At 35.1% G+C, this 144,179-nt stretch overlaps 1 protein-coding gene and 1 long non-coding RNA gene across 4 annotated transcripts; one reads left to right on the top strand and one right to left on the bottom strand.

The window, feature by feature from the left end:
- The first annotated feature begins 13,990 nt into the window (after positions 1-13,990).
- LOC141393379 (uncharacterized) lies at positions 13,991-15,868 on the top strand. Its single transcript, XR_012410078.1, has 2 exons — positions 13,991-15,209; positions 15,264-15,868. It is a non-coding gene; the product is annotated as an uncharacterized lncRNA (long non-coding RNA).
- Positions 15,869-38,294: 22,426 nt separating this feature from the next.
- bark (C-type lectin domain-containing protein bark beetle) lies at positions 38,295-116,192 on the bottom strand. 3 transcript variants are annotated; one of them, XM_073971263.1, is made up of 13 exons: positions 115,962-116,192; positions 88,779-89,641; positions 72,137-72,303; positions 58,740-64,999; positions 58,467-58,678; positions 54,341-54,696; positions 54,151-54,276; positions 49,297-49,320; positions 49,102-49,199; positions 40,359-40,602; positions 40,163-40,289; positions 39,874-40,095; positions 38,295-39,786 (listed from the first exon to the last, which is right to left on the bottom strand). In XM_073971263.1, exons 2-13 carry the CDS (start codon positions 89,394-89,396, stop codon positions 38,596-38,598), a joined length of 9,645 nt encoding a protein of 3,214 aa, XP_073827364.1. In that variant the 5' UTR covers positions 89,397-89,641; positions 115,962-116,192; the 3' UTR covers positions 38,295-38,595. The 3 variants fall into 3 exon arrangements, with proteins under 3 accessions (XP_073827364.1, XP_073827365.1, XP_073827366.1); XM_073971264.1 differs by lacking the exon at positions 115,962-116,192 and adding an exon at positions 97,255-97,270; XM_073971265.1 differs by lacking the exon at positions 49,297-49,320.
- Between the last annotated feature and the right edge of the window lie 27,987 nt (positions 116,193-144,179).

The raw sequence follows: 144,179 nt of genomic DNA, 5'->3' as shown, positions 1-144,179 counted from the left end.
GTGCATAAGTAGCACAGCATTGGCGGCAGTTGAGTTTATGCGTCATATGGAGTTGAGTTTATGCGCCATATTATGCGCAAGTAGACAGATATCGTCCGCATAGTCAAGATCTTGGAGGAATCCATGTAGTCCCCCAGCTAATTACCCTTTGATTTTGGAGTGCTTGGTTAATGACAACATTTAGGAATATGTTGAATAGCGTTGGGAATAATATGCAGCCTTGCCTTAATATTACTTTGATGAAGACCTTGCCTTACTTCTACTTAGAACTCCCTCATGTAATATGCTGCAAATCAAATATTGAATCGAGTTCAGCAAAAAGTGAATTTTATCACTACCATCGGTAAGAATCGACGAAGTTACACAAGGACTGTATAGTTTTTGAATGATTAAAACTTACATGGTTGAACAGCATTTATATGCTGTATCGGTAAAAAGACAATGATACCGATATACATAAATCCGGGTCCGTATGGCTACTAGGTTTAGAACAAGATGGCGGGACTTGCAAAACATGGTTCCCCTCGTGTTGCCGAAAGTGTCTTTCAAGTGCGTCAAAGCGTTGAATAATCTGGTCCAGTTTACCAACCAGACCGTATGAATCTTAGTTTTATTATGTGAAGAAATTTCGTAAATTGTGGTTAATGCTCACATTTTCTGCAATTATGGCTCATCTGAAAAATGTTTGTTTACTTTTGATTTCATTACAACGTATCTCCCAGTTGCGGTGGATCTTCCACAATATCTTTCAATACAAACAAAGTTGAAGAGTTGGGTGGTTTATTTCGCAACCGCTAAAAAGTTCAGTAACAACTTTGAATTATTTGCAAAAGTTTTGCTAAGAATGTTAATAAGTTCAGCAACTAGTCTCAAGGTATTATGGAGAAAGCTTTTTTATGGAAGCACCATTCCCATGTTTCTTTCGTTTTACCAATAATTTTTCCTTATATTTGCTAAGGACATGCATCTTATAACTACGCCTGGTCCAGACATTCTTTAATGATAGAAGTAGTATTCACCATATCTGCTGACGGTTTGGGTAAATTATTGTAAGATGGAGCGATTCGTTATCAAAGTTTTCATTTGTCACCAACATTGTGATTTGTAATATAATTTTTATCTGAATCTACTTATAATTATACATGATCTATGTAATTCTCGGATGAGTGATCAAAGAGTGGACTGATTCATAGTCGGCACAAGAGAATATTGCAAAATGTTAGAAGTAATCCAAAGGCAAAACTGATGAATATTTGGAATACCAACAATACATTTTATAAATAAATTTTTGCTGCTGGAATTATGTTTACTAGATATGTATATTTGGTTGTAAGGACCACTTTCTTCCAAGATTCCTTCATCGTTACAAGACGATACAATCCTATTGAGATTCTCAGGAAGAGTTTACCAAAGGTTGTCAATGTTCCTTCTATACCTTTTTTTAAAATCCCCTGTTAAATTTGGATGCTTTTCCATAAAATGTTTCAACCTATTACATTGTTGCATGTTAAAATGCTTCTTCCTAACCTCAATTTATTCATTTTTTGTTTATTCATCGCACTTAGTTAAAGTACACAGATTTTGCTGACAGATTTTAGTTATATTCCAAAAAAAACCATTCATTTATTTTTTTGTATAACAAGGATGCGGTGGCAAAATACCCCTTAGTAATGTTGGCGACATTTCCTGAGTATTTCAGCCATGTAAAACTTCTCTATAAAGTGGTGTCGTAAGACACGCCGTTCGGACTCGGTGATAAACAGTAGGTCCCATATCATTGAGCTAATATGAATCGGGGTGCACTCATTGACATGAGAGAAGTCTCCCCTGTCCCGTCTGGGATGTTTGTGGAACACTTATAATAAAATCTATGTAACACTACTTAAAGAAATATTGTAAGTAACTAATAAGTACAGAATTATGGTTTAATTTGATGACAATTATAATATTTTATTAAAATAGGCGAATCTCCCCTGAAGAAGTCGCGAATAAAGTGACGAAACGTCGGGAAATAATGTCCTGTGTTTTATTTGCCAACATTATGAAAGGTCAACAAGCCAAACAAGAAACCTCAAAAATACTTAAATTCTTGATCAAAGAAAATACAGAGAAATAATTTTCATTTAAAAATTAGTGATAGCACCCATGTATGGCCATCCATCTTTCCAGCCTATTGCTCATGTATGACCGTCGGTTCTTCTTTTGGTTATCATTTCTTGGTCGTTTTTTCATTCGGTCATGTCATTTTGGCCGCTTCATCTTAAAGCTTTGCATAATGTCCTACTTTTCTGGCTTTTATGTGTAAGCTTTAGAACATATTTCTTGTCCTTTTTCTTCATTTGATTGGGTTTCCTTGCTACATCTGTCTTTTTGGGTTTTCCCATTTCGGACCCCTTATTCATCACTACATTTTTCTGCTGATTAAACTTTTTTTCCCCGAATCAAACTTGGATTCTTTTATGGGGAAGAGAAATTCTTTTTGCTAGTTCTGTAAGCGGCAATTCATAAGTGTAACGATGTTGGTTATTTTATTGGCTAAGCAATCAGGCTCATTAGCACGGAACGGCTTCTGCTTATTGTTCTTTTAGCTACATTTTTCCAGACGCCAAACTTTGGCCTATATCTATGCTGCCAACTCATCTTTTTGAATTTTAGCCAAACGGCTGGCCTTCTTCAGTAAGTCTTCTCTCGCCTTCGAGTGCTGCTTTTTGACTGGCCGCTTGCAGTTTCTGCTTGGTTGTCTTAATTTTCTTAGCCGAGAATTCTTCTCTTGAAAAATGTCCATCTATCTTCTTCATCGTTTTTATATGAACTTTTGGAGACTTCTCATTGGCTAGATCTCACATTCCATTTTCTCCATATCCGCTACTGCGGCTTAGGGTTTCGTTCACTTGCCTTTTTAGCTACTCTGCTTGTTCCTTGTTATTCACTGATCGTATGTCCTTATTTTCACTAATAAGGCCAAAAAATAAATCTTTCTTTTGACTCCACATTAGTTGGTACTTCCTTTGTCTCCCCATTGTGGCCTGTAATTTAGTTAGAATTGCAGATAATTTTGAGTTATCAAGCGTTTGAGTCCCATTGGCGTGATCTCACATTCTATTTTTTTCCATATCCGCTACTGTGGCTTCGGGTTTCGTTCCCTAGCCTTTTTAACTCCTCTGCTTGTTCCTTGTTATTCACTAATCTTATGTCCTTATTTTCACTAACAAGGCCCAAAAATACATCTTTCTTTTGACTCCAAATTTGTTTGTACTTCCTTCGTCTCCCCATTGTGGCTGTAATTTAGTTAGAATTGCAGATAATATTGTGTTATCAAGCGTTTCTTCAGACATGACGTTTTTCACAGCACTTTCTAGGTCACCGTGTTCACTTTTTTTCTTGCACTGCTTGAGGCTGATGAAAGTTCCCCAATTCCGGTTTCGGACATATTCGTCTGCTTTATCAGTGTACCGTTGTTATTAATTTCATCAACAAATCGTTTCTCGTAGGACGGCACGACTTCTCAATAGACTCTACATTTGTTTGTACTTCCTTACTCATCCGATTGTGGCCTGCAATTTAGTTAGAATTGAAAATAATTTTGAGTTATTAATCGTTTCTTCAGACATAAATTTTTTCACAGCACTGTGTAGGTCACTTTGTTCACCCTTTAGTTGATGGAAGTTCCTTAACTACGGTTTCGAACGTTATTCGTCTGCTTCATCACATGTTCAGGCATCGTAGGACGGTACACCGTCTTCAAGATTGTTCTTTAAGCTGCATTATTTCAGCCGTCAAACTTATGGTATAACTGTGTGCTACATCATTGGAAACTAAACACAAAGCTTCTCTTCATTTTCTTATATCTTTGACGGGCTTGTTTACGTTCTCTTTCCTCACATGATATTTCTATGTCAGAAGATTACCTTTTTCCTGTATTCTTCGGCTGACTTTCGACTTACTCATAAGACTCTTCGTGGATCTCTTCAGACTGGGTCTCATAAACATTCAATCACCCGGTCGATGAGACTGTGACTGACGCGGCATTATTGGCTATCCTTTACCTTAAGGGGCAATCTACAGATTTGGGTGGTAGTTTATAGAACTCCACCACTGTTTCCACTTGCTGACCGAATATCCTTCCTATTGACACAAATTCTTCAGTTTTCTAGGTTTCATGATTAGTCTCGAAGTACCAATATAAACGGTGATTTTGGTACTATAAAGGCCAAAAGTCATTCTTAGTTCTTAAGAGTATTTTTACTATTGACGAGAGACCTGTTGTCCTTATAGAACCTAGAACCACCTTTAAGTTTTGCATTACATTTTGAGGTACATTTACCTATTAAAATTTCTTGTCACTCACACCTTCCTCGTCCCGATATCATTATCACAGGTGAAATCTTGGGGTTTAGGTTTCCATATATGTACTTGGTTTCATGTCTCTAATTTTATAATCGATTATGGTTCAGTCTTTTTTCGCTTATTGTCAATTACTTCCTTGTTAGTCTGTCCGTCAATACTTCTTTTTTGATTGTTTGTAGTCGCTACAACTGTCTGCTATCACTTTTTGAGAGTGGGTACAACTCCTCATCATCACCTTGCCCTGTTAACTCCCACGCGGGCACACACACACATCCGTAGTCTAGAATTTGTGTATAACTGCATCTTACGGACAAATGACGACCGGCCAAAAACTAAGCGGCTATTTTGAGCATTTGAAATTATTTGTGTGGCTCCTTGGTGGTTTGGGGTTAAAGTCAAAAGACGAATATTTGTTTGTTGTCTATTCATCCATTCATTTTACTTTTATTTTTGTTACATTTTACATTTACTTACGTTTCTTCTGCTATTACTTCTGCCGATGCTGCTGAACTACGCTCTGTGGCAGCGTATGCTTCTGCTGCCGCAGTTGGTTATTAACGTCGGCGCTTCGCCAGCGATGTCTGCCCAATGGGTATGAATGTTTGTTTGTATGTCGTTGTGCAGTTATAGTAAAATTGATGCTGTGCCGATGTTTGCGTCACTCACCCGACTGCACTACTATTTCTTTTTTTTTACTATTTTTGGTTTAGCTTTTACTACCCTGTTTCGGGACAATCACACACATACGCACGCACTTAGCTAGTGTCGTAGGCTCACCATAAAACCCAAGAAGAAGAAGAGGAGGTATTGCAACATCACGACAAAGCTTTACTTTAATGTTGTTTTCTTGCTGTTGTTGTAGAAAATCAAAAAACGAGAATCTTTCTTTTGTCATTCACGTGTCGTTAAAAATTTAAGCAATTTGTTTCTTCTTCGCCTGGATGGATGAGTGTCTGGCTGGTTGGCTCACTCACTGACTGCCTCTGCCTGGCTGGTGCATCATCATACTTTTTCCACAATAACACTTGCATATACCAAAAAATTGCACACACTCACTCATTCATATACGCACACATATGCGGAAGCCATCTACAACTAGACGAGACCGAAAGTAACACCACCCCCTTTTTACCAACACGGCGCATCAAAATTGCATTAAAACTTGGTCCAAGAAAATCAATTTTTACAACACTTTCACGCCATGAATTGAATCGAAAAAAGGAGCGAGCGAGGAGGCAATGAAATCCAACCGTTTAATTAAACTGCCGGGATCCGTCGTCATCCGCCAAACCGTTCCTTTCGATTTTTTTGCTTTTTTAATGTTTTATCTGAAAATGCAACTCTGCTGCTCGACTGACTGACGGACTCGATATTAAAAATTGAAGCTCTACGTCAAGATGCTCCAAAGTGTAGTGATGATGACTGCCGACTGACTGGCTAGCAATGAGTGTTGTTTGCTTGCTGCTGCTGGCTGTTCGTCATGCACACACATTTTTGTTCGTTGATTCGTTCTTAACGAACAACGAATGCACAGGGAGATAGAGAGAACGCAAAGCTAAAGAAAAATAAACGAAAAACAAAATAAAACACCGTTCTCTGACATACACACAGTCTACTCTCGTTTTGGGGGTTGGTGGGAGCAAATAGGGGGGCACTTGAAAAAAAAATTGTACTCCACTTGCATCTCCCATAAACAAATTTGGCCTTTTTAAGGGTTGCCATGGTTTTAGAATATTAGGGTAAGTGTATGAAGAGTCGGAACTTTAAGGACAGGAATTCAACTTCAGCAGTATTAATAAGTGAGCTGACACTCCGTCAACATTTAAAAAAGCAAAATATTTACATTAACATAAGCAGGAACATTAAATAATAATAATAATAATTGCTCTGTTCCAGAACCTGCATGAATCTACACATTTTTACTACGATAACAATTTTTCCTTTATGTTATCGAAAAAAATAGTAAAAAGTTGTACATTCTTGGAGTTCTGGAACAGACCAAATAATAAAAAGTTTAGCCTTGCCGAAAACTGCTAAAAAACGTTAAACAAATCGCAATGATGACAGGAATTGAAGTTCAGCAATATCACAAAGTGAGCGGACGTCTAAAGAGGCAACATATTTTTACTAACATAAGCAGGAACCTTCCATACATATCAGAACAAAACAAATTAAAACGTTTAGCATGGCCGAGATCTGAAAGAAAACGTAAAACATCTCCCAATGAGGACAGGAACTCAACGTCGACGTTTGAAAAAACAAAATATATACACTAACATAAGCAGGAACGAAACATGCATATCAGAACAAAACTCTTTAAAACGTTTTGCTTTTGCAAGGGAGTATGCCTACAAGCCTGCTGAGTTCTGGAACAGTGTTCTATGGACAGACTGAAAGTACTCTTCGATTACAAGTTTTCGAAAAAGAAATATTTGTAAGAACTCCAAGGTACATACATATGTACGCCAAACAAACACCTACAGTGCGCCAAAAGTTTTCTAATGGCAGAGGATATGTTATGTTCCTGGGGGGCTTTGCTCGCAATGGCTTAGGTACTGAAGGACACGTATTGCCCTCCCGAGAAAAATTAATAGGGCCGAAGTTATTCTGCAGCAAGACAATGTTCCCTGTCACAGGAGCAATATGACCATGAGTTATTTTTAAAATAATAAAATCAATGTGTTGAGTTGGCTCTCAAAAAGCCTTGATTTTAACGTTATAGAGAGTTTGGACTTAAATAAAACAGAAGAGAGATATCCATAAATAAACCACGAGCTGAAACCATTTAGGAAGCACTTTCGGCATGGTATAATGTATTTATTGTTCTACCATGCATTTCCTAGAAGCACTGGCGGATTCAGTAGCAAGACAGCTATAAAACGTTATTGCAGATTATGGAGACTTTGCTTTTTAAAAATGAATAGTATTGTTGTTGATCAGTTTTTAAGGTTATATTTTAAAATTCATCCTTTGTAAATTGATGCCTCGCCTTATTTGAATAACATTATAATTGCAAAGCAAATATTTGTAGTTACTTTTTTTATGCACATAAAAAAGATGTATGGTAACCCCAAAGGAGCTATCTCTGTACTGTGAGAGTATAATTTTCGTACAAGAGAAAATGCGCGAGTACATTTATTTCAGTGTGGTCAACGTAGAGGTGGCAAAATATGTATTATCAGTGGCGTTAAATTGGCGTGTATATCAAATGCTTCTCTCCGTTTTTGTTCCTTTTGTGGAATTCAAAATATTTTAATTTTAAATCTAGGTATATTGTAGTGAAGCGATTATCCTATGCAACTGTCAACCATCAGTTGTAGATGGTATACCCTGCTTTTAAAGACCGATCATGAGCGGTATAACTTTAATCATTGCACGACAGGTAATTTGGACACTTATTAAATAAATAAATCACAGTAAAATAAAAGCTAAATCACAGATGTCTTTATGTTATTGCTTTAATTTTACTTTGAATTATTTATTTAATTATTCATTTTTTTTTAGTTTTTTAGTATTAATAATAATAGATAAATAATTATGAAAAATAAATAATGTAAGTAAAATTAAAGTGCAATAGTTGAAACAATGTTAATCAATTAAATTTCTATTTCTAAATTGTTACCAGAATTTCAATAATAAAAAAGCTTTTGAAAAAAGCCAGCGAAACGTCGAGCCGAAAATGAAATTAAACTCGTTTTATTGTTATAAAATTATTCTGACCAAAAAAGCCCAACCAAATAAAACAGTTACAACAACGTAATTAAAGTACTGGTATGAACATGGCATAAATTTGAGTTTGATGTGACAATTTTCAGAAGTATAAACAGTACTGTTTTACGACAAATGCATTGAAATGTTTTTCGTTTAGATTTGTCATAAAAAAGAAAAATGTTACGGAGGACGTGTCGATTTTGAGCAGCGATGATGAACAGGGAACATCCAAAGAAAATCGGTAAAATAAATATTGTAAGCACAATGCACAAATACTTGATATATTTGTATACTTCTTACAGAAATGAAGTGGAAAATACAAAGCGAACCAGAAAATTTCGTTCCGAGTGGAAACAACAGTTTCCTTGGATTTTGGAAAAAGCTGGCCAATGTTACTGTTCAGTCTGCGAAAGGACATTAGTTAATCATTTGTCACATTTAAAGAATCAAGCAACTAGAAGCTCACATGTCCAACGCTTAGAACAGAAGAAAAATCAAGTTCAACTTGACCAGTTTTTTACTGAGGAGTATAGATCTCTGGACAAACAAGTAATTCAGGCAGAATTGACATTAGTCATGTTTTGCATTTGCCATAACCTATCGTTCATTTTAATGGATTTTTTGCCTTTTTTGCTGCGGGAATGTTGTCCCGATTATCGCATAGCAAAATTGATTAAATGTGGTCGCACTAAAGCTACTCAATTGGCTGACACATTAGGAGGAAATGCCTGTGAAAACATAACATCAACAATGCAGTTCTCAAAGTAAATGCCTGGTATTGGTCGTGAGGTACTTCGACAAAATGTCAAAATCAATCAAGGATAGATTTTTATCTGTACTGGAATTTGTTCGAGCTGACGCCAATTCCATATACGAAACAATCAAAGCATTTTTGACAAGAATAATGTTCCCATAGAAAACCTAATTGGTTTGACAACGGACGGAGCTAGCACGATGGCAGGAAAATTAAATGGCTTAAAAACGAAACTTAAACGCGACACAATTTTTTTCTATATAAAATGTACATGCCATACATTGCATTGGTGTTCAAGCTATGCAGGCAAAAAACTGCCACTGGACGTGGAAAATCCATTTTTTCGCGCATAGTTCTAAAAGAATCAATGAATTCAAAGAATTTCAAGAGTATTGTAACTCTGAACGGAGATAAGCCATTTGAAATTTCAAATTAATTGGCAAATAACCAAATAAAGGTGTATATGATGTTTTTGTCATACATATTAAAAATTATTAACAACCTAAATAAGGAATTTCAATCCGTTTCAGCAACTAGATATTAATTTTAAGCTTATTGCATTCAATTATATTGAAAACTGTTATATAAAATGCATAGAATATTTAAACAATTTTGTCACAAATAATTCTGAAAACTTTTTGCTTCCACTTGAAGTATTTATTGGTAGTGAAGCGAAAAGTATTTAAAATACAAAAATTTCTTGGAATCGCAACAAATAGAAATTGAAGTATGATGTAGAGAGTTTTATATAGAATTTCTCGATCAATTAAAGGATATATATGATTTTAGTAGAAATGATTTAAACTCGTTGTCCATTATAAGACCAAATAACATAATGAATAAATGAATTTCCATATCTAAATGACTATAATAAAGACAAAATAATTACACAATGGAGGCATATAACTCTATTAGAAAATGATCTCAATAAAGCAGATTATATTCTATCATTCTGGCAAAACATCAGTGTTTTAAAAACGGACTTAATGGATATAGCTTTATGGAACTGAATGATTTTATATTTTATTTAATGTGCCTTCCTCATAGCTCAGTAGCTGCAGAAAGAAAATTTATTAGGCTAAGCGTGATCAAAACCAAAGTGAGAAACAGGTTGGAATTCAGTTTTTCAAATACAATACTCCATAATTCGAAATCTTCGATAATTTGTAACAAACTGCCGGTCCTTCGAAGTTATTTTCTTCGCATTTTAACCCTGCTAATTCGAAATCCTTGATAATTTTTAGAAAATGGCCGGTCCCTTGGATTGCGAATTATCGAAGCTCTACTGTAACATAATGCTTGCTAAAGAATTAACTTTAGGTAATGACCAACATAATGTTTGGTCAGCAAAAGATATTTAAAATGATTGAAATCTCGTAGTTAGTAATGAATCCAAATACTTATAATAAATCCGAAAGTTCTTTATTTGCCACCACACTATTGATTCAAATGGAAACCTTTTGTGGAATAACCGCACACCACAGTCTGTAAGGTTTTGTCGCCCCCATAGAACTGGAATATACAAAAGAAACAAAAGAAAATATTCAACAGAGAATGTTGAAATCGATGTTGGTACATTTATTGAAATTAAATACCATCTGTATGTCACTGTAATCGATAATATGGTTTTGAACGTGTTGACAAACACACGATTCAGTCAATCTTGTCCAGTCTGTAAAGCAACTGCAAAGGAAGTCTTAACTATTACTGATTTCAATAATTCGGAATTCTAACTTCAGGACAGTACCCTTGAGTATGTTTTGCATGCAGGGTTGCACTTAAAAAATGGCAAATTCGTACAGAGGAGCATCGAAAACTAGTTGATGAACAAAAAAACGCATCCAAAAGTTATGTTTTTTAAAAAAATTGGTCTACTTCACGACGGGCATTTCCAGATCATACTACATTTGCGGAAATAACTGGTATTGCTGTTGAGTTGATATATGATTTAAAAAATAATCCTTATTGCTGCCAATTTCCTTTGAATGTTACGAAAAATATCATTGGCTTCCAATGACTGCTACAGTACATAAAGTGTTAATTCATTCACAAGAGATAATTGAAAATGCAGTTCTTTCGGTTGGCTGTTTTGGAGAAGATGCGGCTGAGTCGCGCAACGAATTATCAAGTCAGACAGATTACATCATGTGCCCAAAAATAGCAGAATAAATAATATTTCAGACGTTTTCCACAGAGCCTTGGATATGTCCTATCCTATGAGTTTGTTTTTAGCTTTTTGGTCCGACTTTTGACCACTAAGCCTGGTTTTGAGCTTTATTTTGGTAGTGCCAACGTATACTTTTTTACATGAGTTGGACTTATCTCCATTGCACCCTATTTCATACACAACATTGGATTTGTCATCATTTGCCAGTTTTGCCTTCGTTCGACTTATTGTTGGTGTTATTGCTTTTAAATGCCAACTGATATTGGTCATTATTACACAAATTGGAAAAACCTTGAATGTACGTAGATCTCCTATACATTTTTGGTTCCCTATCTGTGTGGTTTAGTTTCGGCGCATTTACTAGTTTTATTAATTCACAGATCGTTCTGTTCGGGAAGTCATTCATTCTTAAGATTTTTCGAATTTTCTTTTCATTTTTGGCTAATACTGAATACTCTTTGTATGACATTTCTTGCCGTGTTAATTTTCATTTGTCTCGGATGTTTGGAATAAATATTAATGATTCTTCCCGAAGCAGTTGGCTTTGGTACCAATCTAGCAATATTACGTTCCCTTTTCGTCGAATTATGCTGTCAAGATATGGTAGTGTTTTGTTAGATTCACACTCCATTGTGAATTTCAATTGTTTGTTAAATGCATTTAGTGCTGACAGTGTGTTGTATATTTAATTTTTCTTGACAATACAAAATATGTCATCCACATATTTTGTAAGTATTCTCGGCTATATGTTTAGCTTTTTCATCGTTTCGTCTAGTAGTTCTTCCATTACGATATCTGCAATAATGGGAGATAATGGCGACCCCATTGGCATCCCTTTTTGTTGTTCAAATATCTTATCCTTGTATATTTTTGTAATTTTTGATGAAAAATGTTAGAATCATAGAGGTGTTAGGAATGTAGTAAGAGTAGTTTCTCAATCAAAAACCAGAGATTGGCATATAAGAATACACCTATATTGCCTTCCAAAATTTTTGGCACTTTTAAAAGATGGCCCTACTACAGGAAAACTATAAGTTTTAGAGAAAAAAATTATTTTTCTTAAAAATGCTTAAAAAGTCTCAAAAATATAATTTTCATAAACAATTTAAAGTTTTCTCGCAAAAAATTCCGGAGTTAAGTTGATTAACACACCAAATAGAAGCAGAGATATTTGTCGTTAAAGTAAAAACATCAAAATATTAAAATTGTAATAGCAATAACTCAGATATTTTTACCAATTGCACATTTTGTATTAATTTAAAGATCAGATGGTTTAGTTTCATTATCAAGCTCCCACCTTGAAATATTGTCAACAGAAATATCTGAAACATTTTAAAGCTCAGAATATCTTCATTGTTGCAACGCATCCAACCAAAGCTGAGATACTCGTCCATACAATTTAAATAAAACAATGGGAAAGTGGGATGCGCGTCAACCTATTCTGCATCATAATAAAGGTGATATTTTTCTCTTCCATTGGAATACGACTACTAAAAGCGGAGATATTCGCAGAAGAATAAAACGTTGCATTTATGTCCACATAAGTTTTTTGCCCATTCCGACTTTATACCCTAGACAGACGGCAGAGTTAATTTGCATTAAAAATTCCTTAATTTGAATTAACTTTTTACCCTGACAGACGATAGTTTCTGCATTTATGAAACAGCTGTTTGTGTTGTTTGTTTGTACCCAGCAGACCATTTCATAAAGTTTTACAAAAGTTCGCCAAAATATGCGAAACAAATATACTTTCTACCATTGACCTTTTCACCACGATAATGAAAAAATAAATTAAATTTATTCGCGATATTTTTGAGTCCTTTTAATATTAAAAAATGTCGAAACATTTGAAGAAGATATTATTTTTGATAGAATTGGTATGGTAGAATTGGTATGGTATAATGAAATGCTTGTGAAAATAAAAATTTTAAAAATAGATTTAATAGAAGGCGCTTAAAACGATTAGCTGCCATTCTACTCGAGAAAGACCAGTACTTATTTGAAAGAAACGCGAAAATTTCTGATTTGTTTTCCTTTTTTATTTTCTTAAACATGGAAATTTGACAAAAGACAATTGATTTTCAATGCAAATTGTGTCTCAGAGCATAAATACGCTCTCCCTCCTACACGAATATGGGCTCTCTTTTACAGCATTGCCATATTGAAATACCTAAATTCAGTTTAAATTTCCTTTGAATTTGTGCATTAAGAATGTGGATAATGCACGAATTAATTTGAATTAAGACAGTTAATGCAAATTAACGCTGCCGTCTGTCTAGGGTATTAGAATATTATCCGACCATCACTAAACTCAATAGGCTTCTTCCTCTCTGGGAGTCATTATAATTAAAATCGCAAAAATTAAAAGTTGGGTTTTATTTGCGACTATTGTAATATCTTCGTTGTTTGGCCACCTTCGACAACCTACTTTACATCGCTCGAAAGGTAATATTTTCGGCTTTCATTGTCAGGTTTTGCTTCTTGTATATCATTTATAGAAGATAAGATATCCGCTTTGGAAAAAAACGTTGACTTTTTCTCCAAATAAGTTTTTTGCCCATTTCGACCCCTAAATATTATCCGACCATTACCAAAATCAATACGCTTCTTCCAGATATCAGCTCGTCGAGACATTCATTTTGGTATACATATGTATATAAGTATGGGTCTACCACCATTATTTCGATGCGTTACAAAATTTTTGACCAAAACCAAGTTATAATACCCTCCCCACATAGTGGTGTACTTGAATTCCACTACTCATCTGGAACCTGGAAGACTCAACTATTTTAAGTATTTAATCTTTAAATATTTTGGCCTTTTTGGCCATAAAGTCCAGGTATAGTGATAGTTATCGATGTACCCACGATTTCTTATCAATTTTAGTTTTTTTCTAAAGTATTCAATTAAATTAAAAATCGTTATTTTAAGAAATAAACACAATTATGGCATCACTAATTTGTTTGTTGTCTGCTTGAGGGGCGGGAGAGAGCCATCAAACATCGACTGGTGAATGTTGTAGGCGGTTGGGAAACAAATAAAGGTGGTACGATGGAAAATGAACAAGCTCTGAAGAAAAAAAAAACACAAACAGACATGAAGAATAAATCATGTTAAAATTTGCACTGAAATGAAAATATATTCGAAAGAAATGAAAAATAGCGAGCAACGAAGAATGTTCTATAATCTACAATTACTATAAATTGGTATGTACTGCACACATAAAAATTAAATAACGTAAAAATATAATATAATCAGCCGCAAAATATGAATACATGAATGGAAAAAATGGAGAGCGTATTTTTTTCATTTACGCTACAAAATATTGCATTGCAGTTCTGCAGGCAGCATTTGATTGTGCATCGCGCTCTCAATTTTTCACTCTCTGACAACCAGTTGGCAAAAAATGACATAAACAGGGTTGTCAAGCTTTGGAGATCCAATAAGCTTTTGGGCTTTAGTAGACCAAGGTACATGATCCAATTAGATCCAAAAAGAATGATAATAAAGTGAAAATTTTCGAAAAATTGGAATTTTAAAATTTATTTTGAAATTGCTGACATAAGGTCTGTACGATAACCCAAAAGTTTGTGCAAATTTGCACAAACTTTTACAAAATGCTGTTCGATAACAAACTTGCAAAGTAAAAGAGAGAGAATTTGGAGACAATTGTGAGAGAATATTGGGGAGTTTTGGCGACTTTTGTTTACAAGTTTTTGCAAGGAAAATTTTTCTTGTAAGAATTTGCAAGTTTGATCAGCTGATAAAAAATAGGAAAATCTCATATTTCGGCCACATAATGAGAAATGATAAATACCAACTCATCCAAACAATTCTCAAAGGGAAAATTGAAGGAAGACCCAGTAGAGGAAGAAGAGAACTCTCCTGGCTTAAAAATATTCAAGATTGGACTGGCTACGATGACGAAAGGAACTTGTTTAGGGCGGCCAAAAATAGAGAACTGCCGACAATATAAATAACAAAAATATATATAAGAAAATATTTATTTGTTCTGAAATGTAATATAATTATTGTAAAACGATTTAATGTATGATCGCTTATATCCGAACAACGGATGGGCAAATAAAAGAAGAAGAAGAAGATCAGCTGATTTAAATTCGAATGTTTTGTGGCGGACTTCTTGGCAAAACATAAACAAACGTTTGGCTATTAAAGTAAATAGATATCAAAAAGGGAAAAAATATTAAATAAATTATGGAAAACGGTAATGTAAGTAAAATAACGTATTTTGTACTTGCTGGTGACTATTTTTTTATTTTAAAGGTATCAAATCTCAGCAAAAAGCAGTGCATCCATGGAGTAGGAGAAACACAATGTAGACGGCCAGGTATTCCCAACGATATCAATAAATATGTATGCCAAACATCGCACTGCGTTCCAGTATGTTTTATATTTGCGCATTGGAAAGGGAATTATAGTTGTAGCAACACTAAGGGCATCGTCACATAAGAGGCAGAAATGCTTTCAGCCAGCTTATGTACCGAGGCCTTAACACGATAGCCGGATGGAACTCAGTTCCGGATCATTGGCGCAAGTCAAGTCAACGGGTTTGCCTGCATAAGTCAATCGACCACTATCCAATAAGAACGTGGAAGGAGAGCCACTATATTTGAAGGCACAAGCTACAACACCATTGGAATTTCCTGTCTTGGATTTCCGTGTTGCCCTATCTCACAAACTATTGTCATAATCCAATCCGCATTCTCGCACTCAGAACAAGATGTAGGAAAGGCCAGAGAAGGAGAGAAGATTATTTTCACATCTGTTGACACAAAATCAAATAATATAGCAGTTAAGTGTGTACAATATTTTATGGATCGAAGAAGAATTTTAAATGGAAAATAAAAAAAATGGTAGACACCTTCAAATTGTTAAATTGGAACTCCTTTCCTTTACCGACCCAACGCGGAAAATTATGAAAAAATTACCACAGATGCGGAAATGTATACTTCACTATTGTGGTAATTTTTTAATAATTTTCTGCGGTGGTTTGCCAACATTTTATACTAGGGCCGTTGTGGAACTTTGAAGGCCTATATCTCGGGAAGTATACATTTCCGCAACAAAAGGAATACATGGTTGGAAACGGGATAAAAAGCACTATCTGTGGTAATTTTTTCATAATTTTCTGCAGTGGTTTGCCAACATTTTATGCAAGGGTCTTTGTGGAACTTTGGAGGCCTATATCTCGGGAAGTATACATTTCCGCAACAAAGGAATACATGGTTGGAAACGGGATAAAAGGCACTATCTGTTGTAATTTTTTCATAATTTTCTGCGGTGGTTTGCCAACATTTTATACAAGGGACTTTGTGGAACTTTGGAGGCCCATATCTCGGGAAGTATACATTTCCGCAACAAAAGCAATACATGGTTGGAATCGGGATAAAAAGCACTATCTGTGGTAATTTTTTCATAATTTTCTGAGGTGAGTGGGTAAAGGAAAGATAAGCCGTTAAATTTAATCTTTTCCGCCAACTTCTTGTTTATCAAATCAGCTGACTTCTTGCAAGTTTTTGCAAATTGCTGTTCGATAACAATCTGCAAATTTTTTGCTTCGAGAGAGTAAAATTGGTGGAGAGACGTTACTGAGAACTTGCTGAGTGCTTGCAAGTACTTTTTACTTGCGAAGTTATCGTACACACCTATAATCGTGCTGGATACAAATAGACGAATTCATTGGAAATATTGTCGTAGACTACGAAATAGTTTCGTCGACTATCCAATAGAAATTGTGGCAACTCTGACAGCAATTATTCTTCTTTATATCTTTCCTACCTCCTACTCAGAAATATAGTAGTCTTTCTCTCGTTCCTCAAAGAGAGGAACAATTTGCATGCGTTTATTGAGTATTCACAAAAATGTTTTACTATAAAAAATACTACTACGACCCCGACGTTTGCGACGATGAAAAGTTGATTGTTGCAACAACAGCAGAGACAAGTGTTAGCGTCGCTGTTGTCAGAGGCAGAGACGCCGACAATAGTTGCAGCAAATGTTCAATGCATACATAATTCAGTTGGTCCCAGACAGCAGCACGTCTTATGTCCCAGGTAACATTTTTTTTCGAATACGGAACGAAACTCTGCACAAGTTTCCGATTCTGATGCCGAATTCGTTCCGAAATTGGAACAAAATTGTGCGATGGTGCCACGAATTCGGAAGAATTCTGAACGAATTCGTAAAAAAAACTCGAATGAGGGAATTTACGATTTTCTGCACAATTTCGGATAAAACTCTAAAATAACATTCGAAAATGGGCAGAAAATACTGAATTTCGAATACTTTTCCAGAATATTGAAAAGAATTCTGATGTTTCATCGAAATTCGGAAAATGATCGAATGTTCGATCCGATATTCAAAAAAAATTTCGGACGTCTGTAGTGCGATTCTCTAAGCCATTTTTTGAGTTACCGACAAATACCGGTAAAATTAAAACGCAAAATTATGAATGAAAAGCTTAAATAAAAGTTGACAACACTATTGCTATCGGTAGAACTTTACGACTACTTTTTATTCATCGCTAACTTACCGAAAAACATCGTTAATTACCGAAATTATAATCATTTTAATTTTACCGACATTTGTGGGCGAATAGCACTTCTGATCCGATATTCGGGAAAAGATCGGAATATATTCGAAAGTCCTAAATTATTTCCTGCGACTTTTTGCTATAATTTTTTGCCTTTTTTAAGAAAAAATGCCAATTCGGCAAGTTTGGTTCAAATAAACTCACGATTTTGGGAACAATTTTGATATAATAGATTAGATATCGCTTGCAATTGGTCACAGCATCAAAAATGATTTCCTGTAGTGACTTTTGTCTACTTATGCCTAAAATAACATTCACTTTGAATTTTTTTTGAAAAAATACTATGAACTGAAAACAATTTTTCACAAAAATTATTTCGTTTTTCAAAATAGTCAGGCTAAAGGTAAGGTCACATTAGGCAAATATTTGCTCCAGCGACCGGCATTGTGCGCTTACTGAGATCAAGTGAGTATTAATAATACATTGAATTTATGCTCACTTGCTCTCAGTAAGCGCACACTGCCGGTCGCTGGAGCAAATATTTGCCTAATGTAACTCTACCTTTAATCCCATAGTCGTTGCTTTAATATTTTATTAAAGCAACTTTAATTTATTAGTGGGAAAAATTGGGGTAAGGCAGGGAAGACTATAGTTTCAGATCTCGCCACAGATCTTCATCAGTTTAGATAGTGCCAAAGAAATTCTCGATCAGAGTGTTTCTTTGCACACGTATCTATTTGAGCGAGCAATTGACACTTGGATATAATAAGTTCGTGTTGAAAAACAAGAAACAAGGGAACTGATGAAGATCGGTGGCGAGATCTGAAACTATAGTCTTCCCTGCCTTACCACTTGGTGCCAAATTTTTCCCACTAATAAATTAAAGTTGCTTTAATAAAATATTTAAGCCACGACTATGGGACTAAGCCTGACTATTTAAAAAAAAACAAAATAGAAGACGTCATCCCAAATAAAAAACGCCAACCCTCCTAAAAATTATTTCCTGTTACACGAATGAATGACCTTTTGCCTATTAATGACTAACTTAACTTTTATTTCACGATAAAATTGAGAAACCAACGGTTATGTCATATCGGTTGTGTCGTGTGCCTCTATATCTTGTTTTTAGTTAAATATCTGCTTATAGTAAATTCAAAAAATTTTCAAAAGTTCTGAAAAATAAAAACTTTTAGGGTCTGTTTATGTATGTCGATAAGAAAATGAATGCGTAAGAAAAACTACCAAATTTGAGTGTGTTTTTCAAATTTGTTTTTTTGTTTTGAAGCAAAAACAAAGGAAATAATTGGTTTGTCTTTTTACGTACTGAACATGGCAGAACTACCAGGTAGTGGTATCACACCAGCTGATCGAATATGAAAAGTCAAATCCGTTTATAAAAAAATTATTTTTGTTGTAATTTCCCCAACAACATAAAGAAAGTTTTGACATAACATATTCAAAATTTTACGATGCCACTACCCGGGTAATTGTGCCATGGTACTGAACTTTACTGAACATTTTTTCTTCAGTAAAGTTTTGACAATTGTATAATTGAAATGTTGCTAAACATTACTGAAGAAACAATGTTCAGTAAAGTTCAGTACGTAAAAGGACAAACCTAATATTTCAAAAACTAAAGTTTGGGTGTGTTTCATGCGCACACATTTTCGTTTCGAAATACATAAACAGGGGGTAAAAGCTTGTTGTAAGGAACCTTTTTTGATCGAATCACTTTATAATTAAGATTTAATGTAATCAGGCACGGCCAGTAGATTACTGGCTTCACAAAGCAAGCTAATTTTACTTACTGTCGCATAAGAAATTCAACGGACTACTTATTCTTGCAGTTAATGACATTAAAATGTTTGTATAGAACAAACTGGCAAAGAAGTACGTTCTTCAGATCTACTTTGTCGAGGTACAGAATGTCGCTGAGATGAACCTCGATCAGTAACTAATGACATTGACTGATCACCTAATTTTTATATTTGTGGTGGGAGGTTTTGCAAGACTTCAACAACAGCATTGCAATTATGAACAATTTTTCTGCATAAAGTTATGCTTTTGCTGCCTAAGTCCAATTGGTTCTTCGGAGGGATTCGGAAGCATACTAATCCGAAGTTTAACACTACTCCTCGACTTGCTAATCGTTGGCAAACTTTGTGAAATGTTAGTTGCTTTCCTTTTTTTATTTAAATTTCCAATTCCCCAACTTAATACCGACGTTCTGCCGATGAAATATTCCACACTGAGTTATCATATCACGCGGGACCTTGCAGTAAATAACTTTGACTCTTTTGTAAAGGGCTGAATGGCTGAGCCTTATGTTGCTCTGATCCATTTTGTTTGAATGGATGAAGTACCTTCAATTAACCTCGAACAGCAACCAATGGCAAGTTAGTCCTTCTTCTTCAGCATTGTCAATGATTGCAACTCTGTGAGCATCCGAGACTAATCGTAGCAAAGCTTTATCATCGTGCTTCGGCGTGCAAGACTTCTGCGAAAAAAATGGTTTTCCCACATCTGCATTCGCAGATGGACCGGTTGTGAGAGTGTCGACTTCTTCGCAGCAGTTTGATCTTCCTCAAATACCTCATCCTCTACATTGCTATGGTCGAGTTTCGGTCATCCCGATAGCAGGCTTATGACCTTTAAAGAAGTCCTGATCTTATCGATTTGCAGACCTGTGTTGGTAGGTTCCATCTCCATCGTCTTGGTATGTGATTTGGCAAGTGAGGCAGCTGAAGGCAGGGGAACCGTTTCAAAGCCTTTTGAAGTAAACTTCCCCCCAGTTTATGTATTTCGAAACGAAAAGTGTGCGCATGAAAGACACCCAAACTTTAGTTTTTGAAATAGTATTTCATTTGCTTTTGCTTCAAAACAAAAAACAAAATTGAAATACACACTCAAATTTGGTAGTTTTTCTTCCGCATTCGTTTTCTTATCGACATACATAAACAGGCCCTTCGACTTTTTTTTGGGTTCGTCGCAGCTTTTACAGAAAATGTGACCTAGGCTCATTGTTCGAGAACCATCATTTTAAAGCTAGGAAATATTTAACCTCGACATCTCCAAATTTGAGGTGTAGCTGGCATTCTACACCTTCTCATCCATCCTGAAACCACAACAGTCATCACCTTCATAGGGGTGGGTTTCCACAGGGATAACATTTGCACTTTACGCGGAAATTTCGTTGATAGAAAGATTAGGATTGTTTTTTTTTTAAACTTCATCATAAAACTAAGGTGCGATATTATCACCTAAAATAACCGTTCGATGTTGTTTTTCGAATCGTAAGCTACAGCATTGCTAAACGGTATTGTCCATTGCTACTTTTACTTTGACCCTTTTGGAGCTGGGAGGTAACGGCGGGCCATCAGTCTATTCAGATTTTGACTAAATATGCTTTGCCTAAAGCCACTAATTGAAACTTTTATACGAAATTTTCACAACATTCGGGAGAGAGCGGATGTGAATAAGTTCCTTCATCTCCGCTCTTTGCCAAAAAAGTTTGTTCCCGTACTTTTTTAATGGTAAAACTAACAAAAGAGCAAACTGACAAAATTTTCTTTGCCGTAGAAATTTATTTAAAATGTACGTGACCGAAAAATTGCAAAACTTGCAAACAATCAGCCCATAATGTCAAAATCAACGCATCAGCCAATCAGATATCAGGAAACAAGCTGCTACTTTCTACTGGATTTGGGTAATCTTGCTCCCAGTTCACTGTACTAGTTCCAAAGCGTATGAGTAACATCATAAAATCTAAAAGTTTGTTCATACACATAATGTGGGCATTGGAATTGCGTACTGAACTAGATAGTTCCACATAGTTCATTTGACACAACTCTACTTTATTCTAATCCACATTTGTGTGGTAGAAAATAGCAGAAGAGAACGTCTTCAGCGCAATGAAACACAACTATTGTTTACTCCATTCGAGAGCCAGACTGAGTGACTGAATCTGCACCAAATTATCTGAATCGGATTTCACATGCTCCCTGTACACTCCCCGTTTTAGTATAAAAATATTGGTTACTGTGTTGTGAATTTGTTGGCATATCATATGGCAACCCTCCTGCAAAGGTATAGTATTTAATTTATTGTTGTTTTTCGAGTATTCATTCGCGTACACATTCACGTACCAGCGCACAATTTTTGCCGATGGCTCTGATATCAGTTTTTTTCCGAGATTTCCTAACCTTTTTTCCGATTATTTTACGAGTGCTCTACACATTCTTTGAGGGGAAATTCTTATTCGACTTTTTTCTATTAATTTCCGAGTACTGAGTATTTGAGTCATGTAAAACTTCTCTACAAGTGGTGTTTTAAGACACGCCGTTCCGGCTCGGCAATAATCAGTAGGTCCCATATAATTGAGCTAATATAAATCGGGATGCACTCATTGATTTGAGAGAAGTCTCCCTTGACCCGTATGGGATGTTTGTGGAACAATTATATTATAGACAAGATATATAAATATTTGAATAAAAAATGGCAGAGGAACTCGATGGACTCTCATTCTAACACCCTAAAATTAGAGAGAAACAAACGGTTGTCATTTTGGTTATGCGTCTATACCATGACAGAACTACCAGGTAGTGGTATCACACCAGCTGATCGAATATGAAAAGTCAAATCCCTTTATAAAAAAATTATTTTTGTTGTAATTTCCCCAACAACATAAAGAAAGTTTTGACATAACATATTCAAAATTTTACGATGCCACCACCTGGGTAATTGTGCCATGGTCTATACCTTATTTTCCGTTAAATATATGCCTACAATTGGTGTGTCTTTTTACTTTCTAAATGTTGCTAAAACAATTTTTTCAGCAACTTTTCCTTTATAAAACTGTCAAAATTTGAAACATTTGTAATAATTATTACAAATTATCGAGTACGCAGACAAGCATGGTAGAACAAGAAAAGGTAGCAGCAATACCCAGCTGACTGAACTGGGGTGTAATGTTAGTGTCAAATTCCTTACGACATTTTATATATTTATTTTTATGTTCGATGTATATTAGGGATATACATATATTTTTTGAAGAACAAATTTATTCAACATAAAAAAAACTATTTCCCATAAAGACTCCTTCATATCATTGACATGTAACCTTCTCCAGGTCCGAACGACAAGCCCCACACTAAAACACCGCTTATAGAGGCGGTACAATATTTGTTAATATGTGTGGTATTTTGTTAAACTTGAAAAGAACAAAGCCCTAATAAACATGTGCTTTCTTGTTTTCAAAAGCAAACGATTGAAACAGCTTCTCTTTTTTCAATGAATTACCAGCAACCCCAAACATTTTTGCAAGAATTCTACTTTCTGCGAGAAATTATGCATTTAGTGGAATGATATGGAAACATTCAAAGTGAAAATCTAACGAGTTTTCATACATGTTTTTCAAAATATTTAATCAAATGTGAAAAATTATTAGTTATTAAATTCCAATAATTTATAGACATTTCCTTATTTTGTTGACACTAACGTTTACAAACAAAAACAAAATTCTGTCTGGTTGTTGTTGAGTGGTATTTGTTGTAGTATTTACTTTACCTAGTTTGTTCTACAATGGCAGACAGGCATATTGACTCCAAAAAATGTCAAAAGTTCTGAAAAATTAAAACTTTAAAATTTTTTTGTGCACATGCATATGCTCAAACTCAAAAAAAACCACACGTTCGTTGCAGTACTTGCTCGGATGTCATCGTGATAGCCATCCATATGGCAGATAGGACCCGACAGGCTGATTTTCTTTACGTTAATTCTGTAAATGTTTATGATTTTTGATTGCTTGAGTTGGAGTATTCCCCCATTGACTCAGCTTCATTTATTACCCTATTCAAAACGAACTGACAGTGTTGAAAAATCTTACTGATCGCTACCATGATTTCATTCCGGCGAAGGGAATTATCAATTGGCCTCTCAGTTTTTGAAATGATGCCTTTTTATCGAAAACCCGAACTCTTTAAGTGTCTAGTATTCTCATATGAATGAGAATCACACTCACTTTTCGGCTTTTCCGAAGAAACACCAAAATCAAAATATTGTGCGTATCAACTAAGAATTCACAGTTGCCTGTAAGGTTGTTGTTGGAATTTTGTTTTTTTTTTTTTTTTGTTTTTAACAAAGTTCCCTTGCGCGTGCCTCCGCTGTTTTTTGTTTGTTTTGTTTATTGTTGAAGATTCAATCTCTTTTGATTGCTTGAGTTGGAGTATTTTTGTTTATCGTTTGCCTTATGAATGTTGATGCTTGACGTATTGTTTGGCTATAGGCTTATCACAAATAAAAATCGATGTTATGATTTTTTATAATTTGTTTTATTTCCAATATTTCGATGGGAATCTCCCATCATCATCAGGGAATTAAAGAAAGTTGTCGTTGTCTAATCGTCAGCGAGCTTACATCAATCTTGTCATGTTTTTCGAACTTTTATCCAATTATTAAAAATAAAATTCACTTTTATATTTGCGAAATATTGGAATACCAAATAAAAACCATACTGAACTCAAGCTCGAAGATAATTTTATTTTTAGTACATTTTTATTTTATAACAAAAATTTGGATATTTATACCGTATGCTTTTAATACTCCTTCACTCCTTTTGAATTGCATCAATACAGGCAGTGAAAATCATGACTCAACATTGCACGGCTTTCAATTTTAACTCACAATAACTTCTTAACACAACATTTCCACCACATTTACTTTTAATCGCCTAAACACATTCCCAAAAAAAAATATTTTTGGTCGATTTTGTTTTAAAATTTTTGGCAACACTTCCTTTCTTTGCTGCCATTGTCAACGTCGCAGTCACTGCAGCTATAACAGCAGCAGCAAATGTCATGCCTGCCTCTGTTAGTCGTCCGTCCGTCTGTTCGTTCTCACTTGCATGTGGGGGTTGTATGCAGATTATGATTTTTTGCACTTACTTTTTGTTGTGTTATTTGTCGTCACTGAGGTTGTTGTTGTTGCTGCTGCTTTTATTATCCATAAACCTGCAAGGAGGACGAGTGATGGCTGCTATCGCAGTTTCTTCTTCTTCGTTGTTGTGTTTTTTCTTTTACTGTAATGAAGACACCACGAACGATGTGTTGTAGACTTTTTGTAAATTTGTGTAATTTTTTGCGAATCAATCAATTTAGGATTTTCTTTTTTTCTTGTTTTTGTCGAACTGTTTGTCTATCTGACTACTACATTACCCGCCGCTGCGCTGCCGAGGTGGTAGTATGTAGTATAATTTTGTATGTAAAAGAGATAGTGTCTTAGCGTGTACAACAACGAGTTGTATTGAACGATAACGTTTGACGGCGACGACGACAATTCTTTCAATGCGTTTTCGAACGTTCGAACCACGGCATTTACTTTTATTAACCAATACACATTTTTCAATATTTCATTTTTTGATGCTTCTATTTTTTTTTTCAATTTTATAGTACAACAACAAAAGAAGAAAAATTTTAAATACACTGCTCTACACACCGGAGTACACTTCTTTTTTGTTTCTTCTTTCACGAACACTCACTATTTCTAGTATCGCGCTGGACTGACTGTTTGTGTAGAATGTCGTCTCGTTTCCCTCGACAAATGCAACCATTTCAGTTGACATCCAACCGCACACTACTGGAGAATTTCGTTGAGTACTGGTAACGTTGTCGCCATCAATAGAGCCCCAGAATTGTATGGGGACAAACTCTCAATGCGCGTACTCATATCGTTGCTCTTGGTCTGGTTTTGCAATTATCGTCATTCGATTGCAATATTTTTCCGCTTGCATTTCGGTGGAATAGTGTTGCCATAGTTTTCGAGCGATTAACAGGAAACTCGTTTAATGGAAACCGTTATTTTTGAATTGAGGGCAAAACATTTATTTTGCGGTAACAACAAAAAATGTTGCTAAAATATTTAAAATACCTACTAAACCCGCGATAATTCGAATTGTCATAAATCTAAAACCTCATAAATAAACCCGAAAATTTATACTAATGAGACATCCTTGCATTACCAATTACACTATTACTTACTTACTTAGCTGGCCTTTTACAGAACATTTGTTCCATAAGCCGAACTAAGAAAAAATCTCCAATCCTCTCTGTTTGCTGCTGTGTTTCCCAATCTGGGATATCTAGCTTACTGATATCTCGTTTTACTTGTTCGCTCCAACGAAGCTTTGGCCTTCCAGATCTGCGAGAACCTCCATGCGGCCCGTATTTATACGCCTTTTTAGCGGGTTCATCATCACTCATTCTTATAACATGGCCTAGCTATCGCAATCGTTGTATCTCGATTTGTTCAACTACATTGATGTCATTGTATAGTTGGTACAGCTCGTTGTTCATACGACGCCGATATTCGCCGTCAACACAGATTGGCCCGTAGATCTTTCGAAGAATTTTTCTCTCGAACACACCAAGCACTGCCTTATCTGCTTGAGCAAGTACCCATGCTTCGGAACCATACATTAGCACGGGTAGTATCAGTGTTTTGTAAAGTGTTACTTTTGTTTGACGAGAGGTGGCTTTATTCCTAAACTGCTTACTCAGCCCAAAGTAGCATCTGTTAGCCAACACTATTCTTCTTCGTATTTCACAACTGATGTTATTTGTTGTGTTTATGGCGGTGCCGAGGTAGACGAAATCCTTTACTACCTCAAAATTTTAGGTACCAACATTCACAAATGTTGCGGGGTTTGTGGAAATATTACGCGCCGATACCATCAACTTGGTTTTTTCGCCGTTTACTGCCAGACCAACTTTAGCAGATTCTCTTTCGACTTTTGTAAAGGTGTCAGTTACTTCCTTTACCGATCGACCCATGATGTCAATGTCGTCGGCATAAGCCAGTAACATATGGCGGTTCGTGTATATCGTTCCATTTCTTTTGACCTTCGCGTCTCGTATGACCTTTTCCAGCAGGATGTTGAATAGATCACACGACAGGCCGTCTCCTTGTCTGAAACCTCTTTTGGTAATAAACTCTTCGGAGAGGTTCTTTCCTATTTTAACTGAGGATCTCGTCTCAGTTAATGTCATTCTACAAAGCCGAATGAGCTTTGCAGGAATACCAAAATCAGACATGGCTTGGAACACTCTTGAACGTATAGGGCTGTCGAATGCTGCTTTATAATCGACGAAAAGATGGAAGGTGTCGATCTGCATTTCTTGGGTCTTTTCCAGGATTTGTCTCAAGGTAAATATCTGGTCAATGGTGGATGTGCCAGGTCTAAAGCCGCACTGATAGGGTCCAATAATTTCATTGACCATAGGCTTTAGTATCTCACACAATATGCCAGATACTATCTTATATGCAATAGGGAGCAGACTTATGCCCCTGTAATTGGAGCACACAGTCTTATCACCCTTCTTGTGGACTGGACATAGGATGCTCACGTTCCAATCGTCGGGTACGCGTTCTTCTTTAGCCAGTTTATTGCTGTCCTTACCTCATCTTGGCTGGGCGGTATACATTCAATACCATCTTCTGGGATTGGATCTGTGGTTTCTTCGCTGTCTTCACTGCTATCGGATACCAACAGTTTGGAAAAATGTTCTTTCCATATCCTGAGCACACTATCTGTATCAGTTACCAGATTACCTTGTTGGTCTCTACAGGAGGATATGCCTGTACCAAAGCCATCAGTTTGATGCCTCACTCTTTGGTAGAATTTTCGGACTTCGTTCTGTCTCCTGTACATCTCTATTTGTTCACACTCCCTCTTTTCCATCTCTCTCTTTTTCCTGCGGAAAAGACGTTTCTCCTCTCTCCTTTTCTCTCGTGCGCTACGCGTTGCTACTGATTGTAAAGTAGCCATATATGCCTCATTTTTTCTTCGGTAGCAGCACGGCACTCCTGGTCATACCATGGATTCTTTGGTGGAGGTCTCTGGTATCCAAGTACTGATTTTGCGGCAGTTTGCATGGAGTGGGCAATATTTTGCCATTGTGCTGATATGTTATCGGGACGAGAAGCGCTTTCATTAAGCAATTGGGTCAGTTGAGTGGAATATGCTGTGGCTATCTGTTGTGTTTGCAGCTTAGCGATGTCCAACTTTCGTGTTGTGTCTGTCCGTGCTTTATTTGCAACGTTTAGACGGGTACGTACCTTTGCTGCAACGAGGTAATGGTCCGAATCTATGTTTGCTCCTCGGAACGATCGTACATCCAACACGCTCGATGAATGTCTTCCATCTATCACAACGTGATCAATTTGATTTATTGTTCTTTGGTCTGGAGACAGCCAAGTGCCCTTATGAATATCGAGATGCTTAAATCTGGTACTGCTAACTACCATGGTTTTTGCCGCTGCGAAGTCTATCAGCCTCATTCCATTGTCTGATGTTTCACTATGTAGACTGAATTTCCCGACTGTTTGTCCAAATATATTCTCCTTTCCAATTTTGGCATTAAAATCGCCTAGAACAATTTTAATGTCATCGGCAGGACAACGGTCATATGTTTCTTCTAAGCCCTCGTAGCATATATCTTTGGTCTGTTCGTCCTTGTCTTCGGTTGGAGCATGAGCGCATATAAAGCTGATGTTGAAGAATTTAGCTTTTAATCGTATTGTAGCAAGTCTTTCATTCACTGGGGTGAAGCTGGAGACCAGATGTTTTAACCTCTGACCAACTACAAAACCGCAACCAAACTCATGCTTTGTGTCATGGCAGCTATAATACAGTGCGTCACCTTTAGGTGTTGTTGTGACATCTTTCCCAGTCCATCGTATTTCCTGTATGGCAGTAATGTCGGCCTTGTACTTTTCAAGTACATCTGCCAGCGCGTAAACTGCACCTCTATAAAGAGTGCGAACATTCCAGGTGCAGATTCGCAGATCATGGTCCTTAAAACGATTGCGGGGGTTGTCAACTTTAGAGGGGTTTGTTTTTCTTTTCTTTTGTTTTTTTCAAGGGGGGGGGGGGGGGGGGTGGTTACTAGCCCCACGCCCAAACCCAAGTTTTTAACGTTCTTATGGGTGAACGCGCGGCACATGTTAGCTTACTACCTCTAACGGGTGTTAACGGCAGTTCCCCAGGTGACACCACGGGGAGGTCAGTGTCCACTTGGGATGAAAGAGGGACCAAGATAAATCCTGGGCTTTGCCATGTTAAAACCTGTCAGGACCGTTGCTTGGTATCTTCCATCCCCTACATCACCCCCAATTACACTATGCAACACTGAAAATGCAAACAACTTCTAGTATGCATTTTTCGAAAGTACATATTTAGACTACAAATACCCTAGTAGGGTTTTGTTCTGTCAGATCCAGTTCGGATTTTGTGGCCTCATCTAAACCGTGCTAAATCTATACTTTTTTGCATTTATCAGGCCTTTATCTCAGAAATGAATAGGAACTTGGCTGTCTTTAGCAACATTGTAGCCCTAAACTCGTAAAACTTATCTTTTGAAAAAAAAACACATAAGAAAAACTCCATCTAGGGCATCAAAATCTATAAGATATAGAAAATTTTACATAATTGCTGTAATTTTTTTTTTTTTTATTTAAATTTATTCATTTCAAAGCCAAGCCAAATGGCCATATATGGCTAGTATACTACAATCAATTACATTCCAGTGAATATATTTCCAAAAGCAAATATTCAGAAAAAATTAACGGTTTTGGAGATACGGTGCGAAATGTATAAAAATTGTGGAATTTTGCATATATTTTGAAATTTGAGGAATTAATGTAGTTTTTCGAGTTCATTATTTCTCCAAATATTTTATTCTTGTCCGTATCTACAAATTTGCTTCAGAGGTCAGAAGAAGGTTCGCATTGGTTTCATAGATATAGCCCCATTTTCTTTAAAAACTTATGTAATATTTAACCATGTTTAGATGGGGCCAAAATACCGAGCTGCATCTGACACAACAAAACCCAACTAGGGTTTCTTGTCGTTTGGGTCTGTACTTTCATAAAATCCTCAGATCGAATTGTTTGCACAAGATCACCTTAAAAATGTTGAACAGTGTTGTTGGATTCTGTATCGCGGTCAGTAAGTGGCTTAAGCTTATGAAAAATTAGTAATAGGGATAGTTAAGTTTTGTATGGAAGAAAAGTTGTGTGGCCCCAAAGAAGACCAAATTTCAACCATTTTCATGGAAGAATGTGGATGAAACCTTTAAAGTACTGTGTAGTCTATATCAAAACGTGGACCGATGTGGCCCATTTTCAATAACAAAAAGGAACAGTAAACATTTCTGTACAAAATTATAAAGCTATATCTTAAATATTGCGAGCTGTATCTTGATTTCAACAGACAGACGGACTGCGAATATTATGCTGATCAAGAACATAGATACTTTATAGGCTTTCCGATGAATATTTCGATGTGTTACAAACGGACCATCCTCACTACAAAAATGGGGTCAGTAGCAACTCATTTTGTCGTTACCGACCAAAATCGATGAAACTAAAATGCTTATAATTTCAGTAATTTTGGCAGATTTTTTCTTCATTTGAAAGAGAAAAATATTACGAAGTTTTGAGGTCGTCTACGAAACCTTGTTTTTATTAAAGCATTTTACGGTGCCAACTCTATTTCGAAAACTAATAAACCAATTGTCATATATTTTTGTGGCCGATTTCGAGAAAAACACAGTTTATATACTGCTTACAAAATAAAATAAATTGTTCCCATCCAACGCTCATACTAGGGCAATATTGCTCCGATCGACTTAAAAATTGGACCACATATTCTATGCTATTTATACTTTCTACTTTTTTCTGAAATTTATAAGTAGGGATCACCCCTTAAACTAAAATATAACGCTCACATTTTGAATTTTGGTGTGGAGTGGCAAATTGAATTGCAATATTTGATCTGCCAGCATGTATGCAGATGGATATTTTCTGGAACTGAAAAATTAGCACACGATGAAATTTCGTGCATGAAAATATTCTTCAAAAATGTTGCTAGGAAAATTTTATGTAGGGTCGGTCCACAAGGACAAGAGATCGATATTGTCATGCTTTCATTGTCCTTTATCACTTTTACCCGATCCTTTCTCATGAAAACTCTATGATTATGTATTTCATTGAATTTCGTATATGCTATTGACTGTGTAGAAAACTCGGATACACATGAACTATATCTGTTCCTGGCGGACCGATCCGGTTATTTGAATGTCTACATCTTAAGCCCTCATTGAGTATATAATGAATCCTAGAAGAAAGATTCGCCGTTTGTCAGACTTCTGAGTTATAGCGGGATGAATCTGTTGTTAACCAAATACGAATTTATGATGCCTAATTCAGAAGCGTAACCATCCGAATTTCATATATAGTTAATAGATTATGCGAAATTTACCGAAATACATTAACATACGGTTTTTTTTTGAGAAAGTAACGGGTAAAACTTATAAAGTACAATGAAAACGTGACAATATCGATTTCTTGGCTATGGGAAACCTACATATAATTTTCGGTGGAACATTTTTGTAGAAATTTTCATTTTGTTTTACTTTTTGAGTTCAAGAACAAAAACGACATGGAATGAACTGAGCTGAAACATGATGAAACAATATCTCCAAACAGAGATATAAAGCTATTTTCTCAATGATTGATGGGGTCAATCAATAAAATCATTATGTCATGACTCAGAAATTTCAAGGCTTTCATTCCCAAAAGGAATTCTCCTCCTCCAGATCTTAACTTCCGTTTTGTGCCACAGGGTATTCAGTAAGATTTCCCATAGAGACCACAATGTCTTTAATAGAAGACAAGGATGACTTCTCGTAAAAAGCAAGATGAGAATACCAATAGACCTTTGTGAGAAGGCCAGTGAGACTTCTGACGAAAGAGGTTAAAGGTCCAATCTTAATTCGATTGTAACCAATCAATTGGATCAACAAATTAGGGATGAATAGACTACACTTCAGAGGATAGTAAATATCCTGTGAATTGTCCTTTAACTTAGTGTAATATATAATTTGCTTAGTATAATATATAATTTGCATATACATTTTCATATACCTTTCTTTTAAAAAAATAATGATTTTTAAAAAAATGTTCTTGTTCCTAATTTAATGCCATATTTCTATAACGTGGAAAAAATTTTGTCCGGAGTCGGAGTCGAGTTTTTTTTCGACTCAGACTCCGAAGCCCTGATGTAAACAGTGTTGCCCATGTACACATATTGATTTTCAGAGTCCATGGGACATGAGCCTGTTACGATTTGAGATATAATTTCGGAGATTTTGTATATCACGAATGAAAGTAAAAGGAGTCATGCGTTTTTTAAGTAATTTATTGCCATTTCTATACAAGAAGTGCGATTCTCCAACTCACGTTTTTGCGTTACCAAAAAATCGATAAACTTAAATTGCTTCTAATTTCGGTAATCAACGATATTTTTCAGTGGGTTATCGACCAAAAAAAGTGGTCGTTAAGTTCTGCCTATAGCAATAGTGCTGTCAAATTTTATTTAAACTTTTCGTTCAAATGTTTCAAACATATCTAGGTGCAGTTCCAAGGGACTTTCTCACTAATCGGAGTCAAACGAAATAATTCCTGTAGAGGAAATGAACACCTAGCATCGATTTTTAAGGAAATTTTGCTACCCAACACTAGGTTTAAAATACTGTTGCTTATCATAGTCAGATGTCGAAGGTTGAAGGGTAGGAACATCATTCGACAGATTCAAATAATTAATTCCATATTGACTGTATAACTGAGTCAACAATGGCTAGCCAGAAAGACGAGATGTGGACCGAAAACTTCGAAAAACATAATTTTTCTTATTTATATACCAATTCCTATAGCTAAGAACGAAAACGTCAATGAAATAAATAAGAATCTAATGATGAAGATAGTAAAAAATATTGATGTCCGGATTATCGAGGTACGTAAAATGTGAGATGTCCGGATTACCGAGTCGACAATGTAAAAAATTCTAGTGTCCGGATTACCGCGTTGTCCGGATGAACGAGTGTCCGGATTATTGAGACTATACGTACATGTATTTCAAATTGAAATACATGTATTTTGTTTTTGTTTTTTTAAACCACATGCAACACGCAAAGTTATAGGTTTTGCCCTTACGTCAAATGAAATCTCATCTAAAATCCATTGGATTTCATTTGACGTTTAAGCAAATGTAAACGTAAATGTAAACCTAGCATTACTCGTTAAACTTGATTATTGAAATTAAATGAAATATTTTGTGGAAAATGTATAAAAAATTTAATTTATTGTTGCTTTATTGATTGAAAACAAAATAATTATCAAATAATTGTGTTTTTGCTTTAATTCATTAAGAAATTACGTTATTAGTTTTGCAATCGGGATTTGTTGTTGTGTTGTTCCTTTACGTCTTTTTCGGTTGATGATGTTTTTGATGTCGGTCGGCAGTTATTTGTCTTTGATCATTCGGCACTTAACCGGACTTAATAAACCCATTGTTGAAACCCAGTGTCAATTCCATGGCGCAAACGTGAAATAAATCGTCATAAAGTAGGTTAAACCGGCAAAAAGCTATAATGCAAACGCCGTTTTAGTTTTTGAAGCAATTTTTCAATGGAGGAAACGGCGTCATTGCTTGTGATGTAAATACGGATTGACCCTTTTATTGGGAAACAAGTGTTATACCCCGTTTACATTTAACCGGATTAACCCAGCGGGTTTGGGGTTCAAATGTAAATTCCATAGCGCAAACGTCAAATAAATCCTCATGAAGTGGGTTAACCCGGCAAAAAACTCCAATGTAACCGTAGGTTACACTTGGACAGATTACAAAAAAGTTGTGACTTCTACGCTTTATAATGATTATAGGAGTTTTTATGGAATACATTTCAACAAAGTGTGATACAACTTATCCAATTTCCAAGGAAGTTAATTAATTTAATTAACTTGAAAGTAGCATGTACATTAGGGTTATGACTTTTTTACAACCTCATCTCTCTAAGATTAGATAATATCTTAATTAAAAGGTGATTTGCACAAAAGGATTTTAAAATTTTTATTTATCAGCTTCTTGTAAAATGTTTAGAAACGTCAAACAAATTGTGGTATACCACTTAGAACTGACCGTCACCATATGGCACCATATGGCCAAAGAAACAGGCAACCATTTGCTTCGACGTTTTTTTCTACGAACAATTTTCGTTGGATTTGGCTCGTCTTCGAAGACCTACAGGGTCAATTTCTGTTTTGTTTCGGGCTCATACTCAGCAAAAATTAGGGTCCGTCATTATGTCTAACCTATTACAAAGTAATGAAAACAAGCTAATTTCTGCATTACCGGTAAGTTAAAAAAATAATGGGTTATTTCTTAAAAAATTTACAAGGCAAAACTACTTACTGTACTCTTAACTGCGTAATGAGTACGGTGGCACATCGCGTGTGTGTCTGAGTAAAAATCCGAGGGTTATGTGTTTAACGTTCACCGTCGGCACACGATTTTTTGTTAACAAAATAAAGAACAGTTGCTGGTGCACATATAAGCGTTTAAACGATCCTTAATGTTCGTACTCGTGGCACTGGGTGTAGTGTATTCGGCTACAAATCAGAAGTTGGCATGATCAAATTGAGCAAAATAAAAATATGAAGTGTGTTGAAATTGAAAACGAATTTCACCTCAACTGTTCTAAAAATAGAACATATCGCTCATTTACTCAAAGAGTGACACATCTCAAAAAATCTAGTTTCGAGAAAAACGCGTTTTAATTTGGCGATTGAAATTTTACTTCCCAATTTAAAAGGATTATTACAAAAAAAAAAAAAAAAAAACTAAGATAACTACTTGGACCATATTTTACAAATAGCTAGCCAGATATCAGTGCTAATTTGCTGTGCAAGATCAACCATGATTTGAAGTGTTCTAGTGCTTCATAAACTCAAAAAACTTTTGTGTTGAATTATGCGATACTCCCAGTAAATGAGCTCTAACTCGTACAGTTTTAGAGATATCAGCATGAAAATTTGACACAAGATAAAGTAGGAGTTGTACTCTTTGAGCGATATATTTTTTGCTTGTTTTTCAACTTCTAGTGGCCTATTCTAGGGCCAGTAGTTACAGAATAACTAGAAATTCACTGTGACATGTCCTTGCTAAAATAATGGGTTAATAGGGTGCTATGTAAAATATGTAAAAATGTGGTATAAAAACCCATTAATTGGTAATGAGTTTTGTTTTGTTGGGTACGCATAGTTGCATGATTAGTCATGTCAAAGTTTCTAATGGAAATGCCCAATGGCATCTAGTAGCACGTAGTGTTGTATATTCCAGAAACTGATCTAGTAGCCCTCATATGAAAGTGTGCTTCAACAACATTTACCTCAATTCAGCAATATTTTGGGAGACTTTGGATTTACCGAACAGATTTATAGCGTTCCTGTGAACTTAAAGTTAAAAGTGTTGATTGAAATTTATAGAGGAGCTTCTTGGCATTAACTTTCAATTTAAAAATTATATTTTTAATGCCTTCAAATTGGTTTATTTTGAGTTTTCAAATCCGTCAGATAGTAAAAGAACACATATAATAATGGCCCTTAGTATGGACATTCCAGCATTACAATGCACCAATTTATATAAATGGGACCGTAAACAAGTCCAACTTTGCCGACAGAGATACACTCTTAGACTATGTGAATTGAAAATTGAATTGGAGGTACTTGAAGGAATGGACCGACATAGTCCATTTTGGTAGTGGATTTTATTTTGGGAGTCATTCCTTTCGATAGATATCGCGTCCATCAGTTTTTTCAACTGGTCACCGTATAACTTAGAGGTTTTAGACCACAATGTCAGGAGGCATGGAAACATAATAATATAAAAAGTTTCCGATGCATCAGTTCCTAAATTGCACTTAAACTAAAATGTTGGACTTTTGAGGATGAAAACCCCCTAAGGAGAACACCGACATGGACTTATTTTTGAAGTCAAAAACCAAAAGTTTGGACCAAACCGGTTGCTATCTTCAAAATATATAGAGCGTACCATTTTAGTGACATTTTTTTAATTTTTGGGGGAGGTTTCTGGAAGGTGTGGACCGATAGTGCCCATCTGCGAAGTTAAACTAAATTTGAACAAAATATTGCTACGGACAAATGTTGGAATGAATCGGCTTATCCGTTCGAGATTTATCGTTGCTCCAACCCATTACACATGGTGCTATGGGGTTTATTACATCTTTCGGAATATTTTCTCAGCAAGTATGGATTTGCGGCTGAAAAAATTACGTACACAAGTTGTTACAACAAAAGTCAAAGCGATTCGTAACAGGTCATAAACTGAACATTTTTCGAAATTTTGTGTGATAGGTACCTGAAGGAGTTAAGCGATGGAGCCCAAGCTGGGACCTGATATATGTCTGGTAGAAATTTCACGATTTGCAAAGTTGGGACCTTTGCATTTGCAAATGTTGGGACCTTGATGACCTTTAAAAATGCACGTATGTGGCCCTTGAAAAAAATTTCTTTAAAAAAAACGTCTGTGGCCTTATGACCTTTAAAAAATATTGTTTCAAAATTCACATCTGAAGCCCTTGAAAAAAAATCTTTACAATATCCACATTTCCTGCTCTGATAACCCTTGAAAAATATTCTTGAACTTTTGTGGGATAGGTACCAGAAGGAGTGGTTCATCTTTGGACAAAATATTACGAATACCCAATTTCCAAAAAAAAAAAAAAAAAAATATATATATATATATATATATATATATATATATATATATATATATATATATATATAGATATATATATATATATATATATATATATCTGAGGCCCTTGAAGAAATGTTCTTTAAAAAATCAAGTCTGTGGCCTTGATGATCCTTAAAAATATTGTTTCAAACTTCTGGGCCAGACAGCCAGATATACAGACATTTCTAAATCGACTCCTTTAAAACCATTATATCGATGAGGCATAATATTGCTTTATCAAAGTTTATATACCCTCTTAAGCATACAGGCCGAGAGTTGGGGTTGGTTAGTTCGAAAAGTTTACGACGCTGACAAATGAGAGAGAGTGAACATTTGTTAACAATTTCACTTAAAACTTTAAATTGTTGTACGATTCCCACTGTGCTCTTGAAGCAACTTTAAATGGAAGGTGCTTACACCTGGGAAGTTTTTGTGGATTCTGATGAGAAAATAAAAAACAAAAAAAAAAAAATTCGCCGGAACGCTTTTTAAATAAATTGCAATTAAAGTTGACATTTTTAGGGGATTTTAGTTTCCGTGATTTTGCTTGGAAACCGCAAGTCCTATCGAAATATGGCTAAAGAAAATATTGTAGCTATGAAAATTCTCTACAAGATTGACCTTTACGATAATTTCGTAGGTTTTACCGTTATTGAGACGTAGAAGTTCACATTGGGCCAATGCATTGACTGTATAATTTTTCGGGGTTTTTTAGGTTGTCATGATTTTGCTTAGAAACCGCAAGTTCTATCGAAATAGGACTAAAGAGAATATTGTTGCTACGCAAATTCTGTACAATATTGGCCTTTACGATAATTTCGTAGGTTTTACCGTTATTGAGATGTAGAAGTTCAAATTGGGACAAGCATTGACTGGATCGCTACCTTATGAAACAAATTCATACATGGTGGGGCCTTAACAATGTCATGATTGCAAAAACGGTAAAACCTACGAAAACATAATAAAGGACAATCTTGTAGAGAATTTTCACAGCTACAAAATTTTCTTTAGCCCCATTTCGATAAAACTTGAGGTTTCCAAGCAAAAGCGCGAAAATCAAAAACAAACATAAAAATGTGAACTTTGACCGCGACTTATTTAAAAATCCCTCCAGCGATTTTAGTCTTGTTTTTGGATTTTTCTCACCTATGAACATTGTTGTTTCAAAATCCGCAAAAACTTCCCAGATGTAAGCGGTTTTCACTTAAAGTTAGTTAGGGCGCACCATGTATGACATTGTTTTGTAAGGTAGCGATAGAGTCAATGCATTGTCCCAATTTGAACTTCTATATATGAATAACGGTAAAAACCTACGAAATTATCATAAGGGTCAATCTTGTAGAGAATTTTCATAGCTACAACATTTTCTTTAGTCCCATTTTGATAGGACTTGCGGTGTCCAAGCAAAATCATGAAAACCTAAAAAAACCCCTAAATTTTCAACTTGAAGCGCTCCGGCGATTTTTTGTGTTTTTTGACTTTTCTCATCCATGAACATTGTAGTTTCAGAATCCTCAAAAACTTCCCAGGTGGAAGCACCTTCCATTTAAAGTTGCTTCAAGAGCATTATGTTCCATTATTTTTTTCTGTGTTTAAGAAGTATAGAATCGTTAAAACCTTGGTACATAAGCGGCTGCATTTCTTGGTTGTAGACGTTTGCATATAACCCTGTTTAAAAAATCAACTGGGTTGCGGCAAACGGCAAAGGGTAACCTAGATCGAATTTGGCTCAACCGTTCATAATTATTTTACCAGAAACGACTTAAGCAAGTGAATTAATATACATATGTATATCGTGTTTTCAAATTGTATATTCCCTAAAACCCGAAAAAACATAAAACACAAACAAATATAATATATTTTTGTATTTTTTTTTATTTTCCTTAAATATTTATATATTTACATTAAATGTATATAGTAGGTATGTGTATGAAGGCATTTATACAAAAAATATTTTTAATTATAAAAAAATAATACTAAACGAATGTTATTATTTAAAATATATAATGCATTGTTGTTTCTTTAATGTTATTTGTTTGTATACAATTTTTATAATATTTTAATTAATTAATTTATAATAAAAATACATATATCTTAATAAATAATGGAGGGAATGTTTGCAAAGTTTATAATTGTTTTTTGCTATAATTATTTTTTTAATTAAAAAATCTCACAAAATTAAAACAAAAAATTAACAATTTTAATGTCAAAAATAAAAAACGCATAACAAAAAATTATTTGTAATTTTATTTATAAAAAAAAATGTGATGCTAAAAACAAAAAGAATAATTAATTAAAAATAATATTTGCAATAAAAATTAAACCAAAATGTAAGAGATCACAATGAATTTCTAATGTCAATATCTTGCGTCATTCATTATTTGCTGGTCCATTAGAGCTATTTTCTCTCTTTACATTGAGGTTTCCAATGGCTGACTGTGGCAACGGCCATTAGCATCCATTGGTGGTGGACTATTGTCCATATCTAAATCAGTCTCTAGCAAAGCTTCTGAACGTGAACGATGATATGCTGGCACACCCCCCTCTTGGTGTTGAGAATGCGGCAGCGTTGAACTGCTGCTTGCAGAATCACCATTCTCATAGACCGTTTTGGGTCTTCTACTGGCCAATTGAGAGGCCATTGACAGTGTGGGTGTATCATATTTTGGTGTACCAACACCACCACCACCTCCTATGGAGGAGGCTGGCCTTGAAAATCGATTTGCACCCACCGCCACCATATACGAGTCTGGCCTTCGAATATCTGCTGGTGCCGTGGGACTTACTTGGCTACTATTATTGCTACGTAATTCGGCTAAAGAACTGAAATTCATATTGTCGATTTTTTGTTCGTATGTCAAACTGCTTGGTGTCGAAACATTACTCGAAGCAGTGTGATTCGTTGTTGGTGGTGAGGGAGTTTTGGCTAGACGTTGCCTGTTGTTGTTGTGGTTGTTGTTGTGATGTACGGCCGCCACAGTGGGCGGTAAAAATGTTGAGGGTGGTTTATCCGACATTTGACTTGATCTCTGATCTTCGGGTATGTTACGTTTTAGCTCTGAGAGAAAAGCTAAATTTTCATTGGGGTCATAACGCAGAGGTAGTGTACTGGCATTACCATAATAATCTGACCCTGTCTCTTCGGCATCTGTTTGATGTATAATGGGAGTATCTTCGGCAATACTGGTACTAATTGAATTATTCCGTGTACCGGAATAGGTAGAATTGTCCCGAAAACCTTCATTGCGATAGGAAAGTTCGAAATCATTTTGTGGTGCCTTGGAGGCAGCTGCCAAGGCGGCAGCTGTGGCCCTACCTCGGGCTCTTGATGCTGAGCCTATGGTGGCCACACGTGGTGGACCCATTGAACCACCAGCTATGCTACCGGGTGTCCGCACACTGGTCACATATTCATTTTGCGACTTTTGTGGGCTATTGTATTCCGATTTCTCCCCACCATTGGCGCGATGATTTTCGTACGGCTCAAAACTGGCCTCGGAACTGAGCACACTTTTGTCTATCGACTCAAAGGAGCCATTTCCCATCATTTTGTAGTCTTGGGCCATACTTTTGGTTAGGGTACCCGTCGAGGTGGACATGGTCTAAATAATAAAAAAAGAAAACAAAAAGCAAAATAATAAAAATTAAAATAAAAAGCCAAATAAAACCGAAATAAAATTAAATCATACAAAATTCCTCCTTCTCAATGAACCCTGGGGATCGATGCTATTCAAGCTGCGCAAACTTTGGCGTATACTATTGCGTCGCTGCAATCTCTGGGCATGGCGATGTTTCGACTTGGCATACCAGCAGATGCCAACCAAAATCAACAAAATCAGGGCCAATATGAAGGCTGAAATAATGCTGATGGCAAATATGTCGGCACGCCAGGACAAGGGATCAATTACCACCTGCAAGAAAAAAAGAAAAAAATAAAAATACTTCATTATAACCTCACATTTATTAAGGTGAGCTCACCTTGGGATCCACTTCACATATGAAACCCAACTCTTTGTTGCACTCTTCCACCGTAATTTCCATGTAGGCAAAACTGGTACAGCGATCAATGTAATTGAAATCCTGGACCCAAACCTTTTCGGGATACCTGAGAATAAATTTGAAAATCACGATTAGTACTTGAGATTGATTGGTTATATTATGTCCGTTAACTTACTTTAGATGTTGCATTTGACTCTGCAAATACATCCACAAAGTGGTACTGTCCGTCCGTATAAAAGGCATTGAGGAATTCTCTGATCTGCAAAACTCTTTGGCCTCATGGAATGTCATCGGCACACCGACATACATGAAACATGTATCGGATACTTGTGACCAGCCAGGTGGACATTTACCATCCAATACCGATTGATTGTTCATCAAGAAGGGCACAGCCAAGACTTCCAATAATAGGGGATCATCTGAAATTAAGAAAGAAAAAAATTGCATCAGGTTAGAACAAGCCCTACAATGGATCCCCCATTGGGATTTCCGATTTCCCAGAAGACACCTAAAATAAGGCTGGGTTAAGCTAAGGTCAGACATTATTAAACTACTGCGCCTAGAAGTATACTAATTTCATCGAATACTACTTCATACATATATGAAATATAGATGGCGGTATAAAATATTTTTTGATCAACTTCAAGGGCAATAAACGTGGATTTTTTAAAAATATTTTTTGAGCAACTTCAAGGGCAATAAACGTGGATTTTTTAAAAATAATTTTTGAGCAACATCAAGGGCAATAAACGTGGATTTTTTTAAAATAATTTTTGAGCAACTTCAAGGGCAATAAACGTGGATTTTTTAAAATAATTTTTGAGCAACTTCAAGGCCAATAAACGTGGATTTTTTAAAAATAATTTTTGAGCAACTTCTAGGGCAATAAACGTGGATTTTTTAAAAATAATTTTTGAGCAACATCAAGGGAAATAAACGTGGATTTTTTAAAAATATTTTTGAGTAACTTCAAGGGAAATAAACGTGGATTTTTTAAAAATATTTTTGAGCAATTTCAAAAGCAATAAACGTGGATTTTTTAAAAATATTTTTTCAACAACTTCACGGCCAGTAAACGTGAATTTTTTAAAAATATTTTTTCAACAACTTCAAGGCCAGTAAACGTGGATTTTTTAAAAATATTTTTTCAACAACTTCAAGGCCAATAAACGTGGATTTTTTAAAAATATTTTTTCAACAACTTCAAGGCCAATAAACGTGGATTTTTTAAAAATATTTTTTCAACAACTTCAAGGCCAATAAACGTGGATTTTTTAAAAATATTTTTTCAACAACTTCAAGGCCAATAAACGTGGATTTTTTAAAAATATTTTTTCAACAACTTCAAGGCCAATAAACGTGGATTTTTTAAAAATATTTTTTCAACAACTTCAAGGCCAATAAACGTGGATTTTTTAAAAATATTTTTTCAACAACTTCAAGGCCAATAAACGTGGATTTTTTAAAAATATTTTTTCAACAACTTCAAGGCCAATAAACGTGGATTTTTTAAAAATATTTTTTCAACAACTTCAAGGCCAATAAACGTGGATTTTTTAAAAATATTTTTTCAACAACTTCAAGGCCAATAAACGTGGATTTTTTAAAAATATTTTTTCAACAACTTCAAGGCCAATAAACGTGGATTTTTTAAAAATATTTTTTCAACAACTTCAAGGCCAATAAACGTGGATTTTTTAAAAATATTTTTTCAACAACTTCAAGGCCAATAAACGTGGATTTTTTAAAAAATATTTTTTCAACAACTTCAAGGCCAATAAACGTGGATTTTTTAAAAATATTTTTTCAACAACTTCAAGGCCAGTAAACGTGGATTTTTTAAAAATATTTTTTCAACAACTTCAAGGCCAATAAACGTGGATTTTTTAAAAATATTTTTTCAACAACTTCAAGGCCAATAAACGTGGATTTTTTAAAAATATTTTTTCAACAACTTCAAGGCCAATAAACGTGGATTTTTTAAAAATATTTTTTCAACAACTTCAAGGCCAATAAACGTGGATTTTTTAAAAATATTTTTTCAACAACTTCAAGGCCAATAAACGTGGATTTTTTAAAAATATTTTTTCAACAACTTCAAGGCCAATAAACGTGGATTTTTTAAAAATATTTTTTCAACAACTTCAAGGCCAATAAACGTGGATTTTTTAAAAAATATTTTTTCAACAACTTCAAGGCCAATAAACGTGGATTTTTTAAAAATATTTTTTCAACAACTTCAAGGCCAGTAAACGTGGATTTTTTAAAAATATTTTTTCAACAACTTCAAGGCCAATAAACGTGGATTTTTTAAAAATATTTTTTCAACAACTTCAAGGCCAATAAACGTGGATTTTTTAAAAATATTTTTTCAACAACTTCAAGGCCAATAAACGTGGATTTTTTAAAAATATTTTTTCAACAACTTCAAGGCCAATAAACGTGGATTTTTTAAAAATATTTTTTCAACAACTTCAAGGCCAATAAACGTGGATTTTTTAAAAATATTTTTTCAACAACTTCAAGGCCAATAAACGTGGATTTTTTAAAAATATTTTTTCAACAACTTCAAGGCCAATAAACGTGGATTTTTTAAAAATATTTTTTCAACAACTTCAAGGCCAATAAACGTGGATTTTTTAAAAATATTTTTTCAACAACTTCAAGGCCAATAAACGTGGATTTTTTAAAAATATTTTTTCAACAACTTCAAGGCCAATAAACGTGGATTTTTTAAAAATATTTTTTCAACAACTTCAAGGCCAATAAACGTGGATTTTTTAAAAATATTTTTTCAACAACTTCAAGGCCAATAAACGTGGATTTTTTAAAAATATTTTTTCAACAACTTCAAGGCCAATAAACGTGGATTTTTTAAAAATATTTTTTCAACAACTTCAAGGCCAATAAACGTGGATTTTTTAAAAATATTTTTTCAACAACTTCAAGGCCAATAAACGTGGATTTTTTAAAAATATTTTTTCAACAACTTCAAGGCCAATAAACGTGGATTTTTTAAAAATATTTTTTCAACAACTTCAAGGCCAATAAACGTGGATTTTTTAAAAAATATTTTTTCAACAACTTCAAGGCCAATAAACGTGGATTTTTTAAAAATATTTTTTCAACAACTTCAAGGCCAATAAACGTGGATTTTTTAAAAATATATTTTCAACAACTTCAAGGCCAATAAACGTGGATTTTTTAAAAATATTTTTTCAACAACTTCAAGGCCAATAAACGTGGATTTTTTAAAAATATTTTTTCAACAACTTCAAGGCCAATAAACGTGGATTTTTTAAAAATATTTTTTCAACAACTTCAAGGCCAATAAACGTGGATTTTTTAAAAATATTTTTTCAACAACTTCAAGGCCAATAAACGTGGATTTTTTAAAAATATTTTTTCAACAACTTCAAGGCCAATAAACGTGGATTTTTTAAAAATATTTTTTCAACAACTTCAAGGCCAATAAACGTGGATTTTTTAAAAATATTTTTTCAACAACTTCAAGGCCAATAAACGTGGATTTTTTAAAAATATTTTTTCAACAACTTCAAGGCCAATAAACGTGGATTTTTTAAAAATATTTTTTCAACAACTTCAAGGCCAGTAAACGTGGATTTTTTAAAAATATTTTTTCAACAACTTCAAGGCCAGTAAACGTGGATTTTTTAAAAATATTTTTTCAACAACTTCAAGGCCAGTAAACGTGGATTTTTTAAAAATATTTTTTCAACAACTTCAAGGGCAATAAACGTGGATTTTTTAAAAATATTTTTTCAACAACTTCAAGGGCAATAAACGTGGATTTTTTTAAAAATATTTTTTCAACAACTTCAAGGGCAATAAACGTGGATTTTTTAAAAATATTTTTTCAACAACTTCAAGGCCAGTAAACGTGGATTTTTTAAAAATATTTTTTCAACAACTTCAAGGCCAGTAAACGTGGATTTTTTAAAAATATTTTTTTCAACAACTTCAAGGCCAGTAAACGTGGATTTTTTAAAAATATTTTTTTCAACAACTTCAAGGCCAGTAAACGTGGATTTTTTAAAAATATTTTTTCAACAACTTCAAGGCCAGTAAACGTGGATTTTTTAAAAATATTTTTTCAACAACTTCAAGGCCAGTAAACGTGGATTTTTTAAAAATATTTTTTCAACAACTTCAAGGCCAGTAAACGTGGATTTTTTAAAAATATTTTTTCAACAACTTCAAGGCCAGTAAACGTGGATTTTTTAAAAATATTTTTTCAACAACTGCAAGGCCAGTAAACGTGGATTTTTTAAAAATATTTTTTCAACAACTTCAAGGCCAGTAAACGTGGATTTTTTAAAAAGATTTTTTGAGCAACTTCAAGGGCAATAAACGTGGATTTTTTAAAAAGATTTTTTGAGCAACTTCAAGGGCAATAAACGTGGATTTTTTAAAAAGATTTTTTGAGCAACTTCAAGGGCAATAAACGTGGATTTTTTAAAAAGATTTTTTGAGCAACTTCAAGGGCAATAAACGTGGATTTTTTAAAAAGATTTTTTGAGCAACTTCAAGGGCAATAAACGTGGATTTTTTAAAAAGATTTTTTGAGCAACTTCAAGGGCAATAAACGTGGATTTTTTAAAACGATTTTTTGAGCAACTTCAAGGGCAATAAACGTGGATTTTTTAAAACGATTTTTTGAGCAACTTCAAGGGCAATAAACGTGGATTTTTTAAAACGATTTTTTGAGCAACTTCAAGGGCAATAAACGTGGATTTTTAAAAAGATTTTTTGAGCAACTTCAAGGGCAATAAACGTGGATTTTTTAAAAAGATTTTTTGAGCAACTTCAAGGGCAATAAACGTGGATTTTTTAAAACGATTTTTTGAGCAACTTCAAGGGCAATAAACGTGGATTTTTTAAAACGATTTTTTGAGCAACTTCAAGGGCAATAAACGTGGATTTTTAAAAAGATTTTTTGAGCAACTTCAAGGGCAATAAACGTGGATTTTTTAAAAAGATTTTTTGAGCAACTTCAAGGGCAATAAACGTGGATTTTTTAAAACGATTTTTTGAGCAACTTCAAGGGCAATAAACGTGGATTTTTTAAAACGATTTTTTGAGCAACTTCAAGGGCAATAAACGTGGATTTTTAAAAAGATTTTTTGAGCAACTTCAAGGGCAATAAACGTGGATTTTTTAAAAAGATTTTTTGAGCAACTTCAAGGGCAATAAACGTGGATTTTTTAAAAAGATTTTTTGAGCAACTTCAAGGGCAATAAACGTGGATTTTTTAAAAAGATTTTTTGAGCAACTTCAAGGGCAATAAACGTGGATTTTTTAAAAAGATTTTTTGAGCAACTTCAAGGGCAATAAACGTGGATTTTTTAAAACGATTTTTTGAGCAACTTCAAGGGCAATAAACGTGGATTTTTTAAAACGATTTTTTGAGCAACTTCAAGGGCAATAAACGTGGATTTTTAAAAAGATTTTTTGAGCAACTTCAAGGGCAATAAACGTGGATTTTTTAAAAAGATTTTTTGAGCAACTTCAAGGGCAATAAACGTGGATTTTTTAAAAAGATTTTTTGAGCAACTTCAAGGGCAATAAACGTGGATTTTTTAAAAAGATTTTTTGAGCAACTTCAAGGGCAATAAACGTGGATTTTTTAAAAAGATTTTTTGAGCAACTTCAAGGGCAATAAACGTGGATTTTTTAAAACGATTTTTTGAGCAACTTCAAGGGCAATAAACGTGGATTTTTTAAAACGATTTTTTGAGCAACTTCAAGGGCTATAAACGTGGATTTTTAAAAAGATTTTTTGAGCAACTTCAAGGGCAATAAACGTGGATTTTTTAAAAAGATTTTTTGAGCAACTTCAAGGGCAATAAACGTGGATTTTTTAAAACGATTTTTTGAGCAACTTCAAGGGCAATAAACGTGGATTTTTAAAAAGATTTTTTGAGCAACTTCAAGGGCAATAAACGTGGATTTTTTAAAAAGATTTTTTGAGCAACTTCAAGGGCAATAAACGTGGATTTTTTAAAACGATTTTTTGAGCAACTTCAAGGGCAATAAACGTGGATTTTTTAAAACGATTTTTTGAGCAACTTCAAGGGCAATAAACGTGGATTTTTAAAAAGATTTTTTGAGCAACTTCAAGGGCAATAAACGTGGATTTTTTAAAAAGATTTTTTGAGCAACTTCAAGGGCAATAAACGTGGATTTTTTAAAAAGATTTTTTGAGCAACTTCAAGGGCAATAAACGTGGATTTTTTAAAAAGATTTTTTGAGCAACTTCAAGGGCAGTAAACGTGGATTTTTTAAAAAGATTTTTTGAGCAACTTCAAGGGCAATAAACGTGGATTTTTTAAAAAGATTTTTTGAGCAACTTCAAGGGCAATAAACGTGGATTTTTTAAAAAGATTTTTTGAGCAACTTCAAGGGCAATAAACGTGGATTTTTAAAAAGATTTTTTGAGCAACTTCAAGGGCAATAAACGTGGATTTTTTAAAAAGATTTTTTGAGCAACTTCAAGGGCAATAAACGTGGATTTTTAAAAAGATTTTTTGAGCAACTTCAAGGGCAATAAACGTGGATTTTTTAAAAAGATTTTTTGAGCAACTTCAAGGGCAATAAACGTGGATTTTTTAAACAGATTTTTTGAGCAACTTCAAGGGCAATAAACGTGGATTTTTTAAAAAGATTTTTTGAGCAACTTCAAGGGCAATAAACGTGGATTTTTTAAAAAGATTTTTTGAGCAACTTCAAGGGCAATAAACGTGGATTTTTTAAAAAGATTTTTTGAGCAACTTCAAGGGCAATAAACGTGGATTTTTTAAAAAGATTTTTTGAGCAACTTTAAGGGCAATAAACGTGGATTTTTTAAAAAGATTTTTTGAGCAACTTCAAGGGCAATAAACGTGGATTTTTTAAAAAGATTTTTTGAGCAACTTCAAGGGCAATAAACGTGGATTTTTTAAAAAGATTTTTTGAGCAACTTCAAGGGCAATAAACGTGGATTTTTTAAAAAGATTTTTTGAGCAACTTCAAGGGCAATAAACGTGGATTTTTTAAAAAGATTTTTTGAGCAACTTCAAGGGCAATAAACGTGGATTTTTTAAAAAGATTTTTTGAGCAACTTCAAGGGCAATAAACGTGGATTTTTTAAAAAGATTTTTTGAGCAACTTCAAGGGCAATAAACGTGGATTTTTTAAAATGATTTTTTGAGCAACTTCAAGGGCAATAAACGTGGATTTTTTAAAAAGATTTTTTGAGCAACTTCAAGGGCAATAAACGTGGATTTTTTAAAATGATTTTTTGAGCAACTTCAAGGGCAATAAACGTGGATTTTTTAAAAAGATTTTTTGAGCAACTTCAAGGGCAATAAACGTGGATTTTTTAAAAAGATTTTTTGAGCAACTTCAAGGGCAATAAACGTGGATTTTTTAAAAAGATTTTTTGAGCAACTTCAAGGGCAATAAACGTGGATTTTTTAAAATGATTTTTTGAGCAACTTCAAGGGCAATAAACGTGGATTTTTTAAAAAGATTTTTTGAGCAACTTCAAGGGCAATAAACGTGGATTTTTTAAAATGATTTTTTGAGCAACTTCAAGGGCAATAAACGTGGATTTTTTAAAAAGATTTTTTGAGCAACTTCAAGGGCAATAAACGTGGATTTTTTAAAAAGATTTTTTGAGCAACTTCAAGGGCAATAAACGTGGATTTTTTAAAAAGATTTTTTGAGCAACTTCAAGGGCAATAAACGTGGATTTTTTAAAAAGATTTTTTGAGCAACTTCAAGGGCAATAAACGTGGATTTTTTAAAAAGATTTTTTGAGCAACTTCAAGGGCAATAAACGTGGATTTTTTAAAACGATTTTTTGAGCAACTTCAAGGGCAATAAACGTGGATTTTTTAAAACGATTTTTTGAGCAACTTCAAGGGCAATAAACGTGGATTTTTAAAAAGATTTTTTGAGCAACTTCAAGGGCAATAAACGTGGATTTTTAAAAAGATTTTTTGAGCAACTTCAAGGGCAATAAACGTGGATTTTTTAAAAAGATTTTTTGAGCAACTTCAAGGGCAATAAACGTGGATTTTTTAAAAAGATTTTTTGAGCAACTTCAAGGGCAATAAACGTGGATTTTTTAAAAAGATTTTTTGAGCAACTTCAAGGGCAATAAACGTGGATTTTTTAAAAAGATTTTTTGAGCAACTTCAAGGGCAATAAACGTGGATTTTTTAAAACGATTTTTTGAGCAACTTCAAGGGCAATAAACGTGGATTTTTTAAAACGATTTTTTGAGCAACTTCAAGGGCAATAAACGTGGATTTTTAAAAAGATTTTTTGAGCAACTTCAAGGGCAATAAACGTGGATTTTTTAAAAAGATTTTTTGAGCAACTTCAAGGGCAATAAACGTGGATTTTTTAAAACGATTTTTTGAGCAACTTCAAGGGCAATAAACGTGGATTTTTTAAAAAGATTTTTTGAGCAACTTCAAGGGCAATAAACGTGGATTTTTTAAAACGATTTTTTGAGCAACTTCAAGGGCAATAAACGTGGATTTTTTAAAACGATTTTTTGAGCAACTTCAAGGTCAATAAACTTTTGAAACTTCTGGAGGAGTTTTTAAAATTGAGGCAGAAGTCTATCTTACATTACTGAAGAAGACGACATCTTCTGGGCAAAATGCAGTGCTACAATTAGCAAAGATCCCAACCACATCATATAAATATGATGGTGTTATAGCCAAACAAAGGAGAGGATTCACAGTGACCTATGTGTCAAAGATAGACCGTATTCTCAATTATTCCCAATTGTTGTTTAGTATGTCTTGGCACTTGGAAGGTTTCAGGTTCTGTTTTGGCGTTTCTAGACGATTACAGGCGTTCAGTATATTCCCACCAATATCTTAATCTTGCTTTCAACTTACCCGTTTTATCCTTAATCCTTGACGACACCGACAACGTATTATTGTAACTCCAATAGTTGTGGCGGGCATCGATTTTCGATTTCCACAATTCAATGGTGCTGTAAAATTTTAAATTTTCCCAAATGAATTTAAATATGTATATTAAAGTTTGATATAAAGTCATTGCGAATTATACAGTTATATATCTCAGTTTACCTGTTTCGGTAGTCAATACTCAAGCTACAGATTTAAGTCATGCAGGAGGGTTGAGTGTTGATTGAGTTAGGTGTGTAAGTAGATTAAATAAAAAAATAAATATATCAAAAAAATAGTTCAATAAATAAGAAATTAGATTCAAACAATTAAAAAAAACATGCCAAAAGTTAGATCAAAATGCAAGAATGAGTTATGAGAAAATATGGAAAATGAAAAGATGAAAAGAAATTAAAATGGAAAATGAAATAATGAAATGTGTGTTAATGTTAAATGCAATATAGAGACCCCTGACTACTACATCAAAAATTATTCTAAGAGTCTAAACAATAAAAGTAGAGAGAGAAGTACCCCGCGCGAATCATATCATCAATGGATAATAAATGTAATCGCATACCTGAGCGGTTTTATTAATAACTAATGCTGAAAAGAACATTTGGATAAACGAATTCTTAGCATACTCTAGCAAAAATTTGCATTACTAGATAACGGGTTTGGCTATTAACGCATTATTTTAAGGACAATTGGGATAATATAATCTGAAACCCCCCAAGTTATTACTTGAACTGCTGAGGCGAATTTATGCTTAACTTCACCACATTCCGCATTTTGTCTGCTTTTTATGTCGATGATAGCGGAATTTTTAAGCATACTTTTGAAGCCAATGATGATGGATTTTTTTAAGAATGATGCCGAAAGCTATGATCATGGAAATTTTAAGAATATTTTTGAAGCCTATGACCGTGGGATTTTTAAGATTATTTTGAAGCCAATGATCATGGAATTTTTAAAAATATGTTTGAGGTCAATGTTCGGGGAATTTTTAGGAAAGTTGTTGTTTTTCAAGCTAATGATCGTGGAATTTTTGAGAACATTTATGAAGTCAATGATCGTGGAATTTTTTTAAAAATATTTTTGAAGCTAATGATCGTGGAATTTGTATGAATATTTTGTAAGCCAATGATCGTAGAATGTTTAAGAATACTTTGTAAGCAAATGATCGTGGAATTTTTTGAATATGTTTGACCCACAATCATTGATTTTTAAGAACATTTATGATGCCAATGATCGTGGATTTTTTAAGAACATTTATTAAGCCAATAATCGTGGAATATTTGAGAATATATTTTAGGCTCTTATCGTGCAATTTGTAAGCTTATTTTTTAAGCCAATGATCGTGGAATTTTTAAGAATATTTTTGAAGCCAATGATATGATCGTGGAAATTTTTAAGATTATTCATGAAACCAATGATCGCGGGATTTTTAAGAACATTTATGAAGGCTATGAACGTGGTATTTTTAAAAAAGCTAGTGAGTTAACATGTGCCGCGCGTTCACCCATAAGAACGTTAAAAAACTTGGGTTTGGGCTTCGGGTTAGTAACCGTCCCCTAGAAAAAACAGCCTACTATGAAAAAACGAAAGAAAAGAAAAACAAATCCCTCTAAAGTTGACGAACCCCACAACCGTTTTAAGGACTATGATCTGGTTGCGGATTTGTAGTTAGTCGGAGACTAAAACATCTGGTATCCAGCTTCACCCCAGTGAATGAAAGTCTTGCTGCAATTCGAATTAAAGCTAAATTCTTCAACATCAGCTTTATTTGCGCTCATGCTCCCACTGAAGAAAAGGACGAACAGACAAAGATATATTTTACGAGCGCTTAGAAGAAACATATGACCGTTGCCCTGCCCATGACATTAAAATCATTTTAGGCCATTTTAATGCCAAAATTGGAAAGGAGAATATCATTGGGCCAACAGTCGGGAAATTCAGTCTCCACAGTGAAACATCTGACAATGGTATGAGGCTGATAGACTTTGCAGCTGCAAAAAATATGGTAGTTAGCAGTACCAGATTTATTCATCTCGATATTCATAAGGGCACCTGGCGGTCTCCAGATCAAAGAACATGTAATCAAATTGATCATGTTGTGATAGATGGAAGACATTCATCGAGCGTGTTGGATGTACAAACATTGATTAGGACCACTACCTTGTTGCCGCAAAGGTACGTACCCGTCTAAACGTTGCAAATAAAGCACGAACATACACAACGCGGAAGTTGGACATCGATAGGCTGCAAACACAACAGTAGCCACAGCATATTCCACTCAACTAGCCCAATTGCTTAATGCGAGCACTCCTTGTCCCGATAACATATCAGCGCAATGGCAAAGCATTGCCCACTCCATGCAAACAGCCGCAAAATCCATACTTGGATTCCAGAGACCTCCACAAGGGAATTCATGGTATGACCAGGAGTGGCGTGCTGCTACCGAAAAGAAAAATGCGGCATATAGAGCTACTTTACAATCAGTAGCAACGCGTAGCGTACGAGAGAGATATCGGAAGAAAAGCAGAGAAGAGAAACGTCTTTTCCGCAAGAAAAAGAGAGAGAAATGGAAAAGCGAGAGTGTGAAAAAATCGAGATGTACAGGAGCCAGAATGAAGTCCGAAAATTCTACCAAAGAGTGAAACATCAAACAGATGGCTTTGGTACAGGCACATCCTCCTATAGAGACCAGCAAGGTAATCTGGTAACAGATACAGATAGCAGGCAGGAAGAACGCGTAGCTGGCAGGAAGAACGCGTACCCGACGATTGGAACCTGAGCATCCTCTGTCCCGTCCACAAGAAATGAGATAAGACTGTATGCTCCAACTATAGGGGCATAAGTCCACCATTGACCAGTTATTTACCCTGTGGCAAATCCTGGAGAAGACCCAAGAGATGCAGATCGACACATATCACCTTTTTCTCGATTATAAGGCAGCATTCGACAGTCCCCTCCGATCAAAGGTATTCCATGCAATGTCTGAATTTGGTATCCCCGCAAAGCTCATCCGGCTTTGTAACTTTTTTTTTTAACTGATACTAGGTCCTCAGTTAAAATTGGGAAGAACCTCTCAGAACAATTCAGTAATAAAAGAGGTTTGCATGGGTGATCAGTAAAGGAAGTAACTGATACCTTTAAGGCCAGATCAGATTATAAAGGAATGTCAGAGCCTCTTTGCAAATCCGCCTACGTTATCCTTTAGGAGGCTCTGGCATTCCTTTATAATTTAACGTTTGGGAAGCCAGCAAAGCAAGCGACGATTGATTCTGTTCTGGCCTTTAGGAAGGTCGAAGCAGAATCTGCGGAAGTGGGTCTGGCGGTAAACGGCGAAAAGACCAAATTGATGGTGTCGACGCGCAAAGCGTCCATAGAGCTCGGACCAACTGTGGAAGTTGGTACCTATAATTTTGAGGTAGTTAAAGACTTCGTCTACCTCGGCACTGCCATAAACACAACAAACAACATCAGTTGTGAAATAAGAAGAAGAATCGTATTGGCCAACAGATGCTATTATGGTTTAAGTAAGCAATTTAAAAACAAATCCACATCTCGTCAAACATAAATAGCATTATACAAAACGCTGATACTACCCGTGGTAATGTATGTCTCCGAAGCATGCGTACTTGCGCAAGCAGATAAGGCAGTGCTTGGCGTGTTTGAGAGGATAATTCTTCGAAAGATCTACGGGCCGATTTGCATTAACGGTGAATATCAACGTCGTATGAACCTCGAGCTACATCAGCTATACAAAGACATGAATATACATAGTTAAACGTATCGAGATGCAACGATTGCCTTGGCTAGGCCATATCATAAGAATGAGCGATGATGAACCCGCTTGTATGCTCCAACGAGGCTTAGGCCTGCCGATTCTGCGTGCACCGCCATGTGGCATGTATTCGCACGCAGAATCGGCAGGCCTAAGCCTCGTTGGAGCATACAAGTGGATGAAGAAATGAAAAGGCGCGGTATTCCAGAAAGCGAAAAACAGAGATAATTGGAGATCTGTTCTTAGTTCGGTCTATGGAACTAATGTTCTGTAATGGGCCAGCTAAGTAAGTAAATAAGTTTTGAAGTCAAAGATAGTGGAATGTTAAAAAATTTTGTTGAAGAATACGATCGTGGACATTTTTAGAACACCTTTATCTCCATGCTTGAATTGAATATTTTTAGGGATTTGTCGAATATGTTTTAAGCCTGATCGGGGAATTTTTAAAAATATTTGTGAAATTAATGCTCGTGAAATTGTTACAAAAATTTTTGAAGCCAATGATCGTGAAATATGAAAACATGAAAGCTACGATCGTGGACATTTTAAGATTATTTTTGAAATCAATAATCGTGGAATTTAAATATTTTTAATTTGGACCCTTTTTTAGAGTACTTTTGAAGACAATGTTTGTTTGAGTTATAGGAATTTTATAAGCCAATCTTCGTGGAATTTTAAAAATATTTTTCAAAGCTATAATCGCTATAATAATTTGTAAAAATACTTTTGAAGACATCCTATTGGACATACTAGTGAAATTTTCAAGGTAGCGATCGTGGTCTTTTAGACTATTTCAGAAGGGTACGATCGTAGAATGATTATTATTTGATTTTTGAACGGCATTATCCTGGAATTTTTGTTTAAAATACACATGAATTTAAAAACAATTTCGGTCTTGTATTTTTTTAGGAATATTTTAAAGGGCTATGATCTTGTACTATTTCAAAATATTTTGAAGAGGTATGATCATGAACTTTTTGATCATGTTTGTGATGGTTTTTATCCAGGACTCTTTGGGAATCTTGATGAGTGTTCTAATCTTGTAAGGTTCCCTACTAATGTATCACATAGCTGCATATTATCTGTCCGAGACTATATTTCATACTGTAGTTTTTTATTTTCATTTTTGCTAGACATCCTAACGTAACGCAGGATAACTGTAAATGTTACACGCATTCAATGCAAATGATAATAAACAGTGACGTGATGCTTGATTTCAATGACATCCTATGGCAAATTAAGAAACTTACATAGAGCTATTCACAGTTATAATTTCATAATCATTGTCGGGGTTTTCGAAGATATTATCAACATATTGTTGACCAGCTGTACCGGCGACAATTGTTGCACGGCCCATCCAATTGGTGGCAATGTTCCTGCAAAACAAAAATTCCCTCCATTAAAACATAACCATTCAAAATGTGAATCAATTTTAATTACCTATAAAATCCATTATGTGATGTACTTTGATAGATCGGTAGACGAACCTTTTCAAAGCCCGACACCTCAACAATGCGTCCTCCCACATTACTGTGGACATAATTGTAGCTGAAATTCGACACAACTTGTCTTAAGCGTATAACATCCTCAAAACCGGCTTGATTTTGGGCGAAATAATTGCGATATAGCTCCACTTCTTGATATGGTGATGATTGACGTCCCTCAACGAATAGGGCTGGACGATTACGATTCTTTAGGAAGAGGTTGTGATGTATAAAACCACGCAGTGATGTGGCCGAACCACGGGAATCTGCACGCAACTTAAGGCCACCTTGGTTTTCAAGTAATAAATTATTCTGGAAATGGGAAAATATTATTTGTGGGTATGTTAGAAAAAATTAGAGTATGTTTTTACATATTATATTTTACAGTTTATATTTTATACTTTATATCTTGTATTTTACATTTTGTATTTAATATTTAATATTTAATATTTAATATTTAATATTTAATATTTAATATTTAATATTTAATATTTAATATTTAATATTTAATATTTAATATTTAATATTTAATATTTAATATTTAATATTTAATATTTAATATTTAATATTTAATATTTAATATTTAATATTTAATATTTAATATTTAATATTTAATATTTAATATTTAATATTTAATATTTAATATTTAATATTTAATATTTAATATTTAATATTTAATATTTAATATTTAATATTTAATATTTAATATTTAATATTTAATATTTAATATTTAATATTTAATATTTAATATTTAATATTTAATATTTAATATTTAATATTTAATATTTAATATTTAATATTTAATATTTAATATTTAATATTTAATATTTAATATTTAATATTTAATATTTAATATTTAATATTTAATATTTAATATTTAATATTTAATATTTAATATTTAATATTTAATATTTAATATTTAATATTTAATATTTAATATTTAATATTTAATATTTAATATTTAATATTTAATATTTAATATTTAATATTTAATATTTAATATTTAATATTTAATATTTAATATTTAATATTTAATATTTAATATTTAATATTTAATATTTAATATTTAATATTTAATATTTAATATTTAATATTTAATATTTAATATTTAATATTTAATATTTAATATTTAATATTTAATATTTAATATTTAATATTTAATATTTAATATTTAATATTTAATATTTAATATTTAATATTTAATATTTAATATTTAATATTTAATATTTAATATTTAATATTTAATATTTAATATTTAATATTTAATATTTAATATTTAATATTTAATATTTAATATTTAATATTTAATATTTAATATTTAATATTTAATATTTAATATTTAATATTTAATATTTAATATTTAATATTTAATATTTAATATTTAATATTTAATATTTAATATTTAATATTTAATATTTAATATTTAATATTTAATATTTAATATTTAATATTTAATATTTAATATTTAATATTTAATATTTAATATTTAATATTTAATATTTAATATTTAATATTTAATATTTAATATTTAATATTTAATATTTAATATTTAATATTTAATATTTAATATTTAATATTTAATATTTAATATTTAATATTTAATATTTAATATTTAATATTTAATATTTAATATTTAATATTTAATATTTAATATTTAATATTTAATATTTAATATTTAATATTTAATATTTAATATTTAATATTTAATATTTAATATTTAATATTTAATATTTAATATTTAATATTTAATATTTAATATTTAATATTTAATATTTAATATTTAATATTTAATATTTAATATTTAATATTTAATATTTAATATTTAATATTTAATATTTAATATTTAATATTTAATATTTAATATTTAATATTTAATATTTAATATTTAATATTTAATATTTAATATTTAATATTTAATATTTAATATTTAATATTTAATATTTAATATTTAATATTTAATATTTAATATTTAATATTTAATATTTAATATTTAATATTTAATATTTAATATTTAATATTTAATATTTAATATTTAATATTTAATATTTAATATTTAATATTTAATATTTAATATTTAATATTTAATATTTAATATTTAATATTTAATATTTAATATTTAATATTTAATATTTAATATTTAATATTTAATATTTAATATTTAATATTTAATATTTAATATTTAATATTTAATATTTAATATTTAATATTTAATATTTAATATTTAATATTTAATATTTAATATTTAATATTTAATATTTAATATTTAATATTTAATATTTAATATTTAATATTTAATATTTAATATTTAATATTTAATATTTAATATTTAATATTTAATATTTAATATTTAATATTTAATATTTAATATTTAATATTTAATATTTAATATTTAATATTTAATATTTAATATTTAATATTTAATATTTAATATTTAATATTTAATATTTAATATTTAATATTTAATATTTAATATTTAATATTTAATATTTAATATTTAATATTTAATATTTAATATTTAATATTTAATATTTAATATTTAATATTTAATATTTAATATTTAATATTTAATATTTAATATTTAATATTTAATATTTAATATTTAATATTTAATATTTAATATTTAATATTTAATATTTAATATTTAATATTTAATATTTAATATTTAATATTTAATATTTAATATTTAATATTTAATATTTAATATTTAATATTTAATATTTAATATTTAATATTTAATATTTAATATTTAATATTTAATATTTAATATTTAATATTTAATATTTAATATTTAATATTTAATATTTAATATTTAATATTTAATATTTAATATTTAATATTTAATATTTAATATTTAATATTTAATATTTAATATTTAATATTTAATATTTAATATTTAATATTTAATATTTAATATTTAATATTTAATATTTAATATTTAATATTTAATATTTAATATTTAATATTTAATATTTAATATTTAATATTTAATATTTAATATTTAATATTTAATATTTAATATTTAATATTTAATATTTAATATTTAATATTTAATATTTAATATTTAATATTTAATATTTAATATTTAATATTTAATATTTAATATTTAATATTTAATATTTAATATTTAATATTTAATATTTAATATTTAATATTTAATATTTAATATTTAATATTTAATATTTAATATTTAATATTTAATATTTAATATTTAATATTTAATATTTAATATTTAATATTTAATATTTAATATTTAATATTTAATATTTAATATTTAATATTTAATATTTAATATTTAATATTTAATATTTAATATTTAATATTTAATATTTAATATTTAATATTTAATATTTAATATTTAATATTTAATATTTAATATTTAATATTTAATATTTAATATTTAATATTTAATATTTAATATTTAATATTTAATATTTAATATTTAATATTTAATATTTAATATTTAATATTTAATATTTAATATTTAATATTTAATATTTAATATTTAATATTTAATATTTAATATTTAATATTTAATATTTAATATTTAATATTTAATATTTAATATTTAATATTTAATATTTAATATTTAATATTTAATATTTAATATTTAATATTTAATATTTAATATTTAATATTTAATATTTAATATTTAATATTTAATATTTAATATTTAATATTTAATATTTAATATTTAATATTTAATATTTAATATTTAATATTTAATATTTAATATTTAATATTTAATATTTAATATTTAATATTTAATATTTAATATTTAATATTTAATATTTAATATTTAATATTTAATATTTAATATTTAATATTTAATATTTAATATTTAATATTTAATATTTAATATTTAATATTTAATATTTAATATTTAATATTTAATATTTTTATTTTATATCTTATATCTTATAGTTTATATTTAATATTTTATATGTTATATAATTTATATTATATTTTTTGTTTTATATTGAATATTTTTTATATTCTTTATTTATATTTTGTATTTTATATTTTTTATTTAATATTTAATATTGTATATTTGAAATATATTTCAAAATCGAGTAAGTTCTTACCATAAAGAAAAATGAATTCATATTCTGTACATCGACATTCAGGGCTGCATCGCAGGTCGAAAAATTGCCGTATAACTGCAGACAATTCCGTTCAATGCGATTTGAGGTCAATGTAAAGGTTGGAGTAACTTCGCCGACAGATGTATAGACAACTGCACCTTTAATGGCACCGCTTATGTGAGAATTGGTTATGTTGTGCAGGGCATCACGATCTGGGGGAATTAAAATCAGCATGTTAAGAAACGATCATATTGAATTATAAGGAGAACTTACTTATGCCAATTGTCGATATGGGTACCGTAACCACCTCGGCAATAAACCCGTGATACTCTGGAGCACCACTAGCCATTAAATGAACACTTAAGGTGGGACCTTCAGTCTTAAAGAATGATTTTTGATTGGTGGTATCCGATTCAATTTGACCCATAAACAGAGCGGTGACATTATAGACATCACCATCATAGAGGCGTATTGAATCCATGCGCCCGTACAGCTTTGAGTGATTGAATAGGTTCGATTGCAGCAAACGGAATCCCAGAGGCTTGGCGCGATAGGCTGAAGTAAACATTTTAACACAATTTACTGGATTGTTGTCATATTTGTAGTAGAGGAGAACACGTTCCTCCACCGTTATGGTTTTCTGGGGATCACAGATGTCAATCATGGAGAATAGTTTATAGGGTATGTCTAACTTTTTGAGGGGAGTGAAACTAGATTCATCACTTTCTCGACCCTCACCCGTAAGGGAGAGTATGTTGATACCCGTGCCAAGGGCTTGGGAAACATTGAGGAGATTTAGGTTCAAAGGACCAGAGGGTACCACAAAGTTAAGACCATGATTGGCGGAATTTTTAATGGTTACCGCTGAAATGGAGGGGGTTTTGTAAATCGCCTGTATGCCGGCAGATTTTTGATTGTGTAAAATTCCGGCATTTTCTATACGCACAAATTCCAAACGACTTTGTTGATGTTTCTGCAGGCCATGGGTGTGTATGTCATGGTAACGCTGTTCATATTGATTTTGTTCAAACTCCGAGTTGCTAAAGCGGATACCACCCCAGTAGACCTCATCTTCGGGTACTCCCTTACAGCTGACAAAAACAAAAACATCATCCCAGTGACATTCATGGCGATGACCATAAACCTGGCCATTGAGCCGTTCCTCACACTCGGACATGCGTATCTCGTCCCCCCGACATTCAAGAGGTTGTACCCAGGTCCAAATACGTGTTAAAGAGTTCGTGTGGAATTCAATACGTCTATCGTGGCTGTAGTAGACATTAAGGGGATCATAGCCTAACTCACGGCACACCACCTGGGCATTGCGTTCCGTAAAGCGGCTATCACATATCGGCACCCATTGCAGGGTGGTGTGATTAAAATACTCCAAGAATCCTTGATTGATTTCAAACATTTTATCCATATCTGAGCTGCAGTTTTGGGAATTGGTACAAAGACGTATCGAGTCATAGGCCTGCATTTGTTCCATTTCCATTTCAAGCGAACGCTTGCTGGTCAGGGAATATGATTCGTGGGTGGCATTTTTGAAGGGTTTCATAACAATCTGGGATTCTTCGTAGCCAATTGCATTAAGGGTACCCAAGACCAACATGCCGACATTTGCTTCAAATTCCATGTGAACCCCATGTTGTATGGTCAGGGTGGCCTCTGGCATGACCGTTATGTCATTGCGTATAATATAGGGTTGTTCACGTTTGCGCAGAACCAAATCGGAATATATGCGCCCGCCTTGCCAGTTGTTGAGATCAATGAGATCACGATTTTCCTTGACCAGGGAGATACTGGCATCCATGGTATCCTCAATGAGGAAGGGTTGATAGATTACATCGGCATGATCATTCCAATTGTCAAAATCGAAAATCTTGGCCTCAATTTGGGAAATATCTGTGGAACCCCACCAATTTTCCGTGGCATAGACATAGTTATCGACTCGTGCCGAGCGCAGGCCAGCCACTAAATTGTAGCGCAAACTATTCTCGGCTATGAGGTTTCTGTAGATTCTCACATTTTGTATGCCATCCAGGCGTATAACGGCGGTGTTTAGATTATTTATCGAGGCCTGTTTGCGGGCATGCTGCAAGGCTGGCAGGTGTCGCAGGACCTCATAATTGTTGTTGTTTTTAATGGTATTATACTCCACCAAGGCATGCACCTCTCCAAATTTCTCACTCAAACTGTCAGCCTTGAATTCCATGATGAACTTGGCCTGATTCTGTTCTATCCGATTGTAGCTAAATTTCATGCGCTTCTCCATACCCATAACAGAGATAAGACTCCTTGGTGCCTGATTGTTGAGGAAGGCATTTGAGGTTATGTTAAAATCGGCATAGTGTCCAGAGACATCAATGTAGAAGTTGCGATTCCTTTGCCAGGTTGTGTTGCCGAAGTGTATGCTGTGGGTAAAGTTCTCGTTATATTGCCACACATAGGGTAGGGATACCTGGAAGCCGCCATTTTTATTGTCCTCCACGGTGGTGTCCTGGATAACATAGTGAAACAGGTTATTGGAGGACCGTAAATCCTTGGACAACTGCCTTATGCCATAGCCGTTTTGTAGAATCTTCGAGTTATTGACATGCACGGTGATTTCGGAGAGATTGCTGCTGATGACATCCCAAAAGGGGGAGTTAATTAGGATGGCTTCCAGATCATTGTTGCTTAGCTCACTGTTTACAATCTTTATGGACTCATTGGCCTTGCGCATGTATAGCTCCCCCTCACTGCCGTAGTAACGGTTGTAGTACAAGGCTGAAATGCCTCTTAGGTTCTTTTGTATCTTCGTGGAGCGTATGTGCAGCGAAGGTACAGGACCACCCACAATGCGATTGCGTATGTTTTGTACCGGGGCCTGGACCGTAGTTAGCATCAGGACCGCTCCTCCCAAAGCATTCTCACCGCTTTCATAGTAAATTATGATGCCATAACCGCTGCTGGTGGTGGGAAAAACATTCAGGTCACGCTTTACATCCCACAACTGGGCCCGAGGATTTTCCGATTGTGAGTTAAGGATCTTCAAGCTCTCCGTGGATAGGTTATTTATGGGATTCAGTAACTGGATACCCAAAACATAGCCCGCCGGACATCTAACGTGCAGCTTCTTCTCCACATTGCCACCTGGCCCCACCATCATCTCCTCGGTTCGTATGTATTTACTTTCCCACGTGCCCAGCTCAATGTTACCCTCATCTCTTGGCAAAACATAGGGTTCATAATTCGATTCAAAGGGATTAAAGTCCATGGCCATTTTAAACCAACCGCCCAACTCAAATTGGTCCTTTGCCGCAATCACCGGATCATGGGAAATGCCACTACCCATGTTATTCTTGATAATAGAACCTTGGATGCGGAAATCCAATTGCTTCAAACTGATGCCGCTGCCACGATTCCCCACAAATTCAGAGTTCCTGATGTTATTAATGGACTTGCCGCCATACAAATCGGAATATATAACACCCAAGCCATCATCGAGGTTATCTACAATCCTCACATTATCCAAATTATGTCTTGCAAAATCCATTTGCAGGGCAGGTTTAAAGGAATTTGTGGTGTAATCAAAAAGCCCCGCCTTCTCAATGGTGACATATTGCAAATCGGCTCTTTCCGCCAGCATACTAAAACGTACCCCAGCCCAGGCTCCCTCATAGCACCTTATACCCACATCATTTTCATGGCTACAGGAATTTTCAAAATCTCCCTGCCACAGATATTCCGCCTTACATTTGGTTATGTCACGATCATGTTCATTGCACTGGACATTGGAGACAATAACATCTTCAGTTAGGCCCACGGAGGGCATTTGTGAACGCAGCAGTCGCCAATCTTTGGGATTCAGGGTATAGCCCAGGTGGTGGCAAACCAAGGCAGCATTTAACTCCGTCCAGCCATAATCGCATACGGTACCCCAGCGGCCATTGACATATAACTGCAAGCGACCCTCATAGGGACCGGCACCACCCAGCAACCTAACCGGGACCTTGGGTACCTCAGCATCCACATTGCTTATTGATTCCGTTTCCATGTCAATCATGTCAATTAAATCGTGGTTCAGGGTGGAGCTATCCACATCCATTATAGGCTGCCTCTTCAACGTCAGGAAAATATCATCTGGCCTCCTGCCTCTGGCCTCCAATTTCCCCGCCACCATCATGCCCACACTGGGCTCAAACTGCAAGGTCACCCCGGGTTGTAGTATCAATTTACCCCCCGGCCTAATATTTATGTCCTTATTAACCGTATAGGTTCCCGGGGGTATCATTTCTTGGCCATCCACCTCTCCACCAATATATTCCGAATTCTCCTCATAAAATCTGGGCACAAAGGTGGAGGTCAAAATCACCGTCGACGACCCCGGATTGGAGTTATGCAGCAAATAGGGAATATATTGGATCTTGGCCAAATTGTAACGGTCATTGCGATGAAACAGCCTGGAGAATATTTTCACCTCCTCGTGAGAACCCAGCCAATTATAGGTGGCATTAATAATTTGACTTTGATCACTGAGCTGGCTACCAATTTCATAAGCCGAATCCAAGTTGTGTAGAATATTCCTAAAAATATCCACATTACTTGAACTCACCACCACAGCGGCAGCTACACGGGATCGTGGATTCAACCTCCCCGCACCATCGGAACTCTCACTGCCATCCACCAAAGGCCCAAAGAATTCGGTGATTTTATTCTCCCTCACAAAATTCCTGGTGAACAGTAAATTTTGTACCTCTCGACGACTGTAGGGCGATAGACCCAGCGATACCACATGCACACCCTTGTTGCGACTGAAATAATTGCTCTGCACCAACAAATGCACGGGCATAAAGTTGAACTCCTGGTAAATGAAATCATTGCGTATATAAATACAACCATACTGGCCATAGCGGAATTGATTGAATTCAATTCTCCCCTGCACATTGAGAGCCGGACTTAGATATATCGAATTCTGTTGGCTGTTCTCAAAGGAATTATGGCCAATTTGCAAAAACATATTCGGTTCCTTGGTGTCCAGCAAACGCCAACAGCTTTCCAGGCGTATATCATTATCGGCACTGCCGTTGAAAAAGTTTCCCGTCAAGTTGACCCACAACGGGCGGCAGTAGTTGCCATGCAGCACACCCACCTCCAGATTTGAATTTATGTGGCTATACTCCACCGCCGTGGTTTGATTGAAGGCAATATGTTCCACCCTATTAGGATCGGAGGTATCATTTAGCCACACTGCCACACCATAACCTTTGTTGAAATCCACATAACTTCTCGAGATATTGCGATTACCTCCCACATAGGTAATATTTACTCCCGAACCGTGATTATAGCTGATATTTGTCTCTGTAATATTGACATCACCTGCTCCACTGGTTACATGGAAACCAGCCACATGGCCGTTGCCGGAAATTGAACTGGCATGCAAGTGGACCCTGCTTCTCAAACTATCCACCACAATACCCCTACCGCCATTATCCTGCACCACCGAATCCATAACCCGCAAATCAAAGGCACTTGTCTCTCCAGTGGTAATGCGTAGAAAACCCAAAATCTCCTCCCTCATTGCTGCCTTGATGCGCACAAACAACTTCTCTCTGGTACTGGTGACACTCTGGGGCCTCGTATAATTCCTGGCGCTCCACACAAACAACAGCCGATTATTTGCCGAGGCACCATCATAAATTTCCACCGTGGCAGTATCATTATTCTTCAAGGTGAATTGCTCAAATTGCACTGTCAGCACATAGCCCGGCTTGGAAAAGAAATATTTGGAGCACTCCTTGGCAGAGCCGGCATAAAATTTCTGTGTAAAAGACAAGGTCAAGGGGTATGTCTGGCCCGAAGTTGTGGGCAGGGTGCAAAAATCATAAATTGAAGATCTATCTGGCCTCTCATTGACACGCAAATCATGGCCCAAATATTTTACACCATCCGCTGCATTATCCTGGATATTACAACCACTTAACTGGACATAACCTTGGCTGGAATTCACAAATACACCGATGCCATTACTTTTCCGTATTGTCACATTTTGCATTACAAAGCCGCCATAGGGACGGGTGGCATTAAAGCCCGTGTAAGCTGAATGTGTTATCACCACATGTTGGGTTTGGGGTGGCACCCCCACCGCTTCTATGGCTGATTTCGCCGATTGCTTAAAACCATTTCCTGCCCTCAGAATGTCCACATATTTCAATGTCGATTGTGATTTGGTATAGTAAACTGTGTTATCCTTGGCCAACGATTTTGTGGTGGGAGCATTTTCGAAATACAAGCCTGCCCAATGACTTAACTGCAGACTGTGCATGGGTTTGCATTGAATTCCAATATCACTGTGATAATCACAGACGCCAGAGCCTAATTGCCTCGTTGACCACTCACAATCGAGTAGAGAATTTTCCGATCCCTTGCAATTTGGTAATTCGTAGAGCAGACGAGGTTTCCTTCCCGGGCTACGATCAACCCAATTCCAAAATCGTCCACCCTGGAAACCCATTTGACGACAGGCCACCGCATAGTCGGTCATTGTCCAACTGTAAAGAAAACAAAGATGAACGGTTTTTTATTACTTTGAAATTGAAATAGGGTTAAAAAAGTTGTATTGTATTAAATCTTAAGGTGTAAACAACTCTAATGCTTGGTTTACATTTACGAAATCCACTATATTTCAACTGTCAATTCCATTGGTTAAAAGTCCAATGAAATCTAATGGATTTCAGATGAGATTTCATTTGACGTTTGAGCAATGGAATTGACAGTTGAAGTCGAGTGGATTTCGTAAACGTAAGCCTAGCATAATATTTAATTCATTTAGCATAGCCGAACGTCACACTAGAGTGGTTTCGTGAAACAAATTGCGTTTAATTAGGCGTTCTTAGATCGACTTCCTCACTAGAGTAAAATCATGAAATTACTGTATTGGAGAACTCGATATAGGTACGCCTAAATTAACGCAATTTCTTTCACGAACCATCGACATAGATCAGCTGATTAGATCAGATTGATTAGAAATTTGATCTAAGAACGCTAATTCCATGAAATGTTTTAATGAAATTCACGCTGGTGTAGACGGGGACTAGTCAGCTGAAGTAAGCTAGCCCCTGCCACACGGCGAAAAATAAATTTCATGAAATTAATCGAGTTCCAAACTAGAGTTATTTTATTAAATTGCTGTAGTGGGTAATTCAATCTAAGAACCCCTATAAAATGGGGAAAGTTTTTAGTGCAAGTTATAGCGTGTGGCATACGATTTCATTTATAAGAACAATGTTTTGGAAAATCAAATTCGAAAGTGTATTTTTATAACTAAGCTCAACATTACTCTTAAATAGACAGCCGTTATGTTTAAGTTTCAGATGTTTACAGAGTCTCATTTGACTCCAGCAACATAGAGCCGAAATATTTTTGGGATTCTGATGCGTTCTAGGCAAATTGTTTAAATTCTATTCATTCCATCTCCAGAGAGCATGCTTAAAAATCGCCTCCTCAATACTGCAAAAAATTGGGAGCCACCTGTGCTTATTAAAACGTAATGTAAGTAAGTACTACCTGTAGGATAAAGGATTATGGATTGTTTGATTAAAATTTTGTGATGTAAGACCACTTATTTTACTCATTACGTAAGTAATGAGTAACGATGGCAAATGATGATCGGCGATGGTGATGTTGGTTGATAACGGTAAACGATACCAAATTTCATGAAATTATGCGTTCTTTAATCTTGTTCCAAACTAAAGTTATTTTATTAAATTGCTGTAGTGGGTAATTCGATCTAAGAACCCCTATAAAATGGGAAAGTATTTAGTGCAAGTTACAGCGTGTGGCATACGACTTTATTTATAAGAACAAAGATTCGAAAAGTCAAATTCGAAAGCGTATTTTTATAGCTATGATCAACATTACTATTAAATAGACAACCATTATGTTTATTTTTAAGAACAAGACCTGACAAATTAGTTTCAGAAGTTTACGATGTCGTCATTATGTTTAGCGTTAAATTTGCCATAAACACTATCGGAACTCATGCCAGGAACTCTAGTCAAGTTATCGAGATGGGCAATCAACAATGGTCTTGGTTTGAACACATTGAAGACTGAGTTGGTTCTGTTTACGAACAAGAGTAAAGTCAGACCATTCACCCTACCAGTGCTGGACGGAGTTACTCTTGAACTCTCCTCGGAAGCCAAATACATCGACATCATTCTGGACCACTAATTAACGTGGAAAAGGAATGTCGAGGAGCGCGCCAGGATAGGTCTAATAGCTCTATACTCCTGCAAGAATTCCATAGGAAAGAGTTGGGGTCTGAAACCAACGGCCATCCATTGGATCTATGTATACGACAATAGTACGCCCAATTCTTACCTATGGCTCTCTGGTATGATGGAATGTTCTGAACACAAAGAGCGGCATTATTATTAATTACTGGTGCTGATACTGGTAAACAAAATAAAAAGGGCGCTTACATCAAAATTGTTTTTGCTCTAATTTCGTAACGGTAAGTGGCAGAGTTCTAAAAATTTAGGAGATGGTGTGTTGGAATATTCTTTATCGATTTTCGTAAAATAAAGAAAATCAAAAAAATGTCGCTTACATCTTTTTCGCGGGAAGGGCTCGATATACTTAAATTTGACCTAAGGTTTTAGTCATGATGCCCACCAGTGCCCACCTCGGGAATAATTTTCCAAAATAGTTCATGGGTTTAAGATGATTCAGTATTAAAATCAGCTGCCATCTAGTGCCAGTCTATAAATGATGGGACGCTGACTAAAACTGCCCTAGAATAAGGTTTCTACGGATATATTAGCGTATAACTCTGTTATCTGACCACGTACATTAACATAATTGGTATCAGTGGCAAGATGAAGAAATCTTCTTTCAAATTTGTCTTACGTTGGCGGTACGTGCTCTCCAGGAAGAACGCTATATGATCTATATTAAAAATTTTACCAATTTTCAGACAAAAATTGATTGGATTTTATGTTGTTTTGGAGATTGTTTTGTTGCCCCAAGCCTATTTTTGCATCATAAGATAATCTGGACCTTTGTTCATGTCATTTTGTATTAACAGCATAAAACAATTCTTACCGTATACCCCCTCCAGAGGGGAAAGGGGGAAGACTGTTACGCTCGTGTTTCTTAAAACACTCTTCACAGCAGCACAAAGCTGTAACCGGCGCATTGGCTTGATTTTTACACTCTAAATATTTTTGGCCACATTCTCCATACAAGTGGATCGACTGTGCATCGATTTTAGGGGGATGCAGTGTATATATCGAAAAGTCATACCTTAGAACCATTTTGCCCAAGGGGTATTCTTCAATTCTTTCTTTGAGCTCAGGTCTAAATTTCCCGTGGTTTGACCAGAAATGAAATCACTGTCCAATGACGAATATACAAGAAAACAGAACATAGTTTATTTCTGAACCAAAACCGATTAAATGTCAAAAAGGACAATGAAAACGGGACAAAATCGATTAGTTGTCAAAGAGAACCGTACCTGAAATCTTCTGAGCAACATTTTTGTAGAATATTTGGATGTTGAAAAGTCTCATCTTGGGGTACTTTCACTACGATTCAAGAAATAAAGGACATGAAAGGCATTGAGTTATAAGAATGAAATGTTCTACAAAAAGATTCGCCAATCGATTTGATTGAAGACATGTCACATCTAGCTGAAGCTACACAACGCCAAACATAAATATGGAGCTATTTTACCAAGTATTATAGGGAAAAAAATCAAAAACTTCATCGCGCGATATCTCAGAAACTTGACCTATAGCGAAAATTTCCTTTTGGGTTCGTAGTATACTCATGAAGGGCTTTCATATTCAAAAGAAATTTTCCACCCCCCAGACTTTGAGTTCCATTTTGTGTCACAGTGTAATATGTAAGTTGAAAATCCAATCTTTGTAATTTTGGTCTCACATTTTTCTACGCGTTGCACAGTGGCCAATTTTACGAAAATCCTGGCCAAAACTATAAAAATCAATGGATTTAGACCTAACCTTGCGTTCTTATGCTTTTCAGGTCGCTTGTTTCATTTAGCATATTTGTTAACCCTCGGACGGTCATTAAAGGGGTCTTTTTGGTTCCTTCTCCTATAAAATGTGATCGTATAAAATCAAAATATTCTACACATTTGTTCGCCATAAATTTTTACTAATACAAGAATACACCAAAACTCTATATCTTACCTAAACCCCAGTAATATGCAAAATTAGAAACACATTTTAGGGTTAAGGGCGTACTTCATGTGAGTTTTGGCAAAATTGTCATACAAACCATAATTTTAGAATATTGGCGTCAAAGCCAAAAATGTTCTCCGCTATATTTCACGGTAAGTCACCAAAGAAATGAAATTACATACCAAGCAAATATCGGTATCAATTTTGCCAAAAACCAAGAAACAAAAATAGCGGTGCAAGCTATTATCACTTAGAATCCTTGAGCTTTAGGTGTATGGTGTCTTTGTCAACTCTACTGACAAGAATGCGAAGAATGTATTTCTTAAAAAATAACCCTCCTGCGAGTCATAAAAGGAATTTTTTTGGTACCTTTTTCCACAAATCTTTAAAATCTCCTATAAAATTTGATGAATCAGATTTTTGTTCGCCATAAAATTTTACTATAGGTCCTAGAACTTATCAAAACTCTAAATTATAAAATTTTAAAATTTATAAAATTTTAAAATTAAAATTTTTCGTTTATAACGTCATATCGCTTATAACGACGAAATCCAAAAGTCCCGAATTTTTGTCCTTTATATTCCACACAAATAAATATTGCTTATAACGTCATCGCTTATAACGTCATATCGGTTGTAACGTCCGTTTTTTGTGAAATATTTGAATTTAGATATCGGTTATAACGTCCAACTATACAAAGAAGAAAAATATCTCTCAATATTTTGTTGTATGTATATTTTTTTTCAAACTCAACAACAATATACCAAACGGAATTAGCAAATATCCACTATCCTGGCATGGAAAGGATCAAAGTAATTAATTAAAGGTGTTAGATGCCGTGTTATTGTTAGATGAAGCAAAGAAAACTGTGACGTCTCCAGTCATTGCTAATTGTATTCATCATGCGAGATTGTTAATGGTCCTTTGAACGATTCTGAAGACATTTGTCCTCATTCTCATTTCTCCCAACACATAGAAGATATTGATGAATTCGTTGCCATCGATGACAATGTTTTCACATCTGCATGTATAATGACGACATAATATTAAAAGTTTTAGATGAAGGCAATTCTATCGAAGAAATTGAGGATACTACAGAACCAGAATTTCAGTTACCGTCAGTGTCAGAGGCGTGACTAGCTGTAGAGACTCTTCAAAAATTATTTTCTCAGAAGATGTTACAAGCAAAAAATTTTTTTGAAAACCCTTTCAAAACTCATATCTGAGTTAAATTTTAAACTTATGTTAGAATTCAAAAGCCCAAACTAAAATAACAGACTATTTTAAATAAAACCATATTCTTAATTAACGTTATATTTTTGCTGGAAAATTAATTTAATATCGTTATTTTTTATTATTTTGTTTTTAAGTCATTTATACATATTTATATAGAGAAAAAAGTAAAAAATTGTATTAAATTTATTTATTAAATAATTAATAAAACAAGTAAGAAAGTATCAGTCGGCTTTGCCGACAGAGATATACCCTCAGCCTGTGTATATTGAAACAATTTTTTCCCCAAAAAACGTATGTATTTAGGGGGTTTTAATAATTTTGGGCGTTTGATCCGACAAAAATGTTGGTTATTATTAAATATCAAAAGTTTTGCGGAGGAGATACTAAAAGGAATGGATCGACATTGACCATTATGGAAGTGGATCTCCAGCCACTACATATGTTGCCTATGGGGTTTTTACACCCTTCAGGCTGTTTTCTCAAGAAGTATGGACTTGCCCCTGAAAAAAACTTTTACCATCGCAATTGGGGCAGCGAATGCAAGTTGCTTCAACAAAAATAAAAGTGATTCGATATCAGGTCTTAAAGTGAACTTATCCAAAATTTTGTGTGGGAGGTACCGGATGGAGTAGACAAATATAGTCCATATTTGAACCTGATCTATATCAGGAAGATGGGAGGTACCTGAAGGAGTGGACCGATTGAGTTCGTATTGAAATCTTATCTAAGTCTGGTACAAATTTCAGGACGTGCAAAGTATGGACCAAATCGGTTACTCCCTTCAAGAGTTATCGTGCGCACAAATTTTCCGAACATTTTCGAACTTGTGTGTGGGAGGTACCGGAAGGAGTGGACCCAAATAGCCCATCTTCGAACTTAAACTAAGTTTGGGCAAAATATTACGAAAGCCAAAATTTGAATCGAATCGGTTCATCCGTTCGAGAGTTATCGTGCGCTCCAGCCAGCCAGACAGACAGACAGACGGACGGACATTGCTCAAACGACTCCAAATTGTCTGAAACACATTTCGTTCAAACATACATGGGGTCTAAAACCATTATTTCGATGAGGCACATTTTGCCTGTATGAAAGTGTATATACCCTCGTTAGCATAAATGCTGAGGGTATAACAACATATTTATATCCAAAAGTCACTATACATCATATAGTTTCACCTCTTTTATAAATATAGTTTAGCGTCCAATTTTGGTCGGTCCCTTGACCGACGTTATAAGCGATTTCGACTGTACCTTGTATTATATTAATATTTAAACAGTAAATTTGGATTTTTAAACATGAATCTAAAAGAGATAAAGTCGTTTTTCTCCGGTTTAGTACTTTATGGATTTGGAGGTAGTCTACCTTAAGGAAGTAAGGGTACATGGTAAGGATAGCAGATTGCAGGTATGTGTCCCAAAAGCCTACTCTGTCCTTTATGTACGAAAGAATTACAATTTATTTTTCTTAATTTTTATAATATGGGTGTAGTGTTTTACAAGCTATTTTGGTACTTTAATTTACCTCTAGTATAACAACCACATATATTGATTATTTCTGCTCCAATAATCATTTAGATATGTCATATGAAAATATGGGCTCATAAGGTTACTGCTAGCTTTGGGTTACTCCTTGAAGTCTTTCAGATACATATATTATATTTAATATTTGTAGGCTTGGTCAATTCGTTTACTACTATAGACCCACGATTGCCACTGTGGTGCAATGGTATGCACACCCGCCTTGCACGTTGAAGGTTCTAGGTTCGATTCCCCGGCGAGACAACATCAAATTTTCAATGGTGACAAAACACCCCTCAGTAATGTTGGCGACATTTTCTTAGAATTTCAGCCATTTAAAACTTCTCTACAAGTGGTGTCTTAAGACACGCCATTTGGACTCGGCGATAAACACTAGGTACCATATAATGAATCGGGGATGTTTGTGGAACAATTATTATTATATTACTGTAGACCCACGCGTACCGCAATGTCAACTACCAACATAAGTCTTTCAATGTTCCTTTAAATAATAACAAATCCAATTTTGAAATTGGCATCCTATTTAGAATACTTCTCTCTGTTCGCTGGATCGGGGTGCCTTTTTGCTGGGTACGGATGGATGTACACAGATAACCAAACTTTGAATATAACAATTCTTGCTAAATAAATAGGCTGTTCAAATGCCTAGTCATAAAACGAGTTTCAAATTTTCAAATACAACAACTACAAATTGATGTTCAAAACTTACTTTCTGGAATTTGTGCACACCGCACGCCATGCTCCCTTATGGAAAATCTCTAATCTGCCTTCAAGTGGTGTGGGTCCATCCACTAACCGTATGCCACGTTCTTCTACATCGGGTAATTCGACATTGTGACCTTGGGCTGTTAGGGTAATACGTGCCGTTGGAGTACCCTATTGGAAACAAATAAAAAAAAAACAACAACAAAATGAAGAACAAATTAAAATTAAGTTACAAAACAAGACAGATAAAATGAATGTAATTGTGTCCATTAAGCAATAAATAATTATAATTTAATTAGCATAGAAAATGTGTTGAAGCATCTTCCGCAACTTCTTAGTTGTCTAGTTGTCGGTCGGTTAATGCCTGCTTGCCTATGTGTGGAAGTCATAACCTCTACAATTAACATTTATAATGATTGACCTCCTAACCCATAGATGTGTCACAGTAAGCGCTTCAAATAAGACAAGACAACAATGCCAAGTTGAGCACTATACGGCTGTTGTTCATGCAACCATCACTACCAAATTACTAGAAAGCCCTGCCATTAATGTGAGACCGACCATCATTGCTGGCGTGAGCAACCACAATAGGAAGTTCATCATGTTTAGGTCATGACAAATTCCTCAATTATTACTTTCTTATTGCGGGTTTATCTTCTTTTTACATTTCATTTCATTTGCTTATTAGTATTAAATGGCAACAAAAAAATTATAATGTTTATTACTTTGGGTGTGTATTAGGGTGGATAATTTGGGTTAATCTTTGTAATATGTTCGATAAAATAATTTAACATAATTTTTACAACATGCCAAATTTGTTTGCTAGTTTTAAAATTTTTAGTGTTCTTACGTTTTTCGTGGGCTTGACCATGGTCCCTGACTTAATGATAATAATGCTTTAACTTATCCTGCGGTGAACAACTCAAATTTCTGGAGGGCACGATAACTATCGAAAAGAGCGACGATTTCTGCATCTCCCTCAAAAAATACAAAGGTTTTCGCTTAAGTACTGTGTAGGGCTGTTCGATGATTATTTAGAAATTTCCATCTACTGTAGGTTAGATGGTCTCAGAAGCCATCTTCTACCGAGGATATAGACTCAGACGCTATTTACTACAGGATAGAAGGCGATAGAAATCATTTACTGGTTTATTACTGGCAGATGGCTCCAGAGGATTTCAATGGATTTTCAATGGCCGTCTACTGAAGTTTTTTTTCCCTTTATTATTCCACTTGGGAACATAGGGCTTCTATAATACATTTCCATCTTAATCTATCTTGACATATTAATTTTATTTCATCTAAAGATTTATTTATCTGGTTTAATTCAGTCTTTATGGTTCTCCTCCAGGTTAGATGGACTAAATGTCATTTACTGTTGGTAGATGGGTTTAAAGGTCACCTACTGGAGCCAATATGGGCACAAAGGCCATCTACTGTAGATTAGATGGGCTCAAAGGTCATCTACTGTAGGTTATATGGGCTCAGAAGGCATCTGCTGCAGGTTATATGGACTCAGAAGCCATCTATTGCATGGAAGATTGGCTCAGAGGAAATCTACTGTAATGTATATGGACTCAGAGACTTTTTATTGTAGGGTAGATGTGCTCAGAGGTCATCTACTGTAGGGTAGGTGGGTTCAGATGCCATCTACTGTAGACTAAATGGGCTCAAAGGCCATCTACCGTAGAGTAGATGGGCTCAAAGGCAATTTACCGTAGAGTAGATAAGCTTAAAGCCTATCTACCGTGGAGTATATGGGCTCAAAGGCCATCAACTGTAGAGTAGATTGGCTCAAAGGCCGTCTACTGCAGTGTTGATGGGATCAAAGCCCATCTACTGTAGTGTAGATGGGCTCAGAGACAATTTACTGTTGGTTATATGAGCTCAGACGCCATCTATTGCAGGGTAGATGGGCTCAGAGACTCAAAGGCCATCTACCGTAGAGTAGATGGGCTCAAAGGCCATCTACCGTAGTGTCGATGGGCTCAAAGGCTATTTACCGTAGAGTAGATGAGCTTAAAGGCCATCTACCGTAGGTTATACGGGCTCAAAGTCCATCTACCGTAGAAGAGATGGACTCAAAGGTCATCTACAGTGGAGTAAATGGGCTCAAAGTCCATCTACTGTAGTGTAGATGGACTCAGAGACTATTTACTGTAGGTTATATGGGATCAGACGCCATCTATTGCAGGGTAGATGGGCTCAGAAGGTATCTACTGCAGGTTATATGGGCTCAGATGCCACCTATTGTATGGAAGATTGACTCAGAGACTACCTATGGTAGGGTAGATGGGCTGAGATGACATCTACTGCAGGTTATATGGGCTCAGATGCCATCTACTGTAGACTAAATGGGCTCAAAGGGCATCTACCGTAGAGCAGATGGGCTCAAAGGCCATTTACCGTAGAGTAGATGAGCTAAGAGGCCATCTACCGTAGAGTATATGGGCTCAAAGGCCATCTACTGTAGAGTAGATGGGCTAAAGGTCATCTGCTGTAGAGTAGATGGGCTCAAAGGTCATCTACTGTAGTGTAGAGGGACTCAGTGACCATCTACTGCAGGTTATATGGGCTCAGATGCCATCTACTGTAGAGTAGATGGGCTCAAAGGCCATCTACCGTAGAGTAGATGGGCGCAAAGGCCATCTACCGTAGAGTAGATGGGCGCAAAGGCCATCTACAGTGGAGTAGATGGGCTCAAAGACCATCTACTGTAGAGTAGAAGGCCTCAAAGGCCATCTACTCTAGAGTATATGGGCTTAAAGGCCATCTACTGTAGTGTATATGAGCTCAAAGGCCATCTACTGTAGTGTAGATGGGCTCAAAGGCCATATACTCTAGAGCAGATGGGCTCAACCGCCATCTACCGCAGAGTAGATGGGCTCAAATGCCATCTTCCGTATAGTATATGGGCCATCTCTGAGACTAAAAGGCCATCTACAGTGGTGTAGATGGGCTCAAAGGCCATCTACTGTAGAGTAGATAGGCTCAAAGGCCATCTACTGTAGAGTAGATGGGCTCTGAGGCCATCTTCTGTAGGTTGGATGTGCTCAGAGGCCATCTACCCTAGGGTTGATGGGCTCATAGGTTATATACTCTAGGGTAGATGGGCTCAGAGGCCATCTGTGGGGTGGATGGGCTCAGAGGCCATCTACTGTAGGGTGGATGGGCTCAGGGGCCATTTACCGTAGAGTAGATGAGTTTAAAGGCCATCTACCATATAATATGTGGGCTCAAAGGTAAAGTAGATGGACTCAAAGGCCATCTACAGCGGAGAAAATGGGCTCAAAGGCCATCTACTGTAGGGTAGATGGGCTCAGAAGGGAAAGCACCCTTTCTTACTATAGAAGGACCCTTTCTTGAAGCACATTTTATTTCAGAAAGGGTCTATCGAAGTACCCTTTTTCAGAAAGGGAAAGGGAAAGCACCCTTTCTTACTATAGAAGGACCCTTTCTTTCGGAAAAAGTCTATAGAAGGACCCTTATTTGAAGCACCCTTTCTTTCAGAGAGGGTCTATAGAAGGACCCTTTCTTTCAGAGAAGGAAAGCACCCTTTCGTTCTATAGAAGGACCTTTTCTTGAAGCACCCTTTCCTTATTTAGAAGGATCCTTTCTTGAAGCACCCATCCTTTCAGAAAGGGTCTGTAGAACGACCCTTTCTTAAAGAACCCCTTCTTTCAGAAAGGGTCTATGGAAGCACCCGCTCTTTCAGAAAGGGTCTATGGAAAGGGTCTATCGAATCACCCGTTCTTCCAGAAAGGGTCTATCCATGTACACTTTCTTTCTTTCAGATAGGGTCTATTGAAGCACCCTTTTTCAGAAAGGGTCTATTGAAGCACCCTTTTTCAGAAAGGGTCTATTGAAGCACCCTTTTTCAGAAAGGGTCTATTGAAGCACCCTTTTTCAGAAAGGGTCTATTGAAGCACCTTTTTCAGAAAGGGTCTATTGAAGCATCCTTTTTCAGAAAGGGTCTATTGAAGCACCCTTTTTCAGAAAGGGTCTATTGAAGCACCCTTTTTCAGAAAGGGTCTATTGAAGCACCCTTTTTCAGAAAGGGTCTATCAAAGCAACCTTTCAGAATTGACTGGGAGGATTTTTCGACCAGTGGCCGTCACGTCACCATCTACTGTAGGGTAGATGGGCTCGAATGCCACATACTGTACGGTAGATAGGCTCAAATGCCACCTACTGTACGGTAGATGGGCTCAGATTCTATCTACTGCAGGGTAGGTGGGCTCAGAGACCATCTAGGGCACGGTAGATGGGCTCAGAGGCCATCCACTATAGCTTGGAGGCCATCTACTGGAGGATAGATGGGTGTAGGGGGCATCTTACGTAATGTAGGAGACATGTGTTGCAGAGTTGATGCCATCTACTATAGAGTATATGGGCTCACAGGTCATCTACTATAGCGTGGAATGGCTCAGAGGCCATCTGCTGTAGCGTAGATGGGCTCAGATGGCATCTATTTTATGGCAGATGGACCCAGAGGACATATATTATAGCGTGGATGGTCTGAGACCAAAGACTGTATGGTAGATGGATTTAGGGGCTATCTGCTGTAGTGTAGGTGGACTCAGAGACCATCTACTGAGGGTAGAGTTGCTGAGGACTCAGTGGATATCTACTGGAATATGGAATATGAGGCCATCTACTGTAGAGTTGATATGCTTAAAGGACGTCTACTATAGGGTAGATGGGCTCAGAGGCTACCTACTTTAGGGCAGATGGACTCAGAGGTCATCTTACGCAGTGTATGGCATGTGTGTTGTAAAGTTGATGGGTTCAAATTGTATGCTGGAAATTTCCAAATATTATTTAATCACTTTCGAAAATACCGACTGATTATTTTTTACTTGTAAAATAACGTTATCCACCCTAATACACACTGCATCAAATTCAAACATAAATTCTTTAAGTATTATTCCTCCCATTCATTACTGACTTTATCTATGATTTGACTTCATAAAGGGCAACATAATGAAGTTATTAATTCCGCAGAACTAACTTCGAAATGAAGAGCAAATACAGATGACACATGCCAACAGCGCTGATAAGGGAGCAAGTGTCTAGCTACGCTAACCAACTATTTTTGCTGGGATCGAAAAAGTGTGACTGACTCTGTTCATTGATTCATTGACCTCTGCGTTTCCGCGCAAACTTATTTCCATTTTTTTATTGGCGGGATGACTGGACTTATTTGCTTATTTCTTTTTGCAAAAACGAAAAACATCTTTCAAGAAGCATCGTCACAAGATTCATTCCTCATCGCCGCATAAAAGCTCAAACACTTGAAATTAGTCATGATTTCGTATGAATGGCACCCTGGACTTTACAAAAAGCAGATAAGGTCATAAAAAGATACTAAAGCGGGTAGCAGTAGCAGCAGCATATGGTTTTGTAAGTGACTGAGAAATTATTTTTTTTTTATTATTTTGTTCTGAAGTGACCATATAAGTGTTGTTGGGCTATGTGTTGACAGGAAGACCGACCAGTTACTTTTGGCATATTTTTTATACGATTCTTTTCTTTATTTCCTCTCGTAAACTTACAAGTGTGGAAGGGAGGGATAAGTTAGATGAGGTAACACAACATAGTTAGTAAAGTCAATGGCTAAGAATTTGTAAGGTTACCTTATTCTCAGTTTACCATTGACCGAGCGACCAACCACTACTAAAGCTTTGTTGCTGTTACCAACAATTGTAACAGGGGGAGAGGTTATTAGCTGTAATGACAGGTAGCTTTAGTTGTGGGGTGAACGCATTGACTTCCGCAAAGTTGTGTTAAAGTACGTAGAATGTTTATTAGATTTAATTAAAACTGAATCGAATTCCGGAAACTAACATTGTGTAATAGAAGTAGAATACACATGGCCAGGAAGTATTTGATAATTTGCCCATACCATAAAGTGCAGTTAGAATAATTCAAAGAATCTTAGAAAGAACAAACAAGGGCACACTAAAAAATCATAGGACATACTACATGTGGTACCTTTTTACCTCATCGGGTAATGTACTCGTCAGAATGGGCTCTAAAAATGGATCGCTGGTGTTTAAAATAAATGAATGATTGTTAAAATGGCTTTGTTGTATTATTCAGGCAATAATTATGGATTTGCTAAACAAAACATTTGTTCTAAACGAAATTAGAGAGTTATAGTTTAACAATTTTGCTGGAGTCAGCGTCTGCGTTGAGCAAATAATACATTCGTGTACGACCTTGGACAATACAATTTATTTTAGATTTACCAAAATATTTTATTATTTATTTCGCTGTTCTGTATTGCAGATTTATTACGGCCATATTCGAAGGTTGAAATTTGTATTCGTAACGGCAATATTCTTAAGTCAATTAAAGAAATATTCAGATGAAATTAAGTAAAATAAAATAGCAAAAAAATTAAGTTTTTTTGTTTTTTACAGTGTTTTATTTAACTTGCTTTGGTCCTTTTAGTTCAAATCTGGTAACTCATGTTTAACACAGTTGCTCGAACAGAAACTTTGCACACTTTTTATATTTAGATGACAGTACATGAATATGGAATCAAAACCAATATTGGTCTATTTTGTGGTGATTTAACGGTGTTTTATTTAAATTGCATTTCAAATCTGGTAACTCAATTTTGACACAGTTGCAGTTGACCAATCGGACTGAAACTTTGCACACTTTTCAGATTTGGATGACAATACATGAATATGAAATTAAAACAAAGATTGGTCCATTTTACAGTGTTTTTACGGTGTTTTATTTAACTTGCATTTCAACTCTGGTAACTCATTTTCCACACAGTTGCAGTTGACCAATTATTATGAGTATTATGAGGATTTTATCTTCATTTTGAGGCCGAATTGCTGTAATTTGGCATTAGGGGTTCCCAATGGTATAAAATATAATTTAAAAAAACTAAGTTTCAGTGTTTTATTTAGAAATGCACTTAAAACTATGAAATAATTTGTCGCTTAGCCTCAATAAATATATTCTTTCTCATGATGGAATTTCTCAAATAAAACGCTTGCATTTATGTAAATTATAAATGGTGGCAAAATTAAACGGCAACCGTTTTACTGAGAGATTCCATAATGAGAAAGAATATATTTATTGAGGCTAAGCATTTAAGTGCATTTCTAAATAAAACACTGAAACTTAATTTTTTTAAAATTATATTTTATTCATACTCATTGTATTGGAAAAAGTCATTAGCGTATGATTTTGTTTAGTTTTATTGCAAAATCTTCAAATTCAAACTAGCAAGATTCCACTCGAAAGTGTATTCGAAATAACTCGATCACGTATGTAAGAATTAGGCCACAGTTCTTCTTTTTATTTCACAACTGATGAAGGAAAGTCTGTTCCTTGTCTGAAGCCGCGTATGGTACATTTAACAAAGAATTCAAACATGGCTTAGAACATCTTTAAACGTATATGGCTGGATGTTAAGTGTCGATCTGCATCTCTTGGGTCTTTTCCAGGATTTACCGCAAGGCAAATATCTGCTCATTGGTATTTTTTATTGATGTCCTTACCTCATCCTGACCGGTCAATATACACACGCAGAGAATAAATATTTTTCGGTTTTGTTGGAACAAAAATACCTATTTTGGTTCAAAAATGTGTTCGTTTTGTACAAACATTTTAATCCAAATCCAAAAATACCATATTTTGTTCCGAACATAGAAAACAAAAACAACTTTCGAATTTCCGCAATATTGTAAAAATCGTTAACAATACCGATTGTAGGAACAATCATAATCTAAATTTGTTACAAAACATATTGTCAGCCCTGAAAACCAGATACTAAATTTTTTGATTTGAGTGTATATACTTCTCATATACACTTTCCACACAACTTTGATATAAATATCGCGTATAATATTACGAGAATTGATGAACGCAATACATGGTTTGCTACTTTAGCTGACAACAAAGACAAACAAAAGCCACAAGCAGCCACCACAACATAAGGAATAATTAAACACCATAACAAACATGAAAAGGAAAGAAGAATGAAATAAAGAAGAAGAATGAACAAAACAGAAACAAATAAAAACAAGAGTCTCATTGTTGGTATACATACACACAAAAACAAAGATAAAGGCAGCATGTCATACAAACACCACAACTCACCAAAATTGTTTTTTCAACACGGCATCGAATAGCGAGAGAAGAGAAAAAAAATTTCGAAGAAAAGGGAGAAATATTGTTCAGTTGACACAAACTATTTTTGGATTTAACAAGAACGATTGTTGGATTCACAATACTACATAAGGAATCCAACAATATGTTAACAATACATATTTTGCTCTTGGAATATTGTTGGATCAAACATATTTTTTTCTCTGCGTGCACCAAATACCATCATCTGGGATTGGATCTGTTGTATCTTAGGCATCTTCGTTAGTATTGGATACCACTAGTCTGGAAAAATGCTCTTTCCATAACCTGAGCACACTACCTGTATCTGTTGCCAGTTTACCTTGCTCGTCTCTACAGGAGGATTTACCCGTAACAAAGCCATCAATTTGATGTTTCACTCTTTGGTAGAATTTTCGGATTTCATTCTGGCTCGTGTACATCTCGATTTTTTCAAATACCCGCTTTCACATTTCTCTCTGTTTTTGCGGAAAATATGCTTCTCCTTTTCTCCTGATACATCTCAGTGAATTACGCGTTACTATTGATTACGCGTTGCTATTTGTTTTCGTTGTTAACATGGCGCTAATGGTCATACTATGGATTCCTTGGTGGAGCCCTCTGGTATCCAAGTATGGATTTTGCGGCTGTTTACATGGAACGAGTAGTGCATTAATTGAGCATTAGGACACGTTGGGTGGAAAATGTTGTGGCAATATGTTGTGATTGCAGCTTTCTGATGTCGAAGTTCAATGATGTGTCGGTTCGTGCTTTATTTGTAAACGTTTTCTGCAGATCGCTCTACATTCAAAACGCTCAATGAATGTTTTCCTTATACCACAACATGACCAATTTGTTTTTTTTTTTTTGTTTTTTATTCTGGTGAAAGCCAATGGCACATATTTGGACTGTGAGATCTGGGCTGGGGTTTCGATGGTAAAATAACCACGTTCTACTTATGTAAATAAGGTTTATGTTTAGGATCGTTATCTTGTAGATTTATATTGAAATTTGTTTGAATTTTCAGGACCTACAAACCCGAATAAACAACCCCATATTATAACTGATAGTTTTCCGAACTTTACGGTATGTTTTTTTATAGTTTTGTTATCCTGGGTTGTTAGAGGATTTCGCCATAACTTTCGGGGTCCATCATTTTCCACTATCATCAATATAACGTCAGTGCAGTACTCCAGATGACGTAAAATGCTCTACATAGAAAAGAATAACCATTCTTCTATGTTTAGCATTTTTCCAAATTTTTCACGTGACGTGATACTTTTTTTCAAAATCTTTTTCATTGCTGAAATTTGGCATTTAGTCTTCGTTGGGGGTATAAAATATTCCGATAGACAATTGTCGGTACATGTCCACGTTTCTTTAGATGTTAGCCCCATTACCGAAAGGGATAATATGTGATTTGAATATACATAATTGATGGTGAAGGCTATAATAAGAGTTCAAAATCACCCAATTTTGATCGTGATCCCAGAGATTTGAAGCCTATTGATTTTGGTGATGGTCGGATAATATTCAGGGAATGGACAAAAAACGTATGTGGAGAAAAGTCTCCGCTTCTAGTTGGGATATTCCAAAGTAAAGCATGACATGAATGTGAAAAATCTCACCTTTACAATTATGTGAAGTAGGTTGGTAAAGGTGGTCAAACATCGGAGATATCAGGTCTATACGATAACCCAAATATGTGTACAAACTTTTAGAAATTGCTGTTCGATAACAAACTTGTTCAGTAAAAGATAACTGAGAAGTACTTGCAAATGGTTGCAAGAACTTGCAAATACTTTCTACTTGCGAAGTTATCGAACAGGCCTATCGAAATAGTCGTCTTTTCCCATTTCTTTTTTATAGTTGAATTGTAACGACGAATGTAACAGTTTTGGTTGCCCACATTTCAACAAAAGTGACCAATATTAAAGAAGACATTCTGAGTTTTTTAATGATCCCCATAGCATTATTTTGGAATTACAGTCAGCGCATTGTCCCAATTTGAACTTTTATATCTCAAAAATGGTAAAACCTACAAAAATATCATAAACGTCAATCTTGTAGACAATTTTCACTGCTATAACATTTTCTCTAATCCCACTTCGAAATAACTTGCGGTTTCCAAGCAAAATCGTGAATACCTAAAGAAACCCTAAAAATGTGAACTTTGAACGCGATTTACATAAAAAGCTCTCCGTCGATTTTTTTTTATTTTTCTCATTCATGAACATTGTAGTTTTAGAATCCGCAAAAACTTCCCTGGTATAAGCACTTTCCATAAAAAGTTGGTTCAGGCGCACTGTGTATGGGTAAAGGACAAATTCTAAGGGACCTGATAATGAAAGTAGACCGTCACAGCTGTAAATCAATACCAGCAGTGTTGGCGTTGCTGGTCAAATAGCAGTGTTACTGAAATTTTTATTTTAATAACAGATATCTCTGACTCTGTTTGGTGTATTCGAAACATGTAACCTGCTAATGAAAAAGACCAGCAAATAAACATACACTACGTAATCGCGTTTCTCAACTTTTCGTTTTAAGGAGTAAATCGATGTGTGCACTGAGCGGCTCATATAATATTTTCTGGCTGAAAATTTGCCCACTAATTTAACTGAAAAAAGAAAACAAACAATTCCAGAATATTGATTTAAAAGAACCTCACCTTGGCCCACTGTGCTTTTTTCACAACAATGAAATTCCAACCTGTTCCCTGAGGTCGTTTCTAATATTGCACACATGTTCTGTGCAGAACCCCGTAAGCATTACGCTCGTCTGTTGTTATCAACATTAATGCTTATGACATTATCTCAACATCGGCGATATTAACAAAGATTGCCAAAGTGAATCGCTGACAAACTGATAAGCCACCACTGTTTGATAACGCTGAACGTTGGAATCCCAAAACCCACAGAAACAGGTGAATACTCACTGGTATAGTTAGTGAAACTTAAACAAAATGCAACAACATCAGTGATTCGTTAGCTTATCATGGTCAGGGGGTACATATAAACAAATGTTTTTGTTGTTGTTGTTGCCGGAACAACTTATGACAGTACACGAAATGAAATAAAACACCAAAAGTGATTCATTCATTCATTCATTTTAATCGCACAACGTAAATGGAGCGCCAAACTAAATGTGCAAAATGAGTAATTGTGTCAATCTGTAATTAGGGTCGTTAACAGCGGTGCTAAGTAGATTATAAAGCAAAAAAGAAAAGAAAAACCACATGAAAAGTGATCTCAAAATGTATTTTTGTTTGCAATTTCTTTAAAGCGGAGGTTAAAGATGTCTCGGAAATATAAACAAATAGAAACACAAACAGCTGAATCGTGCATAGGAAAAGCTCAATGCTACCTTTGAAACTTTTCTCAGTTACTAATCTTAAAATGAAAGGTTAGAGATGCGAAAGTGCTTAAAATATTATCTCTTAAGATATCAACGATTACAGCTCGGAATCTCCCTTAAAAAATTAACATTATGGGAAGAGGCATTGACCTTCTTTGAGGTGTTCCAAAAATTTAATGAAAAGACACTTTGGTCTTTTATTAGAAGACTCTTTGTCTTCTATAAAAACACACTTCGACCTCTATGATAATAAAAAAAAAACAGTAGGTCTGGGTATAATCAGAAGACGTATTGATCTTCTATAACGAAAAGATCCATCGAAGACTTACTGAACCTATCGGAGAAGTTCAATAGGAGAAGATTACCAATTTTCTAGAAGAAAATCTATGAATCTTTTCTGAGGCGTCCTTAACCCTTGGGTCCTCCACCTTGAACTCCCTCCCTCACGTTTTACCCTATGAGGTGTCCGTGGCCCTTGGGTTCCAGCTTGGAATCGTATCTCGCGTTTAACCCTCTGAGATGTCCGTAGCCCTTGGATCTCCAATTTTCTAGAAGAAAATCTATGGATCTAATAGGAGAAGATCGATGGATCTTCTAAAGAGTAGATCGATAGATTTTCTTGGAGAAGATGTATGGTTCTTTCAGAAGAAGAGCTCTGGACATTCTAGGAGAAAACCTATCGCAATTCAACGACGTTAAAGGAGAAGTTTTATGGATCTTCTAGCAGAAGAACTAAATATCTTCAAGGAAAAGGTCCATGTGTCGCCTGTGAGAAGATCTATGGATTTTCTGAATGAAAATGTATGGATCTTCTAGAAGTAGATAAAACGATCTTCAAAGAAGAGATTGGTGGATCTTTTAAGAGAAGATCTTCATATATTCTAGATCTACTCCTAGAAGATCCATAGATATTCATTTGAAAGTTGCATAGATCTTCTTCTTGTGGAAGTTCGATAGGTCTTCTCCTAGAAGTTTCATAGATCTTCTTCTAAATCGATCGATCTATGTACGATCTTCTGTGAGAACGACGAGATGATCCTTTGTAAGAAATTCACTGATCTTGTGTGGGAGAAGATCTATCGGTATTTTGGGAGAAGATATATCGATCTACTGGGAGAAGATCTATCGATCTTCTGGGAGAAGATCTTTCGACCTTCTGGGAGAAGATCTATCGATCTTCTTGGAGAAGATGCATCGACCTTCTGGGAGAAGATCTAACGATCTTTTGGGAGAAGATCTATTGATCCTCTGGAAGGAGATCCATCGATCTTCTGAAAGAAGGTATATCGATCTTCTGGGAAAAGGTGTATCGATTTTCTGGAAGAAGATCTATCGATCCTCTGGAAGAAGATCCATCGATCTGCTGGGAGAAGATCTATCGATCTTCTGGGAGAAGATCTATCGATCCTCTGGAAGAAGATCTATCGAGCTTCTATGAGAAGATCTATCGATCCTCTGGAAGAAGATCTATCGAGCTTCTATGAGAAGATCTATCGATCCTCTGGAAGAAGATCCATCGATCTTCTGGGAGAAGATCTATCGATCCTCTGGAAGAAGATCCATTGATCTTCTGAGAGAAGATCTATCGACCTTCTGGGAGAAGATCTATCGACCTTCTGGGAGAAGATCTCTCGATCTTCTGGGAGAAGATCTATCAATCTTCTGGGAGAAGATCTATCAATCTTCTGGGAGAAGATCTATCGATCTTCTGGGAGAAGATCTATCGCTCTTCTTGGAGAAGATCTATCAATCTTCTGGGAGAAGATGTATCGATCTTCTGGGAGAAGATCTATCGCTCTTCTTGGAGAAGATCTATCGATCTTCTGGGAGAAGATCTATCGATCCTCTAGAAGAAGATCCATCGATCTTCTGAGAGAAGATCTATCGATCCTCTGGAAGAAGATCCATCGATCTTCTGAGAGAAGATCTATCGATCCTCTGGAAGAAGATCTATCGATCTTCTAGGAGAAGATCTATCGATCTTCTGGAAGAAGATCCATCGATCTTCTGAGAGAAGATCTATCGATCTTCTGGGAGAAGATCTATCGCTCTTCTTGGAGAAGATCTATCAATCTTCTGGGAGAAGATGTATCGATCTTCTAGGAGAAGATCTATCGCTCTTCTTGGAGAAGATCTATCGATACTCTGAAAGAAGATCCATCGACCTTCTGCGAGAAGATCTATCGATCTTATGTGAGAAGATCTATCGATCTTCTGGGAGAAGATCTATCGCTCTTCTGGGAGAAGATGTATCGATCTTCTGGGAGAAGATCTATCGCTCTTCTTGGAGAAGATCTATAGATCTTCTGAGAGAAGATCTATCGATCCTCTGGAAGAAGATCCATCGATCTTCTGGGAAGATCTATCGATCTTCTGGGAGAAGATCTATCGATCTTCTGGAAGAAGATCCATCGATCTTCTGGGAGAAGGTCTGTCGATCCTCTGAAAGAAGATCCATCGATCTTCTAAAAGAAAAGATCTATCGATCTTTTGAGAGAAGATCCATCGATCTTCTGGGAAAAGATCTATCGATCTTCTGGGAGAAGATCTGTCGATCCTCTGGAAGAATATCTATCAATCTTCTGGGAGAAGATGTATCGATCTTCTGGGAGAAGATCTATCGCTCTTCTTGGAGAAGATCTATCGATCTTCTGGGAGAAGATCTATCGATCCTCTGGAAGAAGATCCATCGATCTTCTGAGAGAAGATCTATCGATCCTCTGGAAGAAGATCCATCGATCTTCTGAGAGAAGATCTATCGATCCTCTGGAAGAAGATCCATCGATCTTCTGGGAAGATCTATCGATCTTCTAGGAGAAGATCTATCGATCTTCTGGAAGAAGATCCATCGATCTTCTGAGAGAAGATCTATCGATCTTCTGGGAGAAGATCTATCGCTCTTCTTGGAGAAGATCTATCAATCTTCTGGGAGAAGATGTATCGATCTTCTGGGAGAAGATCTATCGCTCTTCTTGGAGAAGATCTATCGATACTCTGGAAGAAGATCCATCGACCTTCTGCGAGAAGATCTATCGATCTTATGTGAGAAGATCTATCGATCTTCTGGGAGAAGATCTATCGCTCTTCTGGGAGAAGATGTATCGATCTTCTGGGAGAAGATCTATCGCTCTTCTTGGAGAAGATCTATCGATCTTCTGGGAGAAGATCTATCGATCCTCTGGAAGAAGATCCATCGATCTTCTGAGAGAAGATCTATCGATCCTCTGGAAGAAGATCCATCGATCTTCTGGGAAGATCTATCGATTTTCTGGGAGAAGATCTATCGATCTTCTGGAAGAAGATCCATCGATCTTCTGGGAGAAGGTCTGTCGATCCTCTGAAAGAAGATCCATCGATCTTCTAAAAGAAAAGATCTATCGATCTTCTGAGAAAAGATCCATCGATCTTCTGGGAAAAGATCTATCGATCTTCTGGGAGAAGATCTGTCGATCCGCTGGAAGAAGATCCATCAATCTTCTGCGAGAAGATCTATCGATTCCCTGGAAGAAGATGCACCGACCTTCTGGGAGAAGATCTGTCGATCTTCTGGGAGAAGATCTATCAATCTTTTGGGAGAAGATCTATCGATCATCTATCGACCTTCTGGAAGAAGATCCATCGATCTTCTGGGAGAAGATCTAATGATCTTCTGCGAGAAGAGCTATCGATCCCCTGGAAGAAGATGCAGCGACCTTCTGGGAGAAGATCTGTCGATCTTCTGGGAGAAGATCTATCAATCTTTTGGGAGAAGATCTATCGATCATCTATCGACCTTCTGGAAGAAGATCCATCGACCTTCTGAGAGAAGATCTAATGATCTTCTGCGAGAAGAGCTATCGATCCCCTGGAAGAAGATGCACCGACCTTCTGGGAGAAGATCTGTCGATCTTCTGGGAGAAGATCTATCAATCTTTTGGGAGAAGATCTATCGATCATCTATCGACCTTCTGGAAGAAGATCCATCGATCTTCTGGGAGAAGATCTATCGATACTCTGGAAGAAGATCCATCGACCTTCTGCGAGAAGATCTAACGATCTTCTGTGAGTTAATCTGACGGTCTTTTGGGAGAAGATCTATCGATCCTCTGGAAGAAGATCCATCGATCTTCTGCGAGAAGATCTATCGATCTTATGTGAGAAGATCTATCGATCTTTTGGGAGAAGATCTATCGATCTTCTTGGAGAAGGTCTATCGATCCTCTGGAAGAAGATCCATCGATCTTTTGGGAGAATATCTATCGATCTTATGTGAGAAGATCTATCGATCTTCTTTGAAAAGATGTATCGATCATTTTTGAGAAGTTTCATCAATCTTCATCAATCCCTGTTGAGAAAATGCATCGATCTTCTGTGAGTACGTCCATCGTTCTACTATGAGTTGATCTATCGATATTCTGTGCAATGATCTATTAACTTATTGTGAGAAGATCTAATGATCTTCGGCGCGAAGATGATGAGAAGATCTATCGCGCTGCTAGGAGAAAATCCATCAATTGTCTGTGGGAAGATCAATCGATGTTCAGGGAGGAGATCCATCGATCACCTAGGAGGATCTTGTGCGAGAAGATTTATCGATTTTCTATGAGAAGATCTAACGATCTTCTATGAGAAGATCTAACGATCTTCTGTGAAAAGATCCATCGATCTTCTGTGTAAAGATCCATTGATCTTTTGAGAGAAGATCCATTGATCTTCTGTGAGAATATCAATCGATTTTCTGTGAGAAGATGCGTTGTTCTTCTGTGGGAAGATCCATTGATTTCCTTTGAGAATGTCTATCGATCTTCTGTGAGAGGATTCATTGATCTTCTGTGAGAAGATCTATCTATCTTCTATGAGAACCTCCAAAGATGTCCTGTGAAAAGATCCATCGATAATCTATCGGAGAATATAATTTATCTTCAATGAGATGATCTATGAAGAGTATGAGGACCTAATAACAAAGACTGTTATATTTTTACGAACACTTTTATCGCAACTTTATTGTCCTCCCCTTTGAAAATTATGTTGCATGGTATGACCCATACGTACCTTTAAATTTACATAAGTGTCTGCATACCAGAAAAATTTAATTCAACGCTATTGTATGAAAAGCACAATTTTGATTGAATTACAACACAAAGCGTGCTGTCTATTTTATGACATTCTTTTGTACTTACCACAGCATGAAGAATGCCACGCACTGTAATACCCACAGTGGGGGCAAATTCGATACGAACTCCCGGTTCAATAATTAGTTTGGCACCCTTTTCCACGATGATGTGTTCACGTGCCGCATAAGGACTTTCGCTGGAACGTAATATGCGGTCACTTGTGATACTACCACCACTTAATTCCGTATATGTTGTCGATGGCGTTGCTCCTCCATCATTGTTTACCACCACAGGATTTGATGGTGGTGACATCAACGATGGTGTATTGTCATCATAGGCGAATGATAAACCATTTTCCTCTATGGTTTCCTGGTGTTGTTGTTGGTTTTCGTGCTCCCTCTTGGGTGTTGAGGTGGTGGGCAATGGTGGTGGTATGAAATGCAACTGATTGTCCGCCCTAAAATCTGGGTCGGCGTCATATTGACTATTGGCACCAAGGAACTCTGATGATTCGTATAATTCACTATTTTGTGCATAGCCTGATGAGGGACTGACAAAGACGGCAGCAGTCAGTAGCAGGAAACTTAAATCTATGAGTTGAAGGCATTTGTTGGTTGTTGTGGAGTTGTTGCTGCTGCTGCTGTTGTTGTTATTGTGATGATTATGACGACGCCTCGACGTCATATTGATTTTCTTAAGGCACTAAAACTTCGTTATTTTCGTTGTTTGATTATTTTTCTTTCGTTTTCACTTTTCTTCGTTTAAAATTTAATTTCTTAGAATAAAATTGGAACACTTTTCTTTTTTTTATTTGCTTAATATTGGAGTTTTAAGGTTAAAAACTGGATTTTTCATTAAAGGCCACATAATTGGGGGATTTTTGTTTTCTTTATTACTTTTTTTAATTCTTCTTTTTCAGGTAGCTGAAACTGAAACCAAATACAAGAACACAAAACACACGTATTAATTTAATGGATTTTAATTATTGTTTAGTTTGTTTGTTGTTAGATGTTGTTTTTATTTTCGTAGGGTTACTGGGGCGTTTGGTTTTAATATTCCCGCTCATGTTACAGTTGTTTTTATGTTTTTTCATGTTTATTTTGATGTTTTTAACGGCAAATTTGTTGTTTGTTTTACACCTCCTACACCGCTCTATGACGAGGAGGCCATTGTAAGTTCATGTAGTTTTGTTGCTAAATTTCCGAAAGTAAAGCGTGAGAGAAACTTTTTTGGTATTGCAACGTATAGCTTAGTTTAAATATTCGCAAAAGAAATCTGATTTAAAATAGCAATGATTATAGCAACATTATTTAATATGATCCTTTTACCATGGAGATTGAACTAGATATGTAGCGAGCAATCGCTCAAATTTAGTTCAATTAAATGATTAACACTTTTTTATATTAAACCAGTAAGGAAAGGATTAAAGTCGGTCGGGGCCGACTATATGATACCCTACACCACTGTGAATATGTAAAATATATGTATATTGGTAGCTATACCGAAATCTAAACCGATTCCAAAATAATATGGTACACTTATTACTGGACCAAATTCCGCCACACATTCCAAATTTGATCAAATTTGGACAGATATAGGGTGTTTGGTTCATCAAATATCTCAAATCGGCCGAAAATATACATGGGAGCTATATCCAAATCTAAAACGATTTTGAAATAATTTGCCACATTTATTCCTTGAATTTCGAATTCAGTGACACATTCCAAATTTCATAGAAATCGGTCATATATAGCGTGTTTTGTGCAGCAAATACGTAAAATCGGTCGAAAATATATAAGGGAGCTATATCCAAATCTGAAGCGATTTCAATACACATAATTTGGCACATTTATTTCTAGGCCGAATTCATTCACACATTCCAAACGTGTTTGATGCAGCAAATACTTGAAATTGTCCGAAAATATATATGGGAGCTATATTCAAATCTAAACCGATTTCAATATAATTTGGCACGTTTATTTCTAGGCCGCATTCAGTCACACATTCCAAAATTCATGGAAATCGGACATATGTATATAGGGTGTTTGGTGCAGCAAATACTCGAAATCGGCCGAAAATATATATGGGAGCTAAATCCAAATCTGAACCGATTTTCACCAAAAGCAATAGCGTTCTTCCTATGGGTAAAACTTGATATTCCCCAATTTTCATATTTTTTTTAATTTTTATTATTTCTGCAAGGGACTTTAAAATTATCTAAAATTAGAAGTATTTTGAGATAAAACTAAGTCAGACAGTATTTGTCAGCTGTGTCGAGATATACCCCCAGCCTCAAACCTTAAGAAAAGAAGTAAACACAATACTTCTGACGTCTACAGAGGTTTTTAGTTATATTTCTAAGGAACAATGGACTTTCCCCCGAAAAAAATTGTACCGCCGATCCCAGACGAGTCCTTAAATTGCACTCTTTCCAAGCTTTGTGTGGGACAATTCGGTTACTCCCTTTCGGAGTTATAGTTCGCACTATTTTAGCGAAAATATGAAACATTTGTACCTCCCCCACAAATGTTTCAAACTTTTCGGAACGAGTAGATCGTTATGGCCTATCTTCAAACTTAAACTATGTTTATACTTAATATTACCAAACTCAAAACCACAAAAGTTAGAAATGTTCGGAAAATTTGTGCGCACGATAACTCTTGAAGGGGTAACCGATTTGGTCCATACTTTACCCATCGTGAAATGTGTACCAGACTTAGATAAGGTTTCAATATGAACTCAATCGGTCCACTCCTTCGGGTACCTCCCACACAAAATTTCGGAAAAGTTCAGTTTAGGGCCATCTTTCCAATTGCTTTGATTTTTTTTAGCAACTTGTATTCACTGCCCTCAATACGACGGTACAAGTTTCATCAGGGGCAAGTCCATACTTCATGAGAAAATAGCCTGCAAGTTGCAAAAACCCCTATGACACCGTGTGAGGTAGATGGAGCGCAAGATAACTCTCGAACGGATCTGCCGATTCGATCCAATATTTGGCCTTAGTAGTATTTTGTCCAAACATTGTTTCAGCTCGCAGATAAGCCACATCGGTCCACTCCTTCAGGTACCTCCCCCACAAAAGTTCAAAAATGTTCGGAAAAATTGTTCGTACGGTAACTCTTGAAGGGAGTGGCCGAATTGGTCCATACTTTACACATCCTAATATATCTACCAGATATAGATTAGGTTCAAATATGGACTATATTTGTCCACTTCATCCGGTACCTCCCACAAAAAATGTCGGATAAGTTCACTTTAAGACCTGCAATCGAATCACTTTAATTTTTGTTGAAGCAATTTGCATTCGCTGCCTCAATTACGGTGGTAAAAGTTTTTTTCAGGGGCAAGTCAATACTTCTTGAGCAAACAACCCAAAGGGTGTAAAAACCCCCTATGGCACCATATGTAGTGGCTGGAGATCCACTTCCATAATGGTCAATGTCGATCCATTCCTTTTAGTATCTTCTCCGCAAAACTTTTGATTTTTAAAAATTTTAAAACCCCCTGAATACATACGTTTTTTGGGAAAAAGTTGTTTCAATATACACAGGCTGAGGGTATATATACTTTTTTACTTGTTCTTGTTAAAGCCCCCACTTACATCAAGTTCCAGGATGGACAATGTCGGCCCATTCCTTTAGGTACCTCCTCCTCAAAAGATCAACACTTTTAAACTTTAATATAAAACATTTCGAGATATAAGCTCAGAAATATCCCAAAAATTGGATACACCTTCCTTACAAAAATGCTGTTAGGACCAGGTTTTAACTGCAGGTAGCCTTTGTGGTCTCTATCACAAGGCTATTATAATTTTATTCTCCATATTTCCCTCGATATTGGCCCGAATGTTCTAAAAATGTTCAAATAGTACTCTTGTAATAAATGTAGAAGAGTTTATTCGGGTGTATTCGATCTAAATGTACTGAGTTGATCTGTCAGTGGAATAACTATGACACTTTCCCCTCAAACACTTAAAGAATTATGCTGTATGTTTCCAAATTTTTTTGTCATTTTGAAAATGCAATTGGTTTTTTAATACAAGTAAAAATGTATAAGCCGGCTTTGTCGACAGAGATATACCCTCAGCCTGTGTGAATTGGAACTACCATCTAAAGACAGATCGAATACTGGCTACGCAACAAAAATCGATTTTTCTAAACATTATTAATTTAGAGGGTCTTTAGAATTATGTTGCCTTTTTGGAGGTATAAATTTGTCGAACAAAATTATCGAAACTTTAAGGCTTTTATCTCAATGGTTCCGAATAAACGCTTATGCTTGGTTTACATTTTCGAAATCCATTCGATTTAAACTGTCAATTTCTTTGAGTATATGTCAATGGATTTCAGATGAGTTTTCATTTGATGTATACGCAAAGGAATTGACAGTTGAAATCGAGTGGACTTCGTAAATGTAAACCAAGCATTACGCTTTGCTAATAAATTTGATTTGGATTAAATCGCAAAATGGTTGAACTTTTTCGGAGTAGATACCTGAATGAATTTACTGACAAGTTCATTTTGTTTGTGGATCTTATTTTGGAGTCATTTCTTTCAAAAGTCATAGTCAGAAAGTATGGACCTGCCCGTGCTCGCCATTTCAGCGAAATATTTTTAACTTTTGTGAGAGAGGTACCCGAAGGATTGGACTGATATGACCCACATTCGAACATTAACTGAGTCTGGACAAAATTTAAGAAATACAAAGTTGAGACCAAATCGGTTGAACCGTTGGAGAGTTATACAGTCATAGGAAGAGGATGCAACCCTGCACACTGATTGATCTGTGGCAAAATGTCCTGATATAAGAAAAATGTTTATCGCATTTATATGCCTTTTTGTGTACATCCCCTGAATATAGTCAGCTTTATGGCTGAAGAGGACATTTAGACTTCGATGCTTTTCGAAATATGGATTTATATACTAAATCCGTTTCAGATTTTCACACTAGTTTCTGTGTGCGATAGCTCTCCAACGAAAAAAAACGATTAATTCTAATATCCAATTAATGTGCTACGATCGTTTCGCTGGTGGTTAATCAACTCATTAGGCATATCAGATACAAAAAATACAAATGTGGAGTTTTGATAACTTCTATTTATACAGATATTATTGCAAATTAGCAGATATGAAGCATTTTTGAAGGTTTTTTCTATCAAAGTCCGCCTAGTGTCTTGTTTTGTCTGATGAATTGACCAACCACCAGCGAAACGATCGTAACACATTGGTTGTGTGTGTGGGACTTCGCTAGAATTAACTTTTTCGATGCAAACTCCTTAGTTTATGATAGCTTAATTATTTTAATTAATTAAAAATATATTTTTTAATTGGGTATTCCTTGCTTCCCACAACCAAGTCGGTGGAAAAATTAGACCTTGTCAAAATCAAAATATTGTAAATCGAAACCTTGCGCTATATGGGGGCTACCATCAAATGTGGATCTATATAGACAGTTTTGATGGAATGTTTGTTAGCCTCTGGAAAAACACCGTTATATCGGGGTTATACCAAATCGTGGACTTATATTGTACATTTTCCATACCAAATGTTTTACGGACCTACAAAACATTTGACCAAAATTGTATCAAACACTACAATCCCTTTTGGATGCTATAGTGATTTCCATAGACGGATAGACGGACGGACATGGCTTTATCGATGTAGAATTGTACGCTGATCAAGAATATACATACATACAGTGCTGCTCAAAACATTTGCAACTGGAATGACTAGTTCATATTTTATATAGTTCTGAGGTAGTTTGTGGATTTGAAATGCCAATATTTTTGTAGATTGATTGTTTATTGAATCCTTTTTAAAGATTTAAAAATTAATTTGGAAAAATTTCACTTATTTTACAAAAAATATTCAAAACAAAGCTCGAATTCACTTTTGGTTCTGCTCAAAACATTTGCAACTGAGAAAATTTGATTCAAAATCTGAAGAAATTATTTTTGTTTTGATAATATATTGTGAATTAAACATTTTATTTATTATCTGGAGACATCGTAAAGGAAACCAGTTAACTAAATAAATTAATATATCCTTTGGAATCCTGTGCTCTAAGGATAATTGTAAAATATTAAGGTTTTATTCGATATTTAATAGTCTAGAGTCCAGATTTGAGTCCCGGAACCTCCTATATGAATTTAGATTACTATAGCTGATTGGGTTCGATAAGAACTTAAGCATATTTTCAAAAAATTACTAGGTTTACGTGTTTATATATGCGTTTAGATGCGGTATTATGCCAAAACATTCTGTTATACGACAATTCTGGCGTGTACATGGTGAGATTTAGACATGCTACCTGTCCGGATAGTTCTCGGATCTGATAAATATCTCGACCTCATGTATCCTGTACCGTTTCTGTCCATCAAAATACCTCCAGGGCAATATAAAACACCTACTACATTTTGGGTCAACTTTTTCGTGTAAGGGGACAAATTCTATTATCTTTCGTTCTGGTGAACAAACAAATTTTTTCAAGTCATATAACTTAAATATTGATTTTTATCGAGGAGAAGTACTAGTTTTTACTACTTCAGAAACATAACCACACATTTTTTGCATAATTTCTATGAAAAATTCCACTTTTGTTGGAAATTACTGTTTTCCCAAAATTTGCCTATTTTGGTATACCGGTGTGCATGGTATGTATCGGAGGTGTTTGTATCGATTTATCGGTGTCAAGCCTTTTTTTAACATCTGTTGATGACCTCTGAGTGATCTGCTTAATAATTCGTATAATTATTTAATCATCCCCTGCAATAGATGTTGTTTTCCTTGCATATCCTTCCCATCTTATGGCGATTTTAGTTCTTTTTACGCGGTATACAGCTCTGTTTAAGATATTGTGATGTTCCCATGTTTCTTTTTAGACCTCGTTGGATCCATAATTTTCAAAAATTACCATTTTAGCAAAGCGTTGATAAAAAATTCTGGTCGTAATTTAAGTTTTTCTTAAAAAATTAGACATGTCTTGTTTTCGGCATACTTGTCTATCAAAAGTCAACATATGTGCGATAAAATTTACTCCTCATGAAAGCTTGTTGTCCCCGTCTTCTGATTAAAAACAATTTGATGCCAATCAATACAAAAAACTCACAAAAAATTAACTAATAGATATTCGTACCACGGAGTTGCAAATGTTTTGAGCAGGCTCCGATATTTCACACATTTTTTAAACATAAGTGTTCATAACTGAATAATCATTTTTAAATCTTGAAAATATGGTCAATAAATAATCAAATAACAAAACAAACCTATTTCAAAACTCAAAATGTCCCTATAAATACACTGAATGTGATATAGGCATCCGAGTTGCAAATGTTTTGAGCAGCACTGTATATACTTTGGGAGATTTAAAATTATTATTTCGAATATATTTATATATAGTAGCTATATCCAAATCTGGACCGATTTCAATATAATTTGGCAGATTTATTTCTAGACCAAACTTCATCAAACATTCAAAATTTCATTGAAATTTGACATAGCATGTTTGGTGCATGAAATACTGAAATCTGCCAAAAATATATGTATATGGAAGCTACATCGAAATCTGGACCGATTCTAGCCAAACAACAATAGCATTCGTCCTTTGGATAAAAATTAATATTTTTAATCGTATAGGATACTAAATGCGACCTGTACTTATTACAAAGTATATGGACAGACTGATGGACGCAGGGTTTCTGAGTCGGAGTCTAGCAAATTTAGGTGGAGTCGGAGTCGTGAAAAAAAGTTCGACTCCGACATTTTTTTCTTCATTTCTCATTATTTTTGTTTTTAGTATATGCATATTAATTTTTTGTGGCACGTTTATGGCAATTATTAAATGTGAGTTGTACATATTTTTCAACTGAGAATTCTATAAATTCGTATTTCTGTTAATTTATGTTGACTTTTTGTAAAAGTTTTGTAAGATTTACCAACATATTTTAATTCAATTGCAACTTATGTATTTCGTTGTTAACATTTGTTTCCTCATTTTTATCAGTCGAAAATTTCTCAAATTACGATTTTTTTATACTTTATGCTTTATTCATTATTTTTTTTTACTATTTCATATCATTATCGGATTGCTAATTTTGAAAAGTTTAACTTCGAAAAAATTTAACTTTGTTCAGAGGATTAATTATTTCACTGGTGTAGTCACTGTAGTGATGCAGATTTTTTTGGCTTTTTGCCTATTTTATTATGTCGTCACTTATCTATTGGGTTATCAACAAACTTTGGGGATAGAAAACCTGTAATAATATTTCATTTTTTGTTTTGCTCGAATATTTCATACACTTTTCCCCACAAAAACACCAAACAAAAACCTAGGCTCGCACACACGTAACACTTCTCGAAAACGTAATGCAAATAAAAGAGAAATTTCCTAATGAGATTTCCACGAACATGTTCTCGTATAGGTTAAACATAGGAAGCTATTTAATGCCCCTTTTTATGATGTGTTTACACTTTTCTTTAAAAGTTCAATCGACTCGGTTTTCATTTCGTTTGGTGTTTTTTGCCATTAACTATAAACCTACAACGTCTACAGCACGTCTGTACGCAAACAACCGTTAGAAACTACTAACTTGGGCAGGCAGTCAGTCACTCCCCACAAAAAAGTTGCATTAAGAACTTTTCTGTCGTTTACTTGAGTCGTTCATTGGCGACGTCTCTTCATTTTCACGACATAATAAGAGCTCCAACCGTTATTTTGTTCACTCTCTGTTTTTCCCAATGTTCTCCACAATGGGCCCCACACACACCAAACGCCAACCGACCAACAACAGTAACAACAACTGCTATACCCATATGAAGTCGGCATAGTAAACAACAACAACAGCAAAACAATAACAATAAAAATAACAACACAAATCCATGATGACGACATCGAAAACAAAACGAAATTCTTTCTCCATTTCAGAAAAGCTAGTAAAAGTTTTCTGCTATACTCCCAACACTATCTCCCGACTGACAAGGAGGCCTCCATACCCATTCTCCTCTCTGTTTATCATTTCATTACGTTTACGAGGTTTGTTTATCACAAACATATGCAAGTGGAGTGGCCGGGAGTACCGCCGTTTTTCTTTTAGTTTTGAAAACAAAATAACAGTACATTTTTTTTTTTGAATATTAATGAGCTCAAGTTTTTTCTGTTGTCGTTGTTGTTATTGGCACCCATATGTATCTGGTCATCAAAACAAATCATTATCCATAACTGTTCTTTTGTCCGTGGCTCCATAAATTGTGATATGCACGTAACGTCCGCGTGTATGTTGGCATTTACGTAAATTATGCATTTTTTACGTTGTGTGGCACCTTTGACATGGTTTTTTGGGAGTTTTTTTTTTAATGTTGGTTCTTTGTCTCTTTTGGAGATGCATCAAAGGAAATATGGAAAAAAAGTCTGAATTTGGTATATGTTCCAGCATAAAGTAAAATCTTAACTCTTTTAGAATATATTTGAGAGCCACATGATTACGCTCCCCATTACAAAATAATGTAAACACGCTACCTTTGCATTACTATTATAATAGAGTATGTCTATAGACTATTTCTTTAACATTTCAGAGGGCAAAACCACTACTACGAAGTGATTTTTATGTAAATGCATGCTTTTAAACAATCCTTAACGTTCATATGCGTGATACAGTGTGTAGTGCGTTTAGCTACAAATCAGAAGTTCGCATGTTCAATTCCGGCAGAGGTAAAATAAAAATGTGTAGTGTGGTAAAATTGAACATAAATTCACCTCAACAATTCAGCTTAATTGTCGATTTATAGTGGCCTTAGAATAACTACAAGCATATTTCGGATGAAATGTCCTTGTCAAAATAATGGGTTTGTAGGTTGATTTGTAAGCAGGTACAGCTATCAAAACGTATTATATGAAACTGTTTTTTGACAAAGAGAGTTTTTGCTGGGAATTTTTCCGCTTAAAGTGGCCAGTAGTGGTGCAGCGGTAAGCACGATCAAAGAACAAGAAATCAAATTGATCACGTTGTGATAGATAGAAGACATGCATCGAGCGTGTTGGATGTACGATCGTTCCGAGGTGCAAACATAGACTCGGACCACTACCTTGTTGAAGCAAATGTACGTACCAGATTAAAAGTAGCAAACAAAGTGCGAACAGACACAACACGGAAGTTGGACATCGGTAAGCTGCAATCACAACAGATAGCCACAGCATATTCCACTCAACTGGCCCAATTGCTTAATCAAAGAACTCCTCGTCCCGATAACATATCAGGACAATGGAAAAACATTGCCCACACCATGCAAGCTTGGATACCAGAGACCTCCACCAAGGAATCCATGGTATGACCAGGAGTGTCGTGCTGCTACCGAAGAGAAAAATGCGGCATATAGAGCTACTATACAATCAGTAGCAACGCGTAGCGCACGAGAGAAAAGGAGAGAGGAGAAACGTCTTTTCCGCAGGAAAAAGAGAGAGATGAAAAAGCGGGAGTGTGAACAAATCGAGATGTACGGGAGACAGAATGAAGTCCGAAAATTCTACCAAAGAGTGAAACATCAAACTGACAGGCACATCCTCCTGTAGAGACCAGCAAGGTAATTTGGTAACTGATACAGATAGTGCGCTAAGGATATGGAAAGAACATTTTTCCAAACTGTTGGTATCCAATAGTAGCGAAGTCGACGAAGATACCTCAGATCCAATCCCAGAAGATGGTATTGAATGTATACCACCCTGCCACGATGAGGTAAAGACAGCAATATACCGGCTGACGAATAATAAGGCAGCAGGAGCTGATGGCTTACCAGCCGAGCTGTTCAAAACCGGAGGTGACACGCTGATAAGGTGTATTCATCAGCTAGTTAGCACCATCTGGCAGGAAGAACGAGTACCCGACGATTGGAACCTGAGCATCCTATGTCCCGTCCACAAGAAAGGAGATAAGACTGTATGCTCCAACTATAGGGGCATAAGTCTCCTCCCTATTGCCTAAAAGATAGTGTCAGGGATATTGTGCGAACGACTAAAGCCAATGGTCAACGGAATAATTGGACCATACCAATGTGGCTTTAGACCTGGCAAGTCCACCATTGACCAGATATTTACCCTGCGGCAAATCCAAGAGAAGACCCAAGAGATGCAGATCGACACATATCACATTTTGTCGATTATAAAGCAGCATTCGACAGTCCCCTCCGATCAAAGGTATTCCATGCAATGTCTGAATTTGGTATCCCCGCAAAGCTCATCCGGCTTTGTAAGATGACTTTAACTGATACTAGGTCCTCAGTTAAAATTGGAAAGAACCTCTCCGAAGAATTTTGTACCAAAAGAGGTTTCAGACAAGGAGACAGCCTTTCGTGTGACCTATTCAACATTTTGCTGGAAAAGGTAATACGAGATGCAAATGTCCAAAGAAATGGTACAATTTACACCAATAGCCACATGTTACTTGATGAGATACACATCATGGGACGATCAGTAAAGGAAGTAATTGATACCTTTAGGAAGGTCGAAGCAGAATCTGCGAATGTGGGTCTGGCGGTAAACGGCGAAAGGATGGTGTCGACGCGCAAAGCGTCCATAGAGCTCGGACCAAGTGTGGAAGTTGGTACCTACAATTTTGAGGTAGTTAAAGACTTCGTCTACCTCGGCACTGCCATAAACACAACAACAACATCAGTTGCGAAATAAGAAGAAGAATTGTATTGGCCAACAAATGCTACTTCGGGCTGAGTAAGCAGTTTAGGAATAAAGCCACATCTCGTCAAACAAAAACAACGCTTTACAAAACACTGATACTACCCGTGTTGATGTATGGTTCAGAAGCCTGGGTACTTGCGCCAGCAGACAAGGCAGTGCTTGGTCTGTTGGAGAAAAAAATTCTTCGAAAGATCTATGGACCAATCTGCGTTGACGGTGAATATCGACGTCGTATGAAGCACGAGCTGTATCTGCTATACAACGACATCAGTATAGATAAACGTATCGAGATGCAGCGATTGCGTTGGCTAGGCCATATAATAAGAATGAGCTATGATGAACCCGCTAAAAAGGCGTATAAATTCGAGCCACATGGCGGTGCACGCAGAATTGGCAGGCCAAAGAATAGACGGCGCAAACAAGTGGATGATGAGATGACAAGGCGCGGTATTCCATAACGCGAAGCACGAAACAGAGAGAATTGGAGATCTTTTCTTAGTTCGGTCTATGGAACAAATGTTCTGTAATGGGCCTGCTAAGTAAGTATAGTCCCCATATATATCTTTTCCCGATTTTGCTACAACTCGTTCAATTTTGATCGAATAGCTACACAGATTTTCACAAAAATCCTCATATGTACTTGTGCATAAATTCATTAACCTAGGTTAACGGTAAAACTGAACAAGGGCCTGAGGAAACATCCCAGGTTAAATTTGAAGGATATTCATCAAAAATTAAGTGAATTATAGCAAAATCTGGAAAGATATAAATGGGTGCTATAACTAAATCTGAACTGATTTTTTTAAAAATCGGTGAAACTACTCAGGGGCCAAAGAAACTAACACTTATTAAATGTGAAGGCTATTCAACCAAAATTGCGAAAAGATATATGTATATGGGAACTATAAATAGTGTATACATGTAAATAGTGTATACATGCATACAGGTGTTGCCACAACATTCCCGAAGACACACTTGGCTCCCATCAATATTGGCTCAATGATATTGGAGAACAGCATCTTCTATAGCTGTACTAAGAAAATCAGACTTTTTAGCAGGCTAGTCATTAAAAATGTAACTTATTTTGAAACAATGTTCGTTCTTCAATAAATATAGCGTTATGAATGTGTTTTATTTCTCATTTATTGAAATTTGACAAAAATTCGTTATATAGAGGATATTTTGTGTGATAATTCCCACTTGTGCAATAAAAGCACTTCGTTACACGGAGTTTAAAATAGGTGAAAAAGGGTGTTTTCAACTTTTCTTCCTTATAGAGAAAAATTCGTTATCCAAATCTGAACCGATATATCTCAGAAGGTTGCAGGGATTGAGAGACTGACACAGTTTGCTTCGGAAATTAAGAGCCAAGGTGGCTAGAGGGGGCAATCAAAAGATATACTCTGCGAAATATTAAGAATTTATATTTTTTTAATCAAATTTAAATGTTTAATTCTTGATAACGGTACTTTGCCCATGTCCAGTTGATGTCAACTTATTGTACTAACATTTTATTTTTATAGCCCACCCATCAAATCCCCAATCAAAACTTTTAATATTATCAACAAAATTATTTATTGGTCGTCTAATTTTCATATTATTATCGCTTTAGATTACCTGGGAAATATTTTTCATATTTACGAGTAAAGAGCTATAACTTCATTATGGATGCACATATCGACAAAATTCACATTTCACATTCACAAACATCACGTTTGCGATCGTTTCCACAATAACATCCAGTCCAGACCAAGTCCAGACCTGAGTTACTGTGGTCCCAATCTGATCTTAACGAATAACAACTGCTTCGTTGGCGTTGTTGTCAGAATGCGATACTTCTCAGTCTGCTCTACATGAACCGCAAAATATGACAATAAAAGATAGGATAGGACGTAATAGAAAGTAATATAGATTTTTATATCCTCAGCTAGAAAGGGCATATACACTTTGATACGACCAAAAATGGGCCTCATCGAAATAACGGTTTTAGACCCCAAGTATATTTGGATGACCATATCCGTCCGTCTGTCTATATGTCCCTCTGTCTGTCTGGCTGGCTGGTGCGCACTACAACTCTCGAACGGATCAACCGATTCGAACCAAATTTTGTCAAATATTTTGTCAAAATTTAGTTAAGTTTGAAGATGGGCCATATCTGTCCAGTCCTTCGGGTACCTCCCCCACAAACGTTTAAAATGTTTGTGTAAAATGGTGTGAACGATAACTCTCGAAGGGAGCAATCGATTTGGTTCAAACTTTGCACATTGTATTATTCCTTCCAGATATAGATCAGATTCGAATATGGACTATATCGGTCCACTGCTTCGGATACCGCCCACACAAAAATCGGATAACGTGAAGTTAAAGAGCTCCTCTCGGATCGTTTTGAAATTTTTTCAGTAAATTGTCCTTGGTCTGCCTTTACGACGGTGCAATTTTTTCTTGCGCAAGTCCATACATCCTGAGATATTGGCCTGAAGCTCAAAAAAAAACACTGACGTACCAGCCAAAATGGCAAATCCGCAAGATAATTCTCGCAGGGAGTTTCTGATTGGTGCCGACTTTGCACATCGTATTATTTCATCTCGTCATATATCAGGTTGGAATATGGATTGTATCGGTCCACTCCCTCGGGTACCTCCCACACAAAATTTGGATAAAGTAAAGTTTAAGAGCTCCTCTTGGATCGTGTTTAAAATTTTTTCCAGTAAGTTTTCCTTGCGGTTCTTTTTACTGCGGTTCAATTTTTTTCTTGCGCAAATCTATACTTCTTGAGATATTGGCCTAAAAGATCCAAGAAGCCCTGACGGTACCAGTCAAAATGGTAAATCCGCAAGATAATTCGCGAGTTTTGTGATTGTTGCAGACTTTCATTTGCATCCAGTCATGTATCATGTCGAAATATAGACTATATCGGTCCACTCTTTCGGGTACCTCCCACACAAAATTCGGATAAAGTGAGCTTTAAAAGCTCCTCTGGAATCGGATTTTTTCAGTAAGTTTTTCCAGCGGCCTCATTTACAACGGTACATTTTTTTTCCGGAGTAAGTTAAAGCTTCCTAAGATATGAGCCCAAAAGCTCCAAACACTTTTTTAAAAATTTCTTCCAATTTATTTTAAAGTAATTTATTATTTCGAGTCCTCTGTGAAGAAGTTTGGTTACTAAAAATGTTTGGTATATGTCAATGATTTGGTACAGCCCTACATTACGGTACATATATATTTTAAACCAATCTCGGGATACAAAAACAAAATGTATATACGTCATAACTATTGTGTTTGTTGTTTTGTCAGCGGCTGAGTGTATATCTCCGTCAGCACATCTGACTGATACTTTCATACTTGTTAAACTTTCAGATGTTTGCCTTTAACTACAAAGTCAAATTTTTGATCAATAGATTTTGAAAACTCTGTTAAAAGAATTATGTCTCAGCAAAGCCGACCTTAGGTCCTTAATTTTAATTTTTGTAGCAATTTGTGGTGAACATTTCCCAAACAGTGGTTCTAATTATCCCACTGACAGATCCACAAAAACCAAACCACACCACTTGGGCAGGGTTTTAGGAATTTTCGGGCCAGAAGGATTACCTTCGGTACAATTTGATTCTCGAAATGCGCTTTAATTGAACATTGTGGTGGAGATACCCAAAGGATTTTATGTCAGTCAACTCCATCATCCAAATTTGAGTGTTTGGATGTATAAAGTGCTCTGAGAAACCCTGTGCCGGGGCGAATGAATACCGCCCAGAATTATGTATTCCGCCATAAGGGAACGATTTGAAATTGATGAACTCTGGACTGACGACTGTGCTATTCTGGAACCTTACAGAAATGGCTTTCAGGCTAATGCCACAACTGCCTGAGTCCCGTAAAACCCTAATCTCAAAGTACGTTCAATGCTCGTCTCACTAAGTGGGCAGTGTAGGTTCGAATGCACATTCCCGATTAACACGCCCCCTGAATAGCTACACCGATTTTCACAAAAATCGGTTCAGGTCTGGATATAGCCTCCATATATATCTTTCTCCGATTTTGCTATAACTCGGTCAATTTTAATCGAATAGCCTTCATATTATATATGTGATATTTTCTTACGCCCATGAGTAGTTTCACCGATTTTCACAAAAATCGGTTCAGACAAAATTGATATTTTCATTCCTGTGACCTCATTAATAATTGTGCAAAAATTCATCAACTAGGTCAACGGATTTTTTCTGCGGTACTAGGCCATTTTATAGATTTTCCTATTATGACCACAGTGCTCTTGAAGCAACTTTAAATGGAAGGTGCTTACACCTGGGAAGTTTTTGCGGATTCTTAAAAAAATCGTCGGAGCGCTTTTTAAATAAATCGCGATTCAAGTTGATATTTTTAAGGGTTTTTTAGGTCTTCACGGTTTTGCTTGGAAACCGCAAGTCCTATCGGAATGGGACTAAGAAAAATGTTGTAGCTATGAAAATTCCCTACAAGATTGACCTTCATCATAATTTTGTAGGCTTTACCGTTATTGAGATATAGAAGTTCAAATTAGGACAATGCCTTGACTGCATCGCCTCCTTATAGAACAATGTCATGACAGCAATTTCCCAACTTAAAGTTATATAACTCAAAAATGGTACAACCTAGGAAAAAATTACGAAAGCCAATCTTGTAGAGAATTTTCACAGCTACAACATATTCTTTGGTCCCATTTCGAAAGGATTTGGATCTGAACCTCTATATCTCAAAAAAGTAAAAAACCTAGAAAATATCAATCAGCCAATCTTGTACAGAATTTTCACTGCTGCAAGATTTTCTTTAGTCCCATTTGTTATAATAACGAAAAATATGAGGAAAATCAAAAGTTTCGTTTGTTTGCCAGCCATAAACAAGTAACATTTGCTGCAATAACTAAATGTGTTTTTGTTTGTCAAATAAACCATTTCGTAAATCTTGTCCTCTCGCAATTCTCATACTCAATGGAATACTATTATTTTCCTTTTAGACTTCCATGTTGACCCCAAATATTTTTGGATTCCGGTATAGTAATCTTACCGACATAATGACTATAATTCCTATTTTGTAACTTTATTTCTCTTTGTCAAATAACACAAAATTCTTAACTGATTCCTATTTGCAAATTTGTACAGTGTACTTGGCTTCTAATAGCACACCTACAACATTCCTCTCTAAGGAAAGACACTTACAAAGACTCATTCACTATATACGGCAAAAACAAAAAAAAAAACAGTAATATGTCACTAATAATGCCAAGGTTAATTAAAAAATTGCACTCGCCGTCAAACGATATTTTGCGGGACTTAGAATGCCACCAAAAATGCTACGCGAAACAATTGAGGCCATTTAAAATAATTTGTGAAATACATATATTTTTATGAATGATTATCCATTTCACGGCATGAATGAGATGTGCGAGGTGAAATAAGAAAACAATAATAACCAGTCACAGCAACAACAACGACAACGCTGTTGCTGTTACTAATTTCTTAACGATCGTTGTCTAACCGGGTAGTATTAGTCACCGGCACTAAACGCCAACGTCTAGTTAAAGTGACAATGGCCAACAAAATGCCATACCACAGCAGGTATTTTTGTTCGTACGAGTATCGATCGATATGTTGCCACACAGCTGCTGTGATTTAAGATCGACAGCTGGAAGGGGAACGTTTAACTGATTCAACGACTCATTAATTTAAGCCTCAATAGAAAAAAATCACTGTTCCTCACCCGTTGAACCCGTATTTTTTCTATTTTTTGTTTCGTATCAGATTGAGGAAAAATAAATTGAAAAAAGATGAAGAAAAAATGGTCATTCATATTCATTGGTTTATGTGAGGCCTGAACGCCCCATCCACCACCATTTGCGCTATGTGATGGCATGCGGTGGTGATTGTGAGTATGGTGTCTGACTTTGACTGACTATGTTGCGTGTTTACTCTCTTCTAGCGGAGCTGGGTTATTGGCCACAATTGCAAGTAAAAGGCATGCGGCGTCACAAACTGTCTACGCCATTTACTATGCGAACTGGTAAAAACTATCAACCCCTCAGTGTTGTTAGTTCCAGGCAGGCACAGTGTGCAGAAAATGGATTTCAATGAAGTTAACATATTGGGACTTTTGCTTATAGAAAACTTTAGAGAATGTAGAATAGAATAGTTATTATAATAAATATTATAATTATTATCTAAGTTTTCCAACAAATGTTTTTATTTCTGTCAATTATTTATTCGCCTTCCACAATTCTTTTAGAACTTGTCGTCCCCATGTTGTTGCGGGTCTGGCTCTAAAGCGGCTTCCTTGTGGATTCCACTTAAAGTATTCTATGGCAGTATTGGCATGTTTTCTCAAAGTATGGACAATACACCGTAATTTCCTTCTATTAATAAGCATTATTCATAATTTAGTGACTTTTTTCATAAAAGGATTTATTAAAAATCACACTTGGCCAATGTATGTAGGTATTTTAAATACAGTGTATCAGACTATAAACCGAGGGGTTTGAATCTAGTTTGATCGACTATTCGTCGATTTTCGAGTTTTCTATTGAAACTGTAAAACCGTCAAGTCAGCAATCTATGGGCAAACTCGGAAATCGATTATAGGGTAATCGATTATGCGATTTTCCCTCCAGACAAAAGTCGACTACGATTTTTAGACTTTTGACTTCGAAAAGTCTATTAATCGAAAGTCGACTTACCTATCCCTAGACAGGCTAAAGCAGTGTAATCAAATATGGTCTGTTCCTTTACTTTTGAAAGTGGTAAAACCGGCAAAAGGTGTATAAGTTGTAAACTGCACTCATATCAATTGTATGGTGTCTGAAGTAAAGGAACGATTTTCGAGTAAAAAGTGGTAAAACTTGAAGATTCTTGCACGTAAAGGAACAGAGCTATATTTAGCAATCATCTATTTCGCAATGGAATGTACGAACTCTTCGTGAACCATCAGGGCTTGCAACGCGAACAGCAAATGGCATCGTATAAGATCGGCGTCTTACGCATAAGCGATCAACAAATCGTTAAATTGCGAAGAAACATTGGGCGTAGTCCAAGAACATACATAGGCACATTTGGAAATCAGACGACACTTGAAACCTTCTCAAAGAGGTGAACTTTAGATACAATTCAATAACAAGAAAAGAATAGTGTCAACAGCTCGCAAAAGAAGTGAAGAAAGACTAGACAAAAGAAAGTTCAAAACAGCCGAGGAAGTAGCTAGAACATTCTTCCAAGACCCTCAGTGGTGTCCGCAACCCTCCGGTTTCCAACAACTTACGTAGTGTTCGTAACTCTTAGGTTTCCCATATTTAACCCTTTAGTTGACCCCTGAACCGATCGTTAACCAAGTCTGTTTCATCGTTTACATCTATCGTGCGCACCAACCAGCGAGACAGACAAGGATATATCCGAAACGGATTTGTTCTTAACATATATGGAGTAATATTTTTCACATGTATAAATGCTCGTTGGTCAGAAAGTTAAGGATAGATCTAAATTGAATAGCGCAGCACTATTTAATCTGAGAGAAGTCGTCTCTAGTCTCTTCAGAGATGTTAACAATTCTTTTTATGTGAGAACTGAACTGCAGTACTACATACATATGTATGTATATTTAACAAGTGAGCAAAGTCTATATTCGGAACGGTGTGATGCCCTTACACTACTACTCCTTTGCATACGTTTTTCACGGATCATAATTTTTTTGGTGATACTACAGTTATCAGCCACCCTGACTTTTATACCAAATGGCTTAGTGCTTAATGATCCAAAATAATTAAAACATTACGAGGTACTGATTTAAAGATCTGCTGGTCTTCTTGATTAGCATATTACACGAAAAATGGAATGTATTAGCGACTATTGCGATACCTCCGATGATTGATCACCTACGTAGCACAGTGGTTCAGAGAACGACTTTAGTGGTCAAAACCCCAATTTTTGTTGTCGTCATTGGTATTTAGTTTCTATATGGGATTCGATAGTAAATATATTGAAACTATGGAAACCAAAGACGACAATTTTCCCCCACTTTGAAAAATACGTAATTTAAAAAAAAAAAAAAAAATTAGAAAGAAATAGCTATTTCTCGGAAACTAAAACAGATGTTGCGTTTATTGTTTTTTGTTGGGTAGGTAGACGTTTTAATAAATTACCTTAGCGTTTGCACAAAGTGAGCTATTTTTCCTCAGGTACTAAATTTTTCGTGAAATTCCAAATTGAGTTGTACTAAATCTTTGGAGGAATAACACGGAACAATATTCTGTTTTCGCAGAAAGATGTCTTTTCATATTTCAGCCATATATACTTTTGTACCCTTACCGTTCCGTCTGTTTAACACGTTTATTTTTATACCCTCCACCATAATATGGAGGGTATAATTAAATTTGTCATTCCGTTTGTAACACATCTAAATATTCATCGAAGACCATATAAAATATACATATTCTTGATCAGGGTAAAATTGTAATTCGATATAACCATCTGATCTGTTGAAATCAAGATGCAGCTCGCAATTTTTAAGATAGAGCATTGTAATTTGGTATAGAAGTTTATATTACTCCTAGGATGTTTGGTATTGCAAATTGGCTGTATCGGTCCACGTTTTGATATAGCCCCCATAGAACGGTACCACCCGATTTTCAGTATTTTGAATGTTTTAGCTTCATTATCACACCAAAATGGCTGAATTTTGGTACTTAGTCTTCTTTGGGAGTATAAAACTTTCCACAATATTTTTGTTGGTATGGGTCCACGCCTTCATATATCCCCCATAGAACGGTACCACCCGATTTTCGGTATTTTGAAGGTTATGGCCACAATAATCCATTGAAATGGCTGAAACTTGCTATGTAGTCTTCGTTGGGGTATTCAACTTTTCCCTCTAAATTTATTGGTATAGGTCCACGCCTTCATATAGCCCCCATAAAACGGTACCTCCCGACTTTCGGTATTTTGAAGGTTGTTCCCTTAATATTCATCCTAAGGGGCTAAAATTTGGTATTTAGTCTTCGTTGGGGTTATAAAACATTACCCCAGAAATTTGTTGGTACAGGTCCACCCCTTAATACAGCCGCTATAGATCGGTACCACCCGATTTTCGGTATTTTGAAGGTTTTAGCTTCACTATAACACCGAAATGGTTGAAATTTGGTACTTAGCCTTCGTTGGGGGTATTAAATTTCAACCCAAAATTTTGTTGGTATGGGTCCACGCCTTCATATAGCCCTCATAGAACGGTACCACCCGATTTTCGGTATTTTGAAGGTTTTAGCTTCACTATAACACCGAAATGGTTGAAATTTGGTACTTAGCCTTCGTTGGGGGTATTAAATTTCAACCCAAAATTTTGTTGGTATGGGTCCACGCCTTCATATAGCCCTCATAGAACGGTACCACCCGATTTTCAGTATTTTGAGGTTATGGCCACAATAATCCATTGAAATGGCTGAAACTTCCTATTTAGTCTTCGTTGGGGTATTCAACTTTCCCCTCTAAATTTATTGGTATAGGTCCACGCCTTCATATAGCCCCCTAAGAACGGTACCTCCCGATTTCCGGTATTTTGAAGGTTTTGGCCTCAATATTTCTCCGAAATTGCTGAAATTTGGTATTTAGTCCTCATTTGAGGTAAAAAACTTTCCATATGAAATTCGATTTTCGGTATTTTGAAGATTGTGGCCACAACAACCCACCGAAAGAGCTGAGATTTGGTATTTAGTCTACGTTGGAAGTAAAAACCCCCATAGAAAGGTACCTCCCGATTTTTGTATTTGTGAAAGATGTGACGTCAATATCCCACCGAAAAGACTGAAATTTGTTTTTTAGTCTTTCATAGGGTTATAAAATGTTCCAGAAAAGAATCACCAGTATTCCCCATAGAAGCATAGGTCTCGATTTACGGTATTTTTTTAGGTTTTAACCACATTATCTTACTGAAATATCGTAAATTTGGTATATAGTCTTCTTTGAGTCTAAAAACTTTACGCCAGAAATTTGTCGGTATAGATCGACGTTTTGATATAGCCCCCATAGAACGGTACTTCCTGAATTTCGGTATTTTGAAGGTTAACGACATTGTTTTACCGAAATTGCTGAAATTTGGTTTTAAGTCTTCTTCATAAACGAAAGGAAACTAATTGTTCAATTTTACTTAAATACCACTCGTCGTGGAAGGTATAACAAGTTCGGCCCGGCCGAACATTATGCCGTTCTTACTTGTTATTTATTGAATTTATTAAAATTACATGGGTAAAACATTTGTGTTTTTTCTTACCGTTTTCCTATACGAATTATAGCTTTCTACAAAAATTACAACTTTTTGGAAATAAATGAGTTTTTATATAAGTTATATGAGTTTTATAGAAACTCAATTTTTGAACAAATTTTCAAATTAAAAACAATTGATTTTTTTTAAATAGGAAACGGCCTTTCTGAACCTCTGTGCGGCGTCACATTATGATACGTGCTGAACTAGATAGGTAATAGTTCGTTATGAACTAAAATGAACGGTATCGATTGATCTAGTTCTTACGCTCTTTTCAATGAATCGTTCAATTGAACTAGTTCGTGAACTATACATCTGTAAAACATCTGGACCACAACAACTCCCCTTGATAAAAATACCAAACCGAGTTTCCGTAATTTTTTAACACAGCTATAAGTTTGATAAGAAGAACATATAAGTAGAATAGAAAATACACTTTTTATACCCTCAACTATTAGGCTAAAGATGGTATATAAACTTTTGATTGCTTGAGTGGAGTATTCCGCCATTGGCTCAACTTCATTTATTACCCTCTATTACAGAGAGTAATGTTTTTCCAAACGAACTGATACAGTGTTGCAAAATTGTACTGATCGCTACCAATATCATGATTTCATCCCGGCGAAGGGAATTATCAATTGGCTTCTCAGTTGAAAAACATTACTCTCTGTAATAGAGGGTAATAAATGAAGTTGAGCCAATGGGGGAATACTCCACTCAAGCAATCAAATGAGATTGAATCTTCTACAATAAACAAAACAAACAGATGGTATATAAACTTTGAAACGATGAATGAATGTGCATCATTGAAATAATGGTTTTAGATTCCAAGTATGTTTGGACGAAATCCTTTTGAGACAATTTGGACTCGATTTAGACATTTCCGCTCGTCTGTCTCTCGAATGGATCAACCGTTTCTCTCAATATTTTGTTAAAATTTCATCTAAGTTTAAAGATGGGCCGACATATCTGCCCACTCTTCGGGTACCTCTTCACGAAAGTTCAAAATTTGTCGATAAAATGGTGAACAAGTACATCCCCCAAAATTTTTCAAAAAATTTTTAAACAAGTGCATGTTAGGAACACTTCTCGGATCGTCAGGAACGTTGATGCAGCAAGTTGTGCTCGCGCCACCTTTTATGACGGTACAATTTTCCATACTTCCTGAGATAATGTCACAGAAGCTCTAAATAGCACGACAACTTACAAACTGTCTATCGAATATGTCCACATCATAACATTTCTTCCAAACCAAGGTCTATATTATAAAACATCTTCGGGTGCCTCCCTTACAAAATTCAACATTTTTGCCTATGTACAGTGTGGCCAAATCCAATATTTTGTGCCAAAAATGCTGAAATATATTTTTTTTTTTAAATTGTACATAAAGTATTAGAATACAAGCTAGCTATATCTTTCATAGCTATATCTTCATCCGTTTAGAAAGTATAGATTTTTGACAAAAAAAAAAAAAAAAAAAAACATTTTGGCCACACTGTGCTATGTGCATTTTAAGTGATGATCGTTTAAAAATTTTTACAGAAAGTATACAGAAAGTAATGGACCAAAAGCTCAAAAAATCCAAAGTTACTCACTAATGTGTCTAATGGACACGATAACTATCGAAAAGTGTGATTGACATTGGTCCATCGTTTGCGCGTCGTAATATTTCTCTCATATTTTTATAAAGTTCGAATATGTACTACATCGGTCCACTCCTTTAGGCACCTTGCACAGAAGATTTCTAATTTTTACAAATGTGCAGTTTGGGACCTGCCTAGGATCGTTTATACATTTTTACAGCTGTATATTTTTTCGGGCGTAAGTCCATACTTCCTGAGATAATTTTCATTAAGCTATAAAAACTCTACGGCCATCAACCAAAATTACTCTTGGCAATTATTGTTCCAAGCTTACGTTAAATTCGAATATGGACATACTTCTTCCGGTACATCTCCCACAAAAGTTGAAATATTTCGCTTTATGAAAAAATTGACACCTGTTCGCGGATGAATTATAAACTTTATTTCGGATAGTTCTCGCAGTATTCATTACAAGAGTCATGTTTTTGGAAACGACCCATATTGGGTTTGCTTCAGGCTGAGGGTATATCTCTGTCGGCAAAGCCGACTGATACCTCATGACTTGTTGATATACAGTCAGGGACAAAAGTTTACATACACCCCCTAAATCACGGGTATTAGGGTTAGTAGTGATTTTTATGAAATTCCAAGTATGCAGATTTATTTCTTCTCAATAATAAACAATATTTAATAGAACAAATGTATATTCCATAAAACAAATAACGGTAAATTTTACAAAAACCTAAAAATGATGGGGACAAAAGTTTACATACACCCCAAGGAAATATGCGTATTGCCGTGCAATTTATGGAATTAACAGCAAAATTTATACATTTTATTGTTTTGGCGAATGCCTCTGGGTGTTTGAGATATATTTTAGAGAAAAGAAAATAATTTTTGGGGGTCAAATGCCGTTATTTAAGGTCAAACTTCTTGTATAGCTTGTTAAAGCCGACCCTTGCTTAATTATTTGCGTTTTTAGGTAATGCACTTAAAAAAAAAACACAAAATTAGTGTCAGATTGCAAATTTTGAGACCCTAGAAAGCTTTGGAGTTGTTCTTGTGCAAAATATTGCTTCTTGGACGTCGATAAATGCCCGCTTTTTATCAGATTTCTCTGGAAGTTAATATATTCCGCGGAATTCTTGGTGCAAATTACATATGGGAGGCCTTGAATTGCCTTGTAATATGGTCTGATACAATCCTTTGGCATCAATTGAATCAGAAATGTGAAATATTCTGTTTCAAACCTGTTCCCGAAGCTTCCAAAGCATCAAAATGTAAGCACTACGAAAAAAGCATGAAATTTGTACGCTGAACAACGTCGTTTTCGTATTATGATCATTACCGTCACTATACGGGCGAAAAGTTTCGTATAATTGTACATTTCTGAGTAAATTGATGTCAGAGGATTGTATCAGACCGTATTACAAGGCAATTCAAGGCCTTCTATATGTAATTTGCACCAAGAATTCCGCGGAATCTATTAACTTCCTGAGAAATCTGATAAAAAGCGGGCATTTATCGACGTCCAAGAAGTAATATTTTGCACAAGAACAACTCCAAAGCATTCTAGGGTCTCAAAATTTGCAATCTGACACTAATTTTGTGTGTTTTTTTAAAGTGCATTACCTAAAAACGCAAAGAATTAAGCAAGGGTCGGCTTTAACAAGCTATACAAGAAGTTTGACCTTAAATAACGGCATTTGACCCCCAAAAGTTATTTTCTTTTCTCTAAAATATATCTCAGACACCCAGAGGCATTCGCCAAAACAATAAAATGTATAAATTTTGCTGTTAATTCCATAAATTGCACGGCAATACGCATATTTCCTTGGGGTGTATGTAAACTTTTGTCCCCATCATTTATAGGTTTTTGTAAAATTTGCCGTTATTTGTATTATGGAATATACTTTTGTTCTATTAAATATTGTTTATTAGTGAGACGAAATAAAACTGCATACTTGGAATTTCATAAAAATCACTACTAACCCTAATACCCGGGATTTAGGGGGTGTATGTAAACTTTTGTCCCTGACTGTAAGTGAAGTCTCGCCAATTTCTTTTTGAGATCTTAGAAATTGTTTTTTTATGTTAGAACAGAACTCCACTACTACATGCTTTAAAACTCGAGTAGGACTCATAGAAATCGGAAAATTTTAAAAAATTCATACTTGTATTTCCATGCCACTGTGCGAAGAGCTTGGCCTGAAATGCAATTAGCAAACTTTTGCACAAAGCGTGCAACAAGACTCCGTTCTAAATGCTCGAACTAAGCGTTCCACAACGATGCAAAAATTATTGACTAAATCCAGCAGCCGCACATTTTACGTTCATAATAAAAACATTAACTAAACATTAAAACATAAAGCAAAATGCAACAACAAATCATAACAGCAACAGCGCAATAATCACAAGTAACGATAATAGAAAAATAGAAACAAAAAACGAGTGATTATTAATTAAAGTGTAATGGTGTTGCCGCTCGTTGTTGTTGCAATGATATGCTGCTGCGTGTATTTTTGGGTGATTTTTACGGTGTGATTAACGTCATTTCGAAACACAGTTGTAGGCGTTTGCATTGTTGTTATTTGTGTTTTTGGTCTATACGGGCCAATGCTTAGATTGTGGGTTGTGTGGTAGAGTTAGTAAGGGGGAGGGAGGGTGGTTGGTTGGCTGGCTGGTTGAAGTTGTTGTGGTTTCTAGTATCTGAAAGTATGTTTGCTTTGCTTTTTTAGTGTGTTGCTGCGGTTCTTGTTGTTGTTTTTGTGATATTCAAGTGTAAAATAACGGGTTAACAACAGGTTTTTGGTTGTAAGTTTTTCGTCGTCATCGTTGTTGTTGACGTTGTTTTGTTTGTCTTGTCATTTAGAATGCCGCGGCCTATTTTCGAAAAAGTTGTTAGCGACAATGACGACAACAAATATTGTTGTTATTGGATTTTCAATTAGAACTAAAATTGTGAGAAGAAGCTTGTCTGAGAATTTTGAAAACGGTTTCCCATAACAAATTTGAATGGAAAATATTGGTATTTGTTTAGATGTTCAATTAGAACAGAAGAATTGGCCATCGATTTCCATGCCTATTCCAAGTTGTAAATTTTCACACAATATTTAAGTTTGGATTTTTTTAGTTTTCTTTGGTAAACTCCACGAAAGAATATCTGAAGGTTCGAATCACATAATTGTTGCTTATTTATAGTTTCCTTTGTGAACTTCTGACCGACCACTTCTTGGCCAAGAATTGTAAACCAGTATTAAAATATAATTACACCATTTATACAAGCGAAATATTTTTTTTATTACAAAAACACAAAACTTGTTGCTATTGTTGTTTTCTTTCTATGTTTTTATTCGTTTCATTTTTTTGTTATCAACATTTATTGGTTATTTTGTTGTTAATACATTTAACATAAAATTTGTTGTTGTTGGCATTAAAGACTCAACATTTAACACTTTATTTACCAACACACTCACAAACACATAAATTGGAAATTCTTTCACATAAAAATTGCTTAATTTTTCTCATAAAACTTTCAATTTTCTTTGAAATTTTATAACTTTCCAATACATTTTCTAATAAATTTGCAAATTTTCATAACATTTTTTAAAAATTCTTAAATTTTCAAGCGATTTTTTAAGATTTTCTATAAACTTAGGCGCGGTCAGTTGGATTACTTGTCACCATTGCATTAACAATTTTATACAAACACACTCACATTTATCACACACGACGACGATCTTTTAACGTAGCACCATTTGGCCGAACAAGAAGAAGACGTATAAAGTAACGTCTGTGTGTAACTTTGGCAATAGTATTGGTTAGTTGGTTGTATTCAACAAGTTAAGAAGACACCCCGCGAGACGCTAAACAATTTTTTGTTCCGTCGTTCTTTACAATCCGTATTAGCCAACCGCTCAAGCTTACAGTCGTTTAATTTCTGAGAAAAGCTAACCGAACAATTGACACTCCAACCAACCAACCATCCATACGCCACAACACACTCGTGAAGTTATCATGTTCTCCCCCAAAAAGAGAGCCAAAAAGCTTTCTCCACTAGCATGGCGGTGCCATTGTGCGTATGTGTGGTGCGATGACATACGGGCACACAGGCATGTGTTTTTGTTTAGCCTGATATGAAATTTGTTTAACCGTTTTTTCTTCTTTCGTTTGTTTTGTTCACAACTTTGTTATTAACTTGGCTTTTATTCATGACATTTAGCTTTATGTTGACAGTTGTGCTTTGTTTTTGAGGTTAAGTTTTGGCAGGCTGTGTTTTGTTGACATTTCGTTTTGGGATTTGTTCAGTATTTTCTGTGGATGAATGGTTGGCAATTTTCAAAATTGCCAACGGAAGTCTGTTACAAAAAATAATTAAAATAAAAAAAATTGTCTAAAAATATTCTTTAAATATTTAAATTGTTATCCTCCAAAATTCGTTTAAAAATATTCTTAAGAAATCCACGTTTATGTTCTTTGAAAATCTACGTTTATATCCCCCAATATTTCCCAACAAATATTCGCTAAAAATCCACGTCTGTAGCCGTCAACATTCGTCTAAAAATATTCATTAAAAATTCACTTTTGTAGGCGTCAATATTCTTCTAAAAATATTCATTAAAAAATCCACGTCTGTAGCCGCCAATATTCGTCTAAAAATATTCATTACAAAATCCACGTTTGTTGTCCCCAATATTTTAAAAAATTCTTTAAAAATCCACGTTTGTAGTCCCCAATATTCAAAACAATTCTTTAAAAGCCTACGTTTGTAGTACCCAATATTTTAAAAAATTATTTAAAAAATCCATATTTGTAGTCCCCAAAAATTCTTTAAAAATCCACGTTTGTAGTCCAAAAAAATATTCCAAAAAATCTTTAAAAAAACGACGTTTGTATCCTTCAATATTCTAAAGTATTCTTTAAAAAATACACGTTTGTAGTCCCTAATGTTCTAAAAATTACTTAAATATCCAAGCTTTTAGTCCCCAATATTTTGAAAAAATTGTTTAAGAATCCACGTTCTAAAAAATTCTTTAAATATCCACGTGAGTAGTCCCCAATATTCTAAAAAATTCTTTAAATATCCACGTGAGTAGTCCCCAATATTCTAAAAAATTCTTTAAAAAATCCACGTTTGTAGTCCTTAATATTTTAAAAAATTCTTTAAAAAATCCACGTTTGTAGTCCTTAATATTTTAAAAAATTATTTAAAAAATCCACGTTTGTAGTCCTTAATATTTTAAAAAAATCCACGTTTGTAATCCTTAATATTTTAAAAAATTCTTTAAAAAATCCACGTTTGTAGTCCTTAATATTTTAAAAAATTATTTAAAAAAAAACACGTTTGTAGTCCTTAATACTTTAAAAAATTATTTAAAAAATCCACGTTTGTAGTCCTTAATATTTTAAAAAAATCCACGTTTGTAGTCCTTAATATTTTAAAAAATTCTTTAAAAAATCCACGTTTGTAGTCCTTAATATTTTAAAAAATCCACGTTTATAGTCCTTAATTTTTTAAAAAATTCTTTAAAAAATCCACGTTTGTAGTCCCCAATATTCGTCTAAAAATATTCATTAAAAAATCCACGTTTGTTTTCCCCAATATTCTATATTAAGGACTACAAACGTGGATTTTTTTAAATAATTTTTTAAAATATTAAGGACTACAAACGTGGTTTTTAAATGGGTTTATTTAGCTCACCCCGTTTGTTTTATTCTTGGGTCAAATTTAGTAATTCAAATTTCACCCTCTTCCTGACAACCGATTAATCTGAAATTTTGTATACACTTTGGATTTTGGTGACAATACAATTATGTTTATTCATTATCATTATAAATTCAAGATGACCGCCGCTACAAAATGGCGGATAACGTAGGTTTTATCAATCGCATCAATATGGGTATCAAATGAAAGGGCTCAACAAGCAGAATACAATATACTATAAAAAATTGAAATCCAAGATGGCGGCCGCTGCAAAATGGCTGATAACAATTTTTTATCAATCCCACCAATATGGGCATCAAATAAAAGGGCTTGACAAGAAGAATACAGTGTACTATACAACCTCAATATTTAAGATGGGCGCAGCCACTAAATGGCGTATAATTAAGATTTAAATTTAGAAATTGAATCTGTTATTTAGGTATCTGATTAATCCACCCTGAATCCACCACCCAAGTCAAGATTTTTTATCGTGTTGAGGACTGTGTGGCGTTAGGGTGGCTAAAAATTATACGTCGTTAGCGGTACACCACCCAAGTTAAGGTGAAAGGTTAAAACGCGTCGAGAACTGTATGGCATTAGGGTGGATAAAAATTATATGTCGTTAGCGTTTTCCCCTCAAGACTCAGGCGCATCTTGTTGTACATAGCCATGCACCTTTATTGGACCTCTAGGGGGTCGACCGTTTAAATGTCCATTACTCGGGGGAACAAAATGGTAAAAAAATATAAAAAATACAAACACAAATAAAAAAGAAACTGCAACACAACGTAAACGAAGGCTTCAAAAGCGAAAGAAAAGTATAAAGCAAAACGAGCTAAAGAAAGTGAAGGTGGTAGAAATAGTCGATTACAGAAACGACGGGAACAATTAGCGTCAAAAACACCTGAGCAATATGAGTCCCGGTTAAAAAAGCAACGTCAGCGCTATACACAAATGACGGCGTCAGAAACGCCTGAAGAATATGAAGCCAGTTTAACAAAGCAACGTGAGCGATACACACAGATGATAGCGTCAGAAACGCCTGAAGAATATGAAGCCAGCTTAACAAAACAACGGGAGCGATACACACAGATGTGTGTTGCCTTTAATACTATCATGGGCTTCTACAATACATAAAATGCAGGGCAGCACTGTGGATCACGCAGTCGTATACTTAGGTGCGAAACTGTTTGAAGAAGGTCAAGCCTACGTGGCTCTTAGTAGAGTAAGATCTTTGCAGGGACTACACATAGAGGAATTGGACTGCAATAAACTAACGGACAAGAAACCTTGCAATAATGAAGCACTAAATTAATTAAACAGAATGCGAAAAACTAAAAACTAGAAAATAAAAATAGGTAAAAAAAACTTTTTAAGTTAAACGGTTTTATGTTAAACATACATTGCAATGTTTAAGATAAATGTACTAAAAACCAAAAAATAATAAAATAGATACAGTCGTGGGAATTATAAACATATGCATAGACTAGACTAAAATAAAACCGTGGGGCACGTCAATTGTCTACAAATTATCGACTTAATGTGCGATAGAAGAATCGTTTAATTCGTCGTTAGGCAGTTGGCCCGCAGACGGTGAGGAAATTACTTACTATTTTCTTGCTCATGGAAATTCCAATAGTTATACACTCCATGTAAATAAATGAGATGTTTTAACTAGGTTATCGTTGGACATTCATACTGCTGCCTGGCGAGGAATCGTTTCCCTGCTCGTAGTTTGTCTTTAATCGACAAAGTACTACTCGCTCTCCACTATGAAACCCTAAAACTCGCTTATAATCGAGCTTGCTAGCTTGTTTCCACATTCTAGCCCTACTTATCACACGTCCATCGTTGTCGGTTGAACAACTGCCTAATTATAGTGTTACATTACAAAACAAACATTTTAATCAACGATTGTAGAAAATTGACGCGCCCACGGTTTTATTCTAGTCTAGTCTATGCATATGTTTATAATTCCCACGACTGTATCTATTTTATTATTTTTTGTTTTTTAGTACATTTATCTTAAACATTGCAATGTATGTTTAACATAAAACCGTTTAACTTAAAAAGTTGTTTTACCTATTTTTATTTAAAATAATTTTTTTAAAATATTAAGGACTACAAACGTGGTTTTTTTAAATAAACATATTGATTTTGTATTGCTTTAAAACCTGTATGTACCGTAATGTGTGGCTATACTTCTTCATAAAGGACTCAAAATATTAAATTACGTTAAACTAAGTTTAAAAGAAATTTTTGAAAATGTTTTAGAGTTATCTTGCACAATAGCCATTTTAGTATGTGCCGGGAGGCTTTTGGTGTTTAGACCATTATCTCAGGACTTCATTATTAACTTACTCCGGAAAAAGATTGTACCGTTGAAAATGAGACCGCTGAACAACCTACTGAAAAAGAATCAAAACGATGGGAGAGGAGCTTTTAAACTTCAATATTTTTAATTTTGTGTGGGCGGTACCCCAAGGAGTGGACCGATATAGCCCATATTCCAACCTGATACATGACTTGATAAAATAATATGATGTGTCTGCACTAATCAGAAACTCCCACGAGAATTGTCTTGCGTATCTGCTATTTTGGTTGGTGCCGTCAGGGCTTTTTGTAACATTAAGGCCAATATCTCAGGAAGCAAAAAAAAAAAAAATGTACCGTCGTAAAGGGAGCCGCAAGGACAACTTACTGAAACAAATTTCAAAATGATCCGAGAGGTGCTTCTAAACTTCACTTTAACCGAATTTTGTGTGGGATGTATCCGAAGAAGTGGACCAATATACTCCATATTCGAACCCGATAAATATCTAGAAAGAATAATACGATATGCAAAGTTTGGACCAAATCGATTGCTGCCTTCGAGAGTTATCGTTCACACCATTTTACAGACAAATTTTGAACTTTTGTGGGAAAGGTACCCGAAGGAGTGGACCGATATGTCCCATCTTCGAACATAAACTAAGTTTGGACAAAATATTACGAGACCTAAAATATGGTTCGAATCGGTTGATCCGTTTGAGAGTTATCGTGTGCACAAGCCAGCCAGACCGTCATTATACCCTCCACCATATGGAGGGTATAATTAACTTTGTCATTCCGTTTGTAACACATCGAAATATTCGTCGAAGACCCTATAAAGTATATATATTATTGATCAGCATAATTCTATGTCAATTTGACCATGTCCGTCTGTCCGTCCGTCCGTCTGTCTGTCTGTTGAAATCAAGATACAGCTCGCAATTTTAAAGATAGAGAGTAAACATTTGGTACAGAAGTTTCTATTACTTGCAGGATGGTTGGTATTGAAAATGGGATATATCGGTCCACGTTTTGATATAGCCCCCATAGAACGGTACCTCCCGATTTTCGGTATTTTTAAGGTTTTAGCTTCATTATCCGACCAAAATGGCTGAAATTTGGTACGTAGTCTTCTTTATGGGTATAAAACTTTCCCCCAGAATTTTGTCGGTATCGGTCCACACCTTCATATAGCCCCCATATAACGGTACCTCCCGATTTTCGGTATTTTTAAGGTTTTAGCTTCATTATCCTACCAAAATGGCTGAAATTTGGTACGTAGTCTTCTTTAGGGGTATAAAACTTTCCCCCAGAATTTTGTCGGTATTGGTCCACACCTTCATATAGCCCCCATAGAACGGTACCTCCCGATTTTCGATATTTTCAAGGTTTTAGCTTCATTATCCTACCAAAATGGCTGAAATTTCGTACGTAGTCTTCTGTAGGGGTATACAACTTTCCCTCAGAATTTTGTCGGTATCGGTCCACACCTTCATATAGCCCCCATAGAACGGTACCTCCCGATTTTCGGTATTTTTAAGGTTTAGCTTCATTATCACACCGAAATGGCTTAAAATTGGTACTTAGTCTACTTTGGTGGTATAAAACTTTCCCCCGGAAGTTTGTCGGTATCGGTCCATGCCTTCATATAGCCTCCATAGAACGGTACCTCCCGATTTTCGTAATACTGAAGATTGTGACGTCAATATCCAACCGAAATGGCTGAAATTCGTTATTTCGTCTTCCAAGAGTTATAAAATATTCCATAAGAGTATTATCGGTATAGGTCCACGTCTCCCTATATCCCCATAGAAGCGTACTTCTTGATTTTCGGTATTTTTAAGTTTTAGCCACATTCTCTTACCGAAATATAGGAAATTTGGTATTTAGTCTTCTTTGAGCCCAAAAACTTTCCGTCAGAAATTTGTCGGTATTGATCGACGTTCTGAAATAGCCCCCATAGAATGGTGCCTCATATTTTTTTGGGGTCCAGGGCAATTATCTCAAAAAGTATGGACTTGTCTCCGAAAAAGAATACACCGTCAAGGAAAAGAATACAAAGTCAACATTTCGATTTTTAACAAAAAATGTTCCGTTTATTGACCATTAATCGGTCAAAAAAAATTTAAGGAGATTTATCTTATTCGAAGACAAAATTTTGATGTATTCAATAAACTCACAAAAATATATGAAGACTGAACACCAAATTTCTGTAATTTTGGGTGGATAATGTGGCTAAAACCCGAAAATTGGGCGGTACCGTTCCACGGGGGTATATCAAAACGTGAACCAATACCAACAATTCTCTGTAAAAATATTTCGCAAGACCTGGCGAAGACTATATACCAAATATCAGCTACATTGGTTGTTTAATGTGGGTAAAACCTTGAAAATATCGAAAATCGGGCGATACCGTTCTATTGGAGCTATATAAAAACGTGGACCTAGGTTCATAATTTTTATCAGAAAAGTTTTTTGGTCCATTGGGAACCCTCAATGCAAAATTTCGGCGTATTTGAGCGTGAAACATATGTAAAATCTTCAAAATTCCGAAAATCGGGAGGTACCGTTATATGGGGTCTATATCAAAACGTGGACCTATGTCCATAATTTTTATCGGAAAAGTTTTTTGTAAAGTGAAAACCCCGCATCTGAAATTCAACCAATTTGGTTGATAAGTTTAGCTAAAATATTCAAAATACCGAAACATTAAGAAGTACCGATGCATGGGGACTTTCCCAAAACGTGGCCGACCTTCCCAATTTTTTGCTCTCGACTTTGTCAGTGAACTATAAGTATTTATACCAAAATTCATCTGCCAACGCCAACTCCTTTTATATTTGGCCACCGTTTATTTGAACTCACGACATAGTGCAGCGTTTTTTGAGGTTATGCGCCATTATCTCGGGAACTATGGACTTGCCCTCGAAAAAAATTACAATGACGAAACGGGGGCCGCACGAACATTCTGCTACAAGAAATTTCATAACGATTCGTGAGGTGTCACTAAACTGCATTATTTCAAATTTTGTGGGGGAGGTACTTGAAGGAATGGACCGATATGGCTTATCTTCGAACTTAAACTAAGTTTGCACAAAATATTGCGAAGGCCAAATGTTTGACCGAATCGGCAGATCCCTCGGAGAGTTATGCTGCACACGGTGTCATATGGGTTTTTTTGCACCTTTCAGGCTATTTTGCCACGAAGTATGCGCTTGCCCCTGATGAAACTTGTACCGTTGTATAGAGGGCCGTGAATACAAGTGGCTACATCAAAAATCAAAACGATTCGAGAGCAGGTCCTAAACTGAACATTTCCAAAATTTTGTCTGGGAGGTACCCGAAGGCGTCGACCGATGGAGTCCATATTGGAACCTCCTCTAAGTTTGGTAGCAATTTCACTTTGTGCAAAGTATGGACCAAGTCGGTTACTCCCTTCGAGAGTTATCGTGCGCACAAGTTTGGCGACAATTTTTGAACATTTGTGGGCGAGGTACCTGAAGGAGTGGACCTATATGGCCCATCTTCGAACTTAAATTAAATCTGGACAAAATATTTCGATACCCAAAATTTGAACAAAATCGATTGATCCGTTCGAGAGTTATCGTGCGCACCAGACAGACAGACGGACGGACATTGCTAGATCTACTCAAAATTGTCTGAAACGGATATCGTACAAACATATTTGGGGTCTAAAACCATTATTTCGATGAGGCACATTTTTGTTCGTATCAAAGTGTAATTACCCTCTTAGCCTAAAGGCTGAGGGTATAAAAAATCCATGTCTAAAAATATTAAAATTCCCAATCTAAACAAATTCTTAAAAATCGAAGTCTAAAAAATTTTGAGAATTCCACTTCTTCTGTCTGAAAATCCACTTGAAAATATATTACATTCTTTAAAAAACACACGTTTAAAAATGTTCTTTAAAAACTCCACTTCTAAAAACATTCCTTAAAAAATCCACGTCTAAAAATATTCTTTAGAAAATCCATGTCTAAAAAATAAATTCTTAAAATTCCAAGTCTAAAAAATTCTCAAAATTTCTCTTCAAAAAATCTTTTAAAAAATCCACGCATGAAAATATTCCTTAACAAATCTACGTCTGAAAATTTTCTTTAAAAATTCCGCGTCTAAAAATATTCTTTAAAAATCCATGTCTAAAAATATTCGTTAAAAAGTCGAAGTCTACAATTATTCTTTGAAAATCTACTTTAAAATTATTCTTTAAAAATCCACGTCTAAAAATATTCTTTAGAAAATCCATGTCTAAAAAAAATATTAAAATTCCCTGTCTAAATAAATTCTTAAAATTCCAAGTATAAAAAATTCTTAAAATTCCACTTCAAAAAATCTTTTAAAAAACCCACGTCTGAAAATATTCCTTAAGAAATCCACGTCTAAAGTTTTCTTTAAAAATTCCGCGTCTAAAAGTCCATTCTTTAAAAGTCCATGTCTAAAAATATTCGTTAAAAGGTCAAAGTCTACAACTATTCTTTGAAAATCTACTTTAAAATTATTCTTTAAAAATCCACGTCTAAAAATATTCTTTAAAAAACCATATCTATATTATTCTTTAAAAATCCACTCTAAAATATTTTTTACAAAATCCACGTCTAAAAATATTCTTTAAAAAATACACATCTAAAATGTTTGTACAAAATCCACGTCTATTTTATAAAACCCACATATATGAATATTCTTTAAAAATCTTCTGAAAGTATTCTTTAAAAAATTAAAATTAAAAAAAAATCTTTTAAAAACTATCGTCTAAAAATAGTCTTTATGTAGGTCTGCAGTTTAAGGACTGTTCTCGGATTGTTATATTGGGGGTTATACTAAAACGTGAAACTACGAGATATCAATATTTTTTGAAGTTAATACTTTAAAAATACCATATACATATGTTTTATATTTTCAACAATGTAAATTCACTTCTAAAATCTTAATTCATTATTCTTGGAGTTTTGGTTTGGCTTGAGGTCATGCAAAACATAAAAACAACCATTTGTAGTTGGTTTTAATGTATCACTTTATTTTACCGATATTTCGATCGTCCTCGACGATCATCATCAGGGTTTTTGACTTTAAATAGAAAAAACAATAACATATTGTTACATAAAAAATTTTTAAATAACAAAAATATATAAATTTAGCAATAATTACATTTTGTTGTTTTACGTTAATAAATTGGCGAAAATTCTACTTCCACTCATGTTCTAAGGTATTTTCCAACTGAAGAATTTCTGTGTTTCTCAATAGTGCTTCGGTAGATTTGAGCACAATTCTCAGTATCTGTCTTGTAATTAATGCGATATTTTGATGGTACATTAATGATGTGGAGCATTTCCAACATATATCGCCGTCTGTAGTTATTTTCTTGTGACAGTATTTGTACATCATTTAAGTCAGGTGTGTGTCCTGTTACTGCACAGTGTGCTGCTAGTGCAGTTTTTTGTTCTATAGGTTTGCTCTTTATTCTTTGGTCAGATTTATGCCCACTTAACCTTGTTTTTAATTTTGTTTTGGTTGTCCCGACGTAAACCTTTTCGCATGTATTAGAAATATCGCCATTACATTTGATCTTGTAAACGACGTTCGATTTTTCTTCGTTTGGAATTTTCGCCTTTGTGCGGCTGAAAAAGTTGTTGTTGGTATTGTTGCTTTTCAATGCAATTTGGTATTTTTCTCTGCTGTATAGATTTGAATTCGAGAAACGTTCAGAGAAACCTGGCACATACGTTGCTCTCTTGTAAATCTTCTCTGATTTTTGTTCTGTGTGACAAATTTTATTGGTTTTAGCCTGCTTTATTAATTCATTGATAGTCTTTTTTGGGAAGTCATTCATGGCCAGAATCTTCCTTATTTTGATTTCATTACTCGCGTGGAATTTACTATCACTTATATTGAGTACTCTGCGTATGAAATTTGTAGCAGTATTTATTTTTATGCGTCGTGGGTGTTTTGAATTAAAGTTTATAATTCTTCCCGACGCAGTTGGTTTTTGATACCAATCTAGCAACAGTATATTTCCTTGTCTAATTACAAGTGAGTCAAGATATGGTAACTTATTATTTTTCTCAGCCTCCATTGTGAAACGTAGCTGCTGATTATATGAATTTAAAAGGCTGAGGGTAGCGTCAACTTCATCCCTTTTCACAATGCAAAATATGTCATCGACATACTTCGTCAGAATCCTTGGTTTTGTAGTCAATTTTTGCATGGTTTCGTCAAGTAATTTTTCCATGATTATATCCGCGATTATTGGGGATATTGGTGAACCCATTGGCATGCCTTTTAATTGTTCGTAAATTTTGCCATTATATAGGAAGTAACGCGAGTCCTTAATACATACGGTTAGTATATCTATAAATAAATGCATTGGAATTTGTGTGTGTTCCTTAATTATATTCCACTTTTCTTTTATTGCATTGATCGCAAGGTTTATTGGCACACTGGGGAATAGAGAAACAACATCGAAGGAAATCAACATTTCGTCGTCATCTATAAATTGTTGGTTGACCAAAGACTTGAATTCACATGCATCTTTTATATTGTATTTTGAGTCTTTTGTCAAAGACTTCAAAATATTGGCCATGTATTTTGATAGCTCATATGATGGTGAATTTATAAAGGAGCAAATAGGACGTAATGGAGTCCCGTCCTTGTGAATTTTCGGTAGTCCATAGATTTTTGGGACTACCGAAGTCCTGTTTATGAGTTTATTTTTGTCATTTTCATTAATGACTTTCAATTCGAACAGTTGCATGATTAATTTGTTGCACTTTTCTTGTAAGGTTGATGTGGGATCTTTTCTAATGCGTTTGTATGTGCACATATCACTTAGTAATTGTTGCATTTTTAACTCGTATTCGCTTTTAAGCATTGCAACCGTTTTTCCACCCTTATCTGAGTTTAGGATTAATATATCCTTATTTTCCTTGAGAAACTTGTTAGTTTGCACCACTGTACTTAAAACAAAGCGATCTCTTTTGCTCAATTTGATGTTACGCATGTGGTCGTTAATTAGAGTTACAAAGTTCATTCTCGCATTCTCCTGTTGTTCTCTACTCTCTAGAGTCTGGATACAATCTTCTCCCTCAGCAATAACATTGAACAGTGGGAAAGTTGTCTTTGTTGTTGGGAGTGCGAATTTTGGTCCCAACGAAAGCAACCACTCCACATTGGTGGGTATGTTGGTGTTGGTTATGTTGACGAACCATTCTCTTTTGTGTTGTGTGATGAGTTCCCGATGTTGTTGTTGTTTTAATTTTTCTAACTTGTTGATATGAGTTGTTTTGTGTTTTTGGCTTTCTGTTTGAGTGATGATGTTTTCACTCTCTGTGAAAAGTGTGAAATCTTCTCTATGCAAAAGGTTGGCGAGTTTATCTTTGGCGATCTTTAAGCTCTCCATTGCCATATATGATTGTCTGTGTTTCTCTTGTATGAGAAGTTTGAGAACTTTTGTGTGGAAATTGTATGTGAGGGTATCTAATGTTGTCCTTATATTTGTTGGTATTGTATTGTTAATTTTGAACATGGTGTGGGTGTTTTTTGTTGAGTTAGTAATGAAGTTGGGTACTATACCTTTTTCTCTGCATTTGATGAGAAAAGTTGTCGTTGATTTTAGGCATGCTGATTGCCTGTTACATTTTGTATATTGCTTGATGATTTTCCTCGTATCATCGTCATATTTTTGTTTTAAATTTTTGTATAATTTCATGTTGATTGTTTTAATTTTGCGGCGTGCCGTCCGTGCTTTAATTTATGTTGTATTATAGTTGACCTTTGGACTTATTATTCTTGGAGTTTTGGTTTGGCTTGAGGTCATGCAAAACATAAAAACAACCATTTGTAGTTGGTTTTAATGTATCACTTTATTTTACCGATATTTCGATCGTCCTCGACGATCATCATCAGGGTTTTTGACTTTAAATAGAAAAAACAATAACATATTGTTACATAAAAAATTTTTAAATAACAAAAATATATAAATTTAGCAATAATTACATTTTGTTGTTTTACGTTAATAAATTGGCGAAAATTCTACTTCCACTCATGTTCTAAGGTATTTTCCAACTGAAGAATTTCTGTGTTTCTCAATAGTGCTTCGGTAGATTTGAGCACAATTCTCAGTATCTGTCTTGTAATTAATGCGATATTTTGATGGTACATTAATGATGTGGAGCATTTCCAACATATATCGCCGTCTGTAGTTATTTTCTTGTGACAGTATTTGTACATCATTTAAGTCAGGTGTGTGTCCTGTTACTGCACAGTGTGCTGCTAGTGCAGTTTTTTGTTCTATAGGTTTGCTCTTTATTCTTTGGTCAGATTTATGCCCACTTAACCTTGTTTTTAATTTTGTTTTGGTTGTCCCGACGTAAACCTTTTCGCATGTATTAGAAATATCGCCATTACATTTGATCTTGTAAACGACGTTCGATTTTTCTTCGTTTGGAATTTTCGCCTTTGTGCGGCTGAAAAAGTTGTTGTTGGTATTGTTGCTTTTCAATGCAATTTGGTATTTTTCTCTGCTGTATAGATTTGAATTCGAGAAACGTTCAGAGAAACCTGGCACATACGTTGCTCTCTTGTAAATCTTCTCTGATTTTTGTTCTGTGTGACAAATTTTATTGGTTTTAGCCTGCTTTATTAATTCATTGATAGTCTTTTTTGGGAAGTCATTCATGGCCAGAATCTTCCTTATTTTGATTTCATTACTCGCGTGGAATTTACTATCACTTATATTGAGTACTCTGCGTATGAAATTTGTAGCAGTATTTATTTTTATGCGTCGTGGGTGTTTTGAATTAAAGTTTATAATTCTTCCCGACGCAGTTGGTTTTTGATACCAATCTAGCAACAGTATATTTCCTTGTCTAATTACAAGTGAGTCAAGATATGGTAACTTATTATTTTTCTCAGCCTCCATTGTGAAACGTAGCTGCTGATTATATGAATTTAAAAGGCTGAGGGTAGCGTCAACTTCATCCCTTTTCACAATGCAAAATATGTCATCGACATACTTCGTCAGAATCCTTGGTTTTGTAGTCAATTTTTGCATGGTTTCGTCAAGTAATTTTTCCATGATTATATCCGCGATTATTGGGGATATTGGTGAACCCATTGGCATGCCTTTTAATTGTTCGTAAATTTTGCCATTATATAGGAAGTAACGCGAGTCCTTAATACATACGGTTAGTATATCTATAAATAAATGCATTGGAATTTGTGTGTGTTCCTTAATTATATTCCACTTTTCTTTTATTGCATTGATCGCAAGGTTTATTGGCACACTGGGGAATAGAGAAACAACATCGAAGGAAATCAACATTTCGTCGTCATCTATAAATTGTTGGTTGACCAAAGACTTGAATTCACATGCATCTTTTATATTGTATTTTGAGTCTTTTGTCAAAGACTTCAAAATATTGGCCATGTATTTTGATAGCTCATATGATGGTGAATTTATAAAGGAGCAAATAGGACGTAATGGAGTCCCGTCCTTGTGAATTTTCGGTAGTCCATAGATTTTTGGGACTACCGAAGTCCTGTTTATGAGTTTATTTTTGTCATTTTCATTAATGACTTTCAATTCGAACAGTTGCATGATTAATTTGTTGCACTTTTCTTGTAAGGTTGATGTGGGATCTTTTCTAATGCGTTTGTATGTGCACATATCACTTAGTAATTGTTGCATTTTTAACTCGTATTCGCTTTTAAGCATTGCAACCGTTTTTCCACCCTTATCTGAGTTTAGGATTAATATATCCTTATTTTCCTTGAGAAACTTGTTAGTTTGCACCACTGTACTTAAAACAAAGCGATCTCTTTTGCTCAATTTGATGTTACGCATGTGGTCGTTAATTAGAGTTACAAAGTTCATTCTCGCATTCTCCTGTTGTTCTCTACTCTCTAGAGTCTGGATACAATCTTCTCCCTCAGCAATAACATTGAACAGTGGGAAAGTTGTCTTTGTTGTTGGGAGTGCGAATTTTGGTCCCAACGAAAGCAACCACTCCACATTGGTGGGTATGTTGGTGTTGGTTATGTTGACGAACCATTCTCTTTTGTGTTGTGTGATGAGTTCCCGATGTTGTTGTTGTTTTAATTTTTCTAACTTGTTGATATGAGTTGTTTTGTGTTTTTGGCTTTCTGTTTGAGTGATGATGTTTTCACTCTCTGTGAAAAGTGTGAAATCTTCTCTATGCAAAAGGTTGGCGAGTTTATCTTTGGCGATCTTTAAGCTCTCCATTGCCATATATGATTGTCTGTGTTTCTCTTGTATGAGAAGTTTGAGAACTTTTGTGTGGAAATTGTATGTGAGGGTATCTAATGTTGTCCTTATATTTGTTGGTATTGTATTGTTAATTTTGAACATGGTGTGGGTGTTTTTTGTTGAGTTAGTAATGAAGTTGGGTACTATACCTTTTTCTCTGCATTTGATGAGAAAAGTTGTCGTTGATTTTAGGCATGCTGATTGCCTGTTACATTTTGTATATTGCTTGATGATTTTCCTCGTATCATCGTCATATTTTTGTTTTAAATTTTTGTATAATTTCATGTTGATTGTTTTAATTTTGCGGCGTGCCGTCCGTGCTTTAATTTATGTTGTATTATAGTTGACCTTTGGACTTATTATTCTTGGAGTTTTGGTTTGGCTTGAGGTCATGCAAAACATAAAAACAACCATTTGTAGTTGGTTTTAATGTATCACTTTATTTTACCGATATTTCGATCGTCCTCGACGATCATCATCAGGGTTTTTGACTTTAAATAGAAAAAACAATAACATATTGTTACATAAAAAATTTTTAAATAACAAAAATATATAAATTTAGCAATAATTACATTTTGTTGTTTTACGTTAATAAATTGGCGAAAATTCTACTTCCACTCATGTTCTAAGGTATTTTCCAACTGAAGAATTTCTGTGTTTCTCAATAGTGCTTCGGTAGATTTGAGCACAATTCTCAGTATCTGTCTTGTAATTAATGCGATATTTTGATGGTACATTAATGATGTGGAGCATTTCCAACATATATCGCCGTCTGTAGTTATTTTCTTGTGACAGTATTTGTACATCATTTAAGTCAGGTGTGTGTCCTGTTACTGCACAGTGTGCTGCTAGTGCAGTTTTTTGTTCTATAGGTTTGCTCTTTATTCTTTGGTCAGATTTATGCCCACTTAACCTTGTTTTTAATTTTGTTTTGGTTGTCCCGACGTAAACCTTTTCGCATGTATTAGAAATATCGCCATTACATTTGATCTTGTAAACGACGTTCGATTTTTCTTCGTTTGGAATTTTCGCCTTTGTGCGGCTGAAAAAGTTGTTGTTGGTATTGTTGCTTTTCAATGCAATTTGGTATTTTTCTCTGCTGTATAGATTTGAATTCGAGAAACGTTCAGAGAAACCTGGCACATACGTTGCTCTCTTGTAAATCTTCTCTGATTTTTGTTCTGTGTGACAAATTTTATTGGTTTTAGCCTGCTTTATTAATTCATTGATAGTCTTTTTTGGGAAGTCATTCATGGCCAGAATCTTCCTTATTTTGATTTCATTACTCGCGTGGAATTTACTATCACTTATATTGAGTACTCTGCGTATGAAATTTGTAGCAGTATTTATTTTTATGCGTCGTGGGTGTTTTGAATTAAAGTTTATAATTCTTCCCGACGCAGTTGGTTTTTGATACCAATCTAGCAACAGTATATTTCCTTGTCTAATTACAAGTGAGTCAAGATATGGTAACTTATTATTTTTCTCAGCCTCCATTGTGAAACGTAGCTGCTGATTATATGAATTTAAAAGGCTGAGGGTAGCGTCAACTTCATCCCTTTTCACAATGCAAAATATGTCATCGACATACTTCGTCAGAATCCTTGGTTTTGTAGTCAATTTTTGCATGGTTTCGTCAAGTAATTTTTCCATGATTATATCCGCGATTATTGGGGATATTGGTGAACCCATTGGCATGCCTTTTAATTGTTCGTAAATTTTGCCATTATATAGGAAGTAACGCGAGTCCTTAATACATACGGTTAGTATATCTATAAATAAATGCATTGGAATTTGTGTGTGTTCCTTAATTATATTCCACTTTTCTTTTATTGCATTGATCGCAAGGTTTATTGGCACACTGGGGAATAGAGAAACAACATCGAAGGAAATCAACATTTCGTCGTCATCTATAAATTGTTGGTTGACCAAAGACTTGAATTCACATGCATCTTTTATATTGTATTTTGAGTCTTTTGTCAAAGACTTCAAAATATTGGCCATGTATTTTGATAGCTCATATGATGGTGAATTTATAAAGGAGCAAATAGGACGTAATGGAGTCCCGTCCTTGTGAATTTTCGGTAGTCCATAGATTTTTGGGACTACCGAAGTCCTGTTTATGAGTTTATTTTTGTCATTTTCATTAATGACTTTCAATTCGAACAGTTGCATGATTAATTTGTTGCACTTTTCTTGTAAGGTTGATGACAAAAATAAACTCATAAACAGGACTTCGGTAGTCCCAAAAATCTATGGACTACCGAAAATTCACAAGGACGGGACTCCATTACGTCCTATTTGCTCCTTTATAAATTCACCATCATATGAGCTATCAAAATACATGGCCAATATTTTGAAGTCTTTGACAAAAGACTCAAAATACAATATAAAAGATGCATGTGAATTCAAGTCTTTGGTCAACCAACAATTTATAGATGACGACGAAATGTTGATTTCCTTCGATGTTGTTTCTCTATTCCCCAGTGTGCCAATAAACCTTGCGATCAATGCAATAAAAGAAAAGTGGAATATAATTAAGGAACACACACAAATTCCAATGCATTTATTTATAGATATACTAACCGTATGTATTAAGGACTCGCGTTACTTCCTATATAATGGCAAAATTTACGAACAATTAAAAGGCATGCCAATGGGTTCACCAATATCCCCAATAATCGCGGATATAATCATGGAAAAATTACTTGACGAAACCATGCAAAAATTGACTACAAAACCAAGGATTCTGACGAAGTATGTCGATGACATATTTTGCATTGTGAAAAGGGATGAAGTTGACGCTACCCTCAGCCTTTTAAATTCATATAATCAGCAGCTACGTTTCACAATGGAGGCTGAGAAAAATAATAAGTTACCATATCTTGACTCACTTGTAATTAGACAAGGAAATATACTGTTGCTAGATTGGTATCAAAAACCAACTGCGTCGGGAAGAATTATAAACTTTAATTCAAAACACCCACGACGCATAAAAATAAATACTGCTACAAATTTCATACGCAGAGTACTCAATATAAGTGATAGTAAATTCCACGCGAGTAATGAAATCAAAATAAGGAAGATTCTGGCCATGAATGACTTCCCAAAAAAGACTATCAATGAATTAATAAAGCAGGCTAAAACCAATAAAATTTGTCACACAGAACAAAAATCAGAGAAGATTTACAAGAGAGCAACGTATGTGCCAGGTTTCTCTGAACGTTTCTCGAATTCAAATCTATACAGCAGAGAAAAATACCAAATTGCATTGAAAAGCAACAATACCAACAACAACTTTTTCAGCCGCACAAAGGCGAAAATTCCAAACGAAGAAAAATCGAACGTCGTTTACAAGATCAAATGTAATGGCGATATTTCTAATACATGCGAAAAGGTTTACGTCGGGACAACCAAAACAAAATTAAAAACAAGGTTAAGTGGGCATAAATCTGACCAAAGAATAAAGAGCAAACCTATAGAACAAAAAACTGCACTAGCAGCACACTGTGCAGTAACAGGACACACACCTGACTTAAATGATGTACAAATACTGTCACAAGAAAATAACTACAGACGGCGATATATGTTGGAAATGCTCCACATCATTAATGTACCATCAAAATATCGCATTAATTACAAGACAGATACTGAGAATTGTGCTCAAATCTACCGAAGCACTATTGAGAAACACAGAAATTCTTCAGTTGGAAAATACCTTAGAACATGAGTGGAAGTAGAATTTTCGCCAATTTATTAACGTAAAACAACAAAATGTAATTATTGCTAAATTTATATATTTTTGTTATTTAAAAATTTTTTATGTAACAATATGTTATTGTTTTTTCTATTTAAAGTCAAAAACCCTGATGATGATCGTCGAGGACGATCGAAATATCGGTAAAATAAAGTGATACATTAAAACCAACTACAAATGGTTGTTTTTATGTTTTGCATGACCTCAAGCCAAACCAAAACTCCAAGAATAATAAGTCCAAAGGTCAACTATAATACAACATAAAAAAAAAAAAAAAAAAAAAAAAAAAAAAAAAAAAAAAAAAAAATCTTAATTCATTCTAATCCACTTGCATTTCTTCAGATTCCAACATTTATCAGGTGCATTGACAACTCAATCACAAATTGTCTACGACAGAAATGAAGTAGTAGCTCATGTTTTGAATACCAAAAACTGCATACTATATTCCGATAGAAATCATATTTTTTAACAAAATTCTCCCACTGCAGACGACAGAATTAATCATATTTTATGACTTCATTTTTATGTTGTGATTTTTTTCCTTCTTTTGTTTTCCTGAAATTTTATATTACGCAGATTTTTGTTGTTGGTTTTATTCAAATTTAAAAAAATTAACAAATGAATTCATTTCCATGATAAAGAGGTGGCTATTGAGAGGAAAGGGCTTCTCTTTTTTTATTTGTAATCTCATTAAATATGCATTGCACGCATTTGACAAGCAATGTGAGCTCGCAGTGAAGTGCTCATAAATGATTGGAGGAGCGGCGGTTGGGATGATAGTCATCTTGTGGTTGGGTTAATTTGTTGCTTAGCTAGGCGTGCAAGTCCGTTTGGAGGTTAGCGGTTAACAAAACAAAAACACGGAGTGACACTAAACGTATACCCCTCCCCCGATTAAATTTTGTATGCAACCACTAATATAGTGAAAACATTCCAAGCGCTATTCCAGCTAAAAAAGTTGTGATGAAGTCAATTTACGTGCAACCACTTTCGAACGTGCCATGCCAAAACGCACCATAAACGTTTCCAAGGAGTCGATTATAAGAAACAGAAAATCCCCACATGTCTTATTTCATTAACTTAATGACTAATCAAGTTGTTGAGAAGTATATTTAGGATTGATGTGGATATTGCAATTTGAAGAGTTTTGCCGGGAATTGGATTAATTTTATGGACATAGTTTTGAAGAATTGAATCAGAAAGAAAATTGTAATCCGCAAATCGGGAAATTTTTTAAATCGTAATTTAAACTCCAAATCGTTGAATTTTTAAAAGTATATTTTAAACCCTAACTCGTGGAATTTTTTCTGAACCCCAACTCGTGGAATTCTTTTTAAACCCCAACTCGTGGAATTTTTTTTAAACCCCAACTTGTGGAATTTTTTTAAACCCCAACTGTGGAATTTTTTAAACTCCAACTCGTGGAATTGTTTTAAACCCCAAATCCTTGAATTTTTTTAAACTAGTGGAATTTTTTTAAACCCCAACTCGTAGAATTTTTTTTCAACCCCAACTCGTGGAATTCTTTTTAAACCCCAACTCGTCGAATTTTCTAAAGTATATTTTAAACCCCACTTTGGGAAATTGTTTTTAAGTCTTAACTCGTGGAATTTTTTTTATCCCCAACTCGCGGAATTTTTTGAAACCCCCTACTCGTGGCATTTCTTAAGCCCCAAATCGTGATTTTTTTAAACCCCAACTCGTGGAATTTTTTTTAAACCTCAACTTCCAAAAATTTCAAAATTTAAACACCAACTTCCAAAAATTTCACGAGTTGGGGTTTTTAAACTCCAACTTCCAAAAATTTCACGAGTTGGGGTTTGTAAACCCCAACTTCCAAAAATTTCACGAGTTGGAATTTGTAAACCCCAACTTCCAAAAATTTCACGAGTTGGGATTTTTAAACCCCAACTTCCAAAAATTTCACGAGTTGGGATTTTTAAACCCCAACTTCCAAAAATTTCACGAGTTGGGGTTTTTAAATTCCACATCCAAAAATGTCACGAGTTGGGTTTTTTAAACCCCAACTTACAAAAATTTCACGAGTTGGGGTTTTTAAACTCCAACTTCTAAAAATTTCACGAGAAGGGGTTTCTAATCCCCAACTTCGGAAAATTTCACGAATTGGGTTTCTAAACCCCAACTTCCAAAAATTTCACGAGTTGGGATTTTTAAACTCCACTTCCAAAAATGTCACGAGTTGGGGTTTTTAAACCCCAACTTCCAACAATTTCACGAGTTGGGTTTTTTAAACTCCAACTTCCAAAAATTTCACGAGTTGGGGTTTTTAAACCCCAACCTCTAAAAATTCCACGAGACGGGGTTTTTAAACCCCAACTTTTAAAAATTCCACGACTTGGGGGTTTTAAACCCCAACTTCCAAAAATTTCAAGAATTGCGGTTTTTAAACCTAAAAAATTCACGAGTTTTGGTTTTTGAACCGCAACTTCTAAAAATTTCACGAGTTTTGGTTTTTAAACCCCAACTTCTAAAAATTTCACGAGTTGGGGTTTTTGAACCCCAATTTTCAAAAATTTCACAACTTGGGGTTTTTAAACCCCAACTTCCAAAATTTTCAAGAGTTGGGGTTTTTAAACCTCAACTTCCAAAAATTTCACAACTTGGGTTTTTTAAACCCCAACTTCCAAAAATTTCACGAGTAGGGATTTTTAAACTCCAACTTCTAAAAATTTCACGAGTTGGGATTTTTAAACCCCAACTTCCGAAAATTTCACGAATTGGGGTTTCTAAACCCCAACTTCCAAAAATTTCACGAGTTCACCTTTTATGGATGCTGCGGATTTTAGATGTTTTTGTATTTTTGATATGGCTGCTAGCGCAGTAGGGTGTTTCTAAATATCCATTCATAGGATTAAAATACTAGCGATGATGCATTATTCGATATGAATATTGACTATGTAGCTCATACAGCATCACAGTAATCCATTGCCAAAGTCCAACATGTTGTGCTGTATGTTTTCTAAAGACCATATATTGTGGGTACAATATTTAGAATATCCTTTTGAATGTACTGGGACACCAAAATAATTTAGTTTTTTTTACTGTCTTGATCTTTTAAATCATAGATCGTGAAAATCAATTCACTAGAACCCGAAAATCGCTACTGCAAAAATAGCAACATTTGCGATAAATGTTTTTTTGGAAATATCGTGAATTTACTATCGTTTTCTATGGATCGTTTCCACTTAAATAAAGAAACTGTCTCAAATTCCTCGGTTTTGCGGTAAGAGAGGTTTAAAAAATTTAATGAAATGAGAGCTGTATCAGATTTATCTCAAAAATTTATTGTGAACCAAAAACAATCCTATTTAGATATTAAAGAGTACCCGAACATTAAGGAGTAAAAAAACCTTATGACAGGTCAGCGACCTTTATGAAACCCCGCCTCCAACAAGAAATTTCGAACATTTTTAATTGGTAATCTATATATATAAAAGAGCTTAGTGAGTGAGTGACTGAGTGACTGACATATCATCGCCCAGACGAAACCGCTGAAGCTAGAAAGCTGAAGTTTTGACTGTGGGTTGCTGTCGGTGTGTAGGGGTGAGGCTGGGTTTTTGGAAATTCGACCTAGAAGGGTACGAAAAGTACTAAAAGGTACTAAATATGGTACCCTTTGTATTAGGCAAACAGGAAGAGCTAGAATTCTGAAATTTGGAATGAGGGTAACTGATGGAGAGTTAGAAAGATGTACCAAAGAATTTTTGGAAATTCGACCTATAAGTGTACAAAAAGTTACTAAATTTGGTACCAATTGTATATTTTGAGCGGATATAGCTACAATGTTCATATTTGGTATGGAAATCAAGGTTGGGAAGTGGTGTTGATATAAGGAAATGATTTTGGAAGTTCGTACTTATGTGTACGAGTAGTACTAAATGGTACTAAATTTGGTACAATTTGGAATTGGGCCAACAGATAGAGCTGAAAACCTGAAATTTGGAATTTAGATTACCGTTGAAGCGTACGATTGAGATATGGGTGTACTTTTGGAAATTCATACTTATGTGTACGAAAAGTACTAAATGGTACCAAATTTGGTACAATTTGGATTTAGATAGACATGGAAACCTGAAATTTGGGATCAAGATTACTGATGGAGTGAAGGATTGAGGTAGTTTTGGAAATTCTTACTTATGGGTACGAAAAGTAGTAAACGGTACTAAATTTGGTACAAATTGGATTTGGGTGAACGGATAGAGCTGGAATTCTGAAATTTGGAATTTACTTACTTTTGGAGTGTAGGATTGAGTTAGTCCTGGAAATTCATACTTATGGGTACGGAAAGTACTAAATGGTACTAAATTTGGTACAATTTAAATTTAGTTGAACGGATAGAGTTGGAATCCTGAAATTTCGAATTAAGATTACTGATGGAGAGTAGGATTGAGGTAGTTTTGGAAATTCATACTTATGGGAACGGAAAGTACTAAATGTACTAAATTTGGTACAATTTATATTTTGGTGAACGGATAGAGTTGGAATCCTGAAATTTGAAATTAGGATTACTGATGGAGTGTAGGATTGAGGTAGTTTTGGAAATTCATACTTATGGGAACGGAAATTACTGAATGGTACTAAATTTGGTACAATTTATATTTGGGTGAACGGATAGAGCAGGAATCCTGAATTTTCGAGTTAAGGTTATTGTTGGAGTGTAGGGTTAAGGAAGTTTAGGGAATTCATACTTATGGCTACGAAAAGTACTAAATGGTACTAAATTTGGTTCAATTTGGATTTGGGTAAACGGAGAGAGCTGCAATCCTGAAATTTAGATTACTGTTGGAGTGTAGGGCTGAGATAGTTTTGGAAGTTCATACTTATTGTTACGAAAATTACTAAATGGTACTAAATTTGGTACAATTTAGTTTTGGGTGGACGGATAGGGTGGAATCCTGAAAGTTGGAATTACTGTTGGAGATAGTTATTGAAATTCGTACTTTCATACATATTAATGGTATTATGAATAGAGATGTAATTCGGAGGTTTGGTATTATACACCCTCTTGATGTATAGGGTTGAGATATGGATGTGGTTGTGGATATACGTACAATAAGTGTACGGAAATTACAAAATGGGAAAGAATTTGGTTCGAATTGTTATTGTGTAAATTAGTAGAGCTGAAATTGTGAAATTCGGTATTATGTATACGAAAAATACTAAATTGCGATTGGGATTTTCTTTTGGATAAAAGGAAATAGTTTTTTAACTTATGCATATTATAAGTACTGAATTTGGTAACAGTTTGGCGTTGCTTGAAGGGATAAAGGTGGAATTTCGAATTGTTGTATGAGGGATGGTGTTGGTGTTTAGATAAGGATTTTTTGAAATGCATACAAATTCTGAAATTAGGCTGAGGGCTGGCTGACTTATTGAGAAATACGAAATGTACTAAATGGTATTAAATTTGACGTTGGTGAAGCAATAAAGCTGGGATTATATAATTAGTGTGGGAAAAGTACAAAATTGCAATAAATTTGGTATTGGGCAAAGGAATAGGAGTGGAATTCTGGTATATTATTTATTTGTTAAGTTCATTGTTAGAAGTGGTCGTACAATAAATGTACTAGAAGTATTAAGTAATACTAAATATTGAAGCACTGGTATTGAGTGAATCGATAAATGAAATTTCTTGTGAGGATCACTGTTGAGATTGGATCAGAATGTTTATTAAAATACACCTTTAAATGTATGAAAGGTTTCTACATGTAATACCATTGGCATTGGGTGAACAAGTAGAGCTAAAAATGTAGCATATGAGCTAAGGTTGTGGATTCTAAAAATTGTACTGAATAATGTACTATTGTTTCTATGTTAACACGAATTCGGTTACAAAATAATGTAATAATTGTTCCACAAACATCCCAGACGGGACAAGGGATACTTCTCTCATATCATTGAGTGCACCCCGTTTCATATTAGCTCAATGAATGGGACCTACTGTTTATCGCCGAGTCCGAACGGCGTGCCTTACGACACCACTTGTAGAGAAGTTTTCATGGCTGAAATACTCAGGAAATGTCGCCAACATTACTGAGGGGTAGTTTGCCACCGTTGAAACTTTGATGTTGCTTCACCGGGGAATCGATCGGTTTTCTACATTTTGATATCACAAATTCCAAAATTCGGTTGGAAAATTTAGATAAAATTTTTAAAATACTCATACCGTTCTAATAAAACATGCACTGAAATTTAAAATGTAGGCCGCTGTTGAAGTGTAGAGGTCTTTTTTTTAGGTTCGAAACGTTTACGAACAGTACTTCAAAGAAATAAAATATCAATTCAAATAGGTATTAGTACATAAAACTTTTCAGTGTTCACCATATTAAATATTGTTTATTTGAATATTATTCCTTTTCCGCATACGAAGTAGCGGGCATTTTGCTAGTATCTTTATAAATAAAAATCAAATGTCGTTCGTTGGTAATTTCATCAGTTGAGAACGGCTGGACGGATTTGGTAAAAATGTTTGTTTGAAATGTTCGTCCATAACCCAACTTTGGTTTAATGGAAAAACAATTTACAAAGTTTCAAAGTACTGAACCGATTCTCCTGAAACTGTCGGGGAATGTACAGGGATGGCCTCCGATGAAAATAGGCTACACATTTTGTTGAATTTCGGAGAGGTCGGGGCACTTCCCCTACACCTTATTTATTAAAACTGCTATATTTACAATAATTACGAATGTATCGGTTTAAAAACTTATATGCGGGGGTTGCCTCCGAACTTACGTACTTATTTGGGACCCAATGACATGACCACGCTCACTTTTTAAAATATATTAAATCTACAAAACTACTGAACCGATTTTCCTGAAATTTTCAGGAAATGTACAGAAAAAAGATGCATATTTTGGTGAAAAAAGATGCATATTTTGTTGAATTTCGATGGGGCGGGGTATCTCCCCTAAGACATATTAACAAAAAAAAAAAAATTACATCAACTATTAAAAAACGCCATATTCTATTAATTTAAAATCAAATGTCGTTCGTTGGTAATTGCATCAGCTGAAAACGGCAGGACCGATTTGGGTAATTTTTTCAAATGTTCGCCATAACGCAACTTGGGCTTTTAGAGAAAGAAAATTTGACCACGCCCACTTTTTTTTTAGTTTTCAATTTAAATTTTTTGTACAAAAACTACAGAATTGATTTTCCAGAAATTGTTGGGGAATGTACATAGATGGCCACCGGTGAAAATAGAATGCATATTTTGGATGGAGCGGGGCACCTTACATTTTTTAATGCTAAATGCATCAGTTGAGAACGGCTGTACTGATTTGTATAATTTTTTTTTTAAATGTTCATTATAACCCAACTTAGGTTCTTATGGAAAGAAAATTTGACCACTCACGTGTAGGCCTATTTTTTATACCCTCAGCATTTATTCTAACGAGGGTATATACACTTTCATATGGGCAAAATGTGCCTCATCGAAATAATGGTTTTAGACCCCAGGTATGTTTGGACGAAATCCATTTCAGGCAACTTGGAGCCGATTTACCAATGTCCGTCCGTCTGTCTGGAGCGCAAGTTATCAATCGAACGGATCAACCGATTCGGTTCAACATTTGGCTTTCGTAATATTCGGTGACCACCTCCCCAAGAAAAAACAGCCTACTATGAAAAAACGAAAGAAAAGAAAAACAAACCCCTATAAAGTTGACGAACCCCGCAAACGTTTTAAGGACCATGATCTGCGAATCTGCACCTGGAATGTTCGCACTCTTTACAGAGAAGGTGCAGTGTGAGCATTGGCAGATGTACTTGAAAAGTACAAGGTCGACATTACTGCCAGGAAATATGATGGAACAACAACACCTAAAGGTGACACACTGTATTATAGCTGCCATGACACAGAGCATGAGTTTAGTCGGTTTAGCAAACATAGACTCGGACCACTATCTTGTTGCAGCAAAGGTACGTACCAGATTAAACGTAGCAAACAAGGTGCGAACAGGTGCGACACAACACGGAAGTTGGAGATCGGTAAGCTGCAATCACAACAGATAGCGACAGAATATTCCACTCAACTGGCCCAACTTTTTAATCAAAGCACTCCTCGTCCCGATAACATATCAGGACAATGGCAAAACATTGCCCACTCCATGCAAACCGCCGCAAAAACAGTACTTGGATACCAGAGACCTCCACCAAGGAGTGTCGTGCTGCTACCGAAGAAAAAAATGCGGCATATAGGGCTACTTTACAATCAGTAGCAACGAGAGAGGTATCGGGAGAAAAGGAGAGAGGAGTAACGTCTTTTCCGCAAGAAAAAGGGAGAGATGGAAAAGCGGCAGTGTGAACAAATCTAGATGTACAGGAGACAGAATGAAGTCCGAAAATTCTACCAACCAGTGAAACATCAAACTGATGGTTTTGGCACATCCTCTTGTAGAGGCTAGTAAGGTAATCTGGTAAGTGATACAAATAGTGTGATAAAGATATGGAAAGAACATTTTTCCAAACTGTTATACAGATCCAATCCCAGAAGATGGTATTGAATGTATGCCACAGGCCAAGATGAGGTAAAGACAGCAATGAACCGGCTGAAGAATAATACACAGCACGAGCTGATGGTCTACCATCCGAGCTGTTTAAAACCGGAGGCGAAACGCTGATATGTATGCATAAGCTAGTTAGCTCCATATGGCAGGAAGAACGCGTAGCGAACGATTAGAACCTGAGCATCGTGTGTCCCGTCCATAAGAAAATAAGATAAGACTTTATGCTCCAACTATAGGGGCATAAGTCTTCTCCCTATCGCCTACAAGATAGTGTCAGGGATATTGTGCGAACGACTAAAGCCCATGGTCAACGAAATAATTGGACCATACCAATGCGGCTTTAGACCTGGCAAGTCCATCATTGACCAGATATTTACCCTGCGGCAAATTCTGGAGAAGACCCAAGAGTTGCAGATCCACACCTACCACCTTTTGTCGATTATAAAGCAGCCTTCGACAGCCCTCTACCTTCAAAGGTATTCCAAGCAATGTCTGAATTTGTTATCCCCGCAAAGCTCATTCGGCTTTGTAAAATGACTCTAACTGACACAAGATCTTCAGTTAAAATAGGAAAGAACCTCTCCAAAGAGTTTTGTACCAAAAGAGGTTTCAGGCAAAGAGACAGCCTTTCGTCTGATCTTTTCAACATCGTGCTAGAAATGGTTATAGGAGATGCGAACGTCAAAAGAAGTGGCACAATCTACACCAATAGCCACATGTTACTTGCTTATGCATAGACATCATGGTACGATCAGTAAAAGAAGTAACAGATACCTTTATGAAGATCGAAGGAGAATCTGCTAAAGTGGGTCTGGCGGTAAACGGTGAGAAGTCCAAGCTGACGGTGTCGACGCGAAATGCGTGCATTGAGATCGGACCATATTGTTGAAGTTTGTTCCTATAATTTTGAGGTAGTAAAAGACTTCGTATACCTCGGCACCGTTGTAAACAGAATTTGGGAAAAATTGCGCGCACGATAACTCTCGAAGGTAGTAACCATACTTTGCACATCGTGAAATTTTACCAAACTTAGATGACGTTCCAATATGGACTCAATTGGTCCACTTTTTCGGGTACCTTCCACACAAAAGATCGGAAAAATTCAGTTTAGGACTTGCTCTCGAATCGCTTTGATTTTTGTTGTAACAACTTGTATTCACCGCCCCCATACGGCGGTACAAGATTCATCAGGGGCAAGTCCATACTTCCTGAGAAAATAGCCTTAAAGGTGCAAAAAACCTCTATGACATTGTGTGTAGTGGTTGGAGCGTAAGATAACGGATCTGCCGTTTCGGTCCAAAATGTGGCATTCGTAATATTTTATCAAAGCATAGTTTAAATTCGAAGATGGGCTA

The sequence above is a fragment of the Musca autumnalis genome, unplaced genomic scaffold (assembly GCF_047663935.1).
Source record: "Musca autumnalis isolate F117 unplaced genomic scaffold, ASM4766393v1 scaffold_2, whole genome shotgun sequence".
NCBI classification, from domain to species: Eukaryota; Metazoa; Arthropoda; class Insecta; order Diptera; family Muscidae; genus Musca; species Musca autumnalis.
The sequence above is the reverse complement of the archived record's forward strand: the minus strand, read 5'-3'. Positions and strand labels throughout refer to the sequence as shown.

Coding starts and splice junctions, on each gene's coding strand:
- bark (XM_073971263.1), bottom strand. CDS start 89,396: ATGACGTCGAGGCGTCGTCATAATCATCACAATAACAACAACAGCAGC. Junction 65,000..72,136: donor GTGTGCACAAATTCCAGAAA/GTAAGTTTTGAA, acceptor TTTTCTTTACAG/TTGGACAATGACCGACTATG. Junction 54,277..54,340: donor TCACATAATGGATTTTATAG/GTAATTAAAATT, acceptor TTTGTTTTGCAG/GAACATTGCCACCAATTGGA.